This window comes from Acartia tonsa, chromosome 2, assembly GCF_053477335.1.
Source record: "Acartia tonsa isolate MP-2025a chromosome 2, ASM5347733v1, whole genome shotgun sequence".
In the NCBI taxonomy this organism is placed as follows: Eukaryota; Metazoa; Arthropoda; class Copepoda; order Calanoida; family Acartiidae; genus Acartia; species Acartia tonsa.
The window spans coordinates 43,798,719-43,920,614 of NC_137261.1; the positions used below are offsets into that span (position 1 = coordinate 43,798,719).

The following is a 121,896-nucleotide window of genomic DNA, read 5'->3' on the forward strand; positions in this document are numbered from 1 at the left end:
ACAGGATGTAAGGAATAGGTAATCTAATTTATATTATACACTGATTGGCACTTAAAGACAAATGGTCACATTTTTATTCTCAATGATATTTAACCCTTAACAGTCTTTACCGCTGAGGGAGGGAGGGGGGGGGGGGTGTAAATGTGTTAAATGCACCACTCTGTTATCTTATGCTCTATTTGAGCTAAAGGGCAAAAACATTTTGTGCCGCTCCCATGTTTGATAAATTATTTCGAACATTTAGTCAGTATAAGTCAAATTTTACATCTAAGTACCCTTTTATTTGCCAAACTTATTTTAAAGATAATTTTTTTTGTTTTTGAAGCTAAAGAGACCATTATTTAGAAAATGTTTATCTTTATGTAAATTTTATGTCAAATTTTTATATACATAAATTTCGGCAGAGGCGGTGCAGTGGTTTATGGCAGCTGCTAGTCGCCGCCGTCTGCGGAAAATGGCGAAAAATAACTAACCTGCAATAGTTTGAACACTTTATTTCTTAATTACATTCTATTTTCATTAGGACTCCCAGAAAAGCACAGTCAAAACACACAAATACACACAGATACACAACATCCATTCCCCTTCCGCCTCCAACCCCCCAAACACATAAAAAAAATTTCAGGCATAAAGGTCACATTAGACTGTAAATTGTATGTGTATCAAAAGTTTTATTATTTGTTTTAATCGACAAAAGGAGTAACTTTGTTTATCATCATTTGGGATATAAATCTATTCTATCGTCTATTGTCTCATCCCCTAAGATCCCTGCATTAAGTCCATTTTATGGAGTAATTTCTAAGGATGAAATGGTGAGAATTGTTTGAGATTAACCAGTTGGAAACCATATCATTTACTTACATTAGTAGGAGCACAGCTACTCTTTGTTTGAGATTAACCAGTTGGAAACCATATCATATACTCACATTAGTAGGAGCACAGCTACTCTTTGTTTGAGATTAACCAGTAAGAAACCATATCATATACTCACTTCTCTATCAGTAAGTCTTTTCTTTTTGTTGGTATGTTCAATATAAAACGTTTATTTAGTAAAATCTTGGAACAATAAAAGAAAATGTGGTTCTTCTTGTCAAAATAGTATTTGTTACAGTTTGATGTTCAATTGAACATTAGGTATAATCCTATTAAGAATTTTTTATTAAGTTTTTAAAATTTTTATCCCTCCCCTTGACAAAATAATAACCATGACCACAGCGCTCGGCCCTCTAACAATATAATTTAACCTTAACTAACCAAATTGAAAAAAAAATTACGAAACGAGGGAGGGGGGGTGGAATTTTAAAAATTGAGAAGTAAAATCCTAAGAGGATAACGCCCAACATTTACTCAATAGTAACAGAATGTCTGTAACAAAGGATCTCGCTAACCACGTAACCGATATAGTACTACTTTGCAATGGAACTTCTAATTAGTTCAGTAAAATTTTTTATCTATTTTAGGGGGAAAAAAATTCCTTACAAAAGAATAACCCCACAAAATGTAATTTTTACTTGTCCGTTTACAACTAATATGGCAAGTAGATGAGGGTCGGCTTTTCCTAACTTTTTCCTCAAGTGCCCCTAGAGGCCTAGCTAGAAGCTTAGCATTTAGTAAACATAATCGTCTGTTTAGTAATGATTTGTGCTTTGTGTACTGACTAAAAGTTCAATGATCTGAATTAACAAGAACAATAATGTCTGTAAAAACGCAGCAATAACAGAAATAGAAAAAATAGAGAAAATAACATTTTTTTAGTTTATCACGTTATTACCATTGAAATACGACAATAAACAATGAATAATTATTTATTACATTGTATTATAGACAACTTTCCGCGGATATAAAAATGAAAAATTATAAGATTAAAACCAGTTTTTTGGTCGTGAAAAATTTCTGTAATATGATGCTATACATGATTTTTTTGTATGGCCGAGAACAGGTTCTAATCCCGCGGTTATTAATCGGTTTCAAAGCCATTCTGGAATGTACTGTTTTTTCATTAGTTTATTCGGACGTAATGGAGAAAGCAATAGAGTAGCTGCGCTTCTTAAATTAAAGTATGCCCTTGATTTCAATAATGGATATAGGATATATTTAGATATATTGACAGGAGAAAAGTTGTAGTCAATTTAGCTTACTAATATAAATCTTATTTATTGGCCAGTTCATTCATACAGTACGAGGAAAGTGTATGAAGTAAAGGGGGTATCGTTATTTCAGCCAACTGCGAACATCGCGAAATTAGAGTACATAAAAATCTGGTGCAACATCCAAGTAATAATATATCGATTAGTATCCCCTTGAATTTACTAAATTAATATCCCCGCACACACTAATTTACTATTATGACGACCTTGACTTCTAGAAAAGTTACGTTAGTCAATGTAATCAGAGACAAGGGATAGGGCACCTGTGGAATAAATGTTGTCTCAATGATTTGTTGTCGGGCAAAAGAATGATATATAGTTTTCTTAATTCTGAGGTGAATTCTAAATAAACACAAGTATCGCAGAATCGGCCAAATCACCAAAATTATTTTAGTAATATATCTTCCAAAATCATCTTAAAATCTCCAAAATCTCGATAAAATCCAATGTTAATAATTTATCTTTGTTTAAGGCACTTTTCTAGAATTTAAAGATAGATTTGTTTCCATGATAATTTGACTACCATAGCCAATTTTTAAGAACCCACATATAATGTCATATCCCTTATCCCGTAGTGTAAGACATATGAAAACTTCAACAAAGAAAATTCATATCTAAGTTTTCCCTTATACAGTGTTTTTGCAAAGGCACAAATATTTTTACAGCATGAAATAATATTAATCATACATTCCCCTCAAATTGTATTGTTACCAAAAACGAACTATTCCTTATTTTAGGTTAGGTTAAGGTAGGTAAAGAATAATATAGCCCCATAGGGAGAGTATTCAGTGAAATATGGCCCCGGAGGATAAGATTTAGTATTAGGATTCTAACATGTCTAAATTAACGAAAAGGGCTGACCGTTACGGAGGGACGGACGGACAGACTGTAAAAATTCTAATATGCCTTAAATAACGATCATGGCTATCCGTTTCGAACGTACGCACTGATCCCACTTGTAGAAAAATAACCGTTTTCTAAAAGTTTGTACGTGTATGAAAACGTTTGTTTAACTTCACCCTCTACATATAATTCTTTGATACAAAACAAAAACAAATAAAGTTGCGTCAAAATATTCTTAAATTGAAAACCTCTTAAGAAAGAAATAAACAAAATGACAACATCCTTAAGTAGCGATGCACATCAAAATCATGGATGGACCTACGGAAAAGGGATTTTTTAGAGTGCAGATGTGAGGTCAGTTGTCATAAATCAAGAATAGAAAATCACAAAACTTTCACAATAGTAATACTTTTATAGCATTACAAACAGACCAACGGACTAAGTAAATTATATTTTGGATGCTCATTGGTATAGGGAATTTTTACAAAAAATCTTACAGCTGTCTATACTGAATTGTAGCAGAATCCTCCTTATCGCAATTGGCATGTCGAATTCTAGAGTAGCTTTGTTCCCCCAAATTTTTTTTTAAAATTATACTTGTTCAGGGCTTAATATTGAGGGGACAAAAGACTTAATTTAAGACGATCATATACGGACGTGGGAACACACCCTAATTTAGAAATCCTTTGCTTATCTAATATTTCATTTTACAATAACAAAAAGCAAGCGTTCTTAATCAACAAAAAGCTGGATATTTAGGATAGTTTGCCTACTTTTATATTTTTGTGACTTCTTATTATTGTATTTGTCCTAAATTTTATATAATTGTTAGAAAGCCTCTTTGGATAAAATCGCCTTTGTTTGTAAACAATGATGACAACATCCATAAAAGCGATTCTCTAAAATCAGAGTTGAAAGACAATAACTCTTACAGAGTGTCAGTAAATTAATTTTAAAGTTTGAACAAAATTATAAAAAAAAACAATAAATACAATAAATTTGTTGCAAAATTGGTTAGAGTAAAGGACATAATTTTATTTTTAGGATTTGATTATAGAGATGCCTCGCTTATAATCATTATTACAAAACAACCCAGATAGGATCAGTCTGTTTCAAATGGACGTACTGACTTTCTGGTAACGATTATAGAGTTGCTACGCTTCCTAAATCGTACCTAATTGTTATAGAAAAGCTTTGCGTTTAAATAAGACACTAACTAATTTTTTACAGTGAAAATACTTTTCTATGAATGCATTCTAACAAAAACAAGTGTGTCCCTATGTGGCGAAACAACTAAATTATATGTAAAATATTCTAATTTGGAAATAATAGTTTTCTCAATACAGTTATGACTTATGATATTGTTAAATCTGGTGATATGTAAGAAAAAAAATTTTAATCAGTAACATCATAGAGATAAAATACCAAAATCGCAATTTATCTCTGTTGTAAGCTTTAAAGCGTGTGTGTTTCAGTCGGTCAGCGAATGAGCGATTGTGTGAGTATTGAATTATTGTTGAGTAACAATCGACAGACATACATATAAAGACAGACATGCAAAGTAGCTTCGCTACTAAAAATGACTTAATCAAGTAAGAATTTGCTTTATTTCAGGAATGAAATTTATAGAAAAAAAAGTTCAAATTAATCATAAACTCCCTATTCTCCTTTAATATTCACTAGGGCTCGGCAGCCTCGCTTCACTCTCAAAGTTAAACTGAAAAGATTGATTGTATGTTTCGGTACAGGTTTAGATATTCAACTAAATTTTAAAGTTATAATTTTCTGAGGCTTTCACACGCGGCTGCCGAGCACTATTATTTACAAACCATAAATAGATTGAATACCATTGAGAATAAGAATGCTTAAATTAGATAACCCTGCCCTATCCTTTTATCCCTGTTTTATCTAGAGTCTTGTCCACCATTTTTCTGCAATTAGATTCTACTTACAACAAGGTTGACAATAACAATAACAAACGTAGCATGTAAATAAAAAAATTGTCATTAAACAAGACACATATCCTGTTACATTAAGTATTAAGGTTTATTTTGTCTGAAGCTTAATATCTTAGAAAATGTTTGTCCGGCTGGGTTGTACTTTTCAGGAAAGCTTTAAAAATGTTTAGGGTGGTTTTTGGTTATTATTGACCTCCTATGCTCTCCCTTATAGGATAGGGGCAAAGCAGCTAGTATGAAAATAAAGAAAGTTTAAATTTCGGTGATTTACCTCTAAATCCATTATTTCTTTGGTAGTCAAATCTTTACTGAGTTTACTCAAACAAAATTTACTTATCCTAGAAGAGCAGTGCTTCTTTAAAAAGACAGGATCATTAACTATTTTAGAACACAGATTAAGTGCTAAGTTTATACAAATTTTTAGAAATATGAAATTATAAGAAATAATTCCTTCTAAAAGCTGGGCTTTGGAAACTCCATGTCGAGAAGATGTAATTTTTTAATGGAAAAAGATATAATTGAGGTGTTTACGAGGTCCAAAGAGACACACAAACATACAACCTCTTTTATAAATTATCAGTGTGTAAGAAATGTATATAATTGATGTATAAATTAATATCAGGAAACAGCAACAGAATTCTTAATATCCTAGTTTTTACTTCAACTCTTGTTTATCTGACAATATGGTGTTAAATGAATCAAATGCTTTGCAAAAATCAAAAATGCAATATAAGCAATATAATAAGAATATTGGAATGGAGGTTTGACACTCTTTCTTTTCTTCTTTAAATTTGTTATTTTAGGCAAATCAAAAAGAATATCTGATAAGAATCTAAACTTAAATATGAGAATTTGCTTTAAAAACATAGTATAAAATCGATATGATGTTTTTAAACAAAAGCTAGCTTAAATTTGTGAACAGAGCTATTCATTATTGATATTGAGATATTAAAAAAATTCCATTCAAATTTGAAATCCCACAGTCGGGACCCCAATAATTTCCTCCGTTTCGACTGCGTTATTAGCTCCGATACAAAGAAGCGCAGAAAATATATTAGTATGAATGTTGAATGTGTATATAAACACACAGGAGGAGTGTGGCACTGAAAATGTTCATAATTATATGGACAATGTAGAACAAGGCGAGTACATCTTTTGAAAGCTTTAAATTTTAACGAATGTAGGTTCTAATTGCCTGTAATTTTTAGAAAGGCTTTTATATGTCCTGGGGTGGTTTAAGGCTATTTTCCTGACATCCACCCTTCCTCCCTTTCTATTTTTCTCGAAAACAGTAAAAGTGTCGAACTATGACGTCAGAAAAAATTAACAATTAACCAATAAGAAGCCAGTATTTGTAATGGTAAAATATATAGCGGCCTCTCATTGGTTAATTGTTAATTTTTTCTGACGTCATAGTTCGACACTTTTACTGTTTTCATTTTTCTCCTACAGGGACGAAGCAACTAGTTTATTCAATAGCAGTGAAGCTTTTTAAAAAGATTTCTATAGAAAGATATTAAAAGGAAAAATAGAGAAAAAGAGAAAAAAAGATAAATAACTGAGAGAAAGCAAAATATAAGTACTGTATATACTGTATATTGCTTCTTGAAACTAAGCAAGAAAATTTTTTTTTAATTGGACAATTGCGTGCCACACCCTGTATATGCAATAAGCCTGGATACACACATATTGGGGAGGGGGGGGGGGTAGAGGGTTGAGAGGCATAATTTTGGGTGTGGGAGATATATGGGGATTTTTCTCTCCTCTTTTCACAACAATTATCAACAATTTAACATTTAGTAGTTAAAACTAGCTCTAGATATATCTATCAAAATTAGGGTACGCTAATAATTCATGAAACAGATATTAATAAAAACACAGTGATATATTCTAGTAGTTTTTAGATAGTTTTGTTAATATTTGATAATTAATAGAATAGGTAGTAAAATTAATCTTCTTCCAATTTCAATGTTGATAATTCTTCGTAGTAAGCTTGTAAATATTGGGGTTGAAAAGCACTGATCTAGGGGGATAAGACAATGGCCGATAAAATGGTGAACATCCTCAATGATGATACACAAAATTACCACTTCTACAATTGGTGATTGAAACATTTGTACACTTAACTTTATGAACCGACCAATCAAAGTTCAATAAAAGTCCTCAAAGTTGTTAAACCAAGGAATAAAAAACGTAATCAAAAAAAATTTGAGGCTAGTGTAAAAAACAGCCCAATGTCCCCTCCCTCCCTGGGTTAAAAGAATTTTTTAAAGAGGGAAGAAAAAATGAATGTTTTTTCTAAATTGAAGAGTATACAACAAATGAAAAATTGACTTTTGATTTGTGTTTTTTTACACATATTATTATGGATGAATATTCTATCTAGATAAAGAAACTTCAATGAAAATAGCCTAAAACATTATAAATGTGATTTATAGTTTTCGTTTAGATAAATTCAAAAGCTTTGCATTACAAGCAGGGCATGTATATAGCATAAGCCTCAATGAAATCGTCATATTAAAACTTTAAAATTCAGCTGGATGTCTAAATCAGTTCCAAAACAGACAATTAATGCTTTTTATTTTAATTGCACACAATCTGGTTAATATTTGTGGCTTATGCTCGGTCGAGGGGCTGATTACAACGGATACAACCTTTGAGAAAAGTACAATCTAATTGGAACACCCGTTTCTTTTCCTTTACACCCCCTAAAAACACATCTACTTTAGGAGAAGGAAAATTGTTGTTAAATGTTTACTATAAAATTGAATAATTTTGTTATTAACTAAACATACTAAAAACATGTTTTGATGAATGTATATGAGATACATTTCTGTTAAACTGCAATGCTGCTGTTATATCAACATAAACTTTTATTATCAAATTATTAGAATAAGGTTAGATTGCCAACGTAGGTTTACATTAGTACAACCAGTGCTCGGCAGCCGCGCGACAGCCGCGACAAAGCCTTAAATTTAAACCCTTTTGAATGCTTTAAAATCTATTTTAAACAGAAGGATTGCCATAATTGGTTAATGTGTTTACTTCCACCTGATTTTATAAATTATAAAAGGTTAATTTTCATGAGTCTTTCAGGCGGCTGATGCGCGGCTGCTGAGCCCTGAGTACAATAATAATCAACTTTGATATTAAACAAAGTAATGATGTAAACCAATATGTCGACATAAATGCTATTAATGTTGACATATAACAAATTAGCAATGCAAATGTCAACAAAATATTTCCTTGTTTAACAGGGATCTATCTCACCCAGCAGTTTATAGTGTCAGTAAAACTCTTTTTGCTTATAAAACATGGCCAAAGTTCACTGCAAAAAAATGAATAAATTGTCTAAAATTTTGCAGGGGTCTAAAGGGATAAGACAATGGCTAATAAATTGATGTACATTGTACATCCACATGTATCAATTAGTGGGTGTGCCGTTTGGACTCTCAACTTAATGAATCAGCTAACATGAAAACCCCAAAAATTTTAAATCAAAATATAATTCAAAGGCATAGTTTTTCTGTATTTTCTAGTTTTTAGGCCGACGAAACCACCTCTTTATTTTTAATTTATTTCGAGCCCCTGATGGTGGCTCTAACCCATAAACTCTAACTTACTTGGGCTTACTTATTGTAACTAAAAATTTTGGGGGTGCACCCTATGGCACCCTCTTTATCTCTTTATATCATAGAGGCAAGGACGTCTAAGCTTTTTTATTTTGAGTGGGGGGAATAAAAATCAAAAATCAAATTCATTTAAAGGGGGTAATTACCCCTTTACCCCATAGAACCCCTGTGACCTAGAACCTTCTAACCTAAACTTCACTTAACATAACCTAACTAATACTAATGTTATTTTCTTCCCATCTAAAAATATTGAAAATCTTAAGATTTTACTAAATTCTATTCGTGGAAAATATTCAGAAGTTAATAAAATGACAAATATCTTATGTTTGATAAATTTTTAGAGTGCTTTTTGAAGAAAAGACACTCAAACACAACATACATATTTTATAGTTTATTAAAAACAAGATTCTTCGTTAAATGTGCTTCTTCTTATACATACTTATTTATTTTTAGATTTTTGGATATCTGCATAAGAGTATATATTGTGAAAAAGTGAGTTATATATAATAAAAAATAAGTGCCTTTTTCGATCAAACACTGTTTAAGGTAAGTTAGATATTTTTTAAAGCGATGCTTATCTATATTCAGTGTGCGTTCGTACGTCTGTCCTATAATCTATACTGTAGATTTATTAGATTAAAAAGAGTAGCAACTGTATAGCTAGTGTTAGAGGGACTGTAGTTTTTTTTAGTCGTGTGACCTTTAAGTTGTTTTCTCATTACATAAAACTTTGAATAGGTATTACTAAGGCGGTCAAAAACTCAACTTGACCGGACCAAAAAATAATCTTTATATGAGTTAGGGTATATAAATGACCATGGTTGAAATTATTTCATGTTTTTTGAGAGTGTTCCTGCTCTAAAAATTGTTGATGTTTGTTGAAGCTCTCTATAGAGCCTATAAAAAAGGACGTCATAAAATACAAATGACCAATGATAAACAAATACAAAGACTAAATCACCGATGTGAGGCCAATTAATTGACCAATTGTAGGCCAGTATGACGTCATTTTGTCCAATTTTTGTTAGGCTTTGAGGTTACATACGTTCATAAAATATTCTATTTAGAATGTAAAGTTTTTCCTTTAATGAATATTTTACTTTTTTACCGCATTTTTTAGAGGAAAATCTTAAATAAATCAAAAACATGAAGGAATAAGTAGAAAATTTGAATCTAGTTAGGTTCATGGTAAAATGTTCCTGGGAACAATTTACCATGAAAAATTAGAAAAATCAACAAGTTTAAAATGGACGTACGGACATTCTGGTAATGATTATAGAGTTGCTACGCTTTCTAAATCGTACCTAACTACTACAGGAATCATCATGCAAAGTAGTTTGAAATCGATAGGACAATTCTAACATGCCTAAATTAACGAATAAAAACTATCTATCTCGGACGGACGGACGGACGGACCGACCCTAATTATAGAAAAGCTTTCCTTTAAAAAGTATCAAGATAATTGAAAGATGGTTAGGGGAGATACAATTTTAGAGATTATCCGCATCTAAAAATGTTTCATTGAATACATTAAACGTAGTTTATAGTAATGAATATAAAACAAGAACAAATATATCCATAATAAGCTCAGCAACAACAAAATAATAACAAGTTATGAATTGAACTGTTTATTTAAGCTTAAATATCTGATAATAGAAAAAAGCTGCAATTTTCTTTTCTTTACTATTTTTGCTTAACAAGAGAAGGTTATTTTTGTTTGAAGCTTAACATCTCGGATAATAACGATCCAAAAAGGTTGTACTTTTCGGGAAGCCTAATATATGCCCGGGGTTGGTTTTAGGCTATTTTATTTAACTCCCTCGTCTTACCCAACGGTTAGGGGCATCGCAAATAGTTTTAGTTATAGTGTAGTTGCGCTAGTAAAAAACGTAGTTTTATTCAGTTGTATTGCTGGTGTCAATCTCAATTGATCATATTTTTACAAGAGGAGATCTCGACAATTTTCCGGAAATAAGGTTTTCTATTCAGGAATCCAAAGGGAGAAGACAAGGACTAATAAATTGATGTACACCCCCAATGATGATAAACAAAATTACCACTTTTGTAAATTATGATTAGTGGTTGAAACATTTGGATACTCAATGAACCAACCAATCAATATTCAATAAGAAAACGTATTTAAGACTTTGGGGACTGTTTGTAATAAACATCCAAATATCCACTCCCTCCCTGTTTTGAATCATATTTCTCATTTTTATTCCTTTTTCAACGCAGCAAATTGTGAAAGAGGAGAGGGGCGATTTCTCTTGGGGTTTTTGTTTGCTTACCCCCTTTCCCCTTAAAAATAGATTTCTTTTAAAAAAATTATTTAAAAACATCAATTCTTCCTGAAAAGTTGAACCGAGACGACCAATAATCTGCAAGCCTTACAGAGAAAACTTTGGGGACCTTGTTTTATACAAAGATGACTTTTTTATACAGGGAGGGAGGGGACAATCAAGGACGTCCAAGGGGGGGGGGGGTAAAGTGGGGATTATCCTCCCCCCCCCGAAACGAATTTGGGGGTGCCGTAGGCCCCCCAATTTTTTTTTTCATTTTACCCCTCCATTTAAAATTTACCCCTACCCTGGCCCCCAACTATTCAGGATGGTGTATTTGCCCCCCCCCCCCCAAACAATTTTTGGGGGGTAACAAAATTAACCCTGCCAACAGATTTCAGGTGGTGTAATTACCCCCCCCCCCCCTCGAGGTACGAGGTAATCTAGATACCCCCCCCCCCTCCAAGCAAATTTTACCCCCGGGGTAAAAATTTGGGGGGGGGGGTAAAAAAATTTGCGGCGCGCGATATTTCCTTGGGGACAATGGGCTGTTTATTACACTAATCACAAAATTATAATAACGTTTTCTTATTCGTTGGTGACGTTGGTGAATTTGAATGGGTTATTAATTAAAAAGAGCGTTCAAACGTTTTATCCACTAATTTTAATCTACAGAAGGAGAAATTTTTTGGATCATGATTGGGGTTGTACATCAACTTATCGGCCATTGTCTTATCCATTTAGATCACTGGGCTATTTTACATAAGTAAAGGAACAATATTTTATTGTCAGAATTATATTCTAAACAGAGTTTAGATTAGGGCTAGACAACCGCGCGTAAATGAACAAGCTATAACTTTGATATGATACACTTTCCCTAATATCACAAATACCAACCTTTACGTTTAGTAAAATTTTAAGCGACCAGTGGAGGGGGAGGGGGGCTGGTTTGGATTTCAATATTTTAAAACGGAAATTAAATAAGAAATATATAAAATCTTCAATTAACTAACAATTTCTTATCTAAATTGAAATCAAAGTGTTAATATTACATATTTAAGGTTATATACACCAATTTAAACATATTCACATAACAAAAGTAAATTTTCTTTCTTTGCAATAACTAGGTCAAATCTTTAATGAGGAGTATAGCTTCTCTATTAAAATATTCTATCATAAATGAAAGCCATAAGGTTGAAGTGTTGATGCATCTATTATTACTTGGATCTTACACAAGATTGTAATTTACTCTAATAATGTGAAACTTATACCTGGCTAAATTAAAGACCCCCCCCCCCCCATCCACTTTCTTCTTTACCCTATCCCAAGGACGTCCAAGGGGGGTAAAGTGGGGATTACCCCCCCCCCCCCAACGGCACCCCCAAAATTTTTTGCATTATCCCCCCCCCCCCAAAAAAAAAAATAATAATAATCCCTGGACGTCCCTGTCCTATCCCATCCCTTCCTACTGGATGAACCAGTAAATAATGTCCATGTTAGCAACCTAAATGATTTTGAATAAAAAAAATACTCATCACACATTTCTTTGAAAAATATCTTTCTTGTTTTGATAAAAATAGATCATTGTGTAAAATATGAAAAGGGAAATAGAGATATATAAATGGGATGTAAAATAATTGTTTTCATATTTCAAATTTGCTCTATCAAATAGATTATATGAATTTTAGAAACTTTGTATTTTTGGAATACATTTAAAAAGGGTTTTAGTAGTTATCTAACGCATCGTATAATAGACATATTTCCGCGGATTTTAAAAAAAAATTAGAAAAAACACCAGTTTTGTTAGCTGAAGGTCCGAGCAAACACAACTGGTATTAATATTATGATTTTAATTTTTGTATTCGTGAAGAATTGTCTGTAACACGATGCTATACATGATTATTTAGTACGGCTGAGAACCGGTTCTAATTCAGCGGATATCATTCGGTTTCGAAGCCATACGGGAAACCATAATATAGTATTTGGGACGAAAATATTTGTCATTCATTGACCTATTCGTTGACTCCTAGTAAGGGCCTCCCTTGAAATTCGCATCATGTTTGAAGATCTCACAATTTATGTTCAATATCAGGGCCAGGGATTTAGAACCTGAAGAAAATTTATTTTGTACAACTTTTTCTCCAATCCATGGATCTCAAGGGTTAAGACAATGACGATTAAAGATTAATGGAGTTACACAATTCCCTCTTCTAGAGATTAGTATAATTGGTTGAAAAGTTTAAACTCTACTAGTTTTAAACTGACAAATAAAAATTCAATAAAAGTACACACTTTTCCTCAACAGTTTAGCGGATTTAAAACCAACACGCAACAAGCGGTCAATGGATCCTATAAATAGACATATTTGCTGAATCAAAACTGGTGTTACCTAAATTGTATCTGTTCCTTCTTCAGGATTATAGAATTTCAAAGATTTTAACCAAAAATGTGCGATGATTTGACTTTAAAATAGCATTTAATCTTAATGTTCATGGCTTATTAATATAAGTTTGTCATATTTGTTGAGGTTTTAAAACAATATTTCTATAGACAATTCAACACTGCATATTTAGGATTTATAACAATGGTTATTTTATGCATTATGAGTGATATAAAAAGTCATATCAAAAGTACTTTTTAATTATTAATTCTAATTGTTTAGATCCTTTGCCGTTTATTACACAAAAGTAAATATTTTTTTTCTAAACCATTTTGAATTTTCTATGGATAAAATAATTGATATAATGAACAAGGATGACAACATCCATAAAAGCGAAGCAGTGAAACGGCAGGACAAACGGACATAAACACTTGTATAGTGTCAGAACTCAATAATCAGAATATAAAAGTACAAGAGTCGAAGCAAAATTGTAAGTAAATTTGTTAAAAAATCTGCTTGATACAGGATAATGTTTATGGACATACTTACATTTTTAGGACTTGATTATAGAGTTGCATCGCTTATAATATTGTACTTTGTTGTCCCAGGAATCTATATACCAAAAATCAGATCAAACGGAGAATTAGATCACATAAAAATTTGTTGTTAAAAAAGTTGTTAAGTTATCAACATGTTTTAAATGAACGTACGGACATTCTGGTAATGATTATAGAGTTGCTACGCTTTATAATCGTACCAAACTACTACAGGAATGACCATGCAAAGTTTGAAATCGATAGGCACAATCGCTATTTTTTATATTGAGATAGTATATCTTAATTAAACACCAAATTATTGTCTTGTGTATTTAAGATTATATAGCAATTGAAAACAATTATTATTTAATTTTGTATCTTATTTAAGACATGGCAAAACCTTTTTCAAAATGTGATCATAATCTAAATAGGTCAAAGATTTTGGTCCTTGTTGATCTATAATTATATTTTTTTAAAACAAGACTCTTTCAAGATAAAGAATAGAAGCATATACATACAACAAGTATCTTTAATAATGCAGGATTTTACGTTAACAAACTAATAAAGGTTAGTCTTTAGGTTAGATTAGAAAACCTTTACATCTCATTTCTGCTGCTTGATTTTAATTTCTTTTAAAATCAAGCAGCAGAAATGAGATGTAAAGGTTTTCTATATTTATTGTTCGTCTGTCTGTCCATAAAGGATATTCTTATCGTTAATTTAGGCATTTTATAATTGTCCTATTGATTTTATACTTGGCATGGTTGGTTATTTCTGTAGTAATAGTAAGGTACGATTTAGAAAGCATAGCAATTCTACAATCGTTGTCTATTTACAAAAAGTTGATTTGAAACATTTTTTATATTCCTACTACAAAAAGGTAGAATGTTATAAACAAAGCATATAAAAAATGTAGGAATGTCCATAAATAGTATCCTATATTTTGCAACAAATTTACATACATTTTTTTAGACTTATACATATACATATATGTATATTTGCTTATTCAGTTATGACACTCTACAATTGTTAATGTTTTTTTGTCCTACCCTTTCATAGATTCACTTTTATGGAAATTGTCATCCTTGTTATTTAATGTATAATCAACTATTAAGTTGTTAACTAATTTGACTAGGTATACTTATTAATAACAGTCCTTTGATATAATCAATTAAAGGCCTAATGTCTTCAACAATCTATTGTTTATGTGGTTGATAACTTAATACTATCGTGTCTTTTTTACATACAAAATTCGAGTGTCAATGCTAATTGTTTCTATATAAACAAGGATGACAACATCTATAAAAGCGAAGCTATGAAACCGTAGGACAAACTGACATTATCATTGTGCAGTTTTAGAAGTGAATAATCAGAATATAAAGTTATAAAAGTCGGAACAAATGTGTAAGTAAATTTGTTTAATTGTTTGTAATTAAAAAAACTGTTTAAATACAGGATAATGTTAAAGGACATAATTACATTTTAGGACTTGATTATAAAGATGCTTTGCTTTAAACATTGAACTTTGTTGTCCTAGGAATCAGTATTTCAAAAATCAGATCAATTAGATAATTTTTACACATAAAAATTTGTTGTTAAAAAAAGTTAAAATCAACATATTAAAAATGGGCGTATGTACATTCTGGTAATGATTATAGAATTGATACGCTTTCTAAACCGTATCTTATTAGTACAGGAATAACCTTGCAAAGTTTGAAATCGATAGGAAAATTCTAACATGTCCAAGTTAATGAAAAAGGTAATTGTTCCACCTAAAAAGCTAACTGTTACTGACGGACGGCCAGACTAACCGAACCCAATTGTAGAAAAACTTCAATTTAAAAAAAAGTATATGTTGTAAAATGTAAATCAATTGTGCCAGTATTTTTAGTTAAATGATATGTTTATTTTTTATTACTGTTTTTACTTTCTAAGTTTAAAATTTCAAGGTAATTTGAAGAAAAACAAGCATTAATTAAAGTCAGAAGTTACCCCGTCGACAATTTTATAAGTTATAATTAATCTAAAAAAAAAGGTTTTGAAAACAACTACTGCTTTCATGTGTTAAGGGTAATATACAGCACACTGTGGGCTACAATTGAATCAAGACAAAAGTAAGTGCCGAGCCCTGGGACCTATGTAGGGTGAAAATAGACATAAATCCTTGATGATTCCAGGTGGAGACAAAATATTTTAGCGGGGTCTTTTGGTTTTTTTTCAATTTAAAGTTCTGAAAAAAAATTGAAAAAAAAATGAAAATCTTGAATAAAAAAAAAACAAAAAATGATTTGTAATATTTTTTTTATTTAAAGATACAAACAACTTATATAAATACTATAAGCTTTAGAAAAATCACAATTTTCAAATTTAGACTTTCAATATAAAGATTTGTAGAAAAAACCTAACAACAAATTCTAACATATTTCTGATCAACATAGCAATAAAACGTCTTTTGCAAAATCTTTATCATCAAAAATAAATAGCACTTACTAAAGACTTTTTTTCATTTAAACTTATACTTTTCACATTAATTAACTTTAAAGATTGATTTTTTTAAAAAGAAAGGTTGCGTGATTTTTTTATTCATAATTAATTGCCTAATTTTGAGATTCAGATAAAAAACCTTACTGCTTTATATCATTGGATACTCTACTAGCAGCGGCTACGCCTCTAGAGGCATATAGGGACCCTTAGGTTGGGGGGGAAGACGAACCCCCCCTTACAATTACAGTTTTTTTAATGAAAAAGTTAAAAACATTTATTTTGGAGAGTTGATTCTCTTGGGATAGTGATGGTACCCATCCCCAAAATAGTAATAAACCTTACCAGGACATATAAGAAGCTACCATGTAAAGGAGAACCATATTGGTTCAGTGGTTAGTGAGATCCCTTGGTGCACAAAGACTTACATAGAACGTGTTACTTTATTATAAAGATACATATATACACAAAAAACTCTACAATCAAAGTATGTCTGTTTGTTCATCTGTCTGTATAAAAACATTACAGAATATATTTATTTGGTACTAGCGGCTACGCTCCTAGAGGCCTTTAGGGACACTTGAGAGGGGAAGAAGTGGTTGAATTCTACAACTAGATTTTTATTTTAGACTTAAAAAGAAAAAGGTTTTTTTGTGTGTTGTGGTCCTTTTTTAAGGGGCGATTTCTCTTCTCTTTCTCAAAAAAAGTTATAAACCTTCGATCCAAGGACCAATGAGAAGCTACATAGTAAAGTAAAAAAAGAACCATATCAGTTTTTAAGCATCAGAAAGATGGACAAACAGACATCAATCTATTTTGTATCATAAATAGTGCTTTAAAGCAGGGGAGAAATATCATCTGGAAAAAAAAATTTCCTCTCGTTTAAAAGTTATATCCCTGTATAAAAAAGATAGGATGTCCGTGTGTTTTTTCTGTCTGTGCCTAAAGTTCTTGCTAACCGCTGGACCAATTTGGTTCTTCTTTATTGACCTATCTTTTAGACTGATAATAGGATCAACATATTAAGGAGTAGTTTAGTGTCTATTAATCCTTATATAAAAGTAACAGTTTCTGTGTCTGTCTGTTTGTGTGTGTGTGTGTGAGGGTGTCTGTCGGTACTGAAGATTCTTTGTAACCGCTTAACTGATATAGTTCTTCTTGGTTCAAGTTTTTCATTGTCCTGAGAAGTTTTGAGTTTAGAAAAAATTAGTTCCTACCCAACATTTAAAAAAAACTTTTTCTTTTACATACTAAAACTGAAAGTAGGGGAGGGGTCAACTTCCCCCCACTTATCAAGGGCCCCTAGATGCCTCTAGGGGTAAAACCGCTAGTGATAAAATAATTTTTATCTTGAATTATGATTAAATTGTTCTTTTTCCATTTAATAAAATATAATTGTAATTATTAACCTCAAAGAATATCAAGAATTAGGTAATTGGATTTAACAAGGGAAAAAGACAACATCCATAATTAGTGAAGTTTAAAAGAATGCAAATAAAGAAAATAGCAAGTGTAACATACAGATACAAAAATATATTAATCAGAGCGAGATGGGACAATGGGCTATTTATTAGACTAGTCCCCATAGTTTAATATAGGAATTTGTTATTCGTTGGCTTAACTACTTAGGGGACCTGTTGCGATTTTTGTTTGGTTGGATTATTAAATTAAGTGCCCAACATTTCAACCATTAACTGAAACATACAGAAGGGTTATCCATGTATCATATTTGGGAATGTAAATCAATTTAGCGGTCATTGTCTTATCCCTTTAGATCCCTGAATAGTAATTAACAATGATCAATGGTTCTTTTTTTTTCTATGTAGCTTCTCATTGGTTCTTGAAAGGTTTATAACTTATTTTGGGAGGGTACCTCCACCATCCTAGGAGAAATCAACCCCTAAAAAAGGACCCCATTTCACACACAAAAAAAAAACTTTTTCTTTTTAAGTCTAAAATAAAAATCTAGTTGTAGAATTCAACCCCTTCTTCCCCTCTCAAGTGCCCCTAAAGGCCTCTAGGAGCGTAGCCGCTAGTACCAAATAAATATATTCTGTAATGTTTTTATACAGACAGATGAACAAACAGACATACTCTGATTGTAGAGTTTCTGTGTATATATGTATCTTTATAATAAAGTAACACGTTCTATGTAAGTCTTTGGTCACCAAGGGATCTCACTAACCACTGAACCAATATGGTTCTCCTTTACATGGTAGCTTCTTATATGTCCTGGTAAGGTTTATTACTATTTTGGGGATGGGTACCATCACTATCCCAAGAGAATCAACTCTCCAACATAAATGTTTTTAACTTTTTCATTAAAAAAAACTGTAATTGTAATGGGAGGTTCGTCTTCCCCCCCAACCTAAGGGTCCCTATATGCCTCTAGAGGCGTAGCCGCTGCTAGTAGAGTATCCAATGATATAAAGCAGTAAGGTTTTTTATCTGAATCTCAAAATTAGGCAATTAATTATGAATAAAAAAATAACGCAACCTTTCTTTTTAAAAAAACAATCTTTAAAGTTAATTAATGTGAAAAGTATAAGTTTAAATGAAAAAAAGTCTTTAGTAAGTGCTATTTATTTTTGATGATAAAGATTTTGCAAAAGACGTTTTATTGCTATGTTGATCAGAAATATGTTAGAATTTGTTGTTAGGTTTTTTCTACAAATCTTTATATTGAAAGTCTAAATTTGAAAATTGTGATTTTTTTAAAGCTTATAGTATTTATATAAGTTGTTTGTATCTTTAAATAAAAAAAAATATTAAAAATTATTTTTTGTTTGTTTTTTATTAAAGATTTTCATATTTTTTTCAATTTTTTTTCAGAACTTTAAATTGAAAAAAAACCAAAAGACCCCGCTAAAATATTTTGTCTCCACCTGGAATCATCTAGGCTTTATGTCTATTTTCACCCTACATAGATCCCAGGGCTCGGCACTTACTTTTGTCTTGATTCAATTGTAGCCCACAGTGAGCATATATATTTTACATCAAATGCCGTTTTAAAGTCAAATCACCACACATTTTTTGTTAAAATCTTTGAAATTCTATAATCGCGAAGAAGGAACAGATACAATTTAGGTAAAACCAGTTTTGATTCAGCAAATGTGTCTATTTATAGGATCCATTGGCCGCTAGTTGCGTGTCGGTTTTAAATCCGCTAAACTGTTGAGGATAAGCGTGAGTACCCAAAGTTTTTGAGCCAACGAATAAGATTTAAAATCCAATGTTCCTCCCATCCCAGCCTCAATCAGATTTATTAATAAGTCTTGGGCTTTTATTGTTATAATTTATTTTTGGTTTTTCTCCTATTTTCATAACCTACTTTAATTTGTCCGGAAATAGGCTAAAACCTGACCTGGCTTGAAATTTGTTGACTAATTTTTCTAGTAGTTTCCGAGATTTTACATCACACATTACATCAACTAATTCACTTTAATTAGTTTAATGTATAATGGTACGTTAGTGTAATAATGTTTTATCGCATTGTATTATAGACAGCTTTCTGCGGATGTAAAATGAAAAATTATTAAAGATTAAAACCTGTTTTGTTAGACAAGGGCAACAAAACTGGTATTATTTTTATCCTATTATATAAAGTAGCAAGGATATTTTTGTCCTTGTAATATTGCTAACCGTTCAACTGATCGGGTTCTCCTTAACAGGGTAGCTTCTCATAGGTCCCAGGAAGGTTTATAACTGTTTGGGGGGAGGGTACCACCACCCTCCCAAGAGAAATCACAAGAAAATGGGAAAAAAAATTTCGCCTGGAGACTTCTACATATAGAGGTATCGTAGTGACTTGAACCCAAAAAAAAAATTTAAAGTGACACTAGAGGCCTCTAGGGGCGTAGCCGCTAGTGATTTTATATAACATTCGTGGAAAATTGTCTGTAATACGATGATATACATGATTTCCAGTGTTGAGAACTGGTTTTAATCCAGCGGATATAAATCGGTTTTGAAGCCATATTGAAAAAGTACTTTTTCTTCCATTAAACATGTCTGTGTTCACCAAAAGTGTTAAATTATTTGATTTATTGCTTCACCTCATTTTTCCTAGTTCTCAGTTAGCAATGGATCTAGCATTTAAATGGATATTATGACAGGTTGAAAATTGGTGTCATTTAAGTTTGCTAACATGGAACTCATTTTTTGGTCGGTTCGTTCATCCAGTAGGAGGGAAGGGGAGGGGTAAAGGGAATGAAGACCGGATCGTTATTTTAGCTAGCTTCAATTTGCACTATATTAGATGGGAGAAAGCTGTCCATAATACGATGCGATGAATAACTATTAATTATTTGTTTAGTTTTGCGTAATGCCCCTGACGACAAAAGTTCGGTGGAAAATGTGGATTTTTGTGCTGGCCCTATCACAAGTTCAGGTTATATATTTTTATTTATCTATAATACAAAGTAGAACGATGTCTGTCCTTCTGTTGTTTCAAGCTATTTTATTTGAGGGGTGGGATCCCCACCCTATTTTTATCCTGGGTTTAATTTTGCACAGAGTAAATTGATCTCTATAGATTTAAGAACGATTCTATATAGGAGGGAGACTTCCCATTAACTCTTGTGGCGGAGCTCCTAGAGGTTAGGTGTGAAACCGCCAGTCTTTTTTGATAAAGTACTTGGATGTGTGTTTATATGTTCATTGTTTGTAGATATTTTGAAACTGTTGGAATGATAATACAATTTGCAGTTATGCTTTGGTCGTGGGTAGATTTATCGCTAAATCGCATTGTGGATTTGTCCCACATGAAAACATCCATAAAAAGCACAAAAAAATGAATTAGTAGCCGATAAAATCACCTTAATCCATAGCGTTACAGACGAATAGATATTCGATTTTCCTTATGGAACAATCAAAATTGACCAAGGCAAACCTGGAATAGTCCCTTTCGTAACATCGCCCCATAAGGGGCGATTCGTAGTATTTTAAAATGGCTTTTAATAGGTTAATTTAGGTAAGGTTAGGTTATAATGGGTTAGGTGATTGCCCCACAAGGTTAGGTAATTGGCCCTGCAGGGTTAGAGCTCCCCGCAGGGGCTAGAAATAGGAGAAAAGCTACAGTGAAAAATACGAAGAAAACCCCATAAGGTGCGATGTTACGAAAGGGACTATACCCGGCAAACCTTTTAATAAAGTTATCTCAGGCCTAAAACAATTATCCCAATCAAATATTTATGCAACTGATTAATGGATATATTATTACTTGGATCTTACACCAGATTATCATGTACAATGATAAAGTGAAACTGACTAAAATAACGATATTCTCCATCTATCCCCATTTTCTCATCCCTCCCCTCGTACTGGATGAACAAATTGACCAATAAAAGAGTTCCATGTCAGTGAGCTAAATGGACAACAATTTTTTCCCTGTTATGATATCCACGTATATTCTATATCCATTTATGCATTATGTGTAGAGCTTTTCTATATCTTGTATGTCCGTACGTAAATTGCAATATTCAATTGTAAATGAATAGTTATTTCTTTCATCGTATTATAAACGGCTTTCCGCGGATAAAGAATGTACAATTATGAGATTAAAACCCGTGCCTTCGGCATCTCGGGGCTAAAAAAACTGGTTTTAATCTTATGATTGTACATTTCTATATTCGTAGAAAACTGGATATAATACGATGCTAGACATAGTTTTTTCGTATGGATGAGAACCGGTTCCTATCCACCGGATTCGAATGAATACGAGAAAGAATTATTAATTGACCGCTTTGTAAAAATTGTTATGCTCAGTAAAGCAACTTAAAGTGTTTGTTAAGTACTCTTTTTCTAAAGAAATTTTTCGAATAAAGCTTGTAAATAAGCTGGGTAAGATGAAGCTTCCTTGAAAAGCAGAACGTAATCGAATGGGTGGTTGTTGGAAGAATTTGTTTCAGACGGACAAACATCATACAAATCGAGTTTAAGAGTATAAATTTTAAAAACCTATTAATTTTTTAAAAAGTGTTTAATCAGTGATTTTGTTTTTTGAATACCTTGATAAAGCTAGCTTACTATTCTTGCGCTATATCCATTATCCATAATTTTCACGGATCTTAAGGGATAAGACAATAGATAAAAAAAAATGTTGTACACCCCTAATGGTGTAAACAAAAGTACACAAAATTTTATAAATTTTTAGGTACTATATAGCGTAATGAATAAAGTCTAATGTCCCCCTCCCTTCCAGATAATTAGATAACTATTTGCAATGTGCCTTTTATAAATAACAATGAAATAATAATATACACCAATTATTATATAGATTTCCAATATATAGTTATTCGTATGCTTTTACATCATAATTGAATTATATTTGTCTGAATGCTATATTGTAATTTCCTATAAGGGAATAACCCCTCCACCCCCAACCCACCAGCTTATATTAAAAGTTACATAATGGGGAGGGGGTCTGTTAAACAAAAGTAATTGTGGTTTAGTATGGGTAAGAATTTCACAATTTTGGCATGATCATTAATTATGGCGCACTAATGGGCCCAAAATCAAACCTTGCACCTACCCGACATCAATCAGATTCGTGACGTGTTATGCCGCATATTTTTATATATTGATCTAACTGTCCTTGTATCCAGGTGATAACCGGCCTGGCTGCAAAATGTGACAAAACCCCAATCGGACAACAACCCATGCGGTATCATAGTGACGGTGGCTTTTCTGTCACCGTTGCTGGCTCCCCGCATCTCTACAGACCTGGACAGGTAAACAATATTGCTGGCTCCCTGCATCTCTACAGACCTGGACAGGTAAAAAATATTGCTGGCTCCCTGCATCTCTACAGACCTGGACAGGTAAACAATATTGCTGGCTCCCTGCATCTCTACATACCTGGACAGGTAAACAATATTGCTGTCTCCCCGCATCTCTACCTACCTGGACAGGTAAACAATATTGCTGGCTCCCTGCATCTCTACATACCTGGACAGGTAAACAATATTGCTGGATCCCCGCATCTCTACATACCTGGACAGGTAAACAATATTGCTGGCTCCCTGCATCTCTACAGACCTGGACAGGTAAACAATATTGCTGGATCCCTGCATCTCTACAGACCTGGACAGGTAAACAATATTGCTGGATCCCTGCATCTCTACAGACCTGAACAGGTAAATAATATTGCTGGCTACCTGCATCTCTACATAGCTGGGCAGGTAAACAATATTGGTGGATCCCTGTATCTCTACAGACCTGGACAGGTAAATAATATTGCTGGCTCCCTGAATCCCTACAAACCTGAACAAGTAAACAATATTGCTGGCTCTCCGCCATGTACAGGTAAATAAGATATTGATGATTCATTGGCGATCTACAACGAATATTTGACTATTCTTCTCCTTTTGCAAAAGCATTTTATATTATTATATAATACTCAGTGGCATCAAAAAAAAAATTTGCCATGTAGATTTTTTTCTAAAAAAAAAGTATTTCTTTAATACCAGGATAATTTGTAAGATTATTTAATAAATCGCTGAAACAAAAAAATCGTAGTTTAAGATTGACTTATTTAGGGTCCTATGATATTTCATATATTTAGACGTACACAGTGACCCTGCAAGGATTTAGACTCCAAGCTGGAGATATTAGACCTTCAAAAGTAAAGTTCGTTGGTAAGTTTTACGCGTGTCTAGTAATGATAAAAATTAGGGCTCTGCAGCTGCGCGTCAGCCGCCTTAAAGCCACGGGGAAGTCAACCTTTTGCAATTCTAAAAATCATTTGGAAACATAAAAATGACCCAAATATAGCGATCCCTCTTTTTTTAAATGTCAAAGCATTCAATGAAGCTAGTAAAAGTGGCTGACTCAGATTATGACTTCAAAAAAAATTAACCAATGAGAGGCACTATAAATTTTACCATTGGTCAATTACAGTGTATTGGTTAATTTTTTTACGTCATAATCTGAGTCAGCCCCTTTTACTAGCTTCCATCAAATCAGATTTTACTGTGAGGCTTACGCGCGGCTGCCAAACCCTGGTAAAAATGAAAGCCCAAAAATTTTGGCTATAATTAGGAGATATTAATAATATTTTATGGCAGCTTAGACGTTTTTAAAGTAATGACCAATACTTTAAGCACAAAAAGCAGCCATAAATTAGAAGTAGGTTTTCAAAGGTCTAAAAGTCAAAAGTTTAATTAGGAGACGCAATTCAACGGTTGAAATCGACCTAAAATTGTTTTAAATTTGAATATGAAATTTATCAGGGTATATCAATATAAAATTATTTTTCTTAAAACCAAGTTTATTACCAAATTAGCATTTTTGACACCTTTAAAAGTTTTCCTGGATTTATTTTTATGGCTATTGTTGCAGTTGGATCTTTGTGCCTTTTTCCAGTTGCCTTTTCGTATTTTTTACATTAATATCTTTTTAGATTTCACCTTGGTTGCTGAGAGTGATCTGCCCGCTACAGACGTTCCTGACCTTGGTGTCTTCCAGCTTATGCCTGGAGATGCCATGTCAAAATTCAGGTATGAAACCCTCTATTACATGAGAAGCAATATAGGTTATTGACCTTGGTATCTTGCAGCTTATGCCTAAAGATACCATGTCAAAATTCAGGTATGAAACCCTCTATTACATGCGTAGCAATAGAGGTTCTCTTGACCTTGGTGTCTTCCAGCTTATGCCTGGAAATGCCATGTCAAAATTCAGATATGAAACACTATATTACATGCGTAGCAATAGAGGTTCCTGACCTTGGTATCTTCCAGCTTATGCCTGGAGATGCCATGTCAAAATTCAGGTATAAAACCCTCTATTACATGCGTAGCAATAGAGATTCAAAGGTATCTTCCAGCTTATTCCTGGAGATGCCATGTCAAAATTCAGGTATGAAACCCTCTATTACATGCGTAGCAATAGAGATTCAAAGGTATCTTCCAGCTTATGCCTAGAGATGCCATGTCAAAATTCAGGTATGAAACCCTCTATAACATGAGAAGCAATATAAGGTTCCTGGCCTTGGTATCTTCCAGCTTATGCCTGGAGATACAATTTCAAAATTCAGGTATGAAACACTATATTACAAGCGTAGTAAAAGATTTTTCGCTCTTTTAATATGCCGAAGCAGCTTATAGTGCTCATAAAAAATTACGCTTTACAACAAAACTGACCAATGATAGGCCAGAGTAAAAATTGTAATTGACCAATCGCAAATGTATACTGGCATACCATTGGTCATTTGTATTGTATGGCGCAATTTTTTATAGGCATTATCAGCTGCTTCGAATCTGCAACATCAAATTTAACGAGTGTAGGCCTACAGTTTTCTAACTTATTGTCAAGTACTTCTAAATTCTAAAAAGATTTTTATTAACACATTGTAGGTTTAAGTTAGAGCGATACAATAGTTTAATCTATCGAAAAATTTGCTGATTTAAACAGTGAAAAATTCAAATAAGGTGCTAAATACACTGTGTGTAGGCATTTTAATTGAACTACAACTCTACATACACTATAGTAAGTTAGTCGGTCTATCCTTCACAGAGGTTTTTAACTCATCATTAAGAAGGTGACAAAGGTGAAATTATAAAAAAAATTGGCACGAACAACAATGTATACTTGGATGTTTCACCAGAATTTCATGTTCTCTATTAAAGTGAAACTCGCAGCGGACTATAATACTCCTCCCCCTTTTAACCAACCCACTTCCCTCCTGATGGATTAAGGAACTGATCAATAAATTATTTCCATTTTAGCAACCTAAATTGTCGACAATTTTTCCCCTATCATAATATACTCGTATATTTTATATCCATTATCAAAAACTCAAAAACCAAAAGACAAAAGCAACGAAAATAGTAATAGTTTGGGGGGAAAAATTACTGTTGAAGTAATTGTTATTGTTTGTGTTTTTTTGTGTGGGTGTGCTTGTTTTGACTGTATGTGTGTTTTTGTGTGAGTGTGTGTGTGTGATGTGCAAAAAAGGCAGCATTCCTCCGTGACCTGCAGGGAAAAATTCCAAAATACACAACGTTTTAGTTTGTAAGGAAATTCAACGTAAAACATTGATTTATTAACACTCATTTAGTACAGTTCAGAAGACATTTGTTTATACAAAAAATAATGCCTTAGTAAAAAAAAACATATTTTTTGAGTATCATACAAAATTGACAGGGGAAAATTCGTCGTCAATTTAACTTGCTAATGTTAACATCATTTATTGGTCAGTTCGTCCATACACTGAGAGAAGAGACTTGGTAGAGTGGGTGGATATGGGGTATCGTATTTTAGCCAGCTGTGGGCATAACTTTATTAGAGTGTATGAAAATCTGTAGCAACATAAAATATAGATTTCACTACAAAAAAATTTCCAAATTTAATATTTATTTTTCAGTCTTCAGTGTAGCCATGCAGTTAAGGCAACATCAGCTATTTCTAAGGTAAAACCAGGGACAAAGGGCCAGGATTCTGACAAACAATTTTAAGCGAAATTTCCTCACAACCCATTTCCTTTCCCCCCCCCCCCTCCCCAGGCATCTTACTCACTTCCCTTTAGTTACAGTACAAAAATATCCATATTTTCAGCAATTTCAAATGGAATCAATTTGCTGAATAACGGCCCCTTGGTAAAACAATGTTATATTATTGCGTTAATTTATTCTATGATTGCTTTTTACTTAATCATGTAAAAGCTACCTTACTCCATAAGGAACAGACCATCAAAGTCCATTAGAAGATTACTTCCATATATGAAAATACAGTATGTCTGCGTTTTCTTTTCTCAACAAACGCTTTGCTAAAGTTAAACTGGTAATTAATATCTATATTAGATTCCCAGCAAAATTCTTCAGATAAATCTATTACTTTTAAATATAAAAAAAAATTTAGAATTAATTTATGTTTTATGTCTAGGATGAAATCAATGTTCTGTGGACAGCTCCGGATGCTGGAAGCGGTTGCATTAAACTAAAGGTATTTTTTTTATATTTTATAACCCATTAATAACTAGGTGTCTGTATTTGTGTGTGTAACGAAGGATTTTACTTTAGAACGACACAGTTTTCCTTTACAGAGAGGCTTCTTATAGGTCAAAAGAGGTTTTTTTAACTATTTTGGAGGAGGGTACCTCCACAAATCTAAGGAAAATCGTGAATATCTCGGCTGTTATGCAAGAAAGTCGTTGAAAATTTCCCTTTCATTTGCTTTGTTGTTTTCATTTTTACATTCAAGAGCTTTGCTACTTTCGATGTTGTCATCCTTGTTATTCCTATTTTTTCATGCCCTTTTCAAATTCGTGTTCAGATTTAGTATTTTCTTTTCAATAGGCCATGGTTGTGGAGAGAAAAGACGTGTGGTTTATGGACGACGGGGCCTTGACCTACAATTTCTGCGAGGACAACAGCCCCATGGAAAATGTGCCTCTGGTTGAACCTTGCTGCGCTTGTGACGAGGCTAAATACGAGGTACCATTTTGGAAGCTCTTTATTGGGCCTATAAAAATACAAATGACAAATGATAGGCCAATACACAAAATTAACTACTAATGGCATGCCTGTATACATTTGGATTGATGACTAATCATTTGACAAATCAAGTATATATTAAATGAAACAGTTTAAATAATAGCTTTGTTACTTAAATTTGTAAAATGAATGATTCAATATTAAAGTAAAAGAATAAAGGGGGCATGAGCTATATGTAACTCCACAGGTCCTTACAAAAACCCAAGAAAGCAATTTGCTAGCAGACGAAAAGGGTCTTCACCACTTGGGCCAGGTATTTGTCTGTATTATAAATTCATACTTATTACTTATACATTTATTAATTCAATATATTTTTTCAAATCAATGCAAAAAGGAACAATATTGCCAATTCCCTAATTGTTTTTAAATAAAGATTATTTCATTTAAATTAAATTATATATTTGTAAAATATAGACAGTACATACATATGAATTTCATTACAGATTTAATTAATTTAGTTTTTATTTCTCTTTCAACTCTTATTTAAAAACAAAGAAAACATTATATTATTAGTTTTGAATTTGCATTTAATAGTACATTTATATAGAAATATTTTATAACACTGCTACCCCCCCCCCCCCCTCAAGTAAAAAAGCTTGGGCGTCTTTGGGTCAGAGTAAGTAAACCAAAACTAGTAACTCATTCTTGTTTTTAAAATTAATCGCGTTTTAAACAAGTCATTTACTAGTGAACATAATTATAACCTCTAGGAGGCTTGGTGTTACTTTGGGTTTTAGACCTCTCCACGTACATTGAAACATACTCCTATAATTGCGGTGTACAGCGTCCCGATAGACAACCAACCCTTTGATTGGCCAATAAATGACAGAGCAAATAGAAATTTGAGTTGACAACATTTTTTTGTCCTTCATAATAACCACGTATATTCTACATCCATATTTCCTGTATGTTTAATTGATTTAACTTTCATTTTTATCCAACTCAATGCTAATTAGTCCTTAAAACTTCAAAGTACTCTAGCTTCTCTATAACTAGATTTTGTCGTCCTTCAGAACATCTGTAGGGACGAAACGAATTTCTTGTAAATTTAGGCATTTAAACTGTTTCAAAAATCGAAGCTTTTTATAATTATTGTAGGTCCGTCTGTACGTCCGGAACGATTAACTATTTTCGTAAAATTGAACATTTCACAAATGTCATATCGATTTTAAACGTTGCATGATAATTCCTATAGCAATAAGGAACGATGCATGAATCGTAGCAACTCTAAAATCGTTAACAAGGTACAAAGGCGTGGACGCAGTAATTTTACCAGATAATCTTACGAAATTTACATTTTTAGCAATTTTACTGCGTATGAACATCGAAGTTTTGTGTAATGTTTTGAATTAAACTTTGTTTCCGATATTAAAACCTCTGGCATTCTATAAAAGTTAATATTCGTTTGTTTTATTGTCTGATTGACCAATGGATGTTCTTCTATTCTTGTTAAATCAAAATTTTACAAACATCGCATTTATAATATCATATACGTGCATATAGTTTGTTTTGCCTTAGAGAACTCATTAATAAAACTGCTATACATCGTTTTTTTACTTTGACTCTAAGTTTCATGCTTTGGAAATTTTTACAAAGATACCAATAACAATAAATGAATAAGTATAGATACATAATTCAGACAGCTATCTGGCCCAAGTCGCGGAGACCCTTTTCGTCTGCTAGCAAATTATTTTCTGGTTCTTTTGTAGGGACTCAGTTGTTTTTATATTTCCTACTCTTTTATCTGATTTCCAAGACTCAATATAAAATTGCACTGTCCCCGCACTGTGTGCTAAGTTACATATAGCTCTTGTCCCCTATACTCTTTTACTTTAAGGAAAGATTAATAAGGAAAGATTATTCTATACCTATATGAGCGATTACTTTTTCTGTTTTTTACCTTATGAATTATTTTCGACAGATTTTTTATAAAACGGCTTGCTTTATTGCATCAAGATCCATGACAGATCTATATAGGAAATAAACGTCTATATATGAGCTCGAGTCTTCCAATAGTAGAATGTTTAATACTCATAGTGCTCTAAAAATCCATAATAAACTCTCATCGACCAGAACTCTAAGACCCATTATTTTACTCTATGAACAATAAATTCTTTTTTTTAATTTCATGTTGCTATTTGAATTATACTAAAGTATTAAATTTCTATTCATAAAATAGAAAATTTAAATTTATAAAATAGTAAATCAAAGAAAACTTAGTTTTAAAATAATTTGATACTAGCGCTGCGTCTGTAATGTGTTCAGATATTAAAATAAAATTTAACATTTAACAAATATTTTAACCCTTTGAGGACGATAATTTGAAACAAATAAATTCTAGGATCCTAAAATATTTTAAAGAAAGAGAGACAAAATTATAAATACGGTTTTAAATAAAAATAATGAAATTTAAAAAAGATGGAAGGAAAGGGAAGTGAGAGAGAGGGACATATAATCTCTAAAAAATGATGAAAAAACGAAACTAAAGTCGTAGTATCTTTTTAAAAATCTTTAATTGTAGTAACTTTTTTGTAGTTGGGTTAATATTCAGTGATTGGACAATGGAAGAAAAAGATTAATATTCAGAGATAGGCCAATGGAAGAAAAAGATTAAGATTCAATCTAGCCAATAGCGAGATAATTTTAGAACGCCGCCTCTAGTATATAATATATTTTTAGGTTATTTTTGAGGGGCTGTGGTCCCGTCACACCCACCCAAACAAGTATCCTATTGATGAATGGAAAACTCAGTTCTCGGATTTGATTGGTTAGTATTTTTAGTGGCGCAGCTACTTTATAATTAATGATTTAATGTGGTTCTTTCCCACAAAGTGCCTGTTGAGAGCTGATAACCTTCAACCCTTATTTTGAAAAAATTGAGAATAAGGGAGGGCTTCAACAAACCTACGAAACAAAGCTTTTTTACAACCTACGAAAAGCTGCATTGTAAAGGAAAACCATATCGGTTCAGCGGTTAGGTAGATCCGATACAGACAAAAAAAAACCTTACTTCTTTCTATAATAGGGTTCAGTAGTTTTAGAAATCTTAAGCTACAGACAAAGTAAAACTTACTTCTTTATATAATAGGATATGTCATTTAAAAGCTTTAATTTTGAAATAAAATAATAGTTCAATTTTTCTCTACTAGGTGCCAGCCATAGTATTGACTATGACCTGTGGAAGTATGGAGAGCCAAGCTCTGATGCCCTGACTATGCTGGCAGAATCTGGCAAGACCAAGAAGCTGGAGATTGACATGAAGAGATCCAGCAAAGATATCAGGTAGCAAATAATAGCTAAATTAAGAGCTCAGAGGGAGGGAGTGGTGAATGGTAAAGTGAAGGGCAGTTTTAGCTCCAGTTTAAGCTCACATCTCTCTATATCAATCAAAACAAGGGTTGAATAAATTTAAATATATGTCTTTGTTATTTATGTTTGTATTATTAGAAAACTTTGGGGTCTAGTGTAATTACAGCCCTTTGTCTTCTCTCTCTCTGGTAATTAACACCCACTTAAACATATCTTTAACTAACCACTCAAAACACCATGCCCTACTGATAAACACAAATTTTTACTTTTTAAAAGCGAGCTTTTCTATAATTAGGGTCAGTCCGTCCGTACGTCCGTCCGTCCGAGACAGATAGTTATTTACCGTTAATTTAGGCATGTTAGAATTGTCCTATCGATTTCAAACTTTGCATGGTGATTCCTTTAGTAGCTACGTACGATTTAGAAAGCGTAGCAACTCTATAATCATTACCATAATGTCCGTAGTTCCATTTTAAAGATGTTGATTTTTTTACTTTTAAACAACAAACTTTTATGTGTTCTGATTATCCGATTGATCTGATTTTTGGTATATTGATTCCTGGGACAACAAAGTATAATGTTATAAGCGAAGCAACTCTATAATCAAGTCCTAAAAATGTAAGTATGTCCATAAACATTATGCTGTATCAAGCAGTTTTTCAACAAATTTACTTATAATTTTGCTTCGACTCTTATACATTAATATTCTGATTATTCAGTTCTGACAAAAGACAAATGTTAATGTCCGTTTGTCCTACCGTTTCAGTGCTTCGCTTTTATGGATATTGTCATCCTTGTTTAAATATTCCTTAATTTGTTTTAATTTCAATGCTTTCATGGAAAATGTTTTTAAGCATTAATTAATTAAAATGATTTTCTTTATAATTTAGGAGTGTAATCAAAGCGCGAGGTCTTCAACAAAGATCCAACCTTGTCTCAAGAACTTTTGCTGTTTTCAGGTAATTGCATTTATATATATATTGTCTTTTTAATTGCTTCTGAAATTTGATTATCTCACACTTTTGAAACCTTTTTTTAATAAAAATTATTTTAACCTTTTTATCATTTAGAGTATAAGTTATACGGGGGACTGCCATTTACACATCCAGCAAATTTACAGTGGACCAGTGGCGTGCGAACCAAAGGGGGCATTTGGGGCAATCGCCCCCCCCCTAGCGACCAAAACGCCCCCCTCTGCCCCCCCCTAGCAACCGCCCCCCCCTGCCCCCCCCCTAAATGTTAAAAAATGCCCCATTTTGCCCCCCCCTGGTCAACAAAAATGCCCCTTTTTGCCCCCTACCCTACAAAAAGCAAAACTATCCCAGTTTCCAAAAAAAAGATCAAGAAATACTACAAAAAAAAAACCAGACAGTTAGGTTATAACCTTTTTTCACTGAACATAACAAACCAGGTTATAGGAAGTATTTTATTTTGTATAATATAAACTTTTTACCAAAGAAATTTTGTACATCCCCAATGATGATACAAAAACTTACCCCTTATATAGATTACAATTATTGGATGAAATGTATGGAAACTCGACTTAATTAACCAACCAATTAAAATTCCATTAAAGTCCCCAAAGTTGTTGAGCCAATGAATAAGAAATTTTTATATGAAATATTGGGGACAAGTGTAATAAATAGCCCAAAAACCCCTCCCTCCCTGCATATTTGAAGAAAAAAATTTGCGCTTTGCGCGTTTCCAAATGGTTTCTGCTATGAAATATTGGGGACTAGTGTAATAAATAGCCAAAAAAACCCTCCCTCCCTGCATATTTGAAGAAAAAAATTTGCGCTTCGCGCCCTTCCAAATGGTTTCTGCTATGAAATACTGGGGACTAGTGTAATAAATAGCCCAAAAACCCCTCCCTTCCTGCATATTTGAAGAAAAAAATTTGCGCTTCGCGCCCTTCCAAATGGTTTCTGCTATGAAATATTGGGGACTAGTGTAATAAATAGCCCAAAAACCCCTCCCTCCCTGCATATTTGAAGAAAAAATTTGCGCTTCGCGCCCTTGCAAATGGTTTCTGCTATGAAATATTGGGGACTAGTGTACTAAATAGCCCAAAAACCCCTCCCTCCCTGCATATTTGAAGAAAAAAAATTGCGCTTCACGCCCTTCTAAATGGTTTCTGCTTTTTATCACAATGAAAGGACAAGTAATTTTTTTTATTTTTTACATAGTTCATTATATCTTTGGTTTTTATGGTACGATAATTTTTTTTGTGGATTATAATATTAAAAAAAAAATTTTTTTCGCTGTTTCGAGCATCCAGTATGTAATTTACTTTGACTGTCATCACACAACATACAGGAATAAGGATTTGTGACTTTTTCTACCTAAAATATATATTTATTTCAACAGATGCTCTTTAAATCTACTTGTCTGTATTCTTATTAATGATTTTTGTGCTTTGCTACTTAAAGATGTTGTCATCCTTGTTGTCATACAATAAAGAAATATTTAAAATCATTTTTTCATAGGTATTAGGTTAATTTTTGGTAAATTATTTCCAAAATGAGTGTTTTTATCCCCTCCCCCCCCCCCCCCAATTTTTTTTAATGGGGTTATTCATCCTTCCTGCTGAGATTTTATAACATCCCCTTCCACCCATTAAAAATGTTTTGTGGTGGAGGGGGGGGGGGGGGAAAGGTTAATTTATCTTCTGTACTATTTTTTCGAAGATGCTTTCTAGCTCCCTTCCCTTTGGTCATTGCAGGGTGGGGAGAAGGGATGGGGGAGAAGATATGGGTGGGGGAAGAGATGGGGGGGGGGAGGTGGGGGATATAAATGGGAAATAGGGATGGGGGAAGGGATGGGGAAGAAGGGATAAGGACTAGGAGGCCCATAATCAAATAATCCCACCCTTTAAAACGCCCTTAATTAAAATTAGTATATATAATCAAAATGCAAGAAGGCAAAATTGATTTAGGGGGGGGCAAAATTTTACAAAATCTTCAAAATGCCCCCCCCCCCCTAGACAAAGTGCTTCGCACGCCACTGCAGTGGACAAACTGAATTTTTACTGTATAAATGACAGTAAAATCGATTCTCATGCCATATAATACATCCAACACTGGCAAAAATACATCCAATATTTTTATACATATGTCCAAAATACATCTGACACTGGCATTGACACATCCTTACAATTTCAATTATATGTCATAAATACATCCAACACTGGCATTTATACATTCATAGAAATTTAATTTAAAATAATAAGAAAACAACTTGTATATTATTTGAGTTATAATATATTTGTCAGGTTAAAATAAAAAGCATTATAAAGATTTAAATCATAATATATATGTCAGGTTTTTTTTATAAGGACATGTTCTTTATGGTATCTTTTTTTAAATACAAATAAACAGTTAATAAATCAACCCTTAAATAAACTATGTACAAAGATGGATAAAGTTGTAAACTTAAGAGTAGATTCTAAATTAATAGAATTAAGATAGTTTGAATTTATAGAAAAATTGGGGAAAGGAGAAAAATATTGGAGGGAGTAATTTAGGAATAGGTGTATTAAGGCTCATTCAAAAAGCATATCATTTTAAATCTAATCAAAATAAGCAGGAATATAGGATAAACTCAATTTAAACAACAACTATTTAGGTCTGATTATTAAAAAGCATAATGTACATTCAAAGAATATTACTCTTTGTGTTTAAAATACACTGCATAGTTATATTTCAATATATTATATATTCTTCTAAACATAATAAATTTTTTTTATTTTTCAAACTATTTATCCCTTTCTTAAACCTTACCCTACCCAAATCTCACAACCCTATTTTAGAATTTTTAAAAGCGAAGCTTTTCTATAATTAGGGTCGGTCCGTCCGTAACGGATAGCTTTTTTCGTTAATTTAGACATGTTAGAATTGTCCTATCGATTTCAAATTTTGCATGGTGATTCCTTTGGTAGTTAGGTACGATTTAGAAAGCGTAGCAACTCTATAATCATTACCAAAATGTCCGTACGTCCATTTTAAACATGTTGATTTTTTTACTTTTTTAAATAGCTTTTTTCGTTAATTTAGGCATGTTAGAATTGTCCTATCGATTTAAAATTTTGCATGGTGATTCCTATAATAGTTAGGTACGAGTTAGAAAGCGTAGCAACTCTATAATCATCACCAGAATGTCCGTACGTCTATTTTAAACATGTTGATTTTTTTTACATTTTTAACAATAAATTTATATGTGACCTAATTATCCGATTTGTCTGATTTTTGGTATACTGATTCCTGGGACAACAAAGTACAATATTATAAGCGAAGCAACTCTAAAATCAAGTCCTAAAAATGTAAGTATGTCCATAAACATTATCCTGTATCAAGCAGTTTTTTAACAAATTTACTTAAAATTTTGCTTTGACTCTTATACATTCGCATTCTAATTATTCAGTTCTGACATTATACAAGTGTTAATGTCCGTTTGTCCTACCGTTTCAGAGCTTCGCTTTTATGGATGTTGTCATCCTTGTTCTAGAAAATTTACAAGGCTTAGTCATATCTACAACATTTTAATTAAGATTTATTTTATCAAATGTTTGTATTTTATTTATTGAAACAATGAAATCTGTTATTTCATCTTTAGTTATTATAACTGAATTGTAATTTAATGAAACTAAGAACTTATAATGTAGTAAAGCATAACTTGATAAATTTAAATCTTAAAATGCTTTAAGTTAAACCTAATAAAGAACAATACTTCAATATAGCTCGAAGTTGTTCATCTTGTTGTTATAACTAAAAAAGAAAGAAGGGTGTAGTAGATATTTAAAATAAACATAAACACACTTTTAAACATGAATTAATTGAAAATAATTGAATATTTATTGGTGGAAAAGATTAAACCTTTTGTATGTTTCCCAAAAATCCTAAAAATTAAATAGCAGGGAATGTACTTGAGTGGTTTTATCCATAATATTTTGACCACCTGTGCAAATGTATTGATGTTTTGTAGGGAGCATCTTCAGAAAAAGGGAAGTAAATAGGGGGAGAGTAACTAAAATAGGGCAAAAATTTAAAACCTATACATACTGTACAAAACCTAAGTAATTGTAAATAAATATTCTTATAAATTAATCTAGATGTATATTTGCCAGTGTTGGATGTATTTATGACATATAATTGAAAAAGTATGGATGTGTCAATGCCAGTGTCAGATGTATTTTTGACATATGTATTAAAATATTGGATGCATTTTTGCCAGTGTTGGATGTATTTATGGCATGAGAAAAAGGAAGAAAACATTTTGCCAAAAATACATCAACTGTAAATTTGCTGGATGTGTAAGTGCTATAGCCCCAAGTTATACTTTTGTAAGGAATTTAAAATTCTATTTTGAGTAGCATTGATTGTAATTATCCCACTGTGTGTGCAGTTTGATTAATTTTTATATTTAATCCACAATTATTTATTTGAGAGGTGGGGAAATAGATAAATGAAAATCACATATTTCAATCACCTACCCTTAGCCTTTATTGTGATTAAAAAGAAAAAGTTTAACGTTTCTGGGGTTATTTTTTTTCTAGTGTGGGTGGCGGTACCCTAACCCCCCCCCCCCCTAAATAGTTAAAACCTTCTTAGGATTTATGAGAAGCTATACTGTAAAGTAGAACCATATGGGTTCAGCGGTGACAGAGATCCTTCGTTACAGACAGACATACACAGACATACACAGATCCTGTTGCTTTATATTATAGGATGATAATAGACAAATTTACTATAAAAATTTAGGATGGACCCAACTAACCACTTATTATCTCTGGTGTCTAAGATGATTCCCAGCCCTGACTGGATTGTTGGAGTTTCCATGGAGAATCTCTGCATGGCTAACTGCTCATGGGTTGACAGCAGGTACAGATTAACAAGGATGAAAACATACATAAAAGCGAAGCTCTAAAATAGGAATGTAGGATAAGGGAACAATAACTCTTGTAGAATGTCAGAACTTAATAAACATATATTTGTAAGTATAAACAAAATTGTACAGTATACTGTAAGGACATTCTTACATTTTAGGACTTGACTATAGAGATGCTTCGCTTAAACATTGCACCTTGTTGAAAAAAGAAACAATATCCCAAAAATTAGATGAATAGTATAATTATAACATGTAAAATGCCTAATACGTAACTAATTGTTATAGGAATCTTCATGCAAAGTTTGAAATCGATAGGACAATTATAAACTGTTTTGATTAACGAAAAGAGCTAACTGACCCGGGCATACGAACCGACCCTAATTAAAGAAAAGATTCGCTTAAACGAAATATGTTATCTAATATTTAATTGCTTCTTATAAACTTTCATTTTATTTATACATTTTTTGTACAATATTTATACAATCATATTCCAGAGTTTTGGATCTATATCAATGGTATGCTGACATACACAAAGAGCGACCTATTATTATAATATTATATCTATTTAATACTTATATTTGCGGGAACTTTTATTAACACTTAGAAATCAGCCTGCTTTTTTGTATCAAGATCCATGACAGATCTATATAGGAAATAAATGTCTATAAATGAGCTCAAGTTTTCCAAGCAATAAATGTTTAAAACTCATAGTGCTCCAATAATCCGTAATAAACTCTCATTGACCAGATTGATAAGACACATTATTTTACTGTATGAAGAATAAATTCATTTTTTTATTTCATGTTGCTATTTGAATTATATTGAAGTATTGAATTTCTATTCATAAAACAGAAAATTTAAATTTATAATATAGTAAATAAAAGAAAACTTAGTTTTAAAACAATTTGTTACTAGCCAGACGTGCGTAATGTGGTCAGATATTGAACTAAATTTTAACAGTTAACAAAATATTTTAACCCTTTCAGGACTATAATATGAAATAAAAAAATATCAAGATCCTAAAAAAGTTTAAAGAAAGAAATCGTCAAGGAGAAGATAATGGAAGAATAAGGTTAATATTCAGAATTCAGATAACCAAAAGAAAGTAAATAAAACATTGAATAAACCTAGCAAATAGCGAGATAATTATATCGAGCCCAACTCTAGTATATTCATATTTTAGAATCGTGGATCTATATCCATGTTATGCTGGTATATAGAGTGTATTATTATTATAATATTATATTTATATATTCATATTCCAGAGTTGTGGATCTATATTCATGGTATGCTGGTATAAGGAGTGGACTATTATTATAATATTATATTTATATATTCATATTCCAGAGTTGTGGATCTATATCCATGGGATGCTGGTATATAGAGTGGACTATTATAATATTATATCTATATATATTCATATTCCAGAGTTGTGGATCTATATTCATGGTATGCTGGTATAAGGAGTGGACTATTATTATAATATTATATTTATATATTCATATTCCAGAGTTGTGGATCTATATCCATGGGATGCTGGTATATAGAGTGGACTATTATAATATTATATCTATATATATTCATACTAGCGGCTTCGCCCCTAGCCTCTAGGGGCTTTGCCCCAAGAGGTCATCAAAAAAAAATTAAGGTGAAATTCGTAAAAGGACCAAGGAAATCTCCTGCAAAAAAAAAAAAAAAAAAAAAAAAAAATTGGGGGGGGATTTTTTTGTTTTTGGGGGGGTTGGGGGTGTCCCACCCCCCAAGAAAATATCTTAAAACCACCACAGGACCAGTAGGTATATTCCCTGAAGAGTAGAGCCCATTCGGTTCAGCGGTTACCGAGATCTTAAGCTTCAGACGGACAGACAGACGGACAGACAGACAGACGGACAGACAGACGGACAGACATCGTTCTACTTTGTATTATAGATTCCAGAGTTGTGGATCTATATTCATGGTATGCTGGTATAAGGAGTGGACTATTATTATAATATTATATTTATATATTCATATTCCAGAGTTGTGGATCTATATCCATGGGATGCTGGTATATGGAGTTGAATATTATTATAATATTATATTTATATATTCATATTCCAGAGTTGTGGATCTATATCCATGGGATGCTGGTATATGGAGTTGAATATTATTATAATATTATATTTTTATATTCATATTCCAGAGTTGTGGATCTATATCCATGGGATGCTGGTATATGGAGTGGACTATTATTATACTATTATATTTATATATTCATATTCCAGAGTTGTGGATTTATATCCATGGGATGCTGGTATATGGAGTGGACTGGGGTATCATGATAGAGGAGAACAAACAATGCCTAGAGAGGTTATTCATAGGATTACTGCTTGCAACCCTGATAACCAGGTAATAACCAACAAGAAATAATTTGGATGTCACATAAAACTGTAAATCACAAACCAAATTTAAATTTGAATTACAACCCCCAATTATAGCAGACAACCAACCCTATATTGGAACCATCTTTGTTATGATAGTTTTTTCATGCATCGTATTATAGACAGCTTTCTGCGGATAATAAATTAAAAAATTTTAAGATTAAAAATTGGTATTAATATTATAATTTTTAATTTAAATATTTGGAGAAAACTGGCTACAATACTTTATTTTTTAGTATGGCTTAGAACCTGTTCTAATCGAGCGGACAGTAATGTAATCGATTTCGAAGCCATACTGGAAAATATGTCCTACTACAAAAACAAAGTATTATATTTAGCCTCTAGTTTAATATATTAGTTAAAAACAAGGATTAGATTTCATAACAACATTTATCTCCCACCCTAGGTCCCCCTAAGAAACTTTAATGTCAGAAAAATAGCTTTCAGCGTAAAATGCTTTCAAAACAATAATTCAAACATAAACAACTAATAAAATCTAACTTAGGGTATATTTTATAAAGGCACTAACTAGCAGCCACGCCTACTATACTACGGAACTTTAGTTTTAAAAAATATTTTTTTTTTGTGGGGAGGATAATTTTTCTAGGGGTTATTTCTCTTGGGAGGGTTGCTGTACCCTCTCCCAAACAGCTATTGGTCTGCCCAGGGCCTATGACTAGCTACGCTGTAAAGGAGAACCATATCGGATCAGCGGCTAGCGAGATTCTTTGGGACAGACATACAAACCTGTGGCTTTTCAATAAGGATGCCTGCCGCCGCACTTCGAAAATAAGCCTGTATATGCTTAGAATACCATATCTGTTTAGGTGTCTCCATTCTATGAGCAAACCTGTGCCCCTTTGAATACCATATCTGTTTAGGAGTGTCCATTCTATGAGCATACATGTGCTCCCTTGAATACCATATCTGTTTAGGAGTCTCCATTCTATGAGCATACCTGTGCCCCCTTGAAGCCAGTGGCCAGAATACATATTATGAAGCAGAGAGAATACAAGAAACAGTGTCCCAATGGCCAGGTACACAATAGTTATATATCGCATCGTGTTATATAGACAACTTTCAGCGAGTATTAAAATATATATAAAAAAATTAACATTAAAACCAGTTTTGTTGGCCAAAATAGTGCAATGGCCAAGGCTAACAAAAATGAGATTAATTTTATGATTTTTATTTTAATATTCGTGGAAAATTGTCTGTAATTTGTTGCTTAACAGAAGTCATTTTTATATAATTCCATTGTAATTTAAATTTTTTTAATTACTGTTTAGGGTCCTGGCATTCCCCTGAATCCCTCCTGGGGCAACAGTGTTGCTGGGGAAATTGATCCAGGAGCAGGCAATATCTATTCTGGAACAGGTAAACCAAATTAAACATATGTATTAACTTTAATCCTTCCCTGGGGGAAATGTTAGACAATTCTTTTTTGGAACAGGTATGACAAATCTAAATAATATTTTTCCCTTCAAAAAATAAAACTAATATTATTCCCACTAATATTATTCCCTTAAATTCTTCTTTGAGAAACTGCTTGGAAATTTAACCAAGAATAGATATTTATCACAATAGTTATAGACAGATTGAAATGAAAAATTCTAAGTTTTGTTACCCCCTTTTTTGTCGAAGGCCTTGGCTAACAAATATGGTATTAATTTTATGATTTATGTTCTAAAATCTGTGAAAAATTGTCTGTAATATGATGATATGCAAGATTTTTCAGTATGGTTTAGAATCGGGTCTAATCCAGCGGACTAAATTGACGACAACTCTTCCGCTGTCATAATATCCACGTATATTTTGTATCCATGCAGGTATTGGACCTCCAGAGGACAATGCTGAAATGGATGCCTATGGTGGACAAGTTTATAATGACTTCAGCAGCTCTTACTCTAGCTACTCTAATAATGACAGGTAAATTGTTATAAAACGACATTAGAGTAAAACACTAGATGGGGAACGGGTTAAATAACCATCCCAATGACCTTGTGCAGACTTTCAATTGGGTCTTTGAAAATCAACCTTTTGTATCGGGAACACAGCCAAGTAGCAGAAAACAATTTGTTAGTAGACGAAAAAGGTCCTTGAAAAAGGGGAGCGGTAGTTATCTGTATATACATATATGCATACTATTTTTTTAACAACTATGATATCTACTGAAAAACGCCGGATTGGCGTAAATGATAACGTACCTGCTTGTTTTCGGGGAGGAGTCGGGTTCGAGCCTGGCCCACACTGCATCATACTAGAGACTATACTAGAAAAATGGTATCTACTGCTGCTATGTCTAACACACAAAACTAATATTGAGAGTAGTGGGAATGCCTTGGTCTTTAAACAGGCGTAACCTATCACCATGCATAGTTGGGACTTACAGACAAAGGTCATGCAATTAAAGGGTTGGTTGTCTGTTGTATGTTACTAATAACAAGCGGATGATACTCTGGCTTCTTTAGATGATCACTTTAAATCGAAGGAGAATCCCGCCTAAACGAAATAAAATAATGTAATTACCTACTGACCCTATCTAATATGTATGTAGAATATAATTTTAAATTACACTAGAAAAGTTGTTTCGTATTATCCATATATTTAAGTAACAGAATGTTTTCCCGTCTGTTTTTTGCTTCTGAAAAAAACTAACCACTGAATCGATGTGGTTCTCCTTTACAGTGAAGCTTCTTATTGGTCCTGGGAAGGTTTATTTTTAGGGAGTGTATCTCTAACTTTCTAAGAGAAATTACCCCAATATAAAATACCTCTTCAATTTTCTTTTTAAAACTAAAATATTAAAAATTGGTGGGTCGACTTACCCCCCCCCCCCCCACGTAAGAGCCCCTAGATTTTTTTTCTCTAGGGGTGTAGAATATAGTTTAGTAATATTACACTGAAAAAGTTGTTAATAATATATTACATGTACACCTCAATAGAAAAAGCTAATTGACATTAATTTGGTTCCAGAATTAATAAAGATTAACTAATTAACATAAAACATTTTTTTATAGGTTAATTAGTATAAAAGATTAACAATAAATAATATTAAACATATTAATAATGGATATATTATTACTTGGATCTTACACTATATTTTCATGCTATCTAATAAAATAAAACACGCAGCGGGTTAAAATAACGATTACCTCTTTACCTTATCCCCTTCCCTCATACTGGATGAACGAACTGACCAATAAATGATAAGGGGAAATAGCAACTTAAATTGACGAAAAGTTTTTCCCGCAGGTGCTGAAAATAGGAAAAAAGCTACTCTGAAAATACGACCAAACGTTCTTTAGAGGCGATATCACGAAACCAACAATAACTAAATATGGGGTATAGTCCTTTCCACGACATCCCTCCATAAGGGGCGATTCTTCGTATTTTTCACAGTAAGTTTTCTCCTATTTCTAGCCCCTGCGGGGGGCTCTAACCCTACGGAGTCAATTACCTAACCCTGTGGGGCAATCACCTAACCCAATATAACCTAACCTAACCTAAAATAACCTATAAAAAGCCTTTTTAAAATACGACAAATCGCCCCTTATGGAGGGATGTCGTGGAAAGGACTATACCCAAAATATGTTACAATAAGTCTATTTGTGCTTAGGCTACTTTTTGTGATGTTGTCAACCTTGTTTTATATCATGAATATTTTTTATGCCTTTTTGGACTTGGTTGGGCTTGCGTTTAAAAAGGGAAACAAGCCTAATCAATCTAGGACACTATGTTTGTCTGTCTTTACACGAATGAAGTTGAACAATAGCCTTTTTTTCAATTGAAAAAAGGCATCAGTTTTGATGAAAACTAATCTTGTTTTTTGTGTAGGTGTAACACCAAATCCTGGACAACCTGGACACCTTGCAGTCAAACTTGTGGTACTGGCTCTCAATCAAGGAAAATTAAACTTTTCTAAATTTTTTTTAAAAGATGCTTGAGATTTTTATGAATCTTTTTACTTTATATACAAAATTGAAAATATATGAAGAAGATATCACAAGGGCCGAAGGTATTAATATTATGATTATTACTTTATTATTCCTAGAAATATGTCTATAATACGATTCAAGATATTTCTGTATGGCTAAGAACCGGTTCTAATCCAGCGGATAGTAATCAGTTTGGAATCCACACTGAAAATGATATTACTAAAACTAGAGTAAATGTAAAGGTGTCATGTGAATGTCTCTTCTTGTTTATTATGATCCTATCCTAAATATAGATAATCTAGAGATACACTCTTTAAATTAGCCAATAGAAGAACAGTGGAAGTAACTTCCAGAGATGTCATTGGTTGAATTTTTACAGATTTGGTAGGAAAGGGCATGATTTTTTCATTACAATGAGTCAGCTATAAAAAGGTAAATCATATCGTGAAAAAAAAAGCATTTTCTTTGTATAGCGTGATCACATAAAGTTAGCTTGAAAAAAATCATTGCTTGAAAAACTTGACTGCAAAAATTAAACAAAGGTGTTTGTCTGTTATGGAATGAATCCCTTTTAAGACGAATTTTGGAGTCAGATGGACCATCTCTAAATATTATGTCTATTCTATCCTATTTGTTTTTCCTTACAAGGATATAGCAGACAATTTATGAACATTTATACACATATATTATCAGGGATCTTAAGGGATACGACAATTGTATAAATTCCTAATGATATTAAATAGATTTACCCCTCTCTGTACAATAGAATTATTAATTAAAAAAATTTAGACACTGCTCATAAAGAACCAACAAATCAAGATTTAGTAAAAGTACCCAAAGTCTTTGAATGAAAGAACTTGCCTAAAAAATTTGGGCCAGTATAATTTACAGTCCAATATCACCTCTGTCCCTGACTTAAAATGGAAAATATACTTACATAAAAGAAACCGGGGCGAGGGATTGATGTTTTAATGATTAGTTAGTCTCTCTCTGTCAGAGCATTGACTGATTCTTCCAATGATTTTTTTGTGGAAAAAATATTTCGATTACTAATTTTTGGCTAAAATTGGAATAAAATTAGATAGGAATATGGCTAAGAAAAAATGAAGATCAAATAATTTTTAATTATGCCTATAATACCTTATTCTATGAGAGTAGCTAAACTTGACTAATATTAAAATTGTTAAACTTTCATAAAATAGTTCATTAACAGGAAAAAAGGGTTGTTGGCTCTCTATAAAATGTTCTTTTAGTCTTAGGCTAGTAAATAATTAAGGGTTATATGTAAAGCAGTGGCGTGAACAGAGTTTCACCAGTGGTGTGTGAAACAATAAGGTGGTGAAAAAGGCCTCCCCATTTTCAATTTTAATTGGGTTGTTGACACCTATCTTCATCAAAATATTGTTAGCTTGTTATTTAAATTGCTACTAAACATAATTATCCTTGTTTTTTAAATTTTAATTTACAATATGATACACAAAATAATACATTTTTAATGATTTAAGTTTATATAATTCTTCATAATGACATATTCCCTAAATGTCTGAGATTAATACTTGAAAAGTTGTGTTATTTAGAACTCGAGAATTTGTTAATGAAGTCGGCGCTTCTATTGCTGGCTGCTCTAAGGAAACTTTTACATCATTTTAGATAAATAAAAATAATAATTCTTTAGAGAATTCTATTTTTTCTATGGTGTCATTTCTACATTATTTTGGAAAATTATCTTTTTAAGGGACAGGGATCTATAGGAATTAGACAATGGCCGATAAATTTATTCACATCCCCAATGATAATTCACAAAATTACACCTTCTGTAGATTATAAACTTTTGGACACTCAACTTTATAAGCGAAACAATCAAAATTCCCTTTAAAGTCCCCAAAGTTATAAAGCCATTAAGAAAACGTCGGGGACTAGTGTAATAAACAACCCAATGTCATTTCTCTTAATGGTTTGTACATGTACATGTAGTTAAAATTATTAGTGATTAATTCATTTAAAGTTATTCAAAAAAGTATTTGCTTAAATGTACAGTTTACTTTTCAAAAAAAATATTTTCGTCGTGTACTTTTTAAAAGCGAAGCTTTTCCATAATTAGGGTCGGTCCGTCCGTCCGTCCGTCCGAGATAGATAGCTTTTATTCTTTAATTTAGGCATGTTAGAATTGTCCTATCGATTTCAAACTTTGCATGATGATTCCTGTAGTAGTTGGGTACGATTTAGAAAGCGTAGCAACTCTATAATCATTACCAGAATGTCCGTACGTTCATTTTAAACATGTTGATTTTTCTACTTTTTTAACAACAAATTTTCAAGTGTTTTAATTATCCGTTTGATCTGATTTTTGGTATATTGATTCCTGGGACAACAAAGAACAATATTATAAGCGAAGCAACTCTATAATCAAGTCCAAAAATGTAAGTATGTCCATAAACATTATCCTGTTTTTAAGCAGTTTTTCAACAAATTTACCTACAATTTTGATTCGACATTTATACATTTATGTTCCGATTTTTAAGTTCAGATACTATACAAGTGTTAATGTCCGTTTGTCTTACCGTTTCAGTGCTTCGCTTTTATGGATGTTGTCATCCTTGTTTTGCTTACATTCTTGGTCTAATGGGAGTCAAAAAATAGTAAAGGTTGTGATTATATGTATAATCTATCCAATACACAAATCCTTATACTAAAATAACGGGATGTTTGTCTGTCTGTTTGTCTGTTTGTTTGTCTGTGTGTCTGTGTGTCCCGAAGGATCTCGCTAACCACTGAACTGATCGGGTTCTCCTTAACAGGGTAGCTTCTCATAGGTCCCGGGAAGGTTTATAACTATTTTCTTGGGGGGTGGGACACCCCCAACCCCCCCAAAAATTAAAAATATCCTTCCCCCCCCCATAAAAAAAAAATTTAATTTTTTAACTAAAATTAAAAATGATAAAAGGGGAAACCCGGCCCCCCCCCCCCCCAAAAAAAAAAAAAAAAAAAAAATTTCCACCCACCAAAAATAATTTTTTAATTTTTTCTTTTAAAATCTAAAATAAGAAATTGGGTAACCAAATTCGACTCCCCCATCCTCAAGTAGCCGCTAGTTACATATAAATGTATAAATCTTCCCAATTTTATTTTAAACCAAGTAAGATGTTAAATGTTGTTGTGACTGCCAGGATGAGCTGTTCCAGAAACGTACCTGTGAGAACAGTCAACCCTGTCCCAACAAATACTATGATCCACTCTACTCAGAGGATGAAGTTGGCCTCGTTGGATATACTAGTCCTTGGTCAAGGTACTGCTTATATATTTTCTGGAACGTCCAGACTTCTGTGTCCTTATTATAGAGTTGTTTCGTTAATGAGTATAAAATTTTACATGTACATGTACCTGAATTAAATGACTGTTTGATTTAAGTCACCTGGATTTAGTTGCAATAGGATAGTGCGTTTCTTTATCAGTGCTAGGCAGTCGCGCGTCAGCAATTTTTTGAAAAAAAAATTTTGGTTAGGTATAAACTTTCAGCTAATTTTTAAAATTGTATAAGGTTGATTTCCCTGAGGCTTCTATGCGGCTGCCGAGCCCTGATATTTATATAACACTAGTCTAGCACTAATAAAGTGAGGGGGAAGTTTTCTTTTTGTTTGTTTATTTCTTTAGGTCAGGTTAGATTAGGTTATATTGAGAACTATATATAGCTCCGGCGGTTTGGGCACCGCAGATGTAGGCCCTGCAGGGGACCAACGAAAGGGTTAGGCAAAGGATAAAAATTACCATTTCAATTATTATTTTCAAAATTAAAGAGTGGGAGGGGTAGTTTGTGCTCGTTAAACACTTGGAGGGAAATTGCGGTGCAGATATTTATCCCACAGTAATAATTAATGATTATGATTTAATACTAATTTTAGGTTAGGGATGACCGCCCAAAATTTGAAGAAGGAGGAGACAGGATCCTCCCAGCCTAAGTCATATGTGTACACTGGAGAAAATGATAAGAAAGAGGTAAGGATTGTATACCATAATAATGGATACAGTTTATGCGTGGATGTATTGACAAGAAAAATTTGTCGTCAATTTAGCATGCTCTTGTTTACTTTTAATTTATTTTATTGTGATTTTTAATAAAAATGACAGTACAACCAACCAAAAGTAACAGGATTTATGTCCGTGTGCAGCTTAGTATCTCGCTAACCGATGGATGGACGAACCCCAATCTGTCCCACTTTGAGAAAGACGATTCCAGTGACGTCATGTACGTTTATGGAAGGGGGGAAGAATAGTTATTTCTCGCATCGTATCATAAACGGCTTTCCGCGGATATAGAATGTACAATTATAAGATTAAAACTAGTTTTTTTAGCCCCGAGGTGCCGAAGGCACCGGCTAAAAAAAACTGGTTTTAGTCTTATGATTGTACATTTTTATATTCGTAGAAAGCTGGATATAATACGATGCTAGACATAGTTTTTTCGAATGAATGAGAACCGGTTCCTATCCACCGGATTCGAATGAATACGAGAAAATCTCTTACCTTTTTCTCCCATCTCTTTTGAAGAGATTTTCTTTCCCCCTTCCCTTTTTCTTTCCCGAAACGTATATGACGTCACTGGAATCGTCTTGTTCAAAGTAGGACAGTTTGGGGTTCGTCGATGGATGAGCCAATATGGTTCTTCTTTAAAAAAAAAGATTCTTACAGACCCAGAAAAGATTTATAACTAATTTGGGCTGGTTACCTCCACCCCCCATTTAAAAACACAAGTTTGCTTTCTTTTACAAACAATGGTATTGACAAAGATTTTTTTCCATTCCTAATGTATGTCTGTTTCTTTAAAAATCTGTAAAAAAAAAGTTGTAAATGTTGAAGGTATTTTTACTCTAGAGACTTGATGTAGTATGATAGATAGTGCAAAATTCGGTGTCCAAACATTTCTGCATATTTTTTACATATTTTACTATAAAAAATGATTGGACGTCCTAAAGGATATAGACCAGTTTTAGAGTGGCTGCGCTATAATAGGAAATTAGCAAACCTAGTAGATCCTATAGCACTCAACAGACAATTAATTTCACAACTTTTTTTCTGAAAGCCATTTAGAAGTGATAAGTTCGCATCTGTTTCTGGCAAAGGCTGATAAATCAGTTTCCACTTCTTTATATGTGAATCTGCCTTATCCATCATGCTAGATAAAAAAAAATCACTTAAAACATACATATAGCGGTTTCTTTCTATTTCTGCAAAAATGTAAAGAAATAAAAGAACACCTAAAACATTAAATATAAATATATTTACAAGTTGCATGTTACATATATATATTAACAAATCTGAGGTTGCTAATACTATTTTAAGAACTAGCGGCTACGCCCCTAGAGGCCTCTAGTGGCACTTTGAATGTTTTTTTTATTTAAAATATCTAATTACAGAAATAATTGGTTTATGTTTCGTTGGAGTCTCTTTTTCGAGAGGGGTAATTTTTTTCTAGGGGCGATTTCTCCTGATAGGGTGGTGGTACCCTCCCCCAAAATAGTTATAAACCTTCCCGGGACTTATGAGAAGCTACCCTGTTAAGGAGAACCCGATCGGTTCAGCGGTTAGCGAGATCCTTCGCTACAAACAGACAAACACACAAACACACAAACACACAAACAAACAGACAGACATCGTTCTACTTTGTATTATAGATTAGCGGCGGGGCCCCTAACATCTAGGAACCATGTAAGGACAGAAAAATAGCCTAAAACCATACTAAGATTTAAATCTAAAAATTAGTGTAAAAGCATCACGGAACCTAATGTATAGCTTACCTGAAATGGATAACTCCATTCTGTAGTTATGGAAATCTTAAGCTTTAGACTAAAAAAATACAACTTTGTATATTAGGATGTGTGCTTTGAATTTGCCTATCAATTAACCTATATTGTTAGCATATGCAAGAAATGGTCTAATGTAAAAAATGATTTTCAGCTTCTTGTATATCACTCTCAAATCTAGAATGGAAAAATTTACAATCATATTATCTATTATATAAAGTAGTAAGGTTTTAATGTCTGAAGCTTATGGTACAATGATGGTTTAGGGCTAAGGATTTAGGCTTTTTTCTGCCTCTATCTTACCCCTTTAAAGTCAGAGAACCCTAGATTCTAGACGTGCAGTCGCTAGTAGATTAATAAAGCACCTCGAACTCGAACTAATAAACTAATTTTAGGAGCAGTCAAGATCGTACTCTTACGGCAGCGGAGCAGGAGCAGCGACTGGAACCGCCGGAGTTAGTCAAGCGCCGCCATCATGGTTCAACCCCTACAGCGAGAAGTATGCTGGCTATGCCAAGCAGAAAGGATTCCCGCCGGTAACTAATCAACCTGGAGCTGCTAATTATAATCCTTATAAGGTAAGATTTTACTTTATTTCCGCTTCCGTTGATCACATAAATGAATACATTACAGGACTTTAATGTTTTTTTCTCGTATTCATTCGAATCCGGTGGATTGGAACCGGTTCTCATTCATACGAAAAAACTATGTCTAGCATCGTATTGTATCCAGCTTTCTACAAATATAAAAATGAAGGCACGGGCTAAAAAAACTGGTTTTAATCTTATAATTGTACATTCTATATCCGCGGAAAGCTGTTTATAATACGATGCGAGAAATAACTATTAAACACCTTTTCATTGCTGTGAAAAATTACTTCATACGCTAGCTGTATAAAAAATAAAACATGCAAAGTGTAAAGGTCCACATATTTTTTTAATGTGAAGCATCGCTACAAGTATTCGCTTCCCTCACTAACAGACTGACTTAAGTCATCCTTGTTTCTCTGTGACTATTATTGTAACTTTTTTTGTATTCTTCAAATTTACTAGGAGGGAAAATGAACATAGAATATGCGTTGATATTGACAGGGGAAAATTTATCGTCAATTTAGCGTGCTAATATGGACCTTATTTATTGGTCAGTTCGTTCACCAAGTAGAGGAGAGGATGGGATAAAGGGGATGGTGGGTATTGTCGTTTTAGGCAGCTGCGAGCATCACATCATCAGAGTACATAAAAATCTGGTGCAACATCCAAGAAATAATATATCAATTGAGAGAAATGACCCTGTATCTGTGGTATGCGGCACCTCTGGACCATGCAGAAACCAAGACATTATAGTGATGCTACGCACCCAGCTAAATCCTGTTATTATACAATTGTAAAGCCACCTGAAAATATGTCAGATAACGGTATTGGTTTTCATCTCTCAGTTGTCCTGCAAATGGAGGGAGGGGTGTTACCCCTCCCTCTCCCATCTTAAGCACCGGAACCTTCCCCTTCAACCACCAAGTTATCAGCACCACCTCAACCCTGAGGATAAAGGATCTAAGCCTTCCCTCACCTGATAGAATCACCCCCACACAGACTGTTGTTGTCACAAGTAATCATCAAACCTTCCCTCTTTAGTACCCAGACCTACCACTCAACCCCTCTATGCTTATCTACCTATTGTGCTGTTCCATGGGCTATCCTGCCTGCCCCAGACAGGGATAGCCATCTACCTAACCATTGCAATTATCTATGTTTTACTGTATGATTTATCTTTAACTGTCTTTATTCCTAATCCATATGTATTTATATTATGTTGTACAAGTTTAGTTATCCTTAGACCAGCAATAAAGAAACAACTGAATAGACTATGTTTATTATTTAGTGATTGCTAGAGAAGCGTAGCTTCTCTATAGTATAGGTGTCCACGTCTGTTCACACTGCCGTAGTCTTTATTCGAACTCTGGTGTCTGCCATTTACCCTAGGCGGATACCACAACTTTTGGTGACAGCTGTGTGAGATTACGGCGAACCACAAGTGTAGAGCAGACGCGCAGCTGAGGCTAAGGTACTCCCAGCAGTGAAACTGGCAAAACTGACACAAGCAACCTGAATTACCCACCCTGGATAGCAAGGTCTAACTCTGTATCCGGCAGTTGTGGAAGCGAAACTGGCAAAACTGACACAAGCAACCTGAATTACCCACCCTGGATAGCAAGGTCTAACTCTGCATCCGGCAGTTGTGGAAGTGAAACAGCGAAACTTGACGGAGAACCGCGAGAAGCGCCGACGTCTAACGGAGAATTGAGCGCTCAAAGGGCTGAAACAGGCCTGCGGACTGGCTGAAACAAGCCAAATAAGTGCAAACGGCTGAAAATAGGCCAACATTTACTGCAAGAGATAGCAGGATCCGAACCAGCGGCGCTAGCAGGACGGGACATTCCCTGCCGCCGATAGGCTGAAACACGCCACATAGCTGCAAGCGGCGCTAGCAGGACGGGACATTCCCTGCCGCCGATAGGCTGAAACACGCCACATAGCTGCGAGCTGCGAGCCAACATACGAGTGTAGTGCACCAAAGCAGAGAAAACTACGTCAACTCCAAGTATCCTGAGAGGCTACAACGCAGCCACCCATCTAGAAAAACAGATATTATATCACATTGCAGGGATTACCACCCTGGTGTGATGGTTAAACAATAGATTTATGAGCAAAGATTGGCAAACAATTTGTTGTGTTGTGATAAAACTAAAAATAGAACAGGCTTGGATTTACTGTGTATTGTGATAACAACTAAAAATAGAACAGGGTTGGTAAACAAATCTGTTATGTAATTGTGATAAGGACAAAAATAGAAGCTAGATGTAATATAACAAATGCCCTGATACACAATCTAATTACCTCAAGCCTACAGCACAACAACAATACACCCCTTATTTCAGAGGAAAGGGAGGGGGCTCACTCTCCATTGAAGAGAATACAATCAAGGTGATATAAAAATAAACCTAGGATTAAGGAGAGAGGGCAACATTACCTCATTACACAGTTACCTCAACCCACGGCATTCCCCCCCTTCCTCACAGGGGGAACGGACGGATTTACCCCGTCCCCTCACGCGCTTCCCCCCTCCTACCCACACTTGACTAAGTCCGCCCATGGTGTGGAGCTAGTGACCGGGATCACAGAGCGCCATTTACGGGTAGCGCAACGGAGTGCGGAATATCATAAAATTCAACGGACAAAGCGGACCAACGAGAGAGCGAGTTGAGGGATAAGTGCGCGTTTTACCTGTGTGCGCGGATTGACGGTGCGTAAGCGCGCTGCACGGAAAGGAGATTTCACGCACACAAACACACACACACACACACACAGGAGAGGGGCCACTCTATAGCATACAACAGAGATATTTTTTTAGGAGAAAAACTTGCAAGCTCCTCCCTCCCTATCTACAGTGTGATAAGGAAAATTAAACCAGTTCCTTAAACCCGCTCAGACCCTCAACATCTTCCTAGCCCTGCCAACCCTACTTCAAAGCTGAGTGGTTAGTGAAACAAATATATGTATATATAAACACCCAAGTGATAAATAGTGTTGTTTTTTTTGTATCATGGGTGCAAGTAAGTGAATACTAACCTCACCAAACAACACTGGAAACTGATATGGTAACTGAACGAAAGTACGCCCACCCTGTGGACATAGCCTGACTTGATGCCCCACACTGGGCAGTGGTGGTGTGTACCTGGACCATCGACCCTCATAGTTGTGAACTATATACAGAGGAAGCGTGATTTTTTGGAGCAAGGAGGAAAGCTAGCTAGCTCTGGGGATATTCCTATACACGTATATATATATATATGGGCGTGTAGCCATATATATATATAGATAGCCTACCTATCCATATATCTACTAGCGGATACGCTCCTAGAGACATCTGTGGATACCTACCATATTCCCTTTACCTTTAAGCTAAGATCCGCTGGTTATCACAGAAATCAAGAGCTATACTGGAAAGGAGAACAACTCAGGCTCAACAGTTAAACAAGACGCTGGCCCCAACAGACCAACCCCCTGCTACTTATCATGGGGACGCGCCAGCCACAGAAACTCTTGAGCCAGGAGGACCGAGCCTACGGCTACGTGGACTACCACCCTAATTACACAGCTATAGTATTTATACTAGGGGTGAGCCGGCTCGAACCTCCTTGCGGCGCGGCTACTCTACTCTGCTCCTATATCTACAAGATAAGAACTTGTCAGCCCCTGGCCCGACGTGCGGCAATAGAAGACATTCCTGATTGGGCATTAACTGTGTGCCTAGGCCTGCTGCTGGCACTGTGGTGGACAGAAGTCTTCATTTGGACCAGAACCACCCACATCTGTACCCCACCACTCTCTGCTTCTTCATACAAGATACTGCTTCTGTTATTACTTTGGCCTACTGTGTTGAGTACAGTGAACATCAAACACATGCCAGGTCACAGACCCCTGGTCCCTGAGATGCCCTTGTCTGGAAGGGTGACTGAATGTCCACTGCACAGCTCCTGTTCAGTTGGTGCTCAACGCACGAGAAATAGCAATACTGGACTGGGGATTGCTGAACCTGTAGGTGTCCTCCTGGGGGTGTTGAACGATGCAACTGAGCCTAATGAGAAGGTGACAAGCTTCAGAGACTTAGTGGCCAGCCCCAAGATGGACACTACCACCAGAACTGAGACTCCAAAGGGGCCCAGCCCTAGGGCCAGTACCACCTGTTTCTGGGGTGGAAAGGTCCTACCTGGCGCTGGCCTCACCAAGCTGGAGGATGGGGAGCTGTCCCAGGGGAATAGGCTCTTCACCCAGATGCCCGACGCGTACCTGGGGGTGGGGGAGCCGCTACCCAAGCCTCCCTGGGAGCCCCCAGGCATGGAACGACTGGGGACCGGCCTAAGGATGGGAACTGGTGACCTGCTGCAGTGGAAGGCTTTACCCAGCACGGAGGGAGCAGGGTTGACCAGCAGCAGTGAGGCTGTTCCCCCACACTCCAAGACCAGATGCCTCTACTCTGTTGAACCACTGCACATGTCCCAGCCAAGTTCCCCCATGCTGCTGAAGATGGAGGCCCACCAGGATGCAGAGCTCCAACTAGGGAAGTCAACAAGAAGGCCACCCCCTGCCAAAACCAGAACCACCGCAGGGGCTCCCCACCAGCAGCTGACGGAGCCTGGCCGGGACGCAATACCAGCTGGCAACTCTGGCCCAACTCAGGTGGCTACCAACAGCCTGCTGGCAGTCCAGAATACAGTTCAGGCTACCATCAGTATGGCATCTTCTGTCACCACCTGACATCTCCCTCCAGCTGGTATCCTGGCGGACCCATTCCACAAGGACAACAAACTGAAGGCCGCAACCACTGTCGGAAGTCTGGCGGTGCAGACAACCCCTCCCAGCCTTCCGAGGGGAGAGTTGTGGTATGCGGCACCTCTGGACCATGCAGAAACCAAGACATTATAGTGATGCTACGCACCCAGCTAAATCCTGTTATTATACAATTGTAAAGCCACCTGAAAATATGTCAGATAACGGTATTGGTTTTCATCTCTCAGTTGTCCTGCAAATGGAGGGAGGGGTGTTACCCCTCCCTCTCCCATCTTAAGCACCGGAACCTTCCCCTTCAACCACCAAGTTATCAGCACCACCTCAACCCTGAGGATAAAGGATCTAAGCCTTCCCTCACCTGATAGAATCACCCCCACACAGACTGTTGTTGTCACAAGTAATCATCAAACCTTCCCTCTTTAGTACCCAGACCTACCACTCAACCCCTCTATGCTTATCTACCTATTGTGCTGTTCCATGGGCTATCCTGCCTGCCCCAGACAGGGATAGCCATCTACCTAACCATTGCAATTATCTATGTTTTACTGTATGATTTATCTTTAACTATCTTTATTCCTAATCCATATGTATTTATATTATGTTGTACAAGTTTAGTTATCCTTAGACCAGCAATAAAGAAACAACTGAATAGACTATGTTTATTATTTAGTGATTGCTAGAGAAGCGTAGCTTCTCTATAGTATAGGTGTCCACGTCTGTTCACACTGCCGTAGTCTTTATTCGAACTCTGGTGTCTGCCATTTACCCTAGGCGGATACCACATATCCATGTTATTTTATGTAACATTGTATTATTTCTTAATTGTATAGATATACTATATGCATACAGGGAGTAAGGGAGGGGACAATGGGCAATTAATTCAATTTAAGAGGGTTCGATGAAAAGCAACGAAAACCAGATTTTTCAAGAAAATTTTACCAAAATTGTAAGGGGATCATGGTAACCTAATTTAGAACAAAATTAGTTCTAAGAAAAAAATCATTTACTTGAAAATTAAATTATCAACACATCACAATGTAGTAAACATTCTGTAATTAATCACTAGAAAAATCTTGTTTAAACCACCCTCAACCCTTCTAATATATTTATAACTGACCCCAAAATTCAAGCGGTTCTTAGATTATTTAATACATAAATATCACAGTAGAGTTTCTATACATGAAAAGACATTTTCTTGGGAAAAAATATTTGTTAAAACCAGCGATAAACAACAAACTTTTCTGTCTGCATATTCAAAACTAGCTCAGCTAGTTAGCGGGGCATTGATGCGCAAGTCCCCAAAATCAGTAAGAATCTGCTGTATTCGTGCACATTCCCTTTAAGCCAGTCCCCAAAGTCTGAGACTACTTAAAAATTGAATATTCGATCCATTGTCCCCTCCCTTACTCCCTGATATGCATACCAATTTTTAGTAGCAAAGCTCAACTTTATATTGGTTTAGGTTGGATTTTTGTATCTTTCTTTTATGACAGTGTTTTATTTATAATTGCAGGGTATGTTTGGTCTTTATTTTTTTTAAATGTAAAAGAATTTTAACATTTTTTTTTCAAAACTATTTCTCTTAGGTGAATTAATTGGAATTAAATTTCCAGTATGGCTTCGAAACCGATTAATATCCCCTGGATTAGAACCGGTTCTTAGCCAAACTGTAAAATTATGTATAGCATCGTATTTGAGACAAATTTCCACGAGTATTAAAATCAATATCAATAGCCTAGGCCTTCGGCCCTTCGGAGCAAGCACAACTGGTTTTAATCTTAATTTTTTTTCATTCTCGCGGAAAGCTGTCGATAGTACGATGCGATAAATAACTATTCTTAGACAGACACTCATTGATTATTTCCATAAGTATGGATGTAGTCGTTCTGTATGACATCCATACAAATACAATTATTAATTATTTATATATTTCATGTAAGAGACATAAATAATACATAGTTTATGTTCTTGCTTTTGTGTAACAAATATAGTACACTTGTTCTTTAGGTTATATATACAAAAAAAATAGCTTAAGTCCAGGTGTGGGAGTTAATCCCCCTAGTATAAAGAAATGGGGCGTATTATATTCTAACTAACGGCTAAGCTAAGACTCTAGTAGCACATAAGGTGGGGAGGGGGATGGGAGAAGATCCTAGAAGACTCTAGTAGCACATAAGGTGGGGAGGGGGATGGGAGAAGATCCTAGAAGACTCTAGTAGCACATAAGGTGAGGAGGGGGAGAAGATCCTAGAAGACTTTAGTAGCACATAAGGTGAGGAGGGGGATGGGAGAAGTCGATACCCCGTACATCCTAACTTTGAAAAGAATAAAAAAATGGGGGGGGAGGGTGGTTAATCTTTATTTGGAGGGTTGATAAAACCTCACCTAAATTGTTAAGAGACCTTTCCTAGACCTATAAGAAGCTTCACTGGAGAACCATATCGGTTCACCGTTTAGCGAGTGCCTTCGCTAAAGACAAAAAAAAAGCTTACTACTTTATATAATTGGATGGGTAAAATAGCATATTGAATATCTCTAAAAAAAAATGTTTGTTCCAAACTGTTACTTACACGTTTAGCTGCCAATAATTTCTCAGGTATATACAGCCGCTATCATTAGCAGTTATTTTCAATCCTTAACAGCTAAAATGAACTTGAAGAAAAAAAAAATTCTAATATATTTTATAATCATTATATAGACAAAATAATTTTTTTTACATAAATGAAGCAATTTTAGATCCTGTCGTATTTCTAAGTTTTAAAAAACGGTTAATTTCAGGAATAGGGTATAGCCAACAATCGATAATGATCTAAATCAATATTTAGGAGGCAGATAAAAAATTCGTCAAGTGTTGCCCCACAACGACAGCTGAAATCATGTATAGGTTTCGTGATTTTTTCCGACTTAATTTCGTAATTGGTATAAGCTAAGTTAATATTATAATTTCTGGTGGGGTTGCCGTTCCCTAGATATTGTCCGACAGAATATTGTAAACACTTGCCAGTTAATATTTAGGTTATTATATTAAATGTTATATATATAACATAGGTATAAATATTATTTATATATGCATATTTTTAGTAACAAAATGTACTTTGTCAGTATCTTACAAGTTTAGATCCCGGGTTATGAAGAGGGCATGTTAAAAGGTTTTAATGAGAAGAGGAACTCTTCTTCTCCTACTATTGATGTTATGTGCCAGACAAAGCAACAGATGCTTGTGATGTGTTTCTGACTCGAACTGGACATTAAACCAAGCATTTACTATACAAAGTATTTGAATTTAAATCAAGTAAGATTTTTAAACAATGCAATGTATAATGTATAATATTTGGTGGATTAGAACCGGTTCTCAGCCATACTGAAAAACCATCTATAGCACTGATTAAAGACAATTTTCGACGAATATAAAATTGAAAATAATAAGATCACAAAGGCCTGGGTTTACAAAACTTTAATTTTATAATAATTTTAGAATTTTTCATTTTAATATCTACGGAAATCTGTCTATAATACGATGTGATAAATAACTCTACTAGCTAGAGTTAACTGTAGCCACTGTTAATTTATCATAATATTCCCCCTCAATAGAACCCATTCATATTTTTATTTCTATGCTTATTATGCATTTAGTTTACATTTTTAATATTCTAATTATGTGTTCTATAGAGATTAGATTCCTGTCTTATTATACATTTAGTTTACATTTTTAATATTCTAATTATGTGTTCTATAGAGATTAGATTCCTATCTTATTATACATAAGTTTACACTTTTAATATCCTAATTGTGTGTTCTATAGAGATTAGATTCCTATCTTATTATACATTTAGTTTACACTTTTAATAACCTAAATGTTACACAAGAATAAAAATATCCATAATAAATAGGAAGTTGAATCCATTTTTATAGACGCAGAAATATAATCTATGATTACGGTTTTGACCCTTTAAAAACGTAATCTACCATTCCACTTTCCCCTCTCTTGGTGATGATATCATCAACGCCGATATGATTTTTGAAATGTACCATTCCACTTTCAATAGAGGCGAAACTGGAATGGTACATTTATGTTTACATATCAGCGTATTCATAAACATTGATTTCCTTATTTAAATCGACATAATAGTAATGGTATATTCTAGTTATTATTTTTATTTTACATAAAAAAGTTTTAATTATAAATAGTATTTTATACATTCCTACGATTAACATAATTTAAAAATAGTATGTATGGTTTCAATTATGTCAATGTTAAAAGTGTAAACCACCATTCCACTTTCGCCTCTCTTGAAAGTAGAATGGTACATTTCAAAAATCGTATCGGCATTGATGATATCGGGGCTATAGCACTTACACATCCAGCAAATTTACAGTTGATGTATTTTTGGCAAAATGTTTTCTTCCTTTTTCTCATGCCATAAATACATCCAACACTGGCAAAAATACATCCAATATTTTAATACATATGTCAAAAATACATCTGACACTGGCATTTACACATCCATACTTTTTACATTACATGTCATAAATACATCCAACACTGGCAAATATACATCTAGATTAATTTATAAGAATATTTATTTACAATTAATTAGGTTTTGTACAGTGTGTAATGTGTATAGGTTTTTAATTTTTGCCCTATTTTAGTTACTCTCCCCCTATTTACTTCCCTTTTTCTCAAGATGCTCCCTACAAAACATCAATACATTTGCACAGGTGGTCAAATTATTGTGGATTATACCACTCAAGTACATTCCCTGCTATTTAATTTTTAGGATTTTTGGAAAACATACAAAAGGTTTTAATCTTTTCCACCAATAAATATTCAATTATTTTTAATTGATTCATGTTTAAAAGTTTGTTTATGTTTATTTTGAATATCTACTACACCCTTCTTTCCTTTTTAGTTATAACAACAAGATTAACAACTTTGAGCTATATTGAAGTATTGTTCTTTATTAGGTTTAGCTTAAAGCATTTTAAGATTTAAATTTATCAAGTTATGCTTTACTACATTATAAGTTCTTAGTTTCATTAAATTACAATTCAGTTAGATAACTAAAGATGAAATAACAGATTTCTTTGTTTCAATAAATAAAATACAAACATTTGATAAAATAAATCTTAATTAAAATGTTGTAGATATGACTAAGCCTTGTAAATTTTCTAGAAAAATTCTAAAATAGGGTTGTGAGATTTGGGTAGGGTAAGGTTTAAGAAAGGGATAAATAGTTTGGAAAACATGTTTAGAAGAATATATAATATATTTAAATATAACTCTGCAGTGTATTTTAAACACAAGGAGTAATATTCATTGAATGTACATTATGCTTTTAAATGATCAGACCTATATAGCTGTTGTTTAAATTGAGTTTTTCCTTTATTCCTGCTTATTTTGATTAGATTCAAAATGATGTGCTTTCCATTCCCCCAATTACTCCCTCCAATATTTTTCTTCTATCCCCAATTTTTGTATAAATTCAGTTTGTCATAAATACATCCATTGCACTGGCAAAAACACATCCACTGGATGTTTAAATGGCAGTCCCCCATGATATCATCACCAAGAGAGGCAAAATTGGAATGGTAGATTACAAAAATCATATCGGCGTTAATGATATCATCACCAAGAGAAGCTGAAGCTGAGCACTCTGAGGTATTTTTTGTAGATGATATAAGGATTGAGCCATCAGCTGTTGTTGATAATGCTGTAGCTGCACTTCATGATCCAGCAGCTAGTGGAAAAAGCCGAGCAGATCTTCCCTCTAACAATCGCCAATTGAGATCAAAAGGTCCAGGCAGAGAAGGTAGAGAATCTGGAGGGCGTGGCAGTCAGATTGGTGGACGTGGGGGGCAGACTGGTGGACGTGGGGGGCAGCCTGGTGGACGTGGGGGGCAGCCTGTTGGACGTGGGGGTCAGCCTGCTGGACGTGGGGGGCAGCCTGGTGGACGTGGTGGTCAGCCTGCTGGGAAAGGTCGTGGAGCCCATGGGAGTCAGAAGTCTTCAGATGGTCCTGGAGCTGCCAGCATCAATTCTCTAAATGAAAATCAGGGCTGGCAAGATGTGATTAATGGAGCTCCTAAAGGTGAAGTTGTGAAAACTACAGGTTTATTGCCAAATGATAATGATCTTGCTCGTTCTCGTTTTAATGCTGATTCATAGAAAGAATTAATTTCATTTTAATCTTATAATTCTACATCATGTAGTTTTTAATTTTACTTTTTTTTTCATGTAACAATTTAATTCCTCTACATTCTTCAATTAAAGTAAATCTGATTTAATAACTTAACCTTATCACTTATTTTAAAAAATTGTCGGACACCCTAAACTTCTATAATTTCTTAGCCGTAAATGATAAATTCAACCCTTTTTTTTTTTCTCACATGTATATATTATTTCCTTCCTCCGTCCTTCTCCCGCCCCTTTTCCCTTTTGATTACTCTTTCCCCCTTCATTTTACCTGTATACTTTACCACGTATGTGTGTGTGTGGGATTATTATTCTCTCCTACTATTAGATCTAATATAAATGAATGAAACATTCCATAGGCTTGGAACAGACAATTTAAGTAACAACAATTTTCATAGATTGTTATATGATGACAACGAAGATTTTGATATTTATAAAGAAATTGACTTAGATAGTTCATATTATTCTCCTGATCAATTTTGTGAAAAATTTAATAACTCTAAAAACATTTCTATTTTAAGTATAAATTTACAATCCATAAATGCTAAATTTTCTAGCCTTTCTGATCTAATTTATTTTTGGAAAGAAAAAGGGGTTATTTTTGACATCATTTGTATACAAGAATGTTACTCCATTGTCATTCCATCCATTTTTGAAATATCTTTGTATCATCCGATTGTATTTAAAACAAGATCAACTTTCGTTGGTGGAGGGGTAGCATATTATATTAACAAATCTTTAAATTTCTCTGTTCTAAATGAGTACTCCATTTTTCATGAAAAAATTATTGAAAGCTTATTTATTGAATTAGAATTTAACAACAAGAAAAAACTTGTTATTGGTAATTTTTACAGATCTCCTAGCACTGGTGTAAACAATCTCACACCTAATATGCAAATTGAGCTTTTTTTGGAACATTTTCAAGGTATTTTAGATTCTATTAATGAGAGAAAATGTAAAGCTATTCTCTGTGGAGATTTTAATCTAGATTTATTATCTTACAATGTACATAACTATACAGCTGATTTCGTCAGCATGCTCTTCAGCGCTGGCTTCCTGCAGCTGATCTCTAATCCTACTAGAGTGTCAGCCCATAATAATACAGCTACACTCATTGACCACATATGGACAAATGATATTAAGGATCAAATGGTTGCTGGAATAATAACCACTTATTTGAGTGATCACTTTTCAACTTTTCATTTTATTAGCACTAATAAACACAAGCCAAGCCCAAAAGTAATTTCCACCAGAGTCTTTTCTGACAATAATATTGAAAGCTTTAAAGATGACTTAAGTAATTTGTCTTTTAATGAAGTCTTTGAAAAAAATAACCCTACAGAAAGCTATGCTATTTTCCAAAACTTATTTCAATCTTCTTTTGAGAAAAACTTTCCTGTTAAAGAAATCAGATTTAATAAAAATTACCACTTCATTCAAAAATGGATGACCAACGGTATATTAAGGTCTAGGAATAAGAAATTTGAATTACAATCTAGATTAGCAAAAGTTCCAACAACTGAGAATAAGGAATTGTATACTAAATATAAAAATATTTATAACAAAGTTTTAAAAACTGCAAAAAAGTTATATTACAGTAATCTTCTTGTCTCCAACCAAAACAATCTTAAAAAGAGTTGGCAAATTATTAAAGATGCAGCTGGTTTGAACACAAAAAGAAAATTTACAACTGATAAAATTATTGTTGAAGGTAATGACATTCTTGGTGAAAAGAACATAGGACAGGCATTTAATAGGCATTTCTCTAGTATTGCTCTTAATATTCGACAGACTATACCACTTACTGACAGACCACCTGATTCTTATCTTGAAGAATCTGGCAATCTTTTTAATATTCCCCCAATCACACCTGCAAATATAACCGAAATTGTTAATAACTTTGAGATAAAAAAATCTTGTGACAACCTTGGAATCTCATCATTCTTATTAAAAAAAGTTGTCCATTATATTTTAGATCCTTTATGCCATATTTTCAATAAATCAATTGAACTTGGTTCGGTACCTGACCAATTTAAAATTGCAAAAGTAACTGCTGTCTTCAAAAAGGGCGGAGACCCTTTTAATCTTAATGATTACAGGCCAATTTCTCTACTTCTTATATTTTCAAAAATTCTAGAAAAGTTTATTGCTATTAACTTGCAAGCATATCTTTCTGAAAATAATCTTATTGATGAACTACAATTTGGATTCCAGCCAAATAACTCAACATTTCATCCCATGATTCACCTACTTAATCACGTTAGTAAAGCTATGAATAACAAGGAGTATACAATTGGAATCTTTTGTGACATTCGTAAAGCCTTTGACTGTGTTCCCAAAAATACTCTTCTGATGAAGTTACGTAAATTTGGCATCCATGGCAATATGCTCAATTGGTTTGAATCATATTTAACAGGTAGAAATCAATTTGTTAAATTTGGCCTTTTTGATTCTGATCCATTTGAGATAGATAGTGGAGTGCCCCAAGGTAGCATATTAGGTCCTATTTTGTTTCTTATATTTTTTAATGACTTGCCTAAAACAACACTTTTAAAAGTCCTTCTCTTCTGTGATGACACCACTATATTAGCATCTGGTAAAAACCTGAATGAGCTTGTTGAATTTGTTAATGCAGAACTCAAAAATATTTCCCAGTGGTTTAGGGCTAATCAAATGTCATTACATCCCAACAAAACAAAATTCACTATATTTTATCCTACCCCCTCTCTTATTCCTTGGAATGAAATCAATCTCTATTTTGATGATAATGAACCAAATACCCTTTACCCTAACCCTTTACTTAGACATAGAATTGACTTTGTCAACCATGAAAGTGATATTCCAGCTATAAAATTTTTAGGTATTTTTCTGGACCCAGCCTTGAATTTCAAAGTTCATATAAATGAGTTGAACAAAAAACTCTCTAAATCATTATTTTGTCTACGAAAATGCCAAAGTCTACTTACTGAAAAAGCCCTCAAGGCTCTGTATTTCTCTATTTTTCATTGTCATTTGGTTTATGGAATCCTTATTTATTCGTGTGCATCACATTCAAATCTTACTGGTATCATAACAAAACAAAAAATGGCTGTAAGATGTATTAAGCAAGCAACTTATTATAGTCATTCTCGACCTTTATTTAAAGAGCTCAATATTTTACCCTTTGAATCTTTATCACTTTATTTTAAATTAAAATTTATTTATGAGTACATAAATAACTTGTTGCCCAGGTCTTTTAATAATATGTGGCCAAGAAGGGGGGAATTAAATGGTAACTATAATTTGAGGAACAATAATAATCTCACTGTTCCTTTTTCCAGAATCAACTTAGTAGAGAGGCTTCCTCTTTGTTCTCTACCTAATACATGGAATAGTTTTAATGACCGTGACAATATAAAAAATGCCTTAAACCTAAATCAATTTAAGAAGCAGCTTAAAAAATGTATTCTCTCAAGAATAGATATAACATGTAATAGACTACTTTGTCGTTCTTGCCACCTAAGAATGTAAAACCTCTATGTTGTCTGTTTTACAAGCCTTAGATTAATCAATTCTCCATTCTTTACTTAATTATAAGTATTTTAATCATTAATATGAACTCACACACACTCACACAATCATCCTACCATTTCCGTCTGCAAATCCTTTCTCTATTCATATCCCTGTAATATACCCTTATAAAATGTTTACTTTCTCGTTTTAATAAAAAGATTCACACTACCTTTTAGCTTATTTTTCTATGATATTTGCAAAGGCTATCTAATATCACCTCGAGAGAGAATATTTAGTCCTTTGACACGTATATTAACTTTTTTGTCTTATGTGGATATTATTAACCTTGTTATTATACTGTAATTAATTAATCATGATCAATTTTACTGCTTGTTTGTGATTATTTATGTCATGTATATATGTATGCCTATTTTACTATGTGTCATAAAATAAATATTTCTTTTCATTTCATTTCATTTCAAGGGAAATTGGAATGGTAGATTAAGTTTTTTAGAGGGTCAAAACCGTAATCATAGATTATATTTCTGCGTCTATAAAAATGGATTCAACTTCCTATTTATTATGGATATTTTTATTCTTGTGTAAAGGTGAAGGGAATTGGGTTATCTATTTATTTTCTAGTTTGATGAATAATATACATACATATAACCTGTTAAACTTAGAAGTATTTTGTTGATATCTATATGGTAATTTTGATTTGATGTAATTTTAAATATATCGATGCCATGCTGTTAGAAAATCTGGATCAGGTGCATGGTAAAATGTTCTTGGTATCGATGAGCTCCAAAAATCTATTTACTTTAAAGGCTGCTAACGGCAAAACGGAGGAACGCACAAAATTTAACCCAAAAAAGAAGGCCTACAATTTACAAATAATCTGAAATAAGCAATACTCATGACATGTACGTTTGGAAGCTAACAGCCTTTAAGATTCATAGATATTTGGCAGGGAGTAAGGGAGGGGACAATGGGCAATTAATTCAATATAAGAGTTATCAAAGAAAGGGCATGAAATCCAGTTTAATCCAATAAATTTGTAGGAAATTATAAAGGGATTATTAATTGAATAATAGATTTCCATAGCGTCATGTAAAGTGAAATCACAACTTGTTTTTGATGAAATATATTGAGGTTTTATGGTGTGATTTTTATATTACAAGATTATTGGACCCGGCCAGCTGCTAGCAAGAATATGACTGCCCCTTTTTATTCTGTTTATTTCCCTTGCCCCCACCTCCCTTCTCCCCGTCTGCTACATTCTAAACTAACACAACGAGTAGTTATTTCCCTTGCCCCCACTTCCCTTATCCCTTCTCCCCGTCTGCAATATTCAAAACATACACAACGAGTAGCGGCATTTCATGCGCAAGTACCCAAACTCAGTCAGAAACTGCTAAATTCTTGCACAATCCCTTTAAGCCAGTACCCAAAGTCTGAGACTCCTAAAAATTGAATATTCGATCCATTGTCCCCTCCCTTACTCCCTGGATATTTGGAGATAATCGTTACCAGGAACATTTATCGGGACTACGTTGGATCCATTGTTGGACATTTATGTCGACATGATATAATAGTATGCTATGTTATATAACAGCAGCACAAATGTCTAACAGGATAAGACAAGAAGGTGAAGGTTAAAGCTTCCCCCAATATTATTTTTATTGCCTTATTATGTAAATATGCATTAGCAGGAATAATATTATTCCATTCAGCTTAAATCAACAAATTATGATATCAAAAACTTTTCTATACTTGTTTATTTTATGAAATCATATATAATATATTTGAACCTCTCCTAATTATATTAAAGACATTCTTACAACCAACTATAAATATATTTTAGGCTTTTTTAATGAGTAATTGAGTATTGATTTTTCTACAAGGGAAAAAGGCACCCATCCGGGATTTTTTTTTGGACATGGGGAAGGTTTCCCCTCTCCCTTGAAAAAAGTATGTATTTATCTAAAATGTAGCATTACTGCGAGAAAACTATATCTACTGTTAAACACTTTTCTAAATGACTTAGAGAAGAGCTCTACGAAATCTAAGGGGAATCATTTTTACTGACATGTGATGATAGTTGAATATTTTCTTTCAAAGCACCTTGGCTTCAATTTTGTTTAGACATGGGCATTTACACTTAATGGGGGGTTATTAGGGGTTTTATTATGATATTCGTCAATCTATTAAAGGTCATGGAAATATTTGATGTTTAAGATTTATTTAATGTTTATTTAGTTTCAACACATTAGTAAAATATTGTATATTACGGGAGGACTAGTACAAAGCTTCATAGTAAAAAAATTAGATAGAAAGATAGAAAGATATTAAATGAATGGATATAATAGGGTTGGTTTAAAGAAAGCCACTTATAAAAAATCGCCGATGTGAAAAGTCTTCTCTGATTATGACTAAAGCGTTCAAATCTCGGAAACTTCAAATATAAATCATAGAGCTCGCCAGCAGTGCTTCAAGTCAAAAGCCTTAAATCTAAATCCGTTTAAAAGTTTTTTGAAAAGAAGGATTGCCATATTTTGGTTGGGTTTAGACTTTCAGCTATTTCTTAAAATTGTAATAGTTTGATTTCCCTGAGGCTTGCAGGCGACAGTGGCGCGGCTGCCGAGCCCTGAATTAAATTGAAGTTAATTATTATATAATTTAGGCTGTTGGTTATTACGGGTATACCTATAGCGGGCCACCAACCGGACTGTACAGTAACCTGCAGAATCCTTCTTCATTCTCCAGCTACACTTCTGGATCCAACCTACAGATCAGTCAGATCCAGGTATTAATGGGAGAGAGAGTGGGGTACTTAAATACAGGGACGCGTAAGGAGGGGGGGAGAGATAAAAGGGTTTTTACAAAATAAATTTGGAAGTAAATCAGATTACCCCCCCCCCTTTGAAATGTTTAAATTAACGAAAAGAGTTTACCGTTCCGGACCGACCATAATTTTAGAAAACTTCGCTTTTAAAAATTTATCGGGTTTTTAAATCTTTTTATTGTTAGGGAGATTCAACGAACACCAACTGTGACACTGAAGAATGGGGAGAGTGGTCAGAATGCTCGGAAGCTTGTGGCAGAGGAAAAAGGTGACTATCGTGTTTTTTTGTGGAACACTGGGTGGTTTCCCTTAAAGTTTCTGTTGATCACAGATACCCCCCCCCCCCCCTCCTAACCTTTCCCCTTTATTCTAAATTATTATTTCTCTTTTTTTAGAATAAAGTGGGTACTGGGTAGCCCTGTAGGGTTAGGGACCCCTGAAGTGATTAGACATATGTAGAAAATAATAACCCTCCCCCCCCCCCATTTATTTTCAATTTATTAAAAGAATAAGAGTGGGGGGTGCTTAACACTTTACAATACTTTTAATACTGTATAACAAATTTTTTTCTTAGCTGAAATGTAGAAAAGCTACTCTTTTATGTCATCTGTCTGTGCGTTCTTCATGTACAGTAATTTCCTTGTAGAAATATTACATAATATGAATGTTCAAATTCATTTGCTGGATAGTTAAGTTGAATCTACGCATTTATGGGTTTTGTCCGAACGTTTTAAAACATCTTTATAGCAAATGTTTTTCGTTAAAGAATGTTTAACTGGATAAGCTATCATAGAATTCGTACTCTTTCATGCAAAGTACATCTTGATTCTATTCAATGCATTTTAACTTGAATGACATTTGTCTTCTATTGTTCCCTTTAAAGCTTTTTAATATTTCATTTCACAAATACAATTCAAAATTATTTCTTCATATAAATCAAATAAAAAGATAGAATTTATTATTTTTTAAGTTTAAGGATATGATATGAAGAAAACTTTAAATATTTTTAGAACAATCAAATCATTTTAAAGCTAGCGTTCATTAATGGGGGCTATAGAAGCGAGAGTGCTTCTACCCCATCATCTTAAAATGTATTTTTAAAAGTTGGGCAATTTTGAGGGTGAGACGATATTTCTTTTAAGTTATACAGTAGCTGTCAATAAATAATTCTAGACAAAAGTAATATCATTTCTCTTGTAAATGCGCAAGTCTTTAGAATAGCTATTATTATTATTATTCATCTGTTTTTTTAATATTCGTGCCAACCCCTATAATAATTTTTCACATTCTTATTGAATTAAGTATGTTTCAACCTCTGCAAGTATATCATTGCAGTTGCACGTCCCTAGTTGAAGATGTATCCTAATTCATCTCACGTGTTCCAAAATACTTGCAAAAGTCATTATTAAGATGGATATCTTCAACATGATATCAGGGAAAAAGGAATAGTTAATGGGAGTTAAAACACTTGCAAAATTCATTATTAAGATGGATATCTTTCAACATGATATCAGGGAAAAGGGATAGTCGAGGGAAAATATAAAATACTTGCAAACGTCATTATTTTGATGGATATCTGTCAACGTGATATCAGGGAAAATGGATAGTCGAGGAAAAATATAGATGCTTTCAAGAGTTTTTTTTATGATGGATATCTTTAACAAAATATCAGGCATAAAGGAAAAGATAGTGGAAAATATAAATATTGATATCTTTAACTTAGCATCAGGAATAAAGAGATAAGTAATGGATGATATAAATAACTACAAAAGTCATTATAATGATGGATGTATTCAACATAAAAGGGATAAGTAATGGAACAGATAAAATACTTTCTGAAGTCATTATAATATCAACTTATTATCAGGGAAAAGGGAATAGTAAGGGAAGATATAAAATACTTGCCAAAATCAATATTAAGATTGATATCTTCAACATAATATCAGGGAAAAAGTGATAGTTGATGGAAAATATAGATGCTTTCTAGAGTCTTTGATAAGATGGATATCTTCAACATATTATTATGGATAAAGGGATAAGTAAACAAAAATATAAAATAAAACATCATTAAAAAGGTGGAAATCTTTAACTTAGTATCAGGAATAAAGGGATTAGTAATGGATGATATAAAATATTTAGAAAAGTCATTATTAAGACAGATATCTTCCACGTGATTCAGAGATTTAAGGATGACATAATGAAATATTGTTTGTAAGACTTCTTTTGGGGGTTAAAATTTTGTACAATAATAGTTATTCAGCTGTTTGGTCGCTAGCAGCCTTTAAAGTTAATAGATTTTTGGAGATATTACCAAGAACATTTTACTATGTATCGCACTAGATTTAAAATTTTAAATAGGAAATAAATTGTATTCTCTGTAAATACTTTTTCTTGTATGCATGCCATAAGTATGATAAGAAATATAATTATAATGATAAATGTTGCTCTCAACACCCTCTCAAACTTTCAATTAGCTAAAATTATTCATAGTGACATGTGTGCCAGCTTTTTTGCATTTTATTTTGTAGGGATGAGCAAAAAATGATTTAGGACAAGAACTTTTATCATTGCGAGTTGTACTAATATAAAAATAATAGCTTGGGTTAAAAAGAACAGAAGTGACTTAATTTTTTATTATCTACTGTATTTAATTCATAGAATATGACAAACTCACTTCTATGCTATGCAATGAATATTATTTAATTTTTTTTTATTACATCAAAAGCATCCATGGGATATACTAAACAGTACAAATGTTTATAGAGAACCTATTTATAGAATAACTGCAATAAGAAAAAGATTTTTTTATATTTAGAACAATAAGAAGCCTTTTATTTCTAATAAATGAATAATAAGAAAAAGAAAAAAAATTTAAGTATTGACTCTTGTACTCAAGAGTAAAAAAAATCTCTGTATATCCTTCAGATTTTATAATTCTATTTTTCTAAAAACTAACTATGGTAAGGAAATTAGCAATACACATGTTCAATACTTTATCGTTGTTCTTTCTTGTTCAAACTTTTAGAGCTTCTAATGTACAAAATTGCCCTTGTATTGTGTATGATATCTTTTCTTATAATTCTTTTTATGTATGTATAATTAGGTATAAATGGATTACACACTTATTCTGTTTTATCCCAGATTAATGTGTTTTTCTTAATTACTCAAGTATAGTACAATATTGTTTATTGGTAAGCCTATTATATGTATATCTAAATCTTGTACAATATTACTATAAAAAAATATTATTAGAAAAAAATAATAGAAAAATTAAAAATGTAGAATAAAAAAAAATATATAATCATTAAATGCTTTGTTTTAGTTAAAGAAATAGAGTACATAAATAAAGTTATTCTTTTTCATTTATTATAGTTTTAAAAAATGATAATTGAACACTGTTTTGTGTCCCTATACGTTTTCAAAATTGGCAACTTAAGATAAGGATACACACCCTTGTTAATATAGCCTAAAACCATGATGGTACCAGGTTGCATTAGCTTTTGTAACTGTTCAAACCAAATCAGATATAATTTTAAAGACAAAAAAAATAATTTATGTTATAGATAAATCAGAATTTTTTGATAATTACATGATAAATATGGTAAAAATATACTTTTAAATGAGCAATTTTAAAAATATATGTCAACCTTTGAAACTTTATTCTATGATTAAAGTAAAAGAACAAAGTAACTATACGCACAGTGACATTGTGCAGACTTTAAATTGGGTCTTTAAAACCAGCTAATAGCGTTGGAAACATAAACACAGCTGAGTCGCTACAATTAACAGAAAGCAATTTCCTAGCAAACGAAGCGACCCCATCACTTGGGCCAGGTAGTTATCTGGATATTATACATCTTTACTTATAAATTTATTATTCTATGTTCATCCTGTATTTTATATCTGTGTTGTAGGCATTATAGATCCCTAATATCCCCGATATCGCTGCGGTAATCATATACTAAAAATATACATAGATCAGAGATAATCACAAGTTGCAGAGATAATCTGCTACATAGATGGCGTTTTTTTATTAGTTTTTTCAAATTCTTCTTTCTCTGTCATAAGTATCTCAAATAGCCTAGAACATTCTTGAAACCAAATCAATATCAATCTAATTGATAAAGTTTTAACCTTATAACGCGCAGATACTTAATTAAAGATCTATAGTAAATTTGACTAAAAATACGTGTTAACATTTTGTTAAAGTTAAACATTCATTAAATAAAAAAAATTCTAAATGAAAAGAAGAAAAAAAAATGAAACATGCAAATTTTTATTAGATACAAAGTAAAAATATATTTTTGTAAACTACATATAATTTAGGCGACATAGTTTTTTTTCTAAAAAATATATTCATTGAACTGAATAAGATGATGATTTATATCCAAATATTAAACTTTGTCGCACGAGAAAAAAACTTTTATTTTAAGAAAAGGAAAATTGCATCTACTAATATATACTTTTAAGCTAAATATAGATTTTGTATAAATATCGATTAAATTAAAATATATTTTTAAAATTTTCACAAGGAAACAACAATAATCAAATTACTGTAAATTAAGTTGCTCAAAATGGGACTGCAAGAAATCAGATAGCTTTATTTTTGTTATACTTTATAATCTTGTTTTATAATAATAAAATTTTTGCTAATAATTTTCTTTGAATTGAACTCAAGTAGTGGTCTAATAGGTTTGTTTAAAATAAAATTTAAACGAAAGGACGCTTTAATTTTTTCATAATTTCATGATATCTTGTTTGTTATCTAATTCTGAAAATGTAATAAAGTGTATTTGAAGTATTAAAGTAAAAGAACAGAGGTTGCTTGATCAAAAAGTAAATCTACCCTCAGGTTTGGGACCCAGTGGCGACTTTCATTTGGTACTTTATACATCAACCAATATCGTCGGAAATTTAAATACATCCAAGTCGCTTTTAAAGAGCAGAAAGCAATTTGCTAGACGAAAAAGGTGTCCACCAGGGAATATTTACATCTATGCTTATTTCATTTGTTTTTGTAGGTCTCGAAAACGATTTTACATCTCATCCAATACTGGAGCATGCGCAGAAGATTTATTCCAATCTGAAGACTGTGAGGTAATAGGATCGTATTATAGACAGGTTTTCGTGGATAGTAAAATAAAAATTAAAATATTAAAAGCAGTTTTGTTCGACGCGAAGAGCCGATTGCGGGGGGTAAGATAACTGGTATTAAACTTTACTTTTTTACTTTAGTATTCGTGGAAAATTGTCTGTAATACGATGCTATACATGATTTTTCAGTAAGGCTGGGAACCGGTTTTAATCCAGCGGATGTTAGTCGGTTTCGAAGCCATACTAGAAAGATTATTCATAACAAAAAAAATTCTTGAAAGGCGTTTTCCCCATTTTTGTTTACTTGAAAAGGCAAGCAAACAAACAGTAAAGAATAAATATAAGTAAAAGAACTTGTTTTTGTTGTTTTTACCTTCTTGGACATGGAATAAATAATTACAATAAAGATAATATATATAGATGTAAAGTTATGCATATATTGTCCAATATTATTTATTTTCTAAATTATGGAATTGTTAATAATGATATAGTTGGCAGGATATTATATAAAGTAGTAAATGTTTTTTTTTCTGAATCTTAAGATCTCAATAACTATTGAACTGATGGATTGTCTATTTTAGGAAAGCTTCACAAAGGTTCTCTAATGTTTTAGGCTATATTATTTTCGGATTAAGTCTTGAGATGTATTTAAGCAATTTTAACCCTTCTCCCTTTGAATACAGCGCCATAGATGTTAGGGGCGTATCTGCGTATCTGGTACGCAACCCTCTAATCTATTAAGTCATTTATTTAAGGAATTTTCTGGATGTGAGACTCCAACCCAAACCCAATCTCAAAAAAAGTACGCAACTTACCAACCCTCTAATCTATTATGTAATTTTTTTAGGAATTTTCTGGATGTGTGACCCCAACCCGAACCCAATCTCGAACACAAACAAAGTACGCAACTTACCAACCCTCCAATCTAATAGGTCATTTATTTTAGGAATTTTCTGGATGTGTGACCCCAACCCAAACCCAATCTCAAACACAAACATTACTTCCAACACCCCAAAGAAGAGTCAGGTATAAAAAGAGATACAGATATAGGTTCATGGAATTTTTTTTTTTCTCAAGATTATTTGATTAACTTGTTTTCTGTTACCTATATTCGTATATTGCTGTCGGATAGGTGAAATTTTGATGAAGCTATTTATAGTGTCTAAATAAAATGACGTCATACTGGCCTACCATTGGTCAATGAAAATGGAAACTAGCCTATCATTGGTCATTTGTACTTTGACGTCATTTTTTTATAAGCACTATAAACAGCTTCAATTTTGACCTCACCGCCTCCTACCCAGCAAGATATTTCGACATGGAATCGCCATCGAGCTCGTGCAATATATGTACCGAGTCTCATGCTACCTCCAATCCCCTTCGCCATGAATTACCACCTAATTTTTGGGCGTTAAACATTGGAAAATCGTCATTTCAAGCAAAAGGTAGCATGTGAGTTCGCAATCGATATCGTAGCAGAGTAGCATAAATTAAAAGAGCGAGATAGAGAAAGAGAGAGATCATACCATTCCCAGCTTAATTTAATAAAGAGTAAGATATGTTTCTCTCTCTCTCTCTCTCTCGCTCGCTCTCGCTCTTTTAATTTATAATACTCTGCTACGCCAACGATATCGAACAACGTAGCATGCTACCTTTTTTTTAAAGTTTCGCTGGGTATAGGAGGCAAAAGCGTAAATGACAGCGTCCCTGCCTGCTATCTTGAAGGTTTCAGATTCGAGTCTGGTCCACATTGTATTGTATGAAACGTGACACTAATAGTGAAAGATGGCCCATAAACAATCGCAACTCATGAACACGTGCAACCAAGATTTCCAAAGGTCGTGCAATCAAAGGGTTGGTTGTTTAACTTTTGTCAATTTAATTGATATCCAAAACATTTAATCTGGAGAACTCTCAACTTATTTGAAATTATTGATATATAATAAAAGAAAAAGTATGATTAAAGTGTTTTTTATGAAAATCATTATATTTAGTTCGCAAAAGCATATTTTTTATCTTTTTCAATTTTACTTGAATAAAAAGCAGTGCTCGGCAGCCTCAAATTTAAACCCGTTAAGGTTTTTGAAAAAAAATATAAAAGAGGGATTGCTATGATAGGGCCAGGTTTAGACTTCCAGTTTTTTTTTAAATTGTAAAAGGTTGATTTCCCTGAGGCTTACACTTAAAAAGATGGTTAAGTACATGTACTCCACATGAATATTTAAATAGTAAACACAATATTACAAGGATAACAATATACAAAGCTCTTCAAACTAGAAAGACAAATTAAAGGTTATAATAATTCAGTATATAATAAACAATTTGGGTGGGGAATAGATTTACTCCAATAAAAATGGCATTAAACATGCTCAAAAGTAAGGATAGGATAATTCTTTTTATTCTTTTTAATCCTATTATATAAAGTGTTTTTTTTTTGTTTGAAGCTTAAGATCTCAATATTTACTGAATTGATTGGGCCCTCTATTTTGGGTAAGCTTCACATAGGTCCTGTGATGGTTTTAGGCTGTTTTATTTTCAGATTTAAGTCTTGTGATGGTTTTATGCTATTTTTCCATCCCCTCTCTGCCACTTCGAATACGGAGTTCTATATTTTAGGGGCGTTACCGCTAGTAGTATATTAAAGAATTGAAATTTTTGAAAGTAGTCACAACATTTTAAAGTGTATAGTTGCTTTTCTAAAGATATTCACTTTATCTTAAGTGTATGGTCTTCATTATTTTTTTATGTGACAAAAAATATAGATAACCTAGAGACATACTCTCTAAATTAGCCAATAGGATAAAACTTGAAGAACAACCAGGTCAGGGTATTGGTTGAAATTGTGTACAGATTTTGGTAGATTTTTTTTTATTTCGATCGCACAAGGAGTCAGTTATAAATAGAAGCATTTCTTAAGATAAAGCCTTTCTTGGGTAAATTTTATCATTTAAAAATTATTTACCTAGTAAAAGTACATGACAAGAATTAAATTAAGTTAGCAATGAATAGTTGAATTACTTAGGATAGAGTTAGCTTTCAGGAAATTTTCGCTGGTATCAATAGAATCAATCGTATATAACAAACCTAAATATGGGGTTTGTCTTCTAGAATTTCGTTTTAAGTTTGGTTAATTTTGAGGTCATATGAGCCATCTACATATATTATGTCTATTACACACGCCTTTTCCCCAAGAAAAGTAAAAAAGTTATATGAACATGAAAGTACAAAATATGAATATTTAATAAAAATAATTATTTTTCAGGAAAAGAAAAGGACCATTTAACAAGGAAGATCCCCAATGCGCAGTTGCGGATTGGTCTGACTGGTCCCCTTGCAGTGTCACTTGTGGTCAGGGATATAAAATTAGGTATTCATTATTATAGAGGCATGGACGTCCAAGCTTTTTATTTTGAGGGGGGTAAAATGAGAGGCTTCAAAGGTTTTAGGGAAGTAATCTAATGTTTGTTTTTTTCAGTGGGGGGGATTAAATGAATGGATTAAACAACACCTTACCCCTACCCTTGGACATTTACGATTATGAGAGCACATTGACAAAAAGGTATAGATAAAATGACAAGCTTAGGCCATGCAACTTAAGGCTTCCCGCAGGGTTATGCATATGAAGAAAAATATTGCAGCTCTATTTATTAACTTCAATGTCCCATCCCTATATACCTGATTCTAGACAACTTATTAAGTGTTGTCCTATAACAATGGATATATTAATACTTGGATGTTATAACAGATTTACATGTTCTCCAATAAAGTGAAACTCACAGCTATACCCCCCAACCTCCGACTTGATCAGCGAAATGACCCATAAATGAGTTTCATGCTAGTAACCTAAATGAAGACAATTTTTCCCTTGTCATAATATCCCTGTATATTCTATATCATGTCTAGATCTGATATAAATTGTTTTGCAGAACTCGAGTGTTTACCCTCTCATTTGTGCCTAATCGTGTCTGTGAGGGAGTAAGGCTGACTCAAAAACAAGATTGCAGGTATAGATTAGTTTTCTTTAGAGTAGCTACTCTACAAGTCTTTTAGTTTGTCTGTAGGTACTACTGTAAAGTTTCTAAATATTAAATATTTTTGCCTAATCGGGACTTGAACTATATTTAGATCTGACCCTTGTCCTTGGAGCAACTACTATGATTATGAACTATATTAAGATCTGACCCTTGTCCTTGGAGCAACTACTATGATTATGAACTATATCTAGATCTGACCCATGTCCTTGGAGTAACTACTATGATTATGAACTATATTTAGATCTGACCCTTGTCCTTGGAGCAACTACTATGATTATGAACTATATTTAGATCTGACCCTTGTCCTTGGAGCAACTACTATGATTATGAACTATATCTAGATCTGACCCATGTCCTTGGAGTAACTACTATGATTATGAACTATATTTAGATCTGACCCTTGTCCTTGGAGCAACTACTATGATTATGAACGGCCTAGCTACTCAAAATCTCTTCCAAGGGTATGTTTATTCAAATAAATTTTAGAGAAGTTGCGTTGTTTTAATTGCGAAGCTACTCTATAATTCACTTTGTCCGTCCGTCAAATCGTAATTTTTTTGGGGGAAATGTGGCAATTATGTAATTTTCCTTGTCCGTTGGTCTGTCAGTCATACAACAAATTTTAGATATTAGAAAATATAAAAATAGGTGATAAAGGTTTCGTGATTCTAAATTTTAACAAATGCGTTTTAAACAGGGATCGGAAGCCTCACGTAAGCCGCGCATAAGCCTCAGTTTTAAACCTGCTTGTGAGCAGAAAAAAAAAATTTAAGAAAGAAGGATTGTCTGCTAAAGAGCCGTTTTATACATCCAGCTGAATTTTATAGTGATAAAATCACGATTTCACTGAGGCTTACACGCGGCTTACGTGAGGCTTCCGATCCCACTTTTAAATCTTCTAGTTTATTTGTACTCCCATCCAATTTTTTTTGCTTCGTTACTTATGGATGTTGTCATTCTTGTTATGACTGTAGAAGACTTTTTTATTACTAAATAAAATAATAAAAGAATGGAACACATAGAATGCTTTGTTTATGTCGTAATTATATCATATATATAACCGCTTTTACGATACATTTATTGAGAGGCTGCGCCGATTGTCTCGCGGTATATCATCTACGCTGTCTGTATCTTAATTTTATGTGTCTTCATTTTATTGTTTTGTTGTTAGGTTTGACAAATTATTTGAGGATACACACTTCTTAGTGAAGTGAATCAAGCAAAGTAAGCTTGGTCAGTTTAGACAAACTAATAATGCAATTTTCAACCTGTCTGTAGCAAAGGGTTATAGTAATAGTATAGTGGCTGGAAAGATTACTACAATAAAATGGTTTTACTTTATTAAATTACATAGAAGATGCGTTGTTGTTTATCTTGTGATTGTATTTGGCTACTTTTTCAATTTATCTAATCGAATATTTTTGTTATACTGTCAACAGTATATCAATCCAAGATAACCAGCTCTACTAGCGTAGATAGAGGTCTCTAGGTCTAGAGTAGAAATATAATGAATATAGTATACATGATTATGTTGACAGGGGAAAAATTGGCTTCAATTTGGGTTGCTCACATGGACATAATTTATTGGTCAGTTCGTTCATCCAGTAGTGATTGATGGGGGTGATCGATATTCTAGCCAGCTACAAGTTTCACATGATAATCATAATAATAAAAAATTAATTTCGATATTATTCTTTGGATAGAAACATATTACAAAAAAAATGTTTAAAAATGCTGGGTATGCCCTTGCTGACATCGGGTAAACCATGGATATTATATACCATACATGTTCCATTTACATATCAACTCACAATGACCATGCTAGTGATTTTTAGGCATAAAAATATAGAAATATTTACAGTATTCCAAAATCAGATAAATAAGATTTATCACATAAAAAATTGTTGTCAAGAAGGTTAAAAATTGACATGTTTTAAATGGACATTCTGGTAACAATTTTATAGAGTTGTTACACTTTTAAATTGTATCTAACTATTACAGGAATCCCTATGCCATTTTTTAAATCGATAGGACAATTCTAATACGCCTAAATTAACGAAAATAGCTTACGGACCGACCCTAATTATGTAAATCTTCACTTTTAATATTTTAATATCATTTTGTCCCGTTTTAGTGCCTAGTGACCAGAGAATACCTAACCATTTGTTAAGTGTATTGGATGCCCCACAACAAATATCTATATATATGTATGTGTATTGTATATAATCAGGAACTGAGGGGTTATTAGGCTGTTTATTACACTAGTCCTCAAAATTTTATAATATTTTATTTGTTGACTCAACAACTTTGGAGAATTTTTAAAATTTTGATTGGTTGGTTTGTTAAGTTCAAACATTTCAATCACTAATTGTAACTTACAGAGGGGTTGTTTATTATCCTACTGGATGAATGAACTGACCAATAAGTGAGGTACATTTTAGCAACCTAAATTGACGACAATTTTTCCCTTGTCATAATATCCACGTATATTCTTTATCCATAATTTTCAATGTGTTGTAATATTTGAGTTGATATTTACGTCAACAATGAAAAACATACATCAGGAAACGTCAATCTACAATTTTACATTATTATGATAAACAATAATTTATATTTGATTGTACCTTCCCTCCGTGGTGTTATTCTGTACACGAACATTTAGACAACAATATATTTTATCAGGGCTATAGGGAATGCAATATATTTATCTAAAACAATATTTTTTGGCGTTGTTATATCAAAGGCCGTGGTCATAACGTCGATAATATGTTGGCTACTCAGACGTCCAATGGTGGAAGTAAAGGGGTGTATAACTCCCCCCTCCCTTCCTCTCATTTTACTTCCCTCAAAATTTCATAAAATACATTAGATTACTCCTCTCAAATCTTTGAAAGCCCTCATTTTACTCCCGTCAGAATTAAAAGCTTGGACGTGCCTAGTTTATTACTGGTAACCACAATCTTCTAATAAAAGTTGTTTTTCTTATACTAACATTAGAACGAAGACCTTATGTTTATTTAATAACAGCCACAAATTTTCGTGATTGTTGAGCATTTACAACATTGTTATGCAGTTTGACTTTATGAAAACACTTGAAATAAATTACCCTCATATCAGACATCAAGACAAATTTTGGCTCCAAGTTTTGGTGATTAATCTTATAGGCAATACCACAAATTTAGTCAAAGGATTGCTTAAATGATTTTTGAAAGATAGTCTTTTTAAAAGCGATGCTTTTCTATAATTAGGGTCGGTCCGTCCGTCTGTCCGTCACAGTTAGCTCTTTTCGTTAATTTAAACAGGTTAAAATTGTCCTATCGATTCCAAACTTTGCATGATGATTCCTGTAGTAGTTAGGTACAACTCTATAATCAATACCAATGTCGATTTTTAACTTTTTTTGACAACAAAATTTTGTATGGTAAAATTGTCTGATTATTCTGATTTTTTGAGAACTGATTCCTATTACAACAAGGTACAATGTTATAAGCGAAGACAAAAATGTAAGTATGTCCATAAACAGTATCATCTATTTATGCAGTTTTGCAACAAATTTACTTACAATATTGTTTGTACTGCATTAATATTCTGCTAATTCAGTTCTGAAAATCTACAAGTGTTAATAGCTTGTTAGAATTGTCCTATTGATTTAAATTCCTATAGTACTTTTTACGATTTATATAGAGTAGCAACTCAATAATCTTAACCAGAATGTTTATTTTAAACATGTTGCTTTTTAACCTTTTGACAATTTTTTATGTGATATAATTCTATACATCACATTTTTGCATACTGATTCCTTATAATAATAGGGTACAATGTTATAAGCTAGGCATCTCTATAATCAAGTATGTCCTTAAACAGTATCCAGTTTTTGCAAGAAATTTACTTACAATTTTATTTCGACTTTTACATTTATACTCTCCTTATTAAGTTCTGACACTACATAAGTGTTAATGTTCGTTTGTCCTACCGTTTCTGAACTTCGCTTTTATAGATGTTGTCGTCCTTATTTTTACTATAAATCTACATCTTAGTTCATTCTGTAATGATTTCGCTAAAAATTCTACGAAAATAAACAACATAGTACATATAATTTCATTGCTTGTTTGAGATTTTGAGATTTTATCTGTCATGAAAACTTAACGTAGATACGATATTTAGTATGTGACTTTAGCTAATATGTGTAAGCTATTTATCATCGTACCTATCTATAATATGTATTGTGAAAGATATGTTAAACAGTGAGGGTATTGTGTCGTTTATTATTTACTTATGCGGATTTTCTAATATAACTATTTGTAGTTTTTTTCTCTTAAAAATACTGTTTTTTTTCTTTATATGAATTTGTTTGTTTTTTACTGAATATACGAATAAGAGCTCAATATTCAAGCTTTTAAAATCCAAATAGTTGATTTAATAACTTTTCCAACTTATATACTTACGATTATTATTTACTTATAATGCTCGGGTTTACATCTTAGTGTGGATAGGGTTGTGGGGAATATGGTGGGTCCACGCATGAGGTGCATGATCAAATATCTCATGATTTATCGTTCTTAATTACTGACGACTTTTATACAGTGGGAGGCGTAGTGAAACAAATTAGTTGGGGGGGAAAAGACCAATTCAACGGTGTGCGGTCATTTCCGCATATTATCACATAAGCATATTGTTTTATTAATACACAAAAGCAAATTAAATTAGAAGTTGTATACAGTAGTGAGTGTAATGGATCTAAAGGGATAAGACAATGGCTGATAAATTAATATACATCCCCGATGATGATACTTAGAATAACCCCTTATGTAGATTAAAATTTGTGGTTAAAAAGTGTGAACACTCAACCTATTGATGCAACCAATTCAAATTGACTCAATCCCCAAAATTGTTAAGCTAATAAATAAGAAAACGTTATTTAAAACTTTGGGGACTATTGTCATTGCCCACTCTTTCTCTGCTGTACAAAGTTTATACTGTGTTAACAAGGACAAAAGGGATGAAAAGTAGAAAATGTTTTTTTTCGTGAAATAAAAGAAATATATTTTTTTCATTAAATAAAAAAAATATATTTTGTATCATGTATATCAAAATATTGTAGATCCTAAATAAATTTAGCTGAGTAATTTACCACATCGTATTATAGACATCTTTCCGTGGATAATAAGTGAAAACAAGGTTCCAAATGCCTGAGCTAACAAAACTGGTGCTAATATTATGATATTTACTTACTACTCATTTAAAATTTCTGTAATATTAATAGTAATAGAGTAGTCCCGCTACTCTAAATTATTTTGTTTTATACCAACTAAGAACTAACGGCAAATTTTCAGATATTTAAATTAATTTTTTTTTTAAAGAATTAATTAATGATTATTAAAATCTCAAAAGCTTTTTTTCTAAGTTTGTTTCAAAAATTAATTTAAATACTATGAAGAAAAAAAATACTTTATTGATGTACTTAATTGCTTAATGTACTTTTCTTCAATTTATACATGGAAACGTTTTATGGGGGCGTTGTTCAAAAAAGTGGTTTAAACACCACCAATAATTAAAATTTAAACAAAAATAAAAATCTGTATATTAATGTATTTTATATACATAGATATATTTAAATCTTTTATTACAAGCGACTTTAGATAAAGTATCAATTAATTCACATGCGTCGCATGTGTTTGAATGTATTCGCATCAATGTAAATTATGTTTGCAGGGATAAATGGAGTTGAAATATGGATCTTGAAATTGTTGGCGAATTTTATCTATTATTTAGATGTCTGTCAACCCTTAACGGTCGGGGGGTGGGGGCGTTTTTTTTCTATCCTGTTTTTTCTATCTCATTTTCCATTTTTTCCATCCTGTTTTTTCTATCTCATTTTCTGTGTGTGAAAGATAAAGAGCCCAAACTGCTTGACTGTTTAAGTATGGGTATGACACATAAATGAGAGTTGGAATTTTTTGAATATCTCCATCCTGAAGGGCACAGGATGCCAGCAAACCTGGCAGGGTCATCCAGGTAAAGAGCAAAAATATTTTTTTGACTAAAGCATTTTATCATGCCAAAATACTAAAAAATCCTCTAGTAGTACATCCTTATATAAAATACAGGTGTTCAAGTCACTTTCAGGTTCCAGGTATGATCCTGCAGGTCCTGATCCTCCAGGTCTCCAGAAATCTTTAAAAGGCTCCTGTGGCCGCAATTTTTGACTTAGAGACTTCAAATTTTAAACTTAAGATTTTCTTACATGTCTACATTACATATTAAATTTCATGAAGATCCGCCGCTGTTTTCCCGCCGACCGCCGACTGCGGCGGCTTGCAGCTGCCAAGTACAGCTGCGGCCGCAGAAATTTATATTTTGATATTTCTAATGTAAAATTTACATAAAGATAAACATTTTCTGGAAAAAAATTTTTCTTCTAGCTTCAAAAATAAGAAAATTACAGCCGTTTGAAATTTTTAAGTAAAAAAAGACCTAAAAACAAAGGTTGTTAAATAAAAGGGTGAAGGAACCGAAAATTGACTTAGACTTATAAAAGGTCGGAAATTCATTATCAAACAGGGGTCTTGCACAAAAAAATTTAGCCCTCTAGCTCTGACAGGAACTGAGATAATAAGGGGGGCGTTGAACGCCCCCCCCCCCCCCCCCCCCCGACCGATTAAGGTGCAGAAAGGGGCCCGACTGTAAAGGGTTAATGTAACTTTTTTACTACATTTATTTTTAATTTTTTATATTTTTTAGGTATTTTCCTTATAGGATTTCAAACAGAGTGATAGATTAACAGGGAGAAAAAACAAAGTGAGTTGCAGTGTAGATTTGCTTTTAAAAATTAGTTTATTTGCCAACATTTTCCTGCCATTCAACTTTCTCCTCACACTCAAATGGTTAAAGATTCAAAAATAAAACAAATATATTCTGTTCAAGTGTACTCTGGTTGAGAAAAATATTGGAAAATTAATCAGTATTATTCTGTTAGTGAGTAAATTCATATCAGCTTTTTAAAAGCAAAGCTTTTATATAATTAAAGTCTGTCTGTCTGTATGTAAGTTTATTATTCTGGCAGAGTTAGATCTTCTGGTTAAATTAAACAGGTTAGAATTGTCCTATTAATTTCAAACTTTGTATAATGATTCCTAAAATAATTAGGTATGGTTTTTGAATTGTAGCAACTTTATAATTGTTACTAGAAAGTACATCTAAAACATGATGATTTTTTATTTATTCAGCTAATTTTTGGGATTCTGATTCCTATTACAACAAGGTACATTGTTATAAGCAAATCATCTCTATAAATAAGTTGAAAATGTCCTTAAAAATTCTCCTGTATTAAAGAAGATTGCAACAAATTTACTTTACTTCAAATTTTTTTAGACCTGTGTTTAGTATTCTTCTTATTAAGTTCTGATACGCTACAAGTGTTTATGTTCGTTTGTCCTACATTTCAGAGGTTTTCTTATATGGATGTTGCCAAATGAGGAAGTCTGTAATAAGATATGCGCCAAAGGGCAATAATAGGTAAATTTTGTTAATTTTATTATAATTCATGTATAATCATATCCATATTCCATAAACAAATTTAAGGTGGGAGTTTGTACACTTACAGATTTCATCCTGGGACTTTCCCTCTAGGGGCTAGTGGAGCAAAACAGCTCTAGACAAGCCAATTTTGTATGTAGTCTATTACTGTAATCATAAACATATAAAAAACTTAATTGGCGTCGGCAACCGCCGTAAACGCCGAAAATGGCGGTTTTCGTTATTTGCCGTTTTTTGGCGATGGTCAGAAAAATATTTTTTTGTTATGTAAACTAAGAGTTTGTCCTAAAATTTGGTTATTATAGCTTTAGAATTGGCCGCTCTACAGCTGTTTTAATATTTAGCGGCTGGCAAAAAAAATGAAATAAGGGGGGAGGGGGGACACTTATAGGTAATGAAATTCAATAGCAAATTTTGCCCTGGCTTGTTTATCTAGTTATCAACCTAATTCTTTTTGTAAGCTCTCTTACATGACTGGATCTACCCATAAAACTTTAAAAATTTAATTTTGTGACTTTCCCTCTAGGGGCTAGTGTGGCAAAAGAACCCCCCAAAACACTAAAAATTTAGGTTCTGAGCTTATTTTTAGAGATATTGAGATGATTTTTTTTTCCAGAAAACTTTTTTAACATAACCAAACTAAGTAAACATTACAGATTTCATTTTGAGACTTTCCCTCTAGGGGCTAGTGGAGCAAAAGACTCCAAAACAGTAGAAATTTTAGTTCTAAGCTTATTTTTAAAGATATTGAGATGATTTTTTTCAGAAAACTTTTTAACATAACCAAACTAAGTAATCATTACAGATTTCATTTTAGAACATTCCTTCTAGGGGCTAGTGGAGCAAAAGACCCCAAAACACTGAAATTTAGGTTCTGAGCTTATTTTTAAAGATATTGAGATGATTTTTTTTTGTAGTAAACCTTTTAACATAACCGTACTAAGTAATCATTATAGATTTAATTTTGGAACTTTCCCTCTAGAGGCTATTGGAGCAAAAGACCCCCCAAACACTAACATTTTAAATCTGAGCTTATTTTTAAAGATATTGAGATGATTTTTTTTTCCAAAAAACTTTCTTAACATAACCAATTAAGTAATCATTACAGATTTCATTTTGAGACTTTCCTTCTAGGGGCTAGTGGAGCATAAGACCCCCCAAACACTAAAAAATTAAGTTCTGAGCTTATTTTTAGAAATATTGTGATGATTTTTTCCAGAAAACTTTCTTAACAAAACCGTACTAAGAAATCAATACAGAATTCATATTGGGAATTTCCTTTTAGGAGCTAGTTGAGCAAAAGACCCCACAAACATTAAAAATTTAGGCTCTGAGCTTAATTTTAGAGATATTGAGATGTCTGTCCATCTGTCTGTCAGTCTGTCCATCAGTCTGTCAGTCAATAATACTTTTAGGAAAATGTGATTTTCTAAGCTGCCATTTAAGATAGAAGGCTAAAATTTTTTGTCAACATTTAATTTGTTGAAAAACTGCTTAATACAGGATAATGTTTATGAACATACTTACATTTTTAGGACTTGATTATAGAGTTGCTTCGCTTATAACATTATAGTTTGTTGTCCCAGGAATTAATACACCAAAAATCAGATCAATCGGATGATTAGATCACAAAAAATTTGTTGTTAAAAAAGTAAAAAAATCAACATGTTTAAAATGGACGTACGGACATTTTGGTAATGGTTATAGAGTTGCTACGCTTTCTAAATCGTACCTAACTATTAAAGGAATCACCATTCAAAATTTGAAATCGATAGGACAATTCTAACATGCCTAAATTAACGAAAAAAGCTATCCGTTACGGACGGACGGACCGACCCTAATTATAGAAAAGCTTCGCATTTAAAAAGAATATTTAGCAATCCTCATAAGAAAATAACAGGATGTTTGTTTAATAGGGGGGAACTTCAACGCCCCCCCCCCCCCAAACCTATTAAGGTCCAGAAAGGGTACCGACCGTTTAGGGTTAAACATAGAGTAAATTCGCTACTAAAACTTAAACTCTAAAGTCATCCTAGATGTAACACGAATGTTATTTAGTTTCCTGCGAAGTTGTCTCTGATACAACCGCTAATTTTTAAAATCAAATTAATGTTTTTGAAATACAAAATAATAATCCTTTAATAATTTTTAGTGCATTTAAATATAGAATGTAAATATTCTAAATAGAAAAAAATAATTTCTATCTAGGCGTTGCAAAGTTTTAAGTTCGCCAAATTTGAGATATGCCAGAAAGCCGGACCCACCTTTTTCCCCACAACCGTGGATAGTTATTTATCATATTATATATAGCTTTTCGCGGATAATAAAATCAGTTTTATTAGCCCCAAGTGGAAAAATGCCAAGCTTACAAAACTAAATTAATTTAATTATATTTATTTTAATACTTGTTGAAAATTGTCTATATAAGGATGCTACACATGATTTTGATTATGGCTGAGAACCGGTTCTAGTCAAGTGGATATTAAACGGTTTCGAAGCCGTACAAGAAAAAAAGTTAGAACATCCGCACAAGTAAATACAAATACACTCATATTCCCAGCTGTCTTAAGTAGAGAGTGTAGACTTTTACCGCATGCCAGTAAATCCTTTTCTTTGCGTAGACTTTTTTCTATTTTTTCTTATAAATAATTGATATCGTGTATTTTATCTGTATTTATAGGCATCGCAGTAGTTTAAAGGCACCTCTAATAAGTGAAACTTGTAGCTGGCTAAAATAACGAATGTCATTTTTGCTAATTATTAAACCATGTACCATTTAAAGTTATTTAAAATAATTCATAGCTTAATTTGATCTTTTAACCTTTTTAAGGTATTGTGAACAGTAGAACATAAACCTTGGTCTTTTTTTTTAAATGAGTAATAAAAAGATTTTGAAATTTTTTAAAATAGCCAACGTTTGAAATGAAGTATTAGACATAAATTTAAGTTTTAAAATCCTTTTCAGTGTACATATTGCAGTATAACTTGAAATGATTATTAAGATTTACTATTGCAGGTATTTGCATTAAACTTTTTCGTCTATTTTCTCAAATATTTCGCAATTTCGCAGCTTGCATAGCTTTTCCAATAGTTAAGGATGCTGTAAGCGTTCTTAGTTACACAACGTCAATATTATTGTAGCAACTCTATAATGTTACCTTAAAGTCCGTATGTCCATTAAAAACATGTTAATTTATAACTTTTCTGACAAAATTTTTTTTTAAACAATGATTCTTATGACAACAAGATATAATATTTTAAGCGAAGCCTCTCTATAATTAAGTCCCAAAATGTAAGTATGTTCTTAACAGAATCCTGTATTTACCTTATTTTGGAACAACTTTATAAACAGTCTTTTTTATATTAATGTTCTACTTATTAAGTTTTGATACATTAAGTTTTAATGTTCGTTTGCCATACCGTTTCAGAGATTCGCTTTAAATAATGTCATCCTTGTTTAATTAATTTTACAAAAAAAAACGCGTCGCAGAACTAAAAAATCCAGGTGCAACATTCAATGTAAGAAAAGATTTATTTATCCAGTGATATATAACAGATATCTTTCATTCCAGAATCTACAGGGTGATTATAGAAATTAATTTTCAGTACTGCTTCGAGTCGATCCAGGATTTGAACTGGTTCTCAGCCATACTAAAAAATCATATAGCATCGTATTACAGACAATTTTCCACAAATATTAAAATAAATCCTAAAATTATTGCCATTTTTAGCCTGGGCCTTCGGCACCTCGGGGCTAACTAAACGGGTTTTATCTTAAAGTTTTTATTTTTAATATCCGTGGAAAGCTGTCTATAATACGCAGGGGGAATGGCTTAAAGTTCAGATTTTAAGATATTGTTTGTATGATTAAAATAATTTGTCTTAATTTAAAATTTAAGATGAGAATATATTTAGAGTTGCATTGGTTAAAATCTTTAGGCTTCTCTATAATTGTTCCTGTCTGTATGCTATTCTGTAATGCCAATCTCTATTTTAGTTATTCCTAACTTCTTATAACCTAGTCTTTTCTTTACTTACCCTTCTATATCCCAACCCCCCCTTCTCCCTTCTGTCTTCCCCTTCTTCCACATAAGCATTAATAAAAAAGGAGATAATTGATCCACCATAATGTATGTCTTATACATTAGGCTTTAGTTTATGCCCTAATATTTAGTTGATAAGGTTGATTGAAAGCATTAGAATTGTTATTTATCGCATCGTATTATAGACAGCTTCCTTGGATATTAAAATGAAAAATTAGATTAATATTGGATTTTTATTCTGTAATATTAGAAGAAAATTTTCTGTAATATGATGTTATACATTATTTTTCAGTATGGCTGTAAACTGGTTCTAATCCTGCTGATATTAATTGGTTCCAAAACCATACTGGAAAATGTTTCCAATCGTTATAAGCATAATAGATATAATATGTCTAAAACTATCTCCTAAAGTAGTAAGATCATTTATGTATATGTATTTTTTGGCTTGTAAATTTCAGAAAATAGTTTAATGATATTTTTTATAGGGGTTGGTATGTCTGTTCTTGTCTTTTTTCACTTTTTATAAAAACTAATCTTATTATACTTATATCTTATTTTTATTTATTTTGATTGACCCTGTGTGTATGTATATGTATGTATATGTGTAGAATGTGAAAGATAATCAAACAGAGGACAGATAAAATAATCACATGCTCAGACCTTTCATTCAAATAGAAAGGTAAAGAAAAAACAATTTTACTTTGATATGCAAATGTAATATAAACAGTTGTATTCTTACTTCTTTGTAAGTAAATTTATAGCTAACATTCAATAATGTAAATATGGATAAAGAGAAATAACAATGGAAGATTGTTTAAGACTGGAAAGATTAAAATCAGACTAGGAAAGAAGGTACATATTTTATATCTTTCTATGATTTTCGAGGATAAAAATTGATCACATGTTGAAAGTTTTTTCCCAGAATACATAATTACTCATTTTTACGTTAATATCAAAAAGTTCTCCTTTTTATCCCCTGTTAGACCTAGAATTGATATTTACTCCAAATATTGGATTTATTATTACTTGTATCTTACACCAAATTATCATGTACACTAATAAGTGAAACCTGTAGCTGGCTAAAATAACGAACCCTCTTATCCACCTCATTTACACCATTCTACCCTCCTACTGGATAAACAATCTGACCTAAAAGTAATGTCAAAGTTAGCAACCTAAATTTGACGACAATCTTTCCCCTGTCATTATATCCACGTATATTCTATATCCATACTCAAAATGGAAAATTGAAAATGGCGTCTACATTAAAGTAAATCAATTAACTTTTTGGTATGCCAATCAAATCCATCCATCTAATTAGTTAAACTAAAAAATATCTTACTGGCTGTGTAAGAGGGTAGAGTATTGAGTAGTTTGGCTACTCAATAATGATATCAGTACAACCCTTATCCCAAGCTCCTCTGCGGAGAACTTTATACAGTGACTTAATTTGGTAAAGTCAACCTTGATCTTTTCCTTAGTTCGAAGTAGGTTGTAATTTGGTATTTGCCCCCCTCATTCAATTTCCGTAAAAATTTTGAAAAAATACATTAGATTACCACCCTAAAACCTTTGAAACCCCTCATTTAATCCCTCTTATAAAAAAGCTAGTACGTCCCTGCCCTTAGCAGTGCTTAAATATACTAAAGAGCCTAAACCTAATCCATAACACCAAAAACTTAGAAACCATGGTTAATCAATCAAACAAACTATTTTGGCATATATAAATCCTAGAAAGAAAATATGTTGATATAACAACAACAGAAAAGTTTAACTAGAACATACTTGGACAGCAAGGAAAGAATTTAATAAAAAATTCCGTGTGTGCGCAATTTGTGAATCCTTATAATAAATTTTCTATTCTAAATGTCAGGTATGCAATTCTTTATCCTAATACAGGATGTCCAAAAAAAAATAATCTTAATTTCTCATTATTACCAAATCTCTTTGTCTTAATAAAGGCTGTACCAAACATTTGTGATTCTGATTGTTGACATTAAAATGCTATAATACTCCTAATGCAGGATATCCAAAAATATTTAATCTTAATTTCTCAGTTTTAAAAGATTTATTTATCTTAATACATTTGTGATTCTGTTTGTTGACAAGAAATATTTAGGGACATATGAAAGTGTCATGTGTGACGTCAAAACACATCTAAAATGGAACGATGAAAGGAAAAGTTGGGTAAGAAACCCATGAAAAAGAAATGGATTATAGACATATTTTTATGACATCACAAATGATACTTTCCATTGTCCCATTTTTTTGTATTTTTATTAGTTTTCCATAAAGAGAAAGATATTTCAAAACTGAATACTTGGGCTTGTTTATGAGCTGTTTCAGTATCTATTTTTAAAGCAATTTTGATAGAGTTAGGGCCAAATACCTAATTTGTACATTTATTTACATTTAGCAAATTAAGAAAAACAAATATTTTGTGGACAACCAGTGGTTTATATATAATTTTATATTCAGGATGCCAGGCTAAATAATATTACAGAAAGGAGAATGTCCATATTTTCACATATTTCATAATTTGAATCTAGTGTAGATCACGGCGAAATGTAACGATTATCTGCCAAAATCTATGAAGTTTAAAGGTTCATACAGCCAAACAGTGAAATGTATAAATTAATTACACAATTTTAACTGCCAAAAGAAGTTTAAGAAATAATCTAGTTTAGTCATTACTCTATAATGCACAATTATCCAGCAGTGCACTTAAATGCGCGAAAAAGACTTAATTTACAGTTGAAATTTTTCTGTTTTTCATTGAATATTGGCTATTCTAGATAGTTAATAGGCCTTCTTATGCTGTCTGAAACAGTGTGTGGTCAGTGTTCTGGCAGCTAGCAGCCTTTACAACTTATAGATTTTTAGAAATAATCGTTGACAGAAACATTTTACTGTGAACTGCACTAGATACCTTTACTAGAGTATTTTAAATGTAAATGATTACACATTTAAGTTTACAATGAAAAGAACAACAAGGAAATAAAATAGCAAAGTTTGGTGAATAAATATTTTTTATTAGATACTCTAAAACTAAGGTATGTCCCAACCTAGTTTGAAAACTTTTTATTGTTGATGTCATTCTGGCTATTACAAGAGTTTCTGTGGTTATAAACAAATTGTCGTAATTTAGCTTGCTAATATTGACAGTTATTGGTCAGTTCTTTCATGAGGAAGGGGGTAAAGGGGGTGGATGGTGGTATCATTATTTTAGCCAGCTGCAGGTATTACATGAAAATCTGGTGCAACATCAAAGTAATGATAAATCGATTGAGACATGCTTATCCTTCATTTTAAGAGGTTTGGTGATTGTAACATGCTGACATGTTGTAAGAGGTCGCGTGATACAAGTTCGTTCATGGGGGGATGGGGTAAAGGGGATTATTATAGCCAGCTGAGAGCATCACCTTATTATATACATGGAAATCAGGTGCAACATCCAAGTAATAATATATCTTTTTGTTTAGGACATGAGCATGAACCTGATGGACAAGGAGGATGAGGAGATACTAGAGGAGGAGGAAGACACAGGTCCCAAACAACCATTCTGTCTGGAGGAAGCTGATCCGGGGGTTTGCAAATCAGAGGTAGGTTGACAATTATAGAGAAGACATGTAGTGCTTTCATAAAAAGTGCCATTTGAGCACAAAAGCCTCATCTTTATTTTGAAAATAAGGAGGTTTTTTTTCCTATGCTCAACCCGTGCGTGGTGCCCTAGCCCTGCGTGATTCCCAGTACACAATGTAATCTATCCTAACCTGACCTAAAGTAATTTTAAAAATTTTTGTTATCTTCTTATGAACATAATCCCAAGATTTTTATAAAGTTTAAATATTTTGTAGTTAAATAATCTTTTTAATGTGCCACTTTGTACTTTTTAAATTTCAAACTTAAGTTGATATAATGAGAATTATTAAAATATTCTTTGAAGCATTAAAAAATTAAGATTTACAAGTAATGTAAGTAGACTCTTGTAAATATTCAGTGATCATCACCTACCCCTTTTTTTAATTGAACCAACCTAACACAAAAAGAACAAATATAACATCTAGGGGATGAAGGGCAGTAAAATAGCCTAAAACTTTTCAAAGACTTAGATTAAAAATTAAAGGGCTTAAAATCATCCTAAGTAAAGCTTCTCTAAAATGGAGAACTCAGTCGTTCCTGTGCTGCTGTGCTAATTTGACAAATTAAAAATAAGGTTTGGGGGGGGGGGGGGGATAACCATTTACAATTTATGGGAAATATTACTAATTTGTTTGTAAATTGTTAATTGCAATAATTCACGAAATTTGTGCACATTTATACGGAAAATGCAAAGTAATTAGTCATATATCTGTATTTATATTCAGGAACAGAAACTTTTAATTAGGAATTTATTTGATATTTAAGAATCAAAATTACCGTATTTTCAAGTTTTTTTTACATATAGGTAATAGACTTGTTGTAATGGCTATATTCTATACTAGCCAAGAGCGCGCTATGAGCGCGCTATTGGCTGCGCGTTGAACCCGGTATTAGTGTCTTAGAAATTATCTTAGTGACGTAACTAAAAACGAGGGATTAGAGGGGAGGTGGGAAAGGTAACCCCTAAAAAAGAGATGGATAATAGAGGTGATTGATAATTGATAATTGATAAAGAAAATGTAGGAAATAATTTATACTCTCTGTACTTTCTACCATAGATTAATTAATTTGTATTTTCTAGACAAGGATGACAACATCCATAAAAACGAAGCACAAAAATCAGAAGGTAGAACAAACGCACAATAGCTAGAGTGTCAGAACTTAATAAGCAGAATATTAATTTTGAAGTCTAAATGAAATTGCACATAAATTTGTTGCAAAATTGCGTAAATATAGCATACAGTAAAAGGACATACTTCCGTGCAAAATTTAAAATCAATAGTATAATTCTAATATGTCTAATAAATGTTGTCAAAAAAAGGTTGAAAAAAGTCCGCATATTTGATTAAATTTTTCTTAAAATCCGCATATTATGTTGATATAAACTATAATATATTATCACTAGCAGTAACATCACTAGAAGCTTTTAGGGTGGTAAGGGGGAAAGTTCATTCTTCCAATTTTCAATTTAAGTTTTAAAACAAAAAAGTAAAATTGCGGAGATGGTACTTTTTTTCTAGGTGTTATTTTTTTTGGAGAGTGGAGAGCCCTCTTCCTAAATAGTTATAAACTTCTCTATACCTATAATAAGCTTCACTGTAAAGAAGAACCCTTTAGGTTCAGCGGTTAACAAGATCCGTTGCTACAGTCAAAAAAAGCTTAGCTTACTAATTTATATAATAGGATATAATAAAGTCTCTTTGTTTGTTTGTTTGTCTTTTCCTTTTAAAATCTAGAAAAATAAATTGGTTTATTAAATTGGACTCTCTCCTCCTCAAGTGCCCCAAGAGGCCTCTAAGGCGTAGCCGCTAGTAATAGGATACAGTAACAAAATGCTAATCCTTATATCAAAGTAAAAGAATGTTTGTGTGTGTGTGTCTATTTATATGGAAGGATCTTCCTAACTAATATGCTTCTCCTTTGCAGGGACATAGGTCATAGGTCATGGGAAGGTTTATAACTATTTTAGGATAGGGTACCTGCACCCTCACGCGCTTAGAAAAAAAACCACCAACATTTTTTAAATTTTTTTCTTTTAAAACTAAATTGTCCTTTTAAGTATATCTGTCAGACAGACAGACAATAAATATATGGAGCAGATCTGTATAAATATAAGGTATCTTGACTAAAACTTACAGCTGGCTATCTAAAAAAGCAGTCGTGAAAATAACATTTCTCCAACAATAAGGTTTTTTAAGCATGACCGACAGTCAGACAGACAAAATAATGTATAGAGTAGATGCAGGGGGGGGAAGGGGTGATTACTTGAGGGCACCCTCAAATTTTGGAAGTCGTTAAGTAGATGCACATATATCTTGGGTATAGTCCCTTTCATGACAATGCCTCTTAAGGGACGTTTCTTGGTATTTTCACAGTAGATTTTATCCTATTTCTAGCCACTGCGGGGGGGGGGGGCTCTATCCATGCAGGGCAATCACCTAACCTAACCTAAAATAATCCATCAAAAGCTACTGTAAAAAAAATACATTAAAACACCTCTTAAAAGACCTTTTCACTTAAAATTTCAGTTGTCTTTCTTCAATAGCAGCCAAAAAACACACAAAGCATGTTTTAAATGGACGTACTGACTTTCTGTTAACAATGATAGAGTTGCTTTCTAAATTATACCTAACTGTCATAGGAATCATCATGAAGAGTTTGAAATTGATAGGATAATTCTAACATGTCTTGTTTAATAATCTAAAATCAATTAATAATTTTATCTAATTTCAATTTCAATTTATCTATGAAATAAATGTAAAGCTGTACAGGTTAAGGCTACTATCTGACTCAATACATTTCTTTTTCTCCTCTTTTTAGCAACCGAATGAAAGTAATTCTTTTCAATTCCAGATAATTATAAGAATTGGTAACATTTGCTTAGATATTTATTTTATAAAAACATAGCAAAAAAATAATAACCGTATTATAATACAGGTATTAAATATTTATATACAAACAATAAAATTGAATATGAATAAAAATTAAGGATAGATCAATCAAATAATAATTATGTACAGTGTCAAAGGACTAAACAATCTTGTGAGAGGTAATATAACTTATGCATTTTAAAAAGATATTTGTTTAATAGACTGATTATTTAAAGACATATTTGTTAAATATGTTGCTCTACTGGATATCATTACCCTTGTTAGAATGTACCATTCATAAAGAAGGTTATTTTTTAATGGCAAAACTGTTTAAGCTAGCTTTTTTAACAATTACGTTCAAATTCCGTTAAATTTATTGATATAAATAATCTAATAATTGATTGTTTTGTTTTTATTCGTAATTGTCTTTTTTATATATACATTATTATGCTTAATTAAAAATTTCTGATAAACATCTCATTATATTTAAAGAAAAATTAGCTGTCTCTAAATTTAATATAGAAATAAAATTATTATGGAAAATCAATTGATTCTTCATGGTAACAGTTATAAGTTATAAAATACAGACGAATTTATAGATGTAATCTTGAAAAGATAGCTTTAATTTAAAATGATAAATATGCGTTATTTTTACCAAAAACTAGACAAAACCCTTTTTTGTTGTTGTTGATAGCAATATCTTATTTCTTTACTCTCGTTTATATATAGTTTTAACCTAATATCTTTTGATTTAATTGTTATTGGTTTAAAATTTTGACTAAAAAGCTGGCTTAAAAAATAGCTCATATGTGATAAAATATATAGCATTTTGCGCTAACTTATGAGATGTTTATACAATAAGTATAATTATAAAAGCAAATATTTGAAAATTATTTAAAATCATTCAATGTTTAATGTAAGATTAAGCCAATTATTAATCACGAAATTACATATAGTTTTTTTATTATTTTGCTAAATAATCTATAAAATATTTACACATTGTAAGTCAACTCTTGAGTTATGTAAGAAGTACAATATCAGATGATAGATCTTATTTCAATTTTGAAAGATAATTTTATAAAAAAAAATAGAAAAAAGTTGATTTTGTTTTTTAAAAGTGAGCAAAAATAATGTAGAATTTTTAGAAATATTTTTAATATTTTTTAAAAGCACAAAAAACCTTGATTTCAGGCCTATATTAACAATTCTTAAAAATCCTAGTAGTATCGACACATCCTATTTTTTTTACGTCACTAAGATAATTTCTAAGACACTAATACCGGGTTCTGCGCGTTTCTTTACTATCTTCTGATATATTATTTGTAGGATCAAAATATTATTTTGTATTTCAATTATTGTATATTACAAATATTAATTCAAATTAATACATCCTTGAATACAATGTTATTTACATAATCATCAATTAATGCAATTTTCAAATTTTCTGGTGATCTTACTCTTGAAATTTTTCAAGAAAAATCGTGGTGAAGGCACCACCTAAAAAATTCAATTCTTTTATTGTCTTATCCCCAACTAATAGCTATTTATCCCTGACTATTAACCCTTTACTTTCATTGTCGTATACCTGACTATTAACTCTTTTCTTCCAATGTCTATCACTGCCTTTTAAATCTTTTCTTTCATTGTATTATCCCTGAATATTAAACTTTTTCTTCCATTGTCTTATCTCTGACTAAGAAAGTAAGAAAAAAATCAAACTACAAATATTCATATTTTTAAAAGATTTAATGTCCCTCTCTATCATCCCTTTTCTTCCGTCTCTTTATTAGTTTCATTATTTTATTTAAAAACATATTTATAATTTTGCCTCTCTTTTTAAAAAATATTAAGTATGGGATCCTACTATATTTTTAAAAATTTTTTTTTAGAAAAAGGAAACATGTTATAAAACTCAAAATGTTGTGTTGCGATAATCACGCAACTCCCAAAATGTTAAATGTAAAATCACGCAACCCCCCTGTTTTTATTTACCCTTCAAGGAAGATTTCTATATTTTTTTTAGTGTACGAAGCATTCAAAATTAATTAGTGGGATTTTAAGTTTATATTATAATGTCTCATCCCTCCCTGATAAAACTTTTCTTTTCAAAACACAAATCTATAACAATTTCAGTATTCTAAAAGATTCCTTCTTCTATTGCATTGGCTGAGTGATTTTGAGGGCTAAGGCGTCTGCTTATATAACTATTAGAGGCCGCGTTCTAAAATTATCACGCGATTGGCTAGATTTATTCAATGTTTTATTTACTTTCTTTTGGTTTTACAATATATAAGATTTTACACACAAAAAATTATTGTAATAATATCCTTGTTTATTATTTCCATTATGCAAAAATTATGCCCACCAAACCTCCGTTTTTAACACAGCATGAGAGAGAGAGAGAGAGAGAGAGAGAGAGAGAGAGAGAGAGAGAGAGAGAAAGAGAGAGAGAGAGAGAGAGAGAGAGAGAGAGAGAGAGAGAGAGAGAGAGAGAGAGAGAAAGAGAGAGAGAGAGAGAGAGAGAGAGAGAGAGAGAGAGAAAGAGAGAGAGAGAGAGAGAGAGAGAGAGAGAGAGGGGGTATTGTAGAAATTCCTATTTCTCTGTTAAATAGATTTGCTCTAGCAAAACTTACTTTATTTTTATTATTATCACCTAAATTTTTGTCTAACATATCTTTATACCTACTGTCTAGGGCTCAAAGCGGCAGTCTCATGTTAGAAAGGTTTTCGGTTCTATTCCTCCAAGTGTTGAAACCGAATATTTTTAAAACCTTGTAGTAAGTATGAAGGGTTATTTTGATTGTAGATTAAGAATTCGATAACAACTGAACTGATTTAATTCTTCTTTTAAATCCAAATTTTTGAATTTTTTAAAAAAAACTAAAATTATAACTGGTGGTTGCTTGACCTCCCCTCTCTTTTCCCACCAAAAAATAACTAAAATCACCCTACCCCCAAAAAACACTTCGGGGATTAGAACCTGGATGATAGATGGTTCTCTGCAGTCACTGTACCAAAGAACTATTAGAACTAAATTGTTTTAGTAGAAAATCTGTCCTATTCTTACATCAGTAAATAAAATATGATGTCCATTTGTTTGTCTATCTGTTGGTACAAAAAGAATCTTGCTAACCACTAAACCGATATGGTGCTCTTATACAGGATAGTTTCTTATGGGCCCTCGGAAGGTTTATAACTATTTTGGGGGAGGGTATTATCACACTGCCAAAAAAATCACGTTAGAAAAAAATTACAATCCACCCCAAAATTAAAAACTTAAATTAAAAATGGAGGTTAATTGGCCTTTCCCCCCCCCCCCCCTCCACCCCACCCAATAAAATCACAACTCCCCCAAAAATTTGATGAAAGATTGGGGGTTTGAACCGGAACTCTAGATCTTACGTTACCGGTGTTTAACCTCAGGGCTATTGGCACCACTAAATTTTATTTTGAAAATTGGTCTAATTGTAAACAATGAATATATAAATAAAATATTGTCTACTGTGTTTTAATATTAATTTAATTGAGTTCTTCTTTTTCTAGTATCGCTTCTGGTGGATAAGAAGCGGATATCAGTCATACTGATAAATTATTTGGGATCATATTCTATTCAGTTTTTGTTGACATCGGTGCAAAAAATATCATTTTTAATCTTACTTCTGTACATTTTTATATCCGTGGAAATCTTCAAAAAATTTGTGTTTCTTGGCATTAAATATGTCTATTTTCTCCTTACATTTAAGCGCCGTCGTAGCTCTGTGGTAGAGTTACAGTAAAATTTTTCTTTTAGATTTTACTTTATCTGTAGGTCGCGTGTTCAAATCTCCGCGGTCAAAGAACAAAATTATTTTTTTTTTATTTTCTGAAATTTTCTCTCTCTCTTTCTCTTTTTCTCTCTCTCTCTCTCTCTCTCTCTCTCTCTCTCTCTCTCTCTCTCTCTCTCTCTCTCTCTCTCTCTCTCTCTCTCTCTCTCTCTCTCTCTCTCTCTCTCTTTCTCTTTTTTTAATTGCTTTTTCCAAGATTTTAAGTGACTTTTTAAAATTGGTTTTATTTTTTTTTACTTACGATGTTATCAATGTTAAAAAATAATATTTTTGTTCACTGAGGTGGTTTTAATCCGATATGCTTCAGACTGCTGGGATTTAAACTTTAATTTGAACTTATCCACTGAGCTACAGAGTAGATTACAATGAGTGAATTTAAACAATGAGTGTTGAAAATGTTGTCTACTTTGTCTTTTTCACCAAGAATGTTCGGTTGTTTTCATAGCTCATTGACTTAAATTTTACTGTTTTATACCTATTCTTCTTTTAGAGGTTATCGTGCTAGTTGGAAGGTTTTAACTCCGTGTCAGCTAATATTTTTTTTGATTAGAGAGAGAAATGTTATGAAAATGATTATGTTGTCTTTTTTCGCTATACTTATATAAAAATCACATTAAATTAATTGTGCCGCTGTAGTCTTGGGGCAAATTTTTACGTAACTTATCTAAGAATTCCAGTTCAAATCCCGGCAAGTAACTTAAAAGATTGTAGCTATCATCCATATAATAAAGTAGCAGGATGTTTGTTTGGCTCTCTGTTAATTTATTTGCCAAAGAATCTCACTAACTACTGAAACAATATAGTTCTCCTTTACAGGTTAGCTTATCATAGTTCCTGGGAAGGTTTGTAACTATTTTGAGTGAGGGTTCCACCACCCTCCTAAGAATAAATTAAAACCAATTTTTGAGCCCTTGCCTTTGGCATTTCGTGACTAATTTAACTGGCTTTGATCGTGTAATTGTACATATTTATCTCCGTGAAAAGCTGTTTATAATACAATGCATAACTGGATAGTCAACGTTTTTTGGAAAAATTCTTTTCTTTTTTAGTCTTGTGGTTAGCGTCAAAGTGTTACAGGATCTAGGATCTGTTACAGTGGTTGCAGGATCTAGACCGTGCAGGAAAAATTATTATTTTATTATGGGACAAGTGACGAAGCGGCCTTAGGCCGCCTTAGGGTCCGAGTTATTAGAAAAAAACAGAGGGATATTTCAAATTATATAGTAGCTTCTCTACTAAAAAATATTTTCTATCTTATTAGATTTTTATTAACTTCACAAAGTTTATGGATGTTATCATATGTTTCTCTGTACTCTAATTGAAATGTTTGTCTGTCTGTAAGAAACCGTAAAGGAGTAAACGTGAATTTCTCTTCAGTTATTAAAGATAAATGGCTGGAATTAAAAAAACATCCCCATGCTGATGATCATCCAGTATAAAACTTACTTTGTCCGTCCGTCTGTTGGAATGCTTTGATATGCATCTACTATCAAAGATATTGTATAAATTCTATTGTAAACCTTTCCATGTTTTTTAGCTTTACTAAGGACTTATAAATGATGTCATCCTTGTTAAGCTTTAAAATTTCTTAGATTTTCTATATATTCTATAATTAATCCTATCAAGAGTAAAGGCACATCAAGTGTAAACCTTGGTGGGTTAGGGCCCCCTGCAAGAGTTAGGCTTATGGGAAAAACCTATCCCTTCTAATTTACAATTTATTTATAAAATATGGAAGTGTATTTTCAATGCTTGATATGTACTCGATATGGGAAAGCACCCTAAACCTTACTTTGGCTGTCCTTGCTTAATTATTATTAAATATATACCCGGATATCCGGCTGATTTCAAATGCCGGATATCCGGTAACCGGCCGGATATCCGGCCAACGCCGGATATCCGGCAAATATCCGGTTATCCGGCCAAATTACCGGATATCCGGCCGGATAACCGGCCAAATTACCAGATATTAAAGTAGTAAAAAAAAATTTCTTCAGAAATCTTATATAAATTTACATAAAGTTAAACTTATTCAGAAAAAATGTTCTTCTAGCTTCAATAATAAGAAAATTATAGCCATTTAAGATTTTAAAAAGCAGAGATTTTTGGTGTAAAGTATAAAAAATTATAGAGCCGGATATCCGGCCGGATAGTTTCAATATCCGGTATCCGGCCGGATATTGAAAATGGCCGGATATCCGGCCGGATATCCGGCCCAACCCTAATAAACGCAGAATCGATATGGTTCTCCTTTACAAATAAGCATCCATTATATAATTTACCTGGTCTGTCAGTCTATCGGTAATGCTCTGATGGTCATTTGATTGATAGAAAGATGATTTTTCTCAGGTAAAATTTTACAGGGCGATGAGCACCTACTCTACATCTCAATTGGCCGGTCAGTCTGTCTGCAGTAGTCTAGAGGCCACACATTTTTACCGTCGACCTGACAGTATAGTTTTTAGTATTTCCAGGGAAGACTTTATTATCTTAGCTTCTATTCAAGTTTTGTATGATTTACAACATACAACAATAAATAACTAATCAAAATATTTTATTTGTAAATATATTGTCAATTTGGTTTCGATGTCTCATTCTTAATATCTAATCTACTTAACTGATTGGGTTCTCTATTTTATATAAACTTAACATCGGTCCCGTGATGGTTTTAGGCTATTAAATTTTTAGATGTAAGTCTTGGGATGGGTTTAAGCTTTTTTTCTAGTCCGTAGATAATAAAGGGCCAAACGCTAATAATATATAAAAAGTTTTTTTGTCTGAAGGTTTAAATCTCAATAACTACTAAAGCGATTGGGTTCATAATTTTAGGTAAGCTTCAAATAGGTCTCATGAGGGTATAAGGCTATTTCATTTTCAGATGGTTTTAAGCTATTTTTTCTAGCCATTTTCTGCCACTTTAATTACAGAGCCCCTGGATGCTAGGTACGCATCTGCTAGGTATGCATTTTTTTTATTCAGAATTAAAAATATGGATTTTGTTAAAATTTCCCTGACAATTCCTATGCCCTTTTTTATGGGGGGGGGGGGGGGGGGTCACTGTATATTCACAGGGGAAATATTAGAAAATAAATATATTAACTTGCATATAAAGATTACTTCAAGTTCAACTACTTACGTTAGAATTTCTGTCCGGATGATTTTAGTTATTTATTTTATAATAAAAGCCTTTGATACTATGAACATTCTGCCTTAGCGTTTTCTTGTTTTTTTTAAATCTCTCTCACACTCGCTTTTTCTTCCATTTTTCTTTTGATTTCTTTAATTAATCTTCAGATACATATTTATAACAATGCTTTTTTTCATTTTTTCAAAAATGCAATTTGAATTATGGAATTTATTTTCCAATATATATTTTTTTATATAACCGTCATGAAAGGGTTAAAATGTTTTTAATTTTTGTTTGTAAATCTGAACACATTAAAAGTGGCGCTAGAATCAATTTATTTTAAAACTCAGTTTTCTTAAATTTACTATATTATGAATTTAAATTTTCTGTTTTAAGAATAGTAATTAAATACTTCAATATTATTTAAATAGCAACATGAAATAAAAAAAATGAATTTATTCTTAATAAAGTAAAATATTGGGTCTTATCGTTCTGGGCAATGAGAGTTTATTATGGATTATTGGAGCACTATGAGTTATAAACATTAATCCCTTGGAAGACTTGAGCTCATTTATAGACATTTATTTCCTATATAGATCTGACATGGATCTTGAAGCAATAAAGTAGGCTGTTTTGTAAATGTTAAAAATTGGAAGAATCTATTAAATAAAAGTTATCGCAAATATACTTAGTAAATAATAGACATCAAGTTGTTCTTCCTTTAAAAATAACATATAACAGTAGTGCTTCGAAACTGATTTATGTTCGTTGGATTATAACCGGTTCTCAGCCATACTGAAAAATTATGTGCAGAGTACGGGAGAGAGAGTATTGTATTCTATACCTAAATTTTCTTGTATAATATCTTATCTTCTTTAGTGTAGGGGTTATCGCGCTAAGGTATGGATAGGAAGATTGCAGGTTCAAATCCTCCAATGTTAAAGTTTTACTATTTTATCAATTGTCATGATATCTACTCTCTAAGCAAATTATAAAAAAGCTTTTTTATATTTTAAGTGAATGTTGTTATAATGTAGTTTTTAAAAATATTATTACTTTTACCAAATATTACTTGTTATCTCAGACATTGAAAATTATATTTTGAGGTTGGGTAGATTCGAACACACAACCTTCCAACTGGAACCTCACCTCTACCCCTGAGCCAAAATGACAGACATGAAAATCCATGAAATTTTAAAGTATACTATAAGAAATAAGTTTTTGTTTACTATGTCTTTTTTCACCTCTGATAATTGGATTCTTTCATAGCTTAATTATAGAATGTTGGTTTCCTTATCCGTGAGTACCGGGTTCGATTCTCTCCGAGAGGGGCGGGGTTTTTGTTGATGTTAAAAATTGGAAGAATTTATAGAATAAAAGTTGTCGCAAATATAGGTATTAAATAACGGATATATTATTACTTGATGTTACATCAGATTTTCATATTCTCCAATAATGTGAAACTCGGAGCAGGCTAACGATGCACTCCGTCCAACCTCTTTACCCCATCCCATCCCCTTATACTGGATGAACGAACTAACCAATAAATGACTTAGCAACCTAAATTGATAATAATTTTCCCTTGTCTCATTATCCATGCATATTTTCCATCTATTATCTTTACAATGTTAAAATATACTACGTGCAGCTTTAAGACAAACTTTAAGGCAAATTTTGTCTTGAAAATGTAACGGTTAAAGGTACATAGACCTGATGATTTTTATATCACTTTTGACTAATTTCCTTATGTTTTATTTAATTTTATAACATTAAAAAAAAACATATCCTTGTCATGGTCGGATAAATAAAACCATTTTTTATTTGAATGCAAGTGTAGAAGTCATACGGACTAAAACATAAAAAATTATTAAATAAATCCCACTTTTTATTTAAAATTGTAATAATCCCCCCCCCCCCCCATCCTGTGAAGAACAACTTATTTTGTCTTAGCAGAATCAAACTTTAAAACCGAGAGAAAAGTTTGAAGAATTTTTTTTCTGTAGATTTTATGAAAATACATCAAGACTGATTAATCGGGCATGTAAAGGAACTATTTGAGTATCTTACGTCGAAAAAAGGTCTATTTTGTAAGCATTTTCAACAGAGTTATGACCAAATATTGATGAAACATATATTAAGTTAACGGACTTTATTGTGATTTCAGAGGCAAAATAGTTTTTCTGCTGCCATATTCCTTTTATCCTAACTATAAATGTTGTTATGCCAAATGCTTTTTGTCTGTTATGTGAAATATTGGCTTGTATACATAATACTAAATTATAATTAAACTATTAATTATTGTTATCATTTCATGTGTAAACATAATAAAAAACTTGTTAATAGCCAATTATAAAACTGATTGATGTTTTGACTTCTAAAAGAAATAGCTAGATTCATATTATTACAGTTTTTATAGAAGTAAGGTGCTCTTCAGTTTGTTTATAAATAAAGCTGTTATTTGGTTAGATTTCTTACATTTTTAATCTATTAGTCTAACTTTTATGACACTTATTATAGACAGCTTTCCGCGGATATTAAAAAGAAAAATCATAAAATAAAACCAGTTTTGTTCGCTCCGAGGTACCCAAGCCCACGGCTAAAAAACTAGTATTAAAATTATGATTTTATTTTAATATAAATGGAAAATTGTCTGTAATACGTTGCTATATATATGCTTTTTTAATATGGCTTAGAACCAGTTTTAATCCAGCGGATATAAATCGGTTTCGGAGCCATACTGGAAAAAGTTTTAGATTTTATTAGACATAATCCTTCTCGTTTAGATGTCACCTTGTTACTTAATTCTACTTGCCCTTATTGAAAATGCTGTCATTTGTCTGTCCGTCTTTCAGTAAGCAAAGCAGTAAGTTACCAAAAATAGAAGAATGGTTTTTTTTGGGTTAGTTTTTATTTATATTGAAGACATTTTATAGGGTAATATAATTACACTAGCGGCTTTGCCCCTAGCCTCTAGGGGCTTTGCCCCAAGAGGTAATTAAAGAAAAAAAGTTACCTATGGAGATGCCCCCACAAATTTTAAATAATTTTTTAAAAAATAAGTACCTGATTAGAAGCCCCCACACCACCACTAATTTTAACTTTGTATTATATTTAGATATGTTTAAGGTTTGTCTTTACACAATAGGACAGTAATATTTTTTTTTTCATTTCAAAAAGGCATCAGTTTTATGAAAACTATTCTTGTTTTGTTTTTTTAGTTCAACCGTTGGTACTACAGTCCATCTGAGGGTATCTGCAAGGAATATACATACTCTGGTAAGGAATATTTATGATACAAAATTATGGTCTCAATCATTTTAATACAATATTTACTTATCTATTATCTTCTCTTACCATGCATAAATAACAAAAGTTACAAACCAAAAATGCATAGGGAGTTGTAAGTCTTACACAGTTATACTATCCTATGAAATTCATGACTAACTCAAAAGTTGATGTTTTAATATTCTATCAAGGATGTGGTGGAAATAGAAATAGTTTCATGTCCTATGAGACCTGCATGGGCACTTGTCATAATCCAAGGTAATTAGCATTCAAGGTTTTGTCCTAGAAACTTTAAATTTTCTATTAAGGTCAAATAGTCTTTTTTATCTTAAACTGCTTAAAGCATTTTTTAAAGGGATATCAAAAATATACTCTGACACTAAATTTTCCACCTGCTTTTCTAGTTCTGGTTTCAAGGAACCTGTATCTATGAACTGAAATGATAGTATGAATATAATCATTTTAAATTCATTCATAGTTCTAGTTCTTGTTTTTAAGGACCAGTTACCTAAGGCCCTGGTCAGATATGATTAATATTATATGATTTTTATCATTTTATATTTAAAGTTCTAGCTCTGGTTTCAAAGGTCTGTTACCTAAGGCCCAGGTCAGATATGAATAATATTATACGATTTTTATTATTTTATATTTAAAGTTCAAGCTCTGGTTTCAAAGATCTGTTGCCTATGGCTCTGGTCAGACATGATTATATGGCAGATGATTCTAATGTTCAGAACCAATACCAGGTACAATTAAATTTTGATTTCTATGAGCATGTTGATTAGCACCATTTAAATGAGATCAGATAACCTTAATATTTTTGAATAAATTGTAGTTTTAAGGAGAAAAAGTAAAAAAAAAATTTGGGTGATTTCTCTTGGTAGGTTTGTGGTACCCTTCCACAAAATAGTTATAAACCTTCCCAGGACCAATAAGAAGCTTCCCTGTAAAGGAGAACCATATAGATTCAGTGGTTAGCGAGATTCTTACACACACAGAGATTTTTTGGAAGGTTTAAAATAATTTGTATTTAAGTCTGATGATTCTGGTGGTTGGGTGCCCAACCTGGCAGCTGATTCAGCTGCAGATGGCAGCTATGGATCAGCAGCAAATTCTTGGGCACAGCAAGATGCAGGTGCCATGAGACAGCCAGGTATGATTGCTGATGGCCAAACCTGGACACACGATTCAAGAGGTGGCTGGCAGGATCAAGATGCCATTGACTGTCAAGTAAGAATGATTTTCTTAAATTCTAAATAAAAATATGAAAGATCAATGAGCAAAACTTTAGTTACATGATGGTTTCAAATGTCAGAATTTTCACTTTTAGATCTTAACAAATTGTAAGTGTGCATATAAGATCTTAGAAACCACTAGTTAGTGAGCAAGCTTTGTATTGGTTATGGGTTATTTTGCCAAGGGGGGAGCTGGTAGTTAGCAATAGAATTAGTCTCAGAAAAAAATATACTGTTATTTAATAGTATGACGTAAGTCCAACGATTTCGGATTTTAAATTAGGGATTTAAAGGGATAAGAGTATGGCCGATAAACTGATGTAATCCCCAATGATGACACACAAAATTACCTCTTCTGTAGATTCAAATTAGTGGCTAAAACGTATGAACACTCAACTTAATAAACCAATCAATCAAAATTCAGTAAAAGTCCCCAAAGTTGTTAATTCAGCAAACAAGAAAACGTTATCATAAAACTTTGGGGACTAGTATCATAACAGCCCATGGTCCCCTCTCTCTCTGATTGAATATGCATACCCCCTCTAAAGTTTAATTATGGGTAAAGCAAATATTTCTATAAATATTTTATTTTCAGTTGACAGAATGGTCAAGCTGGTCAGCCTGTTCTAATCCTTGTGGTCGTGGCTGGATGCAGAAAACGCGCCAAGTTTTGGCCGATGCACAAAATGGCGGTCGTGTTTGCCCGCGCAAAATGGAGAAGCGCAGAAAATGCCGCGGCAACCGTTGCAATTCCGGAAGCGGAAATTAATCATTCAATATTATTTGTAAAAGATATTTCTGCTTATAAATCTTATAATTTATCAGTTATATCTAGTTATTTGTAAATGTAATATTGTAATACACATATTGTTACATTTAAACAGATTTTTAGTACCGTCGTACTTTTTGTCTGTATACTTTAGATTTAAGGCATTTATAAATCATATATCCTAGAATATTATCTGTTGAATTAATCAAGCATGTACTTTAATGTACAGTTATACAGATTAATATTCACTATAAATTTATGATACAAAATTATTATTTTGAATTATGTTACTACCATGCTATGTTATTATGCAGTTATGATTGCAGAAATGATTACTTTTAATAATTATATACAAAATATATACATGTCATTATTAACTCCTTTGTCGCTTAATTGAATGTAAGGAAGTCATGCAAATAAAACATTTATTTCTATAACAACAAACCTCGTATTTTACTACCAAGGTTTCTAGATATAATAAATAACAACAAATTATTTGGCATCAGAATAAAATCCGCGTTTTAGTCGTCTGTGGATTTTTGTTGTTGGTCTTTGCTATAACTTTCATTCTTTTCGTCCTCACCAGGAATGGAATCTTTGGCAGCTGTCTCTCCTTCTCTCGTAGCTAGCAGCGAGCTATGGTTAATAATAATGCCCATATGAAATGATTAAAACACAGGCAGATCATTGTAGGATCCTGTGTTTTTGTAATGCCAGCTGTTTAAATAAAGTCGCAATACTTTTTTCAAATTGCAGTATAACGACGATCAGAGAACAACAATCATTTGTACTGTAAAGTTGTACGGTTTGTAATCATTTTGTTCAGATATTAGCTTGCCACAGAGCTAGCTCAGTGTTGACAATCTCCTTGAAGTAATCTTGCTGTTCAATGGTGGGGAGAAGACTGCCGAGGGATCTGAAGTCCAGACCAATAACAGCTGTCGTGTCTTCAGTCAGGAACTCAAGCTCGTCCAGGAGGCCGGGCTGTGCCCTGACTTCAAACAGGCTTGGATATTGGTTGAATCCTGTCCTCTTCACAGCTCTGTTCTCAAGGAAATTCGCGACGGTTTTATCACCACTGGCGGACAAGACGGCGCCGTTTTCCTTGACGATCCAGGGCGCCAGGTACTCCTCGTAGATGGTGTCGAAGTTAGTGACCCTCTTGTTGACCAGCACGTCGTTCTTAGCGCGCAAGTAGGCAGGTCTGTCCATTGCAAGGACCTAAAAGTAACAACGGGTTAATAAATCTCTGTAAGAAAATGCAAACATTTTACAAAACTTATTATTAAGAATATCAAGATGTATCTGTATTAAAGATTAATATTAATGCCAGATAATTAGTTTTAAATCTAATTATAAAAAAAATAGGTTACTTAACCAGCAGAGTATGTCCGTACTTATACTTGACATTGTATTTACAACAATTTTTTTTACAAAATGCAGTTTTCTGTTCTTCCTTACTTTGTGATATCTCAGCTTAATTTAACTTGTTATCAGGGTTCATTGCAGGGCGTAGCCGCGCGTTAGCCGCCTGAAAGTCTGAAGGAAATCAACCTTTTACATTTTCAAACATCAGCTGGAAGCCTAAACCCGACCAAAATATGACAATACCTCTTTTTTTAATCTATGTATCCAAACGGGCTGAAATTTGAGGCTTAAGCGTGGCTTCCGATCTTTGAAAAAAAGTAAAAACATAGCTCACCTGATAAACAGCATCACCGACACTGATGGAGCGGATGTAGTGAGAGCCATGGTTCTGCACAAAGTCCTGAACACTGTCCCTGTCTCCCACGCGGATCTTGTTCATAGCGATGGCGGCCTCGTCCTCCAACTGGAGACGGCCTTCAACCTGTTACGACATACGAACACATTTAGTTTTTTTTCTTGGAAAAATATTTTTTATAACTACGAAAGCAGACCATTGAAACTGCCCACTGAAGCAAATTGTTTCATATATTATTATGAAGTTGTATATAGTAATACAACTTGTAAATGCAGTAAATTAACCTTTAACAAGAATTTGTATTAAAAATTATCAAAGTTAGACTTCTGAATTAAGCAACATAAAACTTTTGTAATTGTTGGGGAATAGATATTTCCTTGGAGCAACAATTCTAGAGGTTTTATCACAAAATAGCCCAAAACCTGAACGGAATCTACACTAAGAAATATGGTAATTATGCATGGTATATGATTTATAAAATGACAAAATGAGTGTTCGTTCCTTCATGGTGAGACGGGGCTTGACAAGCTTGACCAAAACATAGCCAACATCAGACTTGATGACGGACTCACTGAGACCGAAGTACTTCATGGTGGTGGGGGTCCTCCAGCTTCCTGTGTACATGCGGAAGGGCTCCTCAACACCATCAGCCTGCAATGCAAAAAATAATTCAAACTGCCAACAATGTATATGGAATATACATGGATATTAAACTTCTCGTAAATTTAGGTTGATAATATGGACATTACTTTAAGTCAGTCTGTTCATCCAAAGGGAGGGGAAGGAATGGGGTTAAAGGGGTGGATGGGGAATCGTTTTTTTTAGCCAGCCACAAATTTCACTTTATTAGATTACATTATAATCTGGTGTAAGGAATTCAGTAAAGCAAAAAAGACAAGGGAAAAAACGCAAACTCAGGAATAAAAAGGAACATTATGAACATAAAAAATAACTGGAAAGAGGGAAAGAAATAGGTCTATGATTAAAAATCATACGTACCAAAAAATCATATTCAGGTAGTAAAAAAAAACGTAATAATTGTAAAGTTAAACACAATTCTAGTGAAAATATAATTGAGGTGACAATTTAAAAAGTTAAAAACTGTAAAAAAAAAACAAAAAAAAAACAGGTACAATAATGTCTATTTTGGACGTAGCTATAACAAAATAAACCAAAAAGAACCAATTCTAATAATGAAAAATATAAATGAAATGTTTGAAACTTTTAAAGTCATCAATAACCAATTAATTTTGCCTAAAAACGCTTATGGTGTGACAGTGTGATGAACAACCGAACGTAAACGCCTTAGCTATAGAATAGCTACGATTACAACAATTACAAAGGCTGTAATTTGAATGTAACAGTTATATTACAGTTTCAGCTTTGGTTGCAAATATTTTTATATGGAAAAACAATTTTAAAGCTTGATACACGAACGGATGGATTAATGTGTATTTGTGGAACTAATGAAGTATTTCTCTTTCAAACTTTTGTGCTTCTAGTCAGCAAAATAATGTTGTCATAATTCATTTAGATGAAATGTAAGCCTAGCTATAGCCTCAAACCTTTTTTTCTGTATGGCGTCGAAAACGATTAATATCCGCTAGATTAGAACCAGTTCTCAGCCATACTGAAAAATCATGTAAACATCGTATATAATAAATAACAATCATAAAAATAATACCTGTTTTGTTAGCCCGGGCCTTAGGCACCTCGGGACTAACAAAACTGGTTTTATATGTTTTCGAATCTATACTGGAAAAGATATGATTCATTCAAAACTATTTTCACATAAATCTCCCAAAATACAATGATCAATTATAGTATCTGACTTTATAATGAATGCTATTACGTAGCTCGTCCAAAAAGTGTACTTTTATAATTCTAGCTCAGACTAATTTTATAACATTAATTATAATCTCAATGAATGTATTTTTGAAGAAAAAAGGATAAAGAAAGAAGCCTTTAAATTTTGTTTGCGTCTTTTTAAATAGAACCAATTTTTTTTCATTAAAACATAGCATACAGTTTTATTTCGGCTTCATTTTAGACTTGAAACAAACTGGTCTGTAATTACAATTATGTTTATATCTTTGTATGGCAAAGAGTTGCGCCTGTTTATGAACCAAGGAAGCTTTCCCTATTACTACATATTTATTCCCCAAAAAAACTCTGTATATTAAATAAAGTAATTTCCACTTGACAACCAAAATTATAATTGCTTGTCTTTTATGATTTCTATCTATGCAATGTTAATCAGATGTGCCTGTTAATAGGCCAAGACAATCCCCTTATCTTGATATTTATTCTACGATTTGTTTGCCTCGAATGGCCTAGAGGACGGGTTACACCACGAGATCTTATTTTTAGTGTATCTCTGAACTAAACCTTGAATAATACTGTGCATGGTCCCTCAGACAACCAACCCTTAGATTGCACGACCCTTGTCTTAGAAGTCCTAACTGTGCAGGGTAATGAGATAGCAGAGGTAGGAACCATTAACGTCTTTATTTATGACGCAGTGTTGGGCCTTATTCGAACCTATCACCTTCCCGACAACGAGTGGATGCGCTTCGTGCTATGCCACAGTTGCGGGTTAACAATTTGTTACCTTGAAGTCGTGAAAATAATGCTTCATGAGATCCTCCAGATCATCACAAAAGTAGATCTGGAACTGATCCTGGAACCTGTTGGTCTGAGTCTGGGTAATGTGACGGACGGAGTCGGCTTTGAATATCGAGGATGTCGGTTCGCGGACAATCCATTTTCCAGCGTCGTCCCGCGGCACAACCCGCACAGACAGAGAGAAAAATCCGTATCTGAAAAAGAAAACTACATGGTAAAAAATGGTTTTATGATATACGTGGTTATACTGACAGGGGAAGTTTGTCGTCAATTATGGTGCTCATTTATTGGACAGTTTGGTCATCCAGTAGGAGGAGATTGATGGTGCAAAGGGGCTGGATCGCTATTTTAGCCAGCTGCAAGTATTACTTTATTAGAGTTTATTAAAAATATGATGCAACATCCAAGTAATGATATATTGATTGGTAATAGTTATTTTTCGCATCGTATTATAAACGGCTTTCCGCGGATATAGAATGTACAATTATAAGATTAAAACTAGTTTTTTTAGCCCCGAGGTGCCGAAGGCACCGGCTAAAAAACTGGTTTTAATCTTATGATTGTACATTTCTATATTCGTAGAAAGCTGGATATAATACGATGCTAGACATAGTTTTTTCGTATGGATGAGAACCGGTTCCTATCCACCGGATTCGAATGAATACGAGAAAAACATATTCTAGTATCCAGGTAATGATACAGAGATAGTATAATTGTTTTTTTAATTTAAGAGCGTCGCTACATATGGATGTTGTCACCCTTTTATTATTGAAAATATGTGGCAAATATTATTGCACGGATCATTAATTCGCAGCTAGAGCAACCAGCAACATAAATTCAATATATCAGAAAAATATTTTAACCAATACAAACTCTCTAGTCAGGGACAGGGGGGGATATTATACATTTTTAAAATAGTTTTTAATCAGAATACTGTCAGTAAATAATTCTGTAAATGGAGATGGGATAAAATGGTAGGATGGGGAATATCGTTATTTTAGCCTGCTGTGTGTTTCCCTTTATTTGAGAACATGATAATCTGGTGTACGATCCAAGTCATAATAAATCCATTCTAACAACACTTCAAGACACTACAACAACTGACTAGACAATAAGTACACATAACAACAATTTTAGAAAAATACAAAACCATTTTCTTAGCTTGCCTTAATTTGTTTTTTTTTGTGGTTTAAATAAAAAATTCTTAGTAGCGTAGATACTCTATAAATTGGGCCAAAGTACGAAAATAAAATATGGTTATCAGTTCACAAAACTTTTCGTTTACTCGAAATTAGGGACGTTCAAGCTTTTTTATTTTGAAGGGGATTTTTAAGGGTTTTGAGAAGTTTCAAAGGGTTTTGAAAGTTTCAAAGGTTTAAGTGGGGTATTCTAATGTATTTTTTTTAAATTAAGGGGGGTAAAATGAGGGGTTTCAAAGGTTTGAGTGGGGATAAACACCCCTTTATCCCCACCCTTGGAATTTTATGCTATAAATAAAAATAATTTTTGAAAAAAATCTATCTAGAATGATCGCAAATTTTGCTGTGCTACTTTAGAACATATTTGTCCTATTTAGTTTACAAATTGCAAACATTTAGATATTGCAAAATGCTTTATACAATTTTCGCTATTAATTTATCATCTTAGCTCTTTTTAACAGCTGGAAGTTTGAAATATTATAATAGTTATTTATCGCATCGTATAATACTCAGCTTTCCGTGGAATTTTAAATTGAAAAATTATAAGATTAAAACCAGTTTTGTTAGCTCCAAGGGGCCTATAGGTCAGGTTAACAAATCTGGCGTTAATTTATGATTTTGATTTCAATATTCGTAAAAATTGTCTGTTATGCGATGTTAGGCATGATTCAAGGTGTCCTTTTATTATAAATTAATTCTATAACACATTAAAGGGAAGTTCGAACATTTAAGTTAAAAATTATTATAACGTCAATGTATACATAAGCAATGTTTATTTTGCTGTTTGCCCTTTTCCATTTTCTAACGAATATTATTTCAATATTTTACATAAGAATTATGAAATTGATAAAATTGTTATTTGGTTAAATGATAGGAGCATCATTTATCAGAAGTGGTTTTTGCTAAGGATCTTAAACGAAATGACAATGCACAATAAATTTATATACATCCCCAATGATTATCGAAAAAATTAACCCTTCTGTATATTTGAATTATTGGTATATCAAAATCTTGGATTCCATCAAAATTTAGATTCTATTGTTCCCTCCCTCCCTGTTATTGGTAATTGGCTAGATTAAATGAGCACCATCTATAATGAGAAGTGGTTCTCTCTGTATGATAATCAATTAACTTGAACAATTAAAGCAATTATATTTATTGTGGTAGATACAATTAGACTGCTGATGTTTGTTTTTAATGTTAAACACAGATGACTTGAACATAATAATGGATGTAGAAAATACGTAGAAATTATGACAGGGTAAAAATTGTCGTTAATTGCTATTATAGACATCAAGTATTGGTCAGTTCATTCATCCAGTAGGAGAGGAAGAGAATGGGGTAAAGGGGCTGGAATGGTTAATCGTTATTTTAACCGGATGCATGTTTCACTTCATTAGAAAACATTAAAATCTGGTGTAAGATCCAAGTATAGATAAATCAAATGTAATATTTATATTTTCATTTGAAAAATTCTTGTTTACTAAGGATTTTAATAGAAGGAACTGAAAATTTACAGTGCCATCTTACTGTAAAAATTAAATGAAATCACAATAAAAACCTATGTTCTATTAAAGTGAACTGTGTGGAAAGAGCAAATGTTATAGGGTTGGAAGCAACAAATATAAAATTGAAAATTAAAAACAAAAGCTTTGTAAGCGTTTTAAGATAAAATCTTTGAAAATGTAAAAAGCAAATCTTAAATAAGGATCTTTACAAATCCTAAATAAGGATCTTTACAAATCCTAAATAAGGATCTTTACAAATCCTAAATAAGGATCTTTACAAATCCTAAATAAGGATCTTTACAAATCCTAAATAAGGATCTTTACAAATCCTAAATAAGGATCTTTACAAATCGTGACAATTACTTTAGACTTAAAGCCAACAACCATAAACTATATACACCCAGGGATCTAAAGGGATAAGACAATGACCGATAAATTGATGTACATCCTCAATAATGATACATAAAATTGGCCCTTCTATAGGTTACACGTAGTGGCTTAAATGTTTAAACACTCAATTTTATGAACTGTATGTTGAGCCAACGAAAAAAAAACTTTATTATAAAACTTTGGGGACTAGTGTAATCAACAGTCCAATGTCCCCTTCCTCCCTGATACACACCTTTTCTTCACCCTGCCAAAGGGCCGTGACACTTTGCCATTTTGTTGCAAAAAATTCGCAACAATAAAATATAATTGCACCCACCCACACACACAAACATTACTAACAAATAATAATAATCTTTACAGAAATAATAATAATTACATTAATTAGTAGCGAAGCAATAATAAGCTTACAAAATTTATAAAAAAAACGTAGAAAGAATTAGACATCCTGTTACTTTTTTAATTTATTAAATAGTTGAACTTTTACAACACCTCTCAAAGAGATGCCAAAACATTCAACCAGAAATATTTTTTATTGCCACTGTAAAAAAAACAGGGCTAATAGATTAGCCAAAAGGCACAAGTAATTTATTATCAATCATTCATAGCATCATCAAAAAAACAACATACTATTGTCGGTGTAAATATCAGGCAACTACTGGCATGGCAATAACGTGCCATATTCAACTGTTAAAAGAAGTAAGATTCTTTTATATCATGAGCTTAAAATATCAATAATTACTGACCCTATTAAGTTCATCATTTTAGAAAAGCACCCCATCAGTACAGGGAGAAGATTTACAAAGTGTCATAAAATATGTGCCGTGTGACGTCATAAAAAATGAGGGTTGAGAGGAGAAGTGGTAAAGGAAAGCCCTTAAAAAGAGATGGATCTATTGACGTCACACGGCTTTTTTCCGGACACTTTGTTGGGCTTCGTACAATTGTATTTTTATTTTTAAGTCATTGGATGTTTAAATATCTGCCTTTCTTAAATCTCTTCCCCTTGATGCTAGATGCGCAGACGCTAGTAACCAACGTAAACTGTTGAAATTGTTAGCCAAAAACATTCCTTCAGATTAGACGAATGAACAAGTTTCAACTATATAAGAAAACTAGCTGCTGTGCCTCAATCATCTAACGGTCTGTACTTGAAATTGTAGGGAAAAAACAGAAAAATAGCTTAAAACCATCCCAAGATAGCATAGGCGTCCAAGGGGGGGGGTAATGGGCCATTTGGCACCCCCAAACGATTTTGGGGGTGCCGTAGGCACCCCCAAAATTTTGTGAACAATACCCCCCCCAAAAAAAAATTACCCCTACCTTGGGGGTGCCGTAGGCACCCCTCATCGATTTTGGGGGGGGTATTTACCCCCCCCAAACCATTTTGGGGGGGGTAATTACCCCCCCCAAAATAAATGTTCTTTAAAAAAAAATTTTTTGGGGGGGTATTTACCCCCCCCCAAATTGAATGTTCTTAAAAAAAAAATTTTACTGTCCAACCAGTTAAAACAGTTCTTAACCATGATAACAAAAAATTTAATAGTTTGATCATGTTTTATTTGCTTGGGCCTTTATAAGGGCTAAAACCATCCCGGGGATCTATGATGTAATTGTAAAGCACTGAAGATTCCTTAAAATAGATACCTAACTAAATTAAATATTTCATTAAATAATGAAAAAGAATTTCTATAGGCGATTTCTTTTGGGAGGATGTCAGGGTGTCTCAAAACTAGTTATAAAACTTACCAGGACCTATAAGACGCTTCACTTTAAAGTATAATCATATTGGTTCATTGGTTAGTGAGTTAATTATTGTATTTTTTTGTTCTAAAGAATGAGATACTACTATATATTTGAATAGTAGTGGCGCCCTTAGCATCTAAGAACTCGTGTTTTCTAAAGGGTAAAAAGGGAGGAGAAAAATAGCCTAAAACCACTCTAAGGATTGACCTATAATAGTGTGGAACCATCATGGGATCTATGTGAAGCTTTCCTAAAAAGGAGAACTCAGTATTAAAAGTAATGAAATCTGAAGCTATAGTCAAATAAACCTTACTTACTACTTTATGTTATAAGATAGTACTTATTAACTTAATAGATTAGGTAGGTGCTTTTTTTACATAATTAAATTACCCCCCCCAAAACTTTTACCCCCGGGGTAAATTAGTTTGTTGGGGGTAATTACCCCCCCCCCCCAACAGATTTGGGGGGAGTATTTACCCCCCCCAACAGACTTTAGGGGGGGTAATTACCCCCCCCAATCAAATTTTACCCCCGGGGTAAAAATTTTGGGGGGGGTAAAAAAAAATTTTGGCGCGCTTCGCGCGCCATTTTACCCCCCCCAAACACGAATTACCCCCCCCCCTAAAATTTTTTACCCCCCCCAAAAAAAAAAGCTTGGACGCCCCTGCAAGATAGTATAAAAAATCTGCGAAAAATATGTTACCTATAAAATAGATCAAGAGCCTCTCCTGCAGGCAAATCTGGGAGAGCAGTATCCTGTCTAGGCTCAGCAAGGGCGGACCCTTCCCTGGCGCGCACCAGCAGCAGGCTGTTACTACCTGGAACCTGGCGCTTCACCAAAGGGGAACTGGTCGCCCACCCAAACAGACATACAACAATAAATAACCTGAAACAAAATTCTAATCAGAAAAAGGAGAAAAAATGTAAAATATTTCAATATTCCTATTAATAGATATAGATATAGAAAGATAACGAAATAGCGGATTTTGTCGTATTTTTACAGTAGCTTTTGATAAGTATTTTTAGTTTAGGTTTGGTAAATGTTAATGAATGCCCCGCAGGGTTGTAGAAATAGGAAAAAGGCTACTGTAAAAATACGACAAAACCAGCTACTTCGTTTTCTTTCCATGATCTAGAAGGTTTTTATTGCATAATTTTTTTTTTAATTTTAGCCAACATAATTAGCTGCATATACAAACTGAATTTCGTTGGTTATAGAGAAATAACTACCAAGTACATTTATTATAAATTAATTGAGGTTGAATAATATCTAATTAGAATTATTTCCAATTATATTTGAAATGTGTCATAACTCTGTGAAGTAAGCCACCAAAGTTAATTTAATTGAACACGATGATGGCTTTTCATATGAAATACTAGGACAATCAAGTCAAAAGGTACAATTGAAAATTATTTGATTTACACATCAAATTCATATTTTCCAGTATGGCTTCTAAACCGATTAATATCCGCTGGATTAGAACTTGTTCTCAGCAATATTGAAAAATCATGTATAGCATCGAATTACGGAAAATTTTCCACAATTATTAAAATACAATAATAAAATTTATACTAGTTCTGATAGCCCGGGAGTTCGGCCCTTCGAGATTAATAAAACTGGATTAATCTAAAAAATTTTCATTTTATACAAAAGTAGTAGAGAAGCTACGATACAAATAATTATGTCAGTATCAGCACACACAAACTTGTAAATTATACACACACACACACACACACACAAGTGACAAGTGTATAAAAGATCCATCATTAATGTGTCATGATAATTATTTTTAATTTGAAGTTGAATCATGTTGGCAAATTAATTAATACCGCCAACCATGCAACATCCAATGGATATAGAACATACGTGGATATTATTACAGGGGAAAAAGTGTTGTCAATTTAGGATGTAATATGCAACTCATTTATTTGTCAGTTCCTTCATCTAGTAGGAAGGTTGGGGGAGAACATTGCAATCTGGTGTAAAATCCATGTAATAATAAATCCATTGTTTACTTTAGTGCTATATTCATATTAACATAAGACGTCCCAAAAGCTAGAAAAAAAGTAAGTTATAAATATACATATCTCTATATATAGAGTTTAGAATATACCGCATAGGTTAACTTGCCATTATTAAGGAATACAAATTTTTATGTGATTCCACTTTAAGGTATTTTTTTCAACCATTATCATGGTCTTTAAAAATGTGAATATTTTTTGTCATTTATAACCATATTTTCAAATCATAAAATGTCGACATGAGCTGATGAATTATAAATTTTAATAAATAGATCAATAATGTCAAATTTAGACTCAAAAATTTTCATTTATTTAAACATAAACCCGTGAGTATTTTAAATATTTGAAACTAATTTTGTTTTGCTGTAAAATTCACAGCTATATGTAGATCAAATCTTGCCAATATATGTTAAATTCAAAGATAAGGGATCTAATGGTATAAGACAATGGCCGTAAAATTGATATACATCCCCAATGATGATCTACAAAATTATTCTTTTTTGTAGATAAGTGGTTGAAACGTTTGAACACTTAAATTTAAGACTTAATATTGATTCACCATAAGGGTGTGAAACCATTAGGGGGTAAAAAGGAGAAGGCAGGCCTTCCAAATTTTAAGGGTGGTGTTGACACCCCCCAATCAAACATCACTACTTAAATACTTGGCATTTATATATATTCATCCATATTGGAAAGGTCAATGCTAGATAAAATAACTTTTCAATTACATCTAAAATAAAACTACTTCTTTCTACTTTAAAAACATGTTCTTTCCATCAAATTTTGTGAATTAGATGAAATATTATTTATCTTGAAATGACCAATCCCTGATATCTATCCATCTAAGCATGATATTCTAATCTGTGTGAAGTAAAAGGTGTGCCATCATATTCACAATAAAAAAAGAAGAACAAGAACTGCCAAAATCTGGCACAGATAAGGTTAAAGATTATTAGAAACTATAGATAGCAAAGAATTGGATCAAAGCAAAATAATAACATCAATGACCATCAAAGAATATTGTCAATTAGATTAGAGAATAATCATATAATCAATACATTAAATCAGTGGCGTGCGGTAGGGGGGTGTAGACAATAAGACACCTCCCTTAAAAATGAAAAGGCCTGACTTCCCAAGAATGGTATCACACCCCTCTGGTGAATTGCTGTGCACGCCACAGCAAATTATCAGAACAGACATAACGCCAGGAATCCAAAGGGATAAGACAATGGCCGATAAATCAATAGGATTCCCCTGTGATAATACACAAAATTACGCCTTATTTTACTAATTTGCACAATTGTCATTAATTTAGACGAAGATGATGGTACAGCGCGAGGCAAATGTATTTACCAGTTTAATCTCGCCGTATCTCTTAACAAATCTCACGCAAGCGGTTTTTTTTGGTCCTAAAAGGTTGTTGTTGGAGGAATAATATATGGTGGGATTTCGTGTCAAATATACATTCAATGTACTGAGCGCGGTGTCACGCCCCCCTCCAGGGATATGGGGATAACATAATGTGCAATAGATTTACTATTTGTTTATTGTTACCCAAATTCTCAGAAGCTGAAAGAGAAAAAGTTGTGTTGGATATATTCCAAAGTCAAGGAGAGCCATAATGCATTTTAAATCAATCGTCCTATCCCTATATCCCTGCGTCCCAGGGATCAATAGACGCCCATTAATCCGCCAATAAGCCGATTTGAATTAATCTGTACTGCAAAAAGCAGCAAATTAGCTGCTGATTGGTTGCTTTGAATCAGCTGCTTAACTCTTCATATAATTATTTATATAAGTTACCAGGGACAGAATATCAGACGAAAAATTTTCTGTTAAGATTAATTTATTGTCTTTGCCCTCCATCCCTGGTATTAATTTGAACCTTGCCTGGTTTGGCTCCATGTGTCATTGAGCCTTACCTTACTTTTTAATTATTTAATTGGTAATTTTATGCTTCTTAGAATTTTGATTATACATTATTCATTTGTACTTTTATTTGCCTTTGTTTTCGTAATTTCAATTCAAGCTAAATTTATTTGGATTTAAAGTTATAAAACTCAGGGATTCTAAGGGATAAGACAATGGAAAGTAAATTAAGTTTATTAAAAATATATCAAAAAGTTTGTAAACTCCATAAAATAAAATAAAAACAAGTTTTAAGCAAACAAATGGGAGAACATATTTTTAAAACTTTGGATATTTAAGTTTATAAAAACAAAATTCTGCTTGTGATAGCTTGTATATTACATGAGAATGAAATTGTATATAGTAACAAGTTATCTGTTGTTATTTTTGGTAAGCTAGCTTTAAGAAATTTATTATTACTTGTATGTTGTATCAGATTTATTTTCATGTACTCTGATAAACTGATGATCACAGCTGGCTAAAATAACGATACCTTCCACCCCATCCCCTCCTAATATAATAACGAACTGCACAAAGGTCCATACTAGAAAGCCAAATTGACTGACAATATATTCACGTATTGCTTTGAGATAACTGTTCAATATACTCAATAAACCACATTAGTGCATAATAATTATTAATAATGCCCAAAGTTCATTGAATTTATGTATGATGATATGCTGGCATTGTTGCCCTAAAACTGAATACAGACATACTCCACTATAAACACACATCTCAGAGGTGCCAATGTCTCGTGCTAACCAAAACAGTATTAATCTAATGGTTTTTATTTTAATGTTCGTGGAAAATTGTCTGTAATGTGATTCTAAGAACAAGTTTTTATTTTAATGTTCGTGGAAGATTGTCTGTAATGTGATTCTAAGAATAAGTTTTATCTGCGTCTAGTAATCGATTTCGAAGCCATACTGGAAAAAAATTCTTTATTGTTTTTATTTTATTTAGAGATAAATCTGAAATTTAACTCACACAATTTGCAACAAATTTTATTCAATTTCCAGAAAAATCTAAATTTGTTTGTTGATACATTTTTTTGAGTAGTCAACGTAAACTTTTTTTTGACATTATTTATTGCTAAAATCGCCTCTCTTATAGCCGTTAAAGTCACTCAAATTCATAGACATTAATATATTTTTAATTAAAACTTTGTATATATGAAAAACATGTTTAATTTATGTTGACATTTAAAAAATGACTTTGTCTTAATTATGACAACAATTACGTAATTATAAATTACTAATTAAAGCACAGTATTAATCTTGAAAGTACAACTACAAAGTTATCAAGAACAAGAACGAATACAAAAATAAAAGCTATAGTAAAAAATAAAATGAATAATTGCATGGTTTATAGTTAGCTATTTTAAAAGCATATACACTTGAAAAAAAAAGTATTATGACTTTATTCTAATAAAATTATTTGAAAAATACTAGATGAACATTTTTTTATTGAATCCTCTAGTTAAAACTATATTCTATATCAAAATTAATTTAAGAATTACAATTTTTCTTCTTTATTTTGATACACATATTCTTCTTAGATAGAAGTTTTATTATAAGTGTAAATATTTGCTTAAGGCAACAAGCACTGAAATTATTTTTATGATTATTATGAATGATGTTAATAACTTACATGTTAGCTCCTAGCTATCTGCAGGCACACTGAGTCTTGGTGAGAACCTTGAATTCCCACCTGAAGGCCTCCTTCCACCCCCCCCCCCCCATTCCAAACCATTTCCCCCACTCTCATATGTGTCTTTCCCAGAATTATGGTTCCCTAAAACTGTAAGATTTATAAAAATAGCATGACACTATTTTTATTGATTAATAAATAATTGAAAACATAAAATCAATCATCCCCGTCCCGTTTCCTTGATATACTTACGGCTGTTATTTTATCAACACATTGTAAAAGTTTCATTTCATGTTAAGCTTTAAATATTACAGAAATTTCTATTATCTATGCTTGGTTTTTAATGTCAAGCATTAATTGTCAAAAGGTTAAAAAGGATGAAAATTTAATGTAAAATATAGTATTCCAAAAATCCTATCCATTTTTTAAAAATGGCTGTAAAATATAGCATTTCAAACAATCCTATCCATTGCATTTTTTCTGTATTCCGCTCATTGAAATTTCTAGTATTATGTGGGATGAGATTATCAATCACCAAATAATTAATTTAAAACAATGAACAAAAGTGAGTTGCATTAGTGTGCTTTATTGTCATAAGAATCATCATTATGAGCGGATATTATGAAAATACCAATAGGAAACTGTTGTGGATATTCAACTACCATAGGGGAAAAGTGTGGATATTTAACTAC

At 32.7% G+C, this 121,896-nt stretch overlaps 2 protein-coding genes across 2 annotated transcripts; one reads left to right on the forward strand and one right to left on the reverse strand.

Annotated features, from left to right (window-relative positions):
- The first annotated feature begins 6,763 nt into the window (after positions 1-6,763).
- LOC145311921 (spondin-1-like) lies at positions 6,764-106,880 on the forward strand. The gene is made up of 35 exons (XM_080150968.1): positions 6,764-6,787; positions 9,034-9,126; positions 20,572-20,646; positions 22,862-22,987; positions 23,821-23,893; positions 24,658-24,754; positions 26,623-26,668; positions 27,141-27,200; positions 27,554-27,691; positions 30,431-30,518; positions 30,901-31,033; positions 31,951-32,019; positions 36,817-36,936; positions 39,208-39,331; positions 40,299-40,400; positions 40,653-40,740; positions 41,193-41,292; positions 43,201-43,267; positions 44,877-44,928; positions 46,467-46,587; positions 47,201-47,294; positions 49,495-49,677; positions 66,816-66,938; positions 67,163-67,245; positions 71,999-72,074; positions 73,018-73,097; positions 75,334-75,438; positions 75,998-76,075; positions 76,497-76,566; positions 91,167-91,286; positions 104,366-104,423; positions 104,624-104,690; positions 105,088-105,178; positions 105,468-105,662; positions 106,263-106,880. Exons 3-35 carry the CDS (start codon positions 20,581-20,583, stop codon positions 106,434-106,436), a joined length of 3,267 nt encoding a protein of 1,088 aa, XP_080007094.1. The 5' UTR covers positions 6,764-6,787; positions 9,034-9,126; positions 20,572-20,580; the 3' UTR covers positions 106,437-106,880.
- Positions 106,845-121,261, reverse strand: tsl (membrane-attack complex domain containing protein torso-like). The gene is made up of 6 exons (XM_080150969.1): positions 121,205-121,261; positions 116,328-116,510; positions 110,771-110,978; positions 108,660-108,810; positions 108,139-108,284; positions 106,845-107,657 (listed from the first exon to the last, which is right to left on the reverse strand). Coding segments are annotated over exons 1-6 (1,089 nt in total). The 5' UTR covers positions 121,207-121,261; the 3' UTR covers positions 106,845-107,258.
- Between the last annotated feature and the right edge of the window lie 635 nt (positions 121,262-121,896).

Coding starts and splice junctions, on each gene's coding strand:
- LOC145311921 (XM_080150968.1), top strand. CDS start 20,581: ATGCCCCTGACGACAAAAGTTCGGTGGAAAATGTGGATTTTTGTGCTG. Junction 22,988..23,820: donor ATCTCTACAGACCTGGACAG/GTAAACAATATT, acceptor TCATATATTTAG/ACGTACACAGTGACCCTGCA. Junction 32,020..36,816: donor AGAACTTTTGCTGTTTTCAG/GTAATTGCATTT, acceptor ATAAAAATTTAG/GATGGACCCAACTAACCACT.
- tsl (XM_080150969.1), bottom strand. Junction 108,811..110,770: donor ATTATTTTCACGACTTCAAG/GTAACAAATTGT, acceptor TTTGCATTGCAG/GCTGATGGTGTTGAGGAGCC. Junction 107,658..108,138: donor TCGGTGATGCTGTTTATCAG/GTGAGCTATGTT, acceptor TGTTACTTTTAG/GTCCTTGCAATGGACAGACC.